General features: G+C 39.0%; 9 protein-coding genes across 14 annotated transcripts; 4 read left to right on the top strand and 5 right to left on the bottom strand.

The window, feature by feature from the left end:
* Nucleotides 1–5,847: 5,847 nt before the first annotated feature.
* Nucleotides 5,848–9,924, bottom strand: LOC114533329. Its single transcript, XM_028554840.1, has 3 exons — nucleotides 9,458–9,924; nucleotides 7,608–8,999; nucleotides 5,848–7,160 (listed from the first exon to the last, which is right to left on the bottom strand). Exons 1-3 carry the CDS (start codon nucleotides 9,915–9,917, stop codon nucleotides 6,301–6,303), a joined length of 2,712 nt encoding a protein of 903 aa, XP_028410641.1. The 5' UTR covers nucleotides 9,918–9,924; the 3' UTR covers nucleotides 5,848–6,300.
* A 12,085-nt stretch (nucleotides 9,925–22,009) lies between these two features.
* On the top strand, nucleotides 22,010–69,584 carry LOC114533322. The gene is made up of 51 exons (XM_028554832.1): nucleotides 22,010–22,121; nucleotides 28,765–28,861; nucleotides 29,434–30,232; nucleotides 30,904–31,451; nucleotides 31,705–32,036; nucleotides 32,681–32,864; nucleotides 33,308–33,568; nucleotides 33,873–34,130; nucleotides 34,695–34,952; nucleotides 35,085–35,345; nucleotides 35,716–35,979; nucleotides 36,594–36,857; nucleotides 37,749–38,006; nucleotides 38,780–39,040; nucleotides 39,937–40,139; nucleotides 40,440–40,500; nucleotides 41,164–41,424; nucleotides 42,019–42,279; nucleotides 42,617–42,877; nucleotides 43,323–43,586; nucleotides 44,007–44,267; nucleotides 44,480–44,743; nucleotides 45,176–45,427; nucleotides 45,862–46,119; nucleotides 46,898–47,149; nucleotides 47,749–48,009; nucleotides 48,900–49,151; nucleotides 49,500–49,754; nucleotides 50,111–50,365; nucleotides 51,172–51,432; nucleotides 51,808–52,065; nucleotides 52,705–52,959; nucleotides 54,028–54,288; nucleotides 54,931–55,185; nucleotides 55,586–55,843; nucleotides 56,528–56,785; nucleotides 57,216–57,473; nucleotides 57,708–57,965; nucleotides 58,668–58,925; nucleotides 59,210–59,470; nucleotides 60,682–60,939; nucleotides 61,450–61,713; nucleotides 62,238–62,492; nucleotides 62,885–63,148; nucleotides 64,120–64,377; nucleotides 64,916–65,173; nucleotides 65,844–66,107; nucleotides 66,625–66,891; nucleotides 67,302–67,565; nucleotides 68,386–68,646; nucleotides 69,343–69,584. The coding sequence occupies exons 1-51, from the start codon at nucleotides 22,095–22,097 to the stop codon at nucleotides 69,582–69,584; spliced, it is 13,389 nt and encodes a 4,462-aa protein (XP_028410633.1). The 5' UTR covers nucleotides 22,010–22,094.
* LOC114534743 lies at nucleotides 69,544–76,497 on the top strand. The gene is made up of 8 exons (XM_028556218.1): nucleotides 69,544–69,608; nucleotides 70,337–70,600; nucleotides 70,964–71,227; nucleotides 72,040–72,300; nucleotides 72,515–72,724; nucleotides 73,382–74,610; nucleotides 75,327–75,756; nucleotides 76,161–76,497. The coding sequence occupies exons 2-8, from the start codon at nucleotides 70,462–70,464 to the stop codon at nucleotides 76,172–76,174; spliced, it is 2,547 nt and encodes an 848-aa protein (XP_028412019.1). The 5' UTR covers nucleotides 69,544–69,608; nucleotides 70,337–70,461; the 3' UTR covers nucleotides 76,175–76,497.
* Nucleotides 76,498–78,272: 1,775 nt separating this feature from the next.
* LOC114536704 lies at nucleotides 78,273–81,065 on the bottom strand. The gene is made up of 2 exons (XM_028558061.1): nucleotides 80,508–81,065; nucleotides 78,273–79,758 (listed from the first exon to the last, which is right to left on the bottom strand). Exons 1-2 carry the CDS (start codon nucleotides 80,794–80,796, stop codon nucleotides 78,908–78,910), a joined length of 1,140 nt encoding a protein of 379 aa, XP_028413862.1. The 5' UTR covers nucleotides 80,797–81,065; the 3' UTR covers nucleotides 78,273–78,907.
* A 919-nt stretch (nucleotides 81,066–81,984) lies between these two features.
* On the top strand, nucleotides 81,985–86,607 carry LOC114536470 (peroxiredoxin-4-like). Its single transcript, XM_028557828.1, has 7 exons — nucleotides 81,985–82,250; nucleotides 83,341–83,421; nucleotides 83,656–83,692; nucleotides 83,883–83,999; nucleotides 84,438–84,560; nucleotides 84,876–84,936; nucleotides 86,143–86,607. Exons 1-7 carry the CDS (start codon nucleotides 82,055–82,057, stop codon nucleotides 86,329–86,331), a joined length of 804 nt encoding a protein of 267 aa, XP_028413629.1. The 5' UTR covers nucleotides 81,985–82,054; the 3' UTR covers nucleotides 86,332–86,607.
* A 19-nt stretch (nucleotides 86,608–86,626) lies between these two features.
* LOC114536440 lies at nucleotides 86,627–98,740 on the bottom strand. Of its 4 annotated transcripts, none has more exons than XM_028557811.1 (5): nucleotides 98,632–98,740; nucleotides 91,821–91,930; nucleotides 88,631–90,352; nucleotides 88,065–88,182; nucleotides 86,627–87,114 (listed from the first exon to the last, which is right to left on the bottom strand). In XM_028557811.1, the coding sequence occupies exons 2-5, from the start codon at nucleotides 91,894–91,896 to the stop codon at nucleotides 86,871–86,873; spliced, it is 2,160 nt and encodes a 719-aa protein (XP_028413612.1). In that variant the 5' UTR covers nucleotides 91,897–91,930; nucleotides 98,632–98,740; the 3' UTR covers nucleotides 86,627–86,870. The 4 variants fall into 4 exon arrangements, with proteins under 4 accessions (XP_028413612.1, XP_028413604.1, XP_028413618.1 ...); XM_028557803.1 differs by lacking the exon at nucleotides 98,632–98,740 and adding an exon at nucleotides 96,141–96,333; XM_028557823.1 differs by lacking the exon at nucleotides 98,632–98,740 and adding an exon at nucleotides 96,141–96,333 and having other exon boundaries at nucleotides 86,939–87,166.
* Nucleotides 98,741–101,364: 2,624 nt separating this feature from the next.
* Nucleotides 101,365–107,731, bottom strand: LOC114535609 (alpha-1B adrenergic receptor-like). 2 transcript variants are annotated; one of them, XM_028556887.1, is made up of 4 exons: nucleotides 107,514–107,731; nucleotides 103,573–103,908; nucleotides 102,687–103,119; nucleotides 101,365–102,101 (listed from the first exon to the last, which is right to left on the bottom strand). In XM_028556887.1, the coding sequence occupies exons 2-4, from the start codon at nucleotides 103,853–103,855 to the stop codon at nucleotides 101,750–101,752; spliced, it is 1,068 nt and encodes a 355-aa protein (XP_028412688.1). In that variant the 5' UTR covers nucleotides 103,856–103,908; nucleotides 107,514–107,731; the 3' UTR covers nucleotides 101,365–101,749. The 2 variants fall into 2 exon arrangements, with proteins under 2 accessions (XP_028412688.1, XP_028412697.1); XM_028556896.1 differs by lacking the exon at nucleotides 107,514–107,731 and adding an exon at nucleotides 105,807–106,240.
* A 2,219-nt stretch (nucleotides 107,732–109,950) lies between these two features.
* On the top strand, nucleotides 109,951–118,582 carry LOC114537830 (collagen alpha-5(VI) chain-like). Its single transcript, XM_028558935.1, has 11 exons — nucleotides 109,951–110,112; nucleotides 110,941–111,074; nucleotides 111,630–111,780; nucleotides 112,744–113,159; nucleotides 113,659–113,866; nucleotides 114,263–114,516; nucleotides 114,928–115,134; nucleotides 115,581–115,701; nucleotides 116,069–116,320; nucleotides 116,721–117,050; nucleotides 117,609–118,582. The coding sequence occupies exons 3-11, from the start codon at nucleotides 111,711–111,713 to the stop codon at nucleotides 118,211–118,213; spliced, it is 2,463 nt and encodes an 820-aa protein (XP_028414736.1). The 5' UTR covers nucleotides 109,951–110,112; nucleotides 110,941–111,074; nucleotides 111,630–111,710; the 3' UTR covers nucleotides 118,214–118,582.
* Nucleotides 118,583–129,533: 10,951 nt separating this feature from the next.
* LOC114533480 (moesin-like) lies at nucleotides 129,534–139,346 on the bottom strand. Of its 2 annotated transcripts, none has more exons than XM_028555012.1 (17): nucleotides 139,241–139,346; nucleotides 138,862–138,919; nucleotides 138,579–138,662; nucleotides 138,336–138,431; nucleotides 135,713–135,817; nucleotides 135,515–135,604; nucleotides 135,130–135,209; nucleotides 134,890–134,973; nucleotides 134,380–134,526; nucleotides 134,125–134,221; nucleotides 133,614–133,777; nucleotides 133,254–133,363; nucleotides 132,643–132,803; nucleotides 132,263–132,355; nucleotides 131,271–131,468; nucleotides 130,748–130,917; nucleotides 129,534–130,022 (listed from the first exon to the last, which is right to left on the bottom strand). In XM_028555012.1, the coding sequence occupies exons 2-16, from the start codon at nucleotides 138,871–138,873 to the stop codon at nucleotides 130,753–130,755; spliced, it is 1,686 nt and encodes a 561-aa protein (XP_028410813.1). In that variant the 5' UTR covers nucleotides 138,874–138,919; nucleotides 139,241–139,346; the 3' UTR covers nucleotides 129,534–130,022; nucleotides 130,748–130,752. The 2 variants fall into 2 exon arrangements, with proteins under 2 accessions (XP_028410813.1, XP_028410821.1); XM_028555020.1 differs by lacking the exon at nucleotides 139,241–139,346 and adding an exon at nucleotides 138,999–139,086.
* Between the last annotated feature and the right edge of the window lie 4,023 nt (nucleotides 139,347–143,369).

The following is a 143,369-nucleotide window of genomic DNA, read 5'->3' as shown; positions in this document are numbered from 1 at the left end:
TGTTTAATAAATTAACCGTTTAAATTCGCGACATTTTCAATTGCTAATTTGCGAGTGAACGCCTTGTGTATATATTAAAGACATTATGTACATGATCGCGACAATGTATGATGCGATAAGGCTCGTTTGTATACTCAATTCTGTATTCATTTGAATAGCGAATAATGAGATAACGTCTTAGAAGAGTGTGTTTGATCTTGTTAAGTGTCTCAATGAATCGTAATTTGTAGTTTATTGCTTTAGACTTTGCCGCGATCGTTAGGTCTTCATGAATATATTTATGTTTGTCGGTCGATATGGGGCTATACTTTATAGTAACATGCATGATCAACACCTTAGAGGGCTGGTGTATCAGTCACCTCAGCTTCAGCAATTGATTGCTTTTAGTATAATGCATTGCAAGTAAGCAACACTGCATGGATTAACCAGAAATTATCCTTACTCGACCTCTAGGAAGAACAGTTTATAAAAGAGCTATCCAGTATAAATAAAGTTAGTTTAGTTTAGGTTTCTTCCTGTAGTAACACTGGATCAATAAGAGATGATCCTTACTGGACCTCTAAGAAATACAGTTTAGAACTGATAGAGCTATCCAGTATAGATAAAGTTAGTTTAGTTTAGGTTTCCTCCTGTAGTAACACTGGATCAATAAGAGATGATCCTTACTGGACCTCCAGGAAAAACAATTTAGAACTGATGAATTGCAGACTCTGAGTCATGAAGGTTTCAATTTTACTTGACTGCAATGTTGGACATGCATTAATAATACAAAGCTTTGTTTCTATATTGCATTTCTGTATGTCATAAACTTTAATACTTTGTTTCCATCGTTAGTCAAAATAACTGGAAATGATTAAAAAGATATACGTTTCTTGTAAACTAATAAAGATAATTGAAAAATTAATTTCCGTTATGCGGCGGAAAGACTTTTTTTTATTTTTTAAAACTCACAATGTGATGGTGGTGGGTGGGTGAGAGGTTGGGGTTAGGAGCAAGAATCACACGCAGTTCTCCCCATAGAAGTTCAGTGAAGATCGAACCTTATTGATCCAGTGTTACTACCTGTAGAAAACTAAACTGAAGCAAACTATCAAACTTGTCTGTTTGGTCCAAACTGCTCTTCCTATAAATCTAGAGATCGAGTAAGGATCATTTCCCGAGTAAGGTTCATACATTGCTACCAAAGGTAACTTAACTCTTATTTTCTCCCACTGACAACGGTTCGGTTTTTACTGACAAAGTATGGGTTCGGCCTATCCAGTATAAACAAGGTTTGTTTTTAGTTTAGGTTTCATCCTGTAGTAACACTGGATCAATAAGAGATGATCCTTACTGGACCTCTTGAACGAACAGATATAGTAAGAGCTATCAAACGTAAATAAAATTAGTTTAGTTCAGGTTTCCCTCTGTGAATCTGATTCGACAAACTGGAATTGTGAAGGTTCATTTGAAAAATCTAGATTTTATTATTAATGTTGATACTTCCAGATCTTATCTTTTTTCGTGAATATAGAATTTTCAGCTGCTGTGTCGCCATGACGTACAACACTTTGGCTAGGCGTCTAACAGTAGCTCACTAGCTCTATCAACATAATTTAATGATGAAAGCGATAAAGAATCAAATTTACACTCGAGATTATATTGACTGCGTATGCGCTTTTAATAAATATGAAACGAAGGTGATCTTACCGCGGTAAAATTTTTCCGTTAGAGTCCACCAAAATCGTCTATTGTGTTGGTACAAGATAAAACGTTAACTAAACTAACTTTTTTACTGAATGGCTCTATCAGTTCTAAACTGTTCTTCCTAGAGGTCCAGTAAGGATCATCTCTTATTGATTCAGCGTTACTATACATGGAGGAAACCTAAACTAAACTAACTTTATTTATACTGGATAGCTCTATCAGTTCTAAACTGTTCTTCCTAGAGGTCCAGTAAGGATCATCTCTTATTGATTCAGCGTTACTATACATGGAGGAAACCTAAACTAAACTAACTTTATTTATACTGGATAACTCTATCAGTTCTAAACTGTTCTTCCTAGAGGTCCAGTAAGGATCATCTCTTATTGATTCAGCGTTACTATACATGGAGGAAACCTAAACTAAACTAACTTTATTTATACTGGATAGCTCTATCAGTTCTAAACTGTTCTTTCTAGAGATCCAGTAAGGATCATCTCTTATTGATCCAGTGTTACTACAGGAGGAAACCTAAACTAAACTAACTTTATTTATACCGGATAGCTCTATCAGTTCTAAACTGTCCTTCCATGATAAAGGCTCACAATTAAACTATCAATTAATTTGAATGAAAAATGGAGAAACAGTCACTCCTATATAATATAGTATTGAAAAAAATAAATATCTATGATATCTATACAAAATAGAAAATCCTCTGTGTACAAGACAAGTGTATCGCATGCAACGATGTGAAAGCAGAATATATCAAAACTGATTATCCAAATCAAACTAAATTTGTGCATTTCAGTTGCTTTTGATAAGCCGGGCTGCCAAGTTCGGTCGACTCAATTCAAAAGATACATTCAAAACTACTCATGAATGGCATTATGTTTTTGAACTTTTAATTCAGGTGTCACCCCACACGTCCAAATGCAAATTTCAACCACTTAGACACGAGTGCCTATGAAAAATTAACAATAAAAACCATCAGGGCTTTACATGCTTAAGTAGCGGCTTCAGAAGAAGTGTTAAGTAAATATTGTCTAGATATAGGTCATTTTGTATAACAAATAGGCGGCACTGGGTGCATTGGAAAATCTGGAGTGCTTGTTTGGATTCAACTCCGAAACTGGTCCGACTGAATGGAATTATTTGGCATAAATAAAGTTAGTTTAGGTTTCCTCCTGTAGCAACACTGGATCAATAAGAGATGATCCTTACTGGATCTCTAGGAAGAACAGTTTAGAACTGATAGAACTATCCAGTATAAATAAAGTTAGTTTAGTTTAGGTCTCCTTCTGTAGCAATACTGCATCAATAAGAGATGATCCTTACTGGACCTCTAGGAAGAACAGTTTAGAACTGATAGGGTTATCCAGTATAAATAAAGTTAGTTTAGTTTAGGTTTCCTCCTGTAGTAACACTAGATCAATAAGAGATGATCCTTACTGGACTTCTAGGAAGAACAGTTTAGAACTGATAGAGCTATCCAGTATAAATAAAGTTAGTTTAGTTTAGGTTTCCTCCTGTAGTAACACTGGATCAATAAGAGATCATCCTTATTGCGGGACCTCTAGGAAGAACAGTTTAGAACTGGATGGCTCTATAGTTCTAAACTGTTCTTCCTAGAGGTCCAGTAAGAATCATCTCTTCTCAATCCAGTGTTACTACAGGAGGAAACCTAAGCTAAACTAACTTTATTTTAACTGAATAGCTATAGAATTCACGAATACCAGTCCAGTTATAAAGTCCAGCAGTCGAGTTAACGTTATACTATAATTGTCGAATTGTTTCAAATTTAATCAGATAAGATTGAAAGTGTTCCAGAGAGGCAGCTGAATTTGTCCAACTTAAAATCGCCTGTTTGTGTTTCATAACACAGCTCTTTGTCCGCTGCCATGTTTACGCAGAAATAAAACAAATTACCACTTAAATATCGTTTAGACTAATTTGATGACAAAACTCAACAAAGACTGGGATTAAGGTGCACAGGAAACGAATTAATTGTTGCAGAGGTCTTTACACACGATCCAAATTTGTCGGATCCAACTCATTTCTGAGTTCTGAGGTATATGGAATGCAGCCTGTTTTGATGAAGCGGTACTGCACTGACTTCACTTGAACATTGCTGCCTATATACATTGAAGTCGACCGACTATAAAACATCCATCAGACGTACATGAACTGGATCCGATAAAATACGATCGTGATTCGTGTGAACAGACCTTAACTCGCTGTTGCACTATGCAACTTTCGTCTTGCAGCTTGCAATGCAACGATAATTCTGAGGATTGTTAATTTGTTAAGAGTGTTCGAAATGCTAAGAAAACGCTAGCAAAACGTATGAAATGTTCGTATTTGAAATCTTGAGGTACCTCAGGAGTAGAATTGCATAGCGTAAAGGCTAGTTTCCACTCAGGAAAAATCTCCTTTGGATCGGAACGGACAGGAAAATTTCCTTTGTCGGTGAGTTCTCAGGCGGCGTTTATACAAAGGAGACTTTCCTGTCCTGTCCTGTCCGATCCAAAGGAGAATTTTCCTCAGCGGAAACTAGCCTTAACACCGCCTTGAAGCTACACTGTGTTGTTGTTTGCCCTGAGTTAAAGACCATAGTAAATTGGCTTAAGGTTTTAAATCGGTTTGACCACAAATTGGTATTGGTATCAATTACAGTAATTCTTACAATGGATTATTTGAGACACCGACTAAATTTTGATTCAGGCAAGAACAACGAAATCCAACACCGTGCCCAGCTATAGAAAGATCTGCTTATAGCATGAGTAAAACTGCATGCAACTGTGTTGCGAAATGCCTGTATATTGTAGAAAATGTGGCTCTGTATATTTCGTGGATTTTGTAGTATATTTATATAATATTAAAATGAATGAAAAGGTATTTATGAAGCGAAAGCGGTTATCGTCTTGTAGACGTAGTTTCACTCGCTTTAAATCGCTCTGTCTATAACTGTCGGGTTTTAATATAACGTTATTTTGCCTAAGTCAACACGAATTTACTATATATAATTGTGTATATATATCGTTTTAATTATGCCTTGTCTATGCAGATATATATTACACTCTGAAATACTGTCAGTAAAAAACATTTTTCATATATTATAGCTTTCCTGACAAACTTTCTCCACGGTTTTTTTGTATATTTAGGTCGCTGCTTGTATTATTGTTTGTATAACTATAATTATGATACCCAAACCATGCATCTTCTCGCTTTTCTGATCTCGAGTCGGCTGTAATTATTTTGTCCGTTTATATCAATTTTATTATGTTTTATTGTATTGTATTATACAATGCCAATGCTTGATGAAAGAAAAACAATTTAATTAAAAAATTTCAATCAGATATATACACTTCTGAGGTTTTTTTTGAAAGGAATTTGTTCTTTTATGGGGCAAACTGGAATTGGTTTTAAAACTTGAGACTTTGTGATCATAGTTCATCAGTCTTTTATCTTGGCTTGATTTCAAGCGATATTCCCGTACGAGGTCCAGTAAGGATCATCTCTTATTGTTCCAGTGTTAGCTACTACAGGAAGAAACCTAAAATAACTAACCTTATTTATACTGAATAGCTCTATCAGTTCTAAACTGATCTTCCTAGGAGGTCCAGTAAGGATCATCTCTTATTGATCCAGTGTTACTCAGGAGGAAACCTAAACTAAACTAACTTTATTTATACTGAATCGCTCTATCAGTTCTAAACTGATCTTCCTGGGAGGTTAGTAGTAAGGATTATCTCTTATTGATTGATCCAGTGTTACTACAGGAGGAAACTTAGACTAAGCTAACTTTATTTATACTGGATAGTTCTATCAGTTCTAAACTGTTCTTCCTAGAGGTCCAGTAAGGATCATCTCTTATTTAGTGTTACTGCATGCAGGAGGAAACCTAAACTAAACTAACTTTATTTATATTGGATAGCTCTATCAGTTCCAAACTGTTCTTCCTAGAGGTTTATAGTTAAAGTAATGTACAAATAAAACAATAATTCAGCGTTACTACACGACTGACGAAAACCAAACTAATTGTTTGAAAACTCTTATGTGGAAATATGTAGTTTGTCTGGCGCGTGTTTTGTTAACTATTATTTACATATGCTTTCATTTATTATATTATTAAGATATTGGAAAAAGGTAATACAATTGATCAGACAATAACGATTAGGATGTCACACGTGTCTTCATAAGGTATGTATTTATATTGTAGTTAGACTTAGTCAAATGTATAGACCGGTGTATCGAATTACATCCACTAGCTGTTAAGAACAGCTCCTCCTAACGGCTACAGTACCAACTATATATAACCTCTTTGGTAAAGTAATCGAACCTACAGCCATGCCGGAATTCAAGCATGGGATTTCGGTGAACCCTCTGACCGAACTGAGCGGCTATTCACATGAGCCCGCGGTTACCGAGATTTAACGAAGCGTATAAAATAAACATAGCCATTATATATACATTGGCAACAAAAACGAGAACTGAAAGTGTTTTGTGCTACCAAAGTACGACATTGAAACGGGAGGTGATTTGCTTGGCGAAACGATCGCTTTGCCGTTGTACAATTTGTGTTCGGTTTTTTGGCTTCTGTAACATGGCTTCTGTTAGTTAAATTTCCATTAATTTTAGCACATCCATTATTAACTGTGGAAGAAAATCCTCTGTCGGTAAGCTTTTTGCCATCTCTCGTGCTTCTAGATAATACACAATGCTTTTGACGATGGATCCCATCATGGCGTATTTCCTCATTAATTGTACCAGTATACATACCATCACCCACTCTTTACACCACTCTTTACAGCGAGTCTCTTTTGAAATCTTTCTCGCTTCTTCTAAATGCTTTAACTCTTCATCTCGCTCCCCAAACTCTTCACAGATCAAGCTTATGCGATAAAGATTGACTAGAACAATGGAGCAGGTCTTCTTGTTCAAGGACATTTTTCTCGCGATTTTAACAGCTTTGATGTAGTAATCCTTCGCTTCGTTGTAGAAGCCCATTTTCTCCAATGTGTAGGCGATATTTGAACGGATAGATGTCATGTTACCACAAATGCTATCTTCTACATAAATTACAGAGTTAATGTTAAAAGCATCTTTAAAGCATTGAAGAGCTTTAGACAAATCGTCAAGTTCGAGGTAAATTGCTCCCATGTTATTAAGTGTATTTGAAGTGTATGGATGTGCATGACCTGGTCCTAGGATTTCATCCATGATTTCTTTCGCTTCTTGGAAGTATAGAAGTGATTGCCCCAACCTTTCAGGGGGGAAATTCTTCACACTCTCAGCATTCAACAAATTACCAATTATCGTTCCTAGATCATTAAGTATTTTAGCAAGAAATACTTGGGGGTTTTTACGATAGACAGCTCTCGCCAGTTTTAAAGCAGCTTCCAAATTCTCTACGGCTTTGTTCGTTTGACATCTTTCAGCAAAGAACTGTCCCAAATCACCGAGGACCATCATTTTACCTGGAAATAAAACAGCAAGTTTAAGGGGCTGTTTACACGAGCCCGGTTACCCGAGATTCAACGAAGCGTGAGATGATTTTGAGGTATTGAAATGAGCAGATAACATGATCCTGGCAGTCGTATAATCACCACAACAATAGCATGTGCTTGTTTGGTGTCATAAAGACTTATTTCATTTAAAAGAATGCCAACTTGCTGAATTCATTTTACCTCAAAGTCCACTCACGCTTCGTTGAATCTATAGGGTAACCAGGCTCATTTAAACAGCCCCTTAAAATATTGCATGATAAGAAAAATCTATACACCAACACTTCTAACATTGCTATCTTGGCTTTCAAGATTAGCAGCGGGCAACATGAACGATGATTAGACAGAAAACCTACCGATAATTCTTTTCATTCTTTAAAAACACTGTATCAAACGTGCATGCTTAAGATATGATCTTACCTGGATAGGGTTTGTCGCCAAATAAAAGTTTGTACAACTCCAGACTTCGTTTAAACAAAGACACAGCTTTGTCATTCAGATTACAACGACCATACACCACGGCTGCAATGTGATAAATATCAGCCAAGTGAATACTGAGATTATTTGCACCAAATACCTTATGACTAAGTTGTAACGCTCTTTCTATGTATTCCAATGACTGTGCATGTTGACCAAGTTCACTTAATGCGAAGGCCATGTGTATGTTTAGATAAATCACTGGCGCATCAGGAACCTTCGTTAATCCCTTGTTTATCTCTCGTACTTCATTATATGTTTCTACAGCTAAAGCAGTGTCACCAAGCATACCATAGGCAACGCCAAGATTTTGCATTAGACCGCTGAGAAAGACTGTCTTAGATCCTTCGTTATACATTTCATTGTGCTTACAAACCGCTTCTTCCAACCTCATTCTAGCCATTTTATATTTTCCCACTCGTAGTAGTGCATATGCTAGATCATTATACCATGAAATCACATGTGGACCTGACTCGTACTCGTCCCATTCAATGAATTGCAGCGCTTCTTCAAAACATCCGATGCTTTTGGCATATTCTCCAAATATAAGATAAACTTTGCCCTGTCCAGAAAGACTGCTTGCGTAGTACGGTCTATCTTTCGGTGCAGATTTCATCCACTCTAAAGATTTATGAAAATTTTGCAGTCGAAAGTAAAGATGGCCCATTTGCACTGCCTTCGGCATTACAAAATATGGATTCTGAAATATTCTGTCATCTATGTGGTCATGTTTAATCCACTTCAAACAAAACACATGACAACGAAGACACAAGTTATTACTTGTACTTAGAAGACGGACTAAGATATCTTCATCGAAATCTCGGAAAATAGGGATATCGGCGGATTCTTCGGTAGTAGTATTCCCATACTCAGGAACAGGAGAGAACAGTTCTTTCTGTCCGTTATTAGCAAAGTACGTTTTCAGTCGTATTTCATTAGCAATCGAAATACAAACTTTGATGTTGAGACTTTCGGGCACAGAGATGATTCCGCGAGCCTGCAATTCAGAAATTACCTGCCAAGGGGAGGGAGATCTAACGTCGAATATCATTCCCAAATCCGAAACAAGTAGCGAGATTAGACGGTAGAACTGTTTCTTGGTATCGAAAAGAGCACCTGCATTACAATGGTGTCCAAGGTAGGAATTGAAGGGATGATAGGTTTGCACATCATCCACCATTTGCCGCATTCCTCGAATGACGCCTACTGTTTTACTGCTAGACTTCTCTCCTGTTTTCGATGATTTTGCATTCAATTTTTCAGCCACTCGTTCGTTGTACTCGTTCAGTAAAGCTTGGTCTCCATACAGTAAAGCAACTCTCGACATAATTTCAGCTAAATGATAACATCAATTAACAAAAACGATAGTCAGCAGTGTAAATACTACATTTAAGAAACAGAAAACATTTGAAAATAGAAAACTTGTGGGAGAACTCGAAATAACCTAAAAAACTCGCCCCACAGGGGTTGTATTCTATCAACAAATCAGTTATGTGTTCTATTTCTTTTTGTACACAAGATTTTGTACAAAGATTATAATTCGATTCAATTACAAATTCTCATTACATTACTTCGCTAGTCAAGTTCGGCGGGAAAAGTCCCGTGTTTCTATACAGTTATAGAACAGTTACAGTTATAGTTAACTTAGGAAGAAACCCTCCAAGCATGAACGAACAAAATTTTTAGACGATTTTTCAAGTACATGAAGTTAGAGTAGCTCATCCATCAAATACTATACTACTAAATTGACGGGATAATTCAGCAGTTTATGCGAAAATTTTATATAACCTTACCCAAATGATAACCTTCTTTCACGGCAATTTCTTCATCTTGAAATTCGGCCATTCCTTCTGGGGTTCTGATCAACTCTAATTCAGGCTTATGCTTCGTTGCCATTCTTCCCAGTGCAGTCTTGGACGCCCACGGCATTGCTCCATCGAACGAAATGCCCCGAGGCGTTCCCGAGTCATAGAACCAATTGCTATTGGGATCTGAAGACTGAAAATCGTTGAGCTCTTGAATCGACAAAGCTGGTAGGATGGTCTCTCCAAGATTAATAACTTTCAAATGAAGGAAATGGCTCATTACTCGAAAGTAGTTGATCTTGTCTCCTATAGCTGGGTCCGAGTATAGAATGGCAAACTCCAAATCTGAAAAAGGCGTTGCTTCCATACGTGCTACGGAGCCGAGGGCAATAATGGCGTAGTCACAAGGTGGTTTGCCAAGTCTGCCCTCACATTCTTTTGTTAACATTGATACAAGCCTGATGTACATATCTTGAATGTCTCGAAAAACGTCGTGCATCTGATCTGCGTGGATCTTAATGAACAGATTATATTTGTTCAAATACACTCTTCAAAATCTCTTCCTATGAATATGTTATACATCACAGACTCCGCAAATTTGCTAAATATGACATTTCAAATGGGATTGCACCGATTTTTCTACAAGAAAAAGACGCCCGGTTGGCGTTAACTGGAGCTATGTAGCCGGTAAATACACTGCACTGAAACTGAGCTATATTGATACACTGTAAATACGCGACTGTCCGCGCGGAAGACTAAGCCGGCGACACACAAAAAAATAATAATAATAATCGCGAAACCTAGACCTAGGACCTATAGAAACCTAGAGGATCATAGATATAATGCGAGAGCAGCCGGGAATATATTAATTTTTCACGATTAGAAATCCAAAAGCGCTCATTTTCTCGATTTGGTTCTTTGATCTGGAAGAGTACTCCTGGAGTTTCCGTGCACAAAAGAAGTAAAACTGCAAGTGTAAATTAAAACACACGCTGATGATAATATTGCAGAAGGAAAACGATCGCATCGATCTGCCCATGATGATAAAGATTCTGATTGAAGTTCACGATTGTTAATTATTGAGTTTTAATTTCTATCCCCAATCCCCATACTCAGCATATTAGCGAGATTTCAATGTTATATATAACTGATTAAATCGTATTCTGTATTCATTGTTTGTTGTATAAACTCTAGACTTGCTATATTTACTTCATTTCTTATCCTTACACAACAAATCAGTTATCTATATTTCCTTATATCGTACATCACTAGTTGGCTTCGCTCTTTGCGGGTAATAAGAATTATGTAAATGTCATGATATACAGTATGTGGTCACTATTACAAAATAACAGTGAACTGCGTTTTTCTTTTTGGTAGTATAATATAAAGTTGAACAATATCCCAATCTTTCCCAACCCTGCTCCCAACTACAGTATACATAATATGTTGTTCACTATAAAACATTATATTTGACGTCACTACATTAGCAATTCTAGATGGCGGACGCCTATTTGTTGTATGTATGAATAGATTTTTAAAATGCGACAAAATATAAGATAATTCAATGCAATTGTATCCCGATACTCTTTAAACAGTTAATTTTCATATACCTGATATTGATCGTCGCTTTTATCATTCCTATTAAAGTAAGGATCGATTTCAGTAACACGCTCTTGGAACATCCGTCGTTCTTTGACAAGGAACTCCTTATGAGAATTGATTTCATGACGAACCTCATCTGCTCTGATTTCCTCGTCATCACTTGCATATACGTAGAGAAATTCGCGATAAGTCTCAACGATTCGTCGGAGTATTTGGTCTTCGTCTATTTCATGGTTTACACGTCTTGACCTGACAAGGGCAGCGTTGTAGAGCGCATTGGCTTTGGCAAAATCGGCGCCATTTGAAGTAGACTTCGATTTCTTCAAGTACCATTCTCCAAGCTTGAGAAGAGCCGGTACTTGTTTTGATTGATCTGTCCCCGCCGCTCTCAGCTTCTCTACCGTAGCCAAAATATCAACTTCTTCATCCATACGTACTCTAGTCTCTACTCTCAATAGTCTTCTCGTCAATAACGATACGACGAGGCTGAGACAGTTAAGTGAGCTGACTTGTTCCGTTTCCTCTTATAAATTGCTCTACTTTTATCTGCAATGATTTGTTGATCTAAATATAATTGTCCTAGACAGTTCGTTTTATAAATACAAACGAACCAGCAATGTGTCGGACGGCAAAGAGAGACTGCACACGACTAATTATAAAGGCTATATAATGCACTAATACATGCACTGACTTGGTTGAAAACTAAAGCAAAAGATAAACATGATGTCTGCACAAATATTTGCAATTTAAATGTACTCTCGAGTCGCACCCCGGGGATTCCAGTGTTCCACGATAGTGCAGTATTAGTGCAGCTAAGGTTGGGAATGAAATTTAGGATATGTTATGTGTTACGTTAGGAGTATAGAATAGTTAGCATTGGGGCAGGAAGTGCCCGGGAGTAAGAATTCAAGAAAGTTAAAAACAAATAATAAAGATTAAAATAAATCACTGTGAAATTGTTCTTCCAAGCAGACATATACTTGCTTGATTAATATTTTTATATTTTGTTCGTACGATATTTCACTATATATAAAGGTTGCTCTCGGAAACGAAATCAACAATCCTCAAAGTGAAAGGTACATTGTGTAGCAATACCGCCTGGTGACATCGAAACGTTGTGGTTTTGCTAACCGAAATCCAACGAGCTTTGGTTTTGCTAATAAACTAATTGCAAAGCTAGTTTACTACGTAACGCGATTTTAGTAAGCTAAAATGTTTAAACTAACTTTATTTACACTGAATACCTCTATCAGGTCTAAAATCAGGTGCAGTAAGGACTAAGGATCATAGTTATTGATCCAGTGTTACTACACTGAGTGAGGAGGAAACCTATTAACCTAGACTAAACTGACTTTATTTACACTGCATAACTCTATCAGTTCTAAACTGCTCTTCCTAAAGGTCCAGATTTAGTAAGGATCATCTCTTATTGATCCAGTGTTACTACAGCAGAAAAACGTAGACTAAACTAACTTTATTTATACTGGATAGCTCTATCAGTTCTAAACTGTTCTTCCTAGAGGTCCAGTAAGGATCATCTCTATTGATCCAGTGTACTACAGGAGAAAAAACGTAGACTAAACTAACTTTATTTACACTGTAGCTCTATCAGTTCTAAACTGTTCTTCCTAGAGGTCCAGTAAGGATCATCTCTTATTGATCCAGTGTTACTACAGGAGAAAAACGTAGACTAAACTAACTTTATTTATACTGGATAGCTCTATCAGTTCTAAACTGTTCTTCCTAGAGGTCCAGTAAGGATCATCTCTTATTGATCCAGTGTTACTACAGGAGAAAAACGTAGACTAAACTAACTTTATTTATACTGGATAGCTCTATCAGTTCTAACTGTTCTTCCTAGAGGTCCAGTAAGGATCATCTCTTATTGATCCAGTGTTACTACAGGAGAAAAACGTAGACTAAACTAACTTTATTTATACTGGATAGCTCTATCGAACAGTCTTCCTAGAGCTATAGTTAAAATAATATACAATACTGAATTCAACGTTACTACACGACCAACGAAAACCAAACTAATTGTTTGAAAACTCTTATGTAGAAATATTTAGTTTGCCTGACGCGTGTTTTGTTAACTATTATTTACATTTGCTTTCATTTATTATATTATTAAGATATTGGAAAAAAGTTAATTATAATGCAATTGATCAGACAATAACAATTAGGATGTCACATGTGTCTTCATAAGATATGTATTTATATTGTAGTTAGGCTTAGACAAATGTAGACCGGTATATCGGAGTACATCTACTGTTTTGTATAGAAGAACAGTTCCAACGTCCAAAATATCAAATATGCATAAGCTCTCTGGTAGCAATCGAACCTACGACCATGCCGGTATTCATGCATGCATGGGATTTCGGTACTGTTCAGTGAACTCGCGTGTCTGGAGGTAAAGTCCCGCAAATTTTGGATTCATTCGTATCTAGTGATCTAACCGATCCAGGGTTCCATAACATTGATTATGAAGTCATTGGGGATTTTCGGATCTAGGGAGCTCAATGATCTATAGGTATCCACCGATCTGGGATTCCATTGATCATGGAATCTACTGATCGGGGATATTCTAATCCGGGAATTAACTGATCCCGGAATCTACTGAGAGGTAATCCACTGATCCAGGAATCCCCTGATCATAGGATTTAATGATTTCTTCCGCCAGGTGGAGTACACTGTAAGGTCTGATGCCGCGTTTTGCCAGCCTATCATGTCGATTTGAAAATTGCGTAAAATTTCTATTCGAATATTTCATCTTTTAATGTGGTAGTCCGGAAATTGCCCCATGATAACATAATCCGTGATATTTAAATTGGACGCTTTAAAACTGATATAGAACAGGCGTTTCTCTTGCATGGAATGCCACGGTCACTCTTTACGTCACGACCATGCAATTCCCAGGAGGATAGAGCCGGTCCCATCTTGGGTCTCTCAGCAAGTAGATCATTACTTCATTCTAGAAGAAAATATCGACGTAGTTCAATAATTCAGGAGGAAATCCGTGTGTAGGCTTTTTAGATAAGGACACTTGAAGTGATTTAAGAATCATTCAAGCAGGCTGAGCCATTACCTCCTGCGAGGTAAAAAACACAAACTAAACATTCATATATATTTACAGATCCGCGTAAATATGCAATTTCGTTTTAATAAAGTTGTGCAACATTTGTGAATGAATTGAAGAGTTTGCATGCATGTGCTTGGTGTTGTTTTTATTCAAAAAGATCTGTTGGTGAAATCTGGTTTCGATATAAGAAAGATATCATTGAAAAGTTTGATGTTTTTTGAATGCACCTGAAGGCGAATCATTAAACTCGCTATGATCCAGCCTTGGAAAATAGTCTTGTCTATCGCCTGTCTACCCTCATGTATAGCCTTATACTGGCAAATGGTGCACTTTAAGTTCAGTAATCCTTTATGCGAGTTTAAGCAGGTCTAGTTCCCCTTAACTGCTTTAAATCACCGGTTTCGCATCCTGCATTGGGTCTGTTGGCAACATCGTGCTAACACCTCTACTCCTGGGAGGTCCATCAAAGAAACCATAGAATATTATTCTTACCCAAACACATGAGATTAGCCTCGCGCAGTGGTCTGTATACACGGGTATTTCATTATACATTTAAAAGCTAATATCTCTTGATAAGGAAATAGCAATTTGCCTTTAGCTAGTAAATGCTTTTCTAAGCACCGTATAGCATTAGCTAAACAAGTTAAAACCCGTAGTTATGGCGCAATATTTAAAAAAAAATCGATTTTCTTGAATTGTTTTCGGAAGGTATGTATAGAAGGAGTTGCTTTCAAGATTACCGAAACGTGCTCGGAATCTTTTTAAGAACGTAAAAAACACTCCCGAAGGTTCCCTTGTTGACATTCTTGGAAAGTTCTGTCGAGTAGATGATAGTTTTTATTTATTGACAGTTCTCAAGGTGTACAAAGAGCCGAAAGAAGAAAGATTGTTGTAGATGGGCGATGCATGATAAAATGATGACAGCTCACGTGCGGTGCTTTTGTTTCGAGCTTATTGAGTGAAATTGTGTTGAAAGTATGGCGCTTTCCAGACTTGCCTATAGTTGAACCCGGAGCCGTTTCGGCTGATCGGCTTTCATACCTCGGAGTCTACCAGTCTCATCATCGACTCTGAGGATGACAGACGCTAAGGTTCTCAAAATGTCTTGCTGCAGACCATTAGTCTAGTAAAAACATGCATCGACGAGACTTTTAGGGTTCCTGTTTCGAAAAAAGACATTAGAATTGCTTTGGACCTTCGTCGGGCTTCATCACTTCGTTTAGCAACTATATCAGGAGCCTTTCCACCTGCAAAAGTTATTTAAATATAGTTCTCTTGAACTTTCACCCAATAATTCTCGATTCCTAAAGGTGGTGATCAGTCCTTAATGTAAACAATCGCCAGTTTATATTTGGGATTGGCAGATTGCGGTATTATGGATTATGACACCATGCACCGTCAGACTATATAGACACTTCCCGAGTTTGTTCTCGGCCAATGATAACCATCACATAAACAATAGATTACATTGCCCGTCTCGTTTCCAAGCTGTATTGTTTCGTTTGCACTCAAGCAAATTCGGCAAGTGTCTATATTTAATAGCATTTCGGTTCCCTACACTGTTTACTTTCCGAATAACTCGAAACGTGCTAAATTGAGGCAAACTTTTTAATCACCATTAATATTGTTACAGTAGGATCCATTAGCAGAACATCTTCGTACCCCCCCCCCTGTTCTTTGATTAACTTCCTTATCTTGTAGGGGGGGGGAGAGGTAGCCACAATATTTGAAAGCAGATGGTTCACTACATATACATACAGTTCGATTGTGTTAAAATTTGAAATTAAAATCCGAGTAAATCCGAGTTTCCGCTGGGGCAATGGTTAAAATAAATAAAATGGCAATAAAATATATTTGACAAACGATAACTTTGCTCATTTGTACAGTTTCAATACAAGTTTTATTACATTTTAGCTAGCCGAATAATAAACAAACTGTCGAAAAACTCGATTCAACTGTGCTATCGCGTATAGTTCTTTCAAAATAGTACTTTGGCCTTTCGGAAGGGGTTCGAGAGTTATTTAATTTTAAGACGATTTTTTAATTGCTTGGTAAGAGATTTTTATTCATTTTTCAAAGATAAGCGTTTTTTTACCGGAAATACACCAAATTATTGGATCACTTGAGAAGCAAATATGAAACCATACGAAACGTAAATCGACTCAAAATTCTTTGTAGGATAGGAATAGATGAAATCAATTGACCAGATCAGACATCTGCTATGAATAATTGAAGAAAATGGCGGCCATTTTCAATTGTCCCACCTAAATTTAATTTGCTGTTGAGGAGATGTCTAATGAGGGTCTTTACGTTTAGATGTCCTAGTTGTTGATTTGAAAGGGAAAATACTTCATATAGATAATGATTTATTGCCAATATAGCTTCTTATTCTTACTAAATTTCCGGATGAACTACTAATTGCTGTCATTCAACATGGCCGCCGTATTAGCCTAAATATATTTTACGGGTTTTAGACGGTCTTTAGCGAATATAAGAACATATTAGAGCCTGTATTTCATAAGAACATTGGCAAATCTATTTGCTTTGTAGTCTAGTCAATTTAAAGAACAAGAGCTTTAGCTTAGTTTAGATTTTGATGTATATTCGACTTCATCAGTTGAATCAGTTTCAAATCGCTGAATTCAATAGGATAGTTACACTTAAACTGTTTATTAAAACATAGTATCAAATCTTATTAGATCAGAAGTTTTCAACAATAACTAATGGGTTTAATCAGTGACCAAGAAAACTTCGGTCTTGGAATGATCTTTCCTGAGCACAAACCAGCTTCAGGGAAACTCTCAGGAATACATGCGTTCAAACCTCATTCCTTTAACAAAAGAAAGGCGTTTGCCTGCGTTTAGCAGACCTATCAGTCGATTTAAATGCATTTGAAGTCTGTAAAATGACCTGTGAACTCTTTATTCTCAAACTTCGACCAAATGTTTTGTCAAATATCGCGCGCGGGAATCCTGATGCCTGGTTTACATTACGTCGTAACTGTCGTCAACAAGTCATTTTCAGCGATGTGAAAAACTTCGGCTTCGTAGTTCTCTTATTTTCTGTGTCCAAATCAGCCAATGTTGACTGCACACACGTATAACAATACTCTATTACATCGACCACGCTGACATTTTCACCACAATTATACGATTAAGTGGAAACCAGGCTTAACTCTGCGAGTAAAATCGCCAGCATTTAGCTACACGGCTCTTCTTGTTCAAGCCGTTATAGGAATTTGTAAAATTTGAGTTGTGACAACAAGGGTCCATAAACGTGTTTACAATAATGGCTTCCCGGTTTTTGTGATAATTCGAGACACAGTATAAAATACCGCTCTATTTACGATGACAAACGAAGTAATCGCGATAATTGTTGGTTTAAGGGGGACATCGTTTTTCTGTAGCCTAGGAGGCCAATAAACTATGCCTGGCATTGTATGCCGCTGAAATTTATCAAAAGGTATTTCCAGGACTTCGTGGGGGAGGCGTATTCATGGATGGAAGTTCAGGACCAAAGGTTGAGCCATATTTGGTAGGATTGTATCGCCTTTTTTTCCGATACAATGTCTTGTAAATGTACTTGCCCATTTCACCTCGCATAGAAATATTTTAGGATCCTTCCGGATGTCATTAAGTGCCTTTTCCTGTCTTACTGGATTTACTTGTGGCTAAAATTTGAGTCAAATCTTGTGAAGAAAATATCACCAAACTTTTCAGTTATGGTCCTATATGGGATTTGATCAACCTTCATCCAGATATAATCATTCGGTCCTAAGATTTTGTTTAATCATGTCTTGTTTCAAAGTCATATACGGAGCTCCCCAAATTAATCTTCATCGAATTTATGGCATTATAATCCTTACCTATATAGTCTTAGGATTTTAGGATCAATACTCATCCAACCTTAGGATGTTATCAATCTTCATCTATTTTTACGATTTAATCGATATTTATCGTGGTTTAAGACATGACCGTGTCTATTGTGCCTTTCAACCACTTTTAAAACATGATCAAGACTTAATCCAGTTGTACATAGCCTGAAAAGTCTTTACCTAACTCTCAATTTTTTATCAGGCATCATTCAGTCATGAGACTTTGGCACTTGACCGAGAGTTCATAAGTCGTTAACATGATTTTGAGAACAATCCCTTGTCAAGTTGACCTTGTTCGCACTGTTTGGCTGCGTGGCGAAAAATAATGCCCCGCCTAAAATGACGTGTATTAAACGACGCAGTTTGATATCCTTTGTATGGAACTTCTTGTTCCCCCAAGGAACAATGATTTTGTATTGTGAATAAAACGGCTTCGTAATGTGTGGGAGTAGAGGAATATGCTCGCAATGCTAAACACGCTAAACGATTCGATTAAAGAATCCCTACTGCTTAAAAACAGTTGAAAAACTGTTAATCTGTGATCGTTGAAAGATTAATCGATCGAACATTACATAAGTTGTGACATACGTGTGAATTGTTGTGTAGACATTGTGGAATGTCTTACCAAGGCAAGGGAGTTTTGTTTGTTGTTGCAGTCACATTGACCTTTTGAAATGTTTTCAAGCGGGCTAGCTCGCTTTCCTTGCATGCCTGCAAATCATCAAAAATTACCCGCACGTTTTCTGTGTTAAGAGCCTGTTTACATCATTCGGTGGTTTAGCTGAGGTTGAAAGAAGAGTGAAGTGATTTTGAGGTATTGAAACGAGCCTGCACGAAACTACACAATCGCATGCTATTGTCTGGATGACCACACCACTAACCAGAATCATGATATTTACTTATTTCAATACTTTAAATTCATTTTACGTTTCATTTAATCTCGGGGGCAGGTAAACAGACCCTAAATCTTTGGCAATAACCTCTTTTAACCTTCCTTAATACCAAGAATTCGTCGCAACATTGCTGGAATCCTGTTACGATATAATATATAGCCTTTAACTTTAACTATTATTAGTTTACCACATATACGTGAACTCATATATGCTCGTGAACTTATATATGCTCTTCCCCCACAAGCAAGCAATGTTCTCTCTCGCTTTGTTGCCAGACCGCTGCTTGTAATTCACAGAGGCATGGGTTTGATTCCCGCTTTAGAAGTTTAAGGTGCAAATAATCGTATCTGCTTTAGTTCTCCTAAAAGACAGCCGTGAATATTAAATTCATGCCGCTATAGCGATATGTTTAATCAGTTAGTTTTTTTCCATCCTTAACTTTCGTAAATTCAGTGTCTACCATAACAATTCTAGTTCTAACTGTGATACTATGGTCTGCCTAGTTTAACCTGCCTGGTCTGTCTTATGTATTGCAGTAATATCACAGCCTAACTCATATCTTTCAATCATTGCAATGACCTTGTTTCATCCTTGGTATTTCCTTTTTGACTGCCCCAACCCTTCACCCCCTGTGGTAACTGCAACCTGCGGTGTTTTAAAACGATGGTCTCAGTATTCCAGTTTGCAGACCATTCAGTATTACCCCCGGTGTGCCAATGGACGGGCAGGATAAAGAAAGGGGAGGGGGGGAAATGTGACAAATTCTCGCTTGAAATTCGTCCTCACAGAAAGCCTGCTCATTTCAATCCGTGGAAACACCATGATTCAAGATCGTATGATTGATTTAACTTCACTAACTTGCGAGGATTTCATTATACGAACTACGAACAATCTCATATTGACCAGAGCTGAGAGGTCAAACATTCAAAGTTCTCCTTTCGTAAGACCAACAATGAAAACATGTTCAAAATCCTTAGTAAATGTAATTTGTGTGGAAATTTTCGTAGTAAGGAATAAGTATGGACTTGCCAGGGTGGAAGTACAGAGAAATCATAGATAATCATACAATGACCATAGTGTTGGTCGTCAATTTGTTTTACAAATCGAATGAACTGCATTGTTGAATGTAAAGACTTCTTTCACTCAATTCTAAAGCCTTCACATCCAGAGATTCGATGCTATAGCTACGTGGTATTCGATAATGAAATTAACACATGCAATCAAGCATGCATTAAGTCTATAATTTGTAACAACAGGACAGAAAATGTAAAAAAAACGTCTCAAAGCGGTTAACAAATTGTGTTGGATTTTCGCCAAACCCCCTGTACGTTTAAAAAATATACAACTTAAAATAGACTGCATGTAAAAAGCGTAGAAATTGCGATGAAATTTTTCTATCCAAAGAAGTTGCATTTAAAATAAACGTGCGGGGTTTAAAAAACAGTTCAAAGAAGTTTGTATAAAGTTCCTTTGTTTATTAATTGGGTCTTCCTGTTCTGATTATCATCAGGAAGGTTTGATCGTTTTTTGTGTTTTTTCTACAGACGAGCCCAGAAACGCACCCGAGATTGCAATTTCCGATTTCCAGTGGTGCACACATCCTCCCGGGATTTCAAGGCATTCACGATTGCAGGATTGCGAGTGATTAGCGATGACCTCACTTCGATAGAATTGTGCTACGTCATAACCATCTGATTATGTAAGTGACCTCGCCTTGTCTAGCCTTTTCTTGCTGTTTGCATTAAGCTTGATTGATGGTCACACCTTTGGGTAGCATATAGGTCACTTTTTGATCACCTTACAAGCACAAAAGAGCGAATGGTGTCGAAAACGTGGCTCTAAGCAAGGTCCACGAATTGCAGAACATTGCATGAAGTATATATATCTCGATATTTCATGCACGAAACAGCAGGCGCAGCTTGAGTGAGATTCGATATAATTCAATGAAACTTCATGCAATTTGGTGTACTGACCAGTCTACTGAAAGCCACCTGTCTCATTTTCAAACTGCATTTTGAAGTAAAATATGCCAAGTTTTGTGATAAAAATGATGAAATAAAAGGCTGGGTTTCCTAAGGCTAGTTTCCAGTCAAAAAAATTGTCCGCCGGACCGTGTCGGACAGAAAAGTTTCTTTTATCCATGTATTCTCAACCAAAACTAATTGTCTTAAGCACAGAGGCAACCATACTGTCCGATCCGGTCCTGAGGATAATTTCCCTGACTGGAAACCAGCCCTTAGTCTGTAAGATCTGTTAGCTGGATTCTTTCACCATTAGCGTTTTGTCACTTTTGACAAAAGTGTTTCAAAAGCATGCCTCCTGTGTAAAGAAGCACGGCGCCCGGACTCCCAGCACTACCTTAGCTCATGCCCATACCTACCACAAGAGGACCGCAAGTTGTCTGCTTAAACAGTCGAGGCTTTCGGGTGCACGCGGCAGTTTAGTCTAGTTTGGTGGACTAAGATTATGTATCGTCATTTATGTATTTCGTTCTAATAATAACAGTCAAGGTCTGTTCATGTCTAGTAAGACGGGCACATCTCTCCTGTCCCATTCATTGCCTTGTGAACGATGGGATATAAGGAGTGGGAGAGCCAAGATCGTGAAAATGTCTACCCCATGTCTTGCTATTTTCACGGCCGACAGACTCCCCGTCTTGATTTTTCATTTTTGAAACATTTTTCTCGCCGAGACAATCGGTGTTGTAATGCGGCGATGAATTCGAAACTCTTGCAGAATCTACCAAATCTGGCAGCATGCACTCGATTGGCGCGTCTGGGCCTTTCATCACAAAGTTATGATGATCGAGGAAGAAAAATATTTCACCCTAACGCGAAGTGTCCACCGCAGTTTGTTGTAAAAAAATCTTTTCATGTCCAATATTTTTTTATACGTGCTTTTTGCGCAACACGTTAGAGCGCATCTGAAGAGCTCGAAGATAATCGCACAGCACTCATCGGCGCGAGCTTTTTCGATTGGGTTATTAAAATTGGCAAGCGCATTTGCACGGCGCACGCTTATCCAGTTACTGCGCGCGTCTCGAGTTACATCCTCCCGAACATACTCTCCGCTCTTACTCGTGCGCAATTTATTCAACGCTGTAGGAGCGTAGCTGCGCAGCGTATTCAGTGCGCGCTTGTCTGGCGAGCAAGTTTGGTTGGTTTACACGAATACAAGATGGCCTACCACTTGAGATTTGACAAGGTAAGAGGAATTTAGCCCCGATGCGCTTCGTGTTTTTACTAAAACGAAGTTTGAGCGCTAGGTTTAGTTAATATTTCGTGAACTTTTTAACGACATATTAGCATAAATCACGAATCCCCATCTTCCCTATCCGTCGTCTACATGCACAGTGGGTTTGAACATTCCTTCGTGTCTCATTTTAGCCATTTTCAAACCGTAAGACAGTATACAATTTCTTTTTGACATCCAAGCGTACAATCCCTATTAGATTTCGAGTATTAGTATATGTTATGCACATAATTAATGTATATATTAATGTTCTTCCAACGCGAAGACTGTTGTCTCGTGTCTTTCCTGTTCGTGACAATGAGCGTTATGTCACTCTCTTAATTCAAGGACTTTGTGGTTTCCAATTGTCCTAAATGAAGTATTTGTCAGTTGTTAGTTATTTGATTCTGCTGAAAGCTCTGATTGCCTGATAGACCTTATATTATTCTCCAAACGGGTCAAAGCGTCGTTTAGTGGGATATCTTACATTGCGTGAAAAGGGCGCACGACATGTGTTGATCGTGTTGAACCGCATCTGGTGTTTGAGAAATCTAATTAGCATAAAATGCAAACTTATGGTTCTTGTCTAAACGTCTAATGGTTGTCTTGATGGACTGATATACAAATGAACTCGAAGATTATTCTAGAATGCGGTCTCCTACAGTCGATGATATATTTTTAGCTACAAATGTATGCGGGGTATGCAGGTTCCTGAATGGCATGTATGCTCTCTCATTAGCATTTCGAGCGTGCGTTACTAAAGCATCGCCATCCACAGTCCGATCTGTTTATGGCGTTCAGTTATTTTGTAAATGTTTCACGAAAGCTTCGTATGGCATTGGTACCGCATTACTCCATGTTCAAATGCGAAGGCATCCTGTATGGACGGTTTCGGAATGTCCTTCCTAATTTAAAAAATATTATTTGCAATTAGCATAGGCGCGGGTGATAATTGTGCAGCATGAATGTCTTGCGATAATGTACAGCCGGTATATGCTGTCGAGATAGCCGCGCGCGCGGCCTTTGGATCGTTTAACAGAGTGCCATAACCCCTCTTTGGGAAAATCTATGTAATTAGTATAAAGGCCGTGGCGAGGTTCCATATAATTAACATAAGAAGCGCTGGGTAATTTTCAACTCAATTTTAACTCGCTTGAAGTCGTGGACCCAGCGAACGGCAGTTCATGAATATGTGGCGCGCAGCACTTGCAAAATTTTATCCAATTAGCATAAGGTGCGCGCGTGATAATTTCCCTTCCTGGACTTTCGAGATAATTTTGCGAGAACGCTGTCAAGAGCTGGACTCCATATCTCTTGAAATAGACGCGCGGTATGTTGATTGCTTCAGATTTAAATGAAAGATATATGTAAAAAAAATCCATATTTTTGCATTGTGTGCGTGAGATATGCTTCCTCTCTGAAGGTTTCGCGATGATATATGAGCATTGTTTAGATGAATATCTGGAATAGGCAGGTAGATATTGCGTGTTAAAAAACAGATGTTAAGGCTGTGGTATTTTCACCAGCTACCGTTTGTCATCAGAGCTAAGTTCGTTTGTATCGGAATTTCTCATATTGCGACAAACACAGTGGGGCAGTCGAAATGTTTCGTAAACATCGTATTCGAACGTCAAACTAAATTGCTGCAAATTGCCAAATCATTCACATGTTTATCCATTCGCTCGAGGTATATTTGTTTTAAAACGGGCATTGTTGACGTACTGTTTAGAGTGGCCAATTCATTATGTGCATGTGTCAATTAAACTGCGCGTCGCATTCTCAACGTTCTGAATGACCAGTGTTTTGACATCGATAATTCGCGAGCTTTTGTTTACATATTTGCCATCAGTTTGTCAATATTTTTTGAACCATAAGCTGAGTTAATGTTCCACCGCGTTCGCGATATGCCATATCAATTTATCAACGCTTGCTGCGTCCCAGACTCACACCTGTGAATAAGCTTAAAGTTTCAACGCTGCGTTGTCAATTTTCTGTTTACATCTAAAGTTGGCGTGTGGCTTGCTATTTTATTATGAAATGTGTTCTAGATTAAACTCTGCCTTGTTCTACTGTTTTATTATCGTATTCATCTGTGCAAATATACCGCCAGCTCCTCTACGATTTCTCAAATTTTACCCCGCAAAAATGGCTAAAAATTTGTACAAGAAACCTTTTCTTTGCGACGCAAAATCTCCCAAAATCACTGGCAAATTTGCCCAGCGATAGAAGGAAAATTAGTCCTTTTGTTCATGACATATCAGGGGCAATTTGTACTAAGATTTAAGTCTAGATACTCAAATTTGAGTATTCAAGCTGAGAAATTTGACTCTGCAGAACTACAGAATGTAAAGAACTGAAAGAACTGTAAAGAATGAAACGCATCCATTTATTGTGTGCATTTTCCAAGAAACCTACGACGAATGCATGCATGTGCGCATTTTTCCGATTCCCTTTAGTTTTGTTTACAAATATTTGCTTAGATGTTTTCTATTGACATACCGTGTTTACTTATAGAGATCTTGTAAGGTTATACGTGGCACGCTGCCGCGCGTGTTAATGTGGTCATTATAATATTATAATCATCCAATATACGAGATATTTATTTGAGCAATAACTCGTATACGAAGGAAAGCCGCGGTTTGAAGCTCTTGGCAAGGCACGCTTGAGCTATGACAAGACAGAGCGCCCAAGTGCAAATTTTCTGCGTTCACATTGCGTCAAAAGTTTATCTTCATTGAAGCAGTGTCCTTTTTCATCAAACGTGCATTCGAAGTAAAACTACGGATGTACAGGAAGATAAAAAAACTGTGGTGAATTTCATGCAAATAATAATTTGCCAAACATGTTACACCGTGGAAAGTTAATCAGGAAATAGAAAGGATTAAGAACAGCGTAATACCTCAATCCGATTAGTCAATATAAACCCGTAACATAAACAGCTCAAATTTAGGTTGGGGTCGTCCCTAACCTTACGTAGGCTGAAGTAACTTTGTTACTTTATTTATACTGGATAGCTTTATCACTTCTAAACTGTTCTTTTCAGAGGTCCAGTAAACTAGCTAAACTACTTTTGCTTATATTGGATAGCTTCATCTGTTCTAAACTGTTCTTCAATCCAGTGGTACTACAGGAGGAAACCTAAACTAAACTAACTTTATTTTTACTGGATAGCTCTATTAGTTCTAAACTGTTCTTCCTAGAGGTCCAGCAAGGATCATCTCTTATTGATCCAGTGTTACTACAGGAGAAAACCTCAACTAAACTATCTTTATTTATACTGGATAGCTTTATCAGTTCTAAACTGTTCTTCCTAGAGGTCCAGTAAGGATCATCTCTTATTGATCCAGTGTTACTACAGGAGGAAACCTAAACTAAACTAACTTTAAATCAATTGCGATTTTTGACACTTCACTTGATGCAGGTGTAAATTTTACACACTTCAAAGTCAAGCCAGGAACAGTTGATGGAAAAATGAGTCAACTATAGGTCCTCCGGCAGGAATCAAACCTACGCTCTTGCCACTGAGCTAGAGAGGTAGCTGACAAAGGTTAATGTGTAAGACCCTTTGAACCTCTAGAATTTACCTGCATCGAGTGAAGTGCCAAAAATCACAATTGATTTAAACTAACTTTATTTATACTTCCTCTGAGTGTTCTTCCCAAAGGTTCAACAAGCATCATTCAACGTTTACAGCTCTCGAATATTCTCTCCACATTTTTTTTCTCTACTGAGTAATCTGAATATGAGAGGTCCATTAAGCTAGGAATAATCTTTTTAATTGATTTCAAATTGTGTAAAAAAAATATACTTTTTATGCTCCGAGGACGAATCTAAACTCTAGGTAATTTCAGATTTCACCGTCTGTAAACTAGCTTTGACCTTGTGGTCGTTACGAATTGTTGAAGCACTCCACGATATGACCTATCTTCTCTACGTCAGAGCTCCAAAGAATAAAACCTTAATCTAAGTTTCGTCATTATTCTATTTTTGCCACGATTCAATTTTGTTTAATGTTTCACCTACGCAAAGCATCTTGTTATGATAACGTCTGAGAGCAGAAAGCCAGTGCCAGACATGGAATGAAAAATGACAAAATTAGCGTAATCCAACTTACAAATCCCCTCTATACATGCGTATTTATCTTTCTTCAAGATTACAAGGGCAATGCCAATGTAATTACATGCACGTCATCCCAATTAAATAATGGTATAGCACGTCTTTATCCTTCGAAAACGAAGAGCATTTAATAGTAGCATCGATGGTACCAATTTAAGATGGGAATCGAAGCCCGAAGCTCCTTGTACATAATTGGATCAGTTGATCAACGATGCTTGGTAAATTATAGTTTTACATAAAATTGGATAGAGACCAAGAGCTGTGTGGTTAAACCGATTTTGAAAGCAAAAAATTGTACGGATGCTTTTTATAATCCAATAAATCTTGTCACGAAATTTCATCTATGCAACTGTCGAGTTGAATTTCACCTGAGTGCTTGTCATTTCGAACAAAACATTATTTACTAAGTCTAAGTAAAGTTAGGAAAGACGTTCTTATGGCGACAGCCCAAACATATAATAGTATATTTAGAAGATTCCTCGTCATCCGAAATTAATTTTCAAGTTAATTACATCTTGATTTGGTTATTTTATTTACATAGTTCCTATGCATTGCTGGGGTTTTTTTTCGCTTTTGAATAATGGCTACCACTCAATTGCATGCTAAATATTGACAAGAAGTTTAATGAATTGTAGCTTTCATTATCAGCATTACGTATGGCATGACAGTCAGTCATTTATGCAAAATATTTGTTGCATCGATTGTAAATACTTGTTTAATAATGTTAGATTTCTGTCATGTACAAACCCGTTTATTCAGTATTGTTGCCCTGAACGGAAACAAACACCGATGCCAACTACGGTATGCCACATTTTATGCTTATTCGCTCGCTCATAGCAAAGCTTTAAATCCAGACGTTTGTACGCGAGTGACTTGGATCTCATACACCAGGATGAGAATCATCGTTCCCACAAGCAAAAGGTCCCCTATATTGGATTTAGTATCCGTTTCCAAAATCTCCAAATTGTAAACACAGAAAGGATATTTGTTTTCCTTTCTATATCGTTTAAACTTGAGAGTTTTAAAGGCGTGATTGGTCTGTCAAAGGCATGTTTTAAGGTGTTAATTAGAGAAAGTCATCGTCTCACGCTAGAGGCTGAAGTTCTTGACATTTTTCATTTGACAAGTGAGAAAAAAGGCAGACAATATGTTACTTATTTCCCCTTGTTTGCGAACGCTACGATCATTCTTTGAACTCGAAAATAATTCACTGTACTGTGTTTAGCTCGATCGTGAACGTATTTTGAAGGACTATCGTCTATGACAATAACATAATTCCGATGCTAAAATCTGACATTGCTGCTTGGTAGAAAAAAAAATCGTGAAATAAGGATGTTGCATGTACGGGCAGATTCTTTTCAATCCGTTTTTGCTTCAAGAGGAAGATTAAAAGAAAACTGTCGTTGAATATTCTGCAGGGTTTAGCTTTATCATTTGTTGAACGTTTCGAGGTCTATTTGAAGTCGTTAGGCAGAATTCTCTTGTTATATTCGTCGTATACATTGAATGCCAATCGAAACTGGGCGAACGTGCTTTCGAGGTCTACCTATTATGCCCCTAGCAGCGTGTTCAGTCTTGTTACCCGGCTGTGAATTCATGCTTCCTTTTAAAGACATGAAACATTCCTTCGTTCTTTTTTCCTTTCAAAACACTGAGAGAGGTCATTCGGGCGGAATGTCGTTTCAAGGTCACGCAAGTGCAAACCACGGTAGCGAAAAATTCCTGACACTTTGTACATTCCATATCTTGAATACCTTATTTATGAATAAACGGTATATTTTAGGAAGTTAAATATACGTTTCCACCTACGTGCAGCTGAAACAAGGTCAAGCCTTCGGAAACCGAAGTATCTTTGCGCAATTTATACTCGTCAGCTCTGCATGCTTTAAGACGTTCGTAATTTCTCCGAGGCATTCTTTGTAAGGCGATATCTAAATTTAACAAACTCTATGGGTACAAAATCAGTTCTAAACTGTTCTTCCTAGAGATCCAGTAAGGATCATCTCTTATTGATCCAGTGTTACTAGAGGAGGAAACCTAAACTAAACTACCTTTATTTATACTGGATAGCTATATCAGTTCTAAACTGTTCTTCTTCCTAGAGGTCCAGTAAGGATCATCTCTTATTCATCCAGTGTTACTACAGGAGGAAACCTAAACTAAACTAACTTTATTGATACTGGATAGCTCTATCAGTTCTAAACTGTTCTTCCTAGAGGTCCAGTAAGGATCATCTCTTATTGATCCAGTGTTACTACAGAAGGAAACCTAAACCAAACTAACTTTATTTACATTGGATAGTTCTAAACTGTTCCTCCTTGAGGTCTATTAAGGATCATCTCTTATTGACCCAGTTTTACTAAAGAAGAAAACCTAAACTAAACTAACTTTACTGGATAGCTCTATCAGTTTTAAACTGTTCTTCCTTGAGGTCCAGTAAGGTTCATCATTTACTGTGTGTTATTGTCACACTGTTAACTTTGTCTTTTCATGTTCTTAGGGAAACCTTGCAATGCAAGCGGTCGTGCTATTCGTTGTTTTTCTCAGCTTTTCGCCACTTATGACGCATCAGCAAGAGTACAAAGTTGTTTATAAACGTAAGTGAATTAAACGCGACGATCAAAAATAGCACTGAGGGCGGTTAAGTCATAGAAAAGCAAGTCTATCGTTTTATTCAAGAAGCAAACTATAATACTATATATAACTTTTTAACCATAATACAAAGATACTGTTTACAACTACATATTCAGTGCATAATATTCAAGTTCACTTACTCAAGAGAGTAGTAAGATTGTTATATGTTTTATGTTGTACGTCTGGGGTCGGTTGTATCAAGCCCGTTTAGCTTAAACGGTGGATAAGTTCAAAATAGAAAGCAAGTCTATCGTTTTATTCAAGAAGCAAACAAAATGTTTTTAACCTGAAAACAACGATACTGTTCACACCTACATATTCAGTGTATAATATTCAAGGTGACGTATTCAAGAGAGAAGTAAGAGTGTTATTTAATTTTGACTTATCCACCGTTTAAGCCATTTAAGCTAAACGGGCTTGATACAGCCGGCCCCAGAAGTAGAATTAGATCCGACAAAATTGAATCGTGCAAAATGTCAGAATCTGTGATTGGTAGTTCTAGTCTCTAGTAATCTTTTCTTGTGTTTTACCGTAGAAATCCCTGATAACAGAGGAACGGAATTCGTGGTGGGATTCCTCCAGCAGTTCCGAAAGGAGTTAGACGGTGCTACGAGGCTCTTCATCACGTCCGATTACAACACGCGCGCGGTCATCAAATCGCGCGAGACAAACGTTAGAAAGGAAATTGAAATCAAATCACGTGAACTGTATCCCGTCGACTTTCCGACGTCCGTGCGCATGCGTGGCACGGCGATCGAGGAGAAAGGCATCCATATCAAGGCAGACGCGGAAATCGTCGTGTACGGTTTGAATATCAAGAAATTCACGACAGACGCATACCTTGCACTGCCGGTCGATATTCAGAGCACAAAGTACATTATACCATCGTTCACGCCGAGTTATACGTCATTGATAGGAATCATCGCCATCCGCGACCGCACGACGATCTTTGTAACATTCCAGTTCGCTGATCGTCGGTCATCGTTCAGATTCCGCGGGAGAAATTACAGGCACAGGGACACCCTATCCGTGACTTTGAACAGTCTTCAGTCTTTCCAAATTTCACACACCAAAGATATGTCGGGAACCCGTATTTTCTCAACAAAACCAATTTCCGTGTTTTCTGGGAACGAGTGCGCGAATGTTCCCACCGATAAAGGATATTGTGATCATTTGGTAGAGCACATCCCCCCCGTGAACACGTGGGGACAACGGTTTATCACCGCCCCCCTGGCTGGTCGTCGCGGTGGAGACTTCTTCAGGATCATGGCTGCAAATCAGAGCACTGATGTTAGAATCAATGGAAAATATATTGATACCCTGGGTGAAGGAAAGTAAGTATCTTCGGTTAGTTTAGATTTTCTCTGAGCCTAAAAAAGATATCCAGTATAAATAAAGTTAGTTTAGTTTAGGTTTCCAGTTTCCTCCTGTAGTAACACTGGATCAATAAGAGATGATCCTTACTTGACCTCTAGGAAGAACAGTTTAGAATTGATAGAGCTATCCAGTATAAATAAAGTTAGTTTAGTTTAGGTTTCCTCCTGTAGTAACACTGGATTAATCAGAGATGATCCTTACTAGACCTCTAGGAAGAACAGTTTTAAACTGATAGAGCTATCCAGTATAAATAAAGTTAGTTTAGTTTAGGTTTCCTTCTGTAGTAATACTGGATGAATAAGAGATGATCTTTACTGAACCTCTAGGAAGAACAGTTTAGAACTGATAAAGCTATCCAGTATAAATAAAGTTAGTTCAGTTTAGGTTTCCTCCTGTAGTAACACTGGGTCACTGATAAGAGATGATCCTTACTGGACCTCTAGGAAGAACAGTTTAGAACTGATAGAGCTATCCAGTTTAATTAAAGTTAGTTTAGTTTAGGTTTCCTTCTGTAGTAACACTGGATCAATAAGAGATGATCCTTACTAGGAAGAACAGTTTAGAACTGATAAGAATTATCTGATATAAACTGAAACAAAATCGGTTTACTCTCGTTTGTTTTCTCTAGATTCATTGAAGTCGACGTATCATCTGATCGCTATCAGTATATTGAAACAAGCAAACCTTGTCTCGTTGTACAGTTCAGCAAAGGCCAGCGAGTTGACAGCACATACACCGACCCCTTCATGGTAATGATTCCGCCCGTTGAACAGTACACAGCGCAGTACACCATTTCCACGCCAGATCAGAATGAGAAGTATTTCCATAGCTACATCAACATCATCATAGACACGAAGGAAATCGACGGGCTCCGATTGGACGGCAGGTCCCTCCGTGAAGAGAAGTGGGTACCAGTCTGGGGCACAACCCACTCGGCCGCGCAGATCGCGGTGACGTTCGGCGTTCATCGAGTGATGCACGATTCCCCGATCGTACCCTTCGCTGTTTTCCTCTACGGCTACGCCCGAGCAGATTCGTACGGTTACCCGGGCGGGCTACGATTGGCCGATCTTACATTGGACTGTGTGCCAGGGAACCCTGGGGATGGCTTGGACAATGATTGTGATCGAAGGATAGACGAGGAAATCAAGAACTACATTGATGATGACGATGATGGTAATGGTTATTCATGTCTTTTTAATGTTTTTCAAGCACTCGCTCTAGTTAACTAGGACTTTACCATGCAAAATATAGTTAAAGAGTTTTATACAACCGGCCCTTGGGCCAGTTTTATAAAAGACTAGTTCACTTTTAACTGCAGTTATAACAAAGTTGGCCAATCAGAGTCGTGTATTTCTGAGTTAATATGAGACTCTGGCGATGGACACCGCAAACTTGTTTTTGGTTCACTTTTTAACCTTTCTTCCAGGACTTATCGACGAGGATTTGGTAACAGAACCGCCACGAATCATCCTGGATCTAGACACGGTCATTCTGAACGGGTGTCCAGCTGATGTAATAGGAAAACTCCAAGAACCGACCGTTATCTCGGCGCCCCTGTGCACCAGTAGAGGACCATTCAAATTGTCGTTCGTCGACAATGTGGTGGAAAAGGATTGCGTGCAGTACATCGACAGAATGTGGCTCGTGCGGGACGGCTGCGGAAATCTCGCGAATGTCACGCAGGAGATACGAATCAGGAGGCCGGAAATGAGCGTGACTTTCCCGGAAGATGTTCGAGGAAAATGCCATTTGGGCGAGGTAAGCTGCCGCTATTTTGTTAAAAATTTTGTGCATGTTATCCCACGCATAACAAACTTTTCAATGACACGTGAGAACGCAAAATATTCTTCAAATATTCTTTTTTAATTTCCCCTAATTTTTCAAATTTTCTTTTAAAGAGAATTGTGTTACAAAGTGAAAAATAGTTGGCTACTGTTTCAGTATTATTGAAAAATTAGCTTGTTGAAATTTAGCTTGTCGCCCAGAGAAAGTTGTTGACAAGTGACGAGTTGCCCTCAGAAAATCGGAAATCCCGTTAGTCGTCGACAACTAAAAGTGGACTGTTTTATTGTCGACGACTAACCTCACTTCGTCAATTTTTAGTTGTAGACAATTTTAACGGCCGCACTGTAAAAGCTCACTCACACTCAAACTCATTGACGGGGAGATCCCAATCTTCTCATAACGTTTCCATTATGGCATTTTCAGTGTAATAAGTGCTTGATTTTCAATGTTTTACCTTAAATCTCTCCATTGATTAGGAAAGAACTTTAACATTGATCAGCAATAACAATTTTTTGTCGCTTTCAATGAGTGTGAGCTTTTTGAATACAGGCGTCATTCGTCTGGCCGATTTTAACCTATAAAGAAAAGCTTTCTACGTCGCTTCATCACTATTTCAGGATTTGTCTGAGGTGGGCGAGCCTAAGGTGAAAATGAGCTGTAGGGACGATCGGTTTTCGGTGAAGTATCGGGATAGCCCGGCATTGGTCGAGTGCATACGACGCGGAAGAACCATAGGCAGAGAATGGACGGTGAAGGCATCGTGTGGTAGTGTTATCAAAGACATACAGAAACTGTTGCCTGGTATGTCGGACATTCAAATGTCCTTGAATCTTAAAGAATCCTTGAATCTTGATGGGGCCAAATGAAGGGCCACAACTATAAATCACCATCATTTTTTATTCACCGTTTACATTTGGAAAAAGGGACTTCCCTTATATAGATTATCTGTGGATGTACCCCCCTGGTTAACTTTCCCCCTGAGAAAAAATTTGGGGTTACACCCCCTGACCAAGAATCTATGTCTCGTTTCACTGTACGGATATTTTCAACCTCGCTCATAAATTTCTTTTTATTTACACCACCCCCCCTTACCAAGAATCTATGTCTCGTTTCACTGTATGGATTTTTCAACCTTGCTCAAAAAGTACTTTTTATTTACACCCCCCCCTGAGCAAGAATCTATGTCTCGTTTCACTGTATGGATATTTTCAACGTTGCTCGAAAAGTACTCTTTATTTTCTAAGATGTTACTCCCCCGAAAGTCAGCTTCGTCGGCAAACTGCAGTATAGCGTTAAGAGAGACTTTAGAATCAACTGGAACGCCAGTGAGGAATCTACGTTCGAGTGCTCTTTGGATGGACCGAACAATCCACGTCCTTGCGGAAAGGGTTGGGAAGGCACGTTTTCGAAGCGTGAATTACGAGACGGGAAAAATGTGTTCTGGGTCCGAGCAACTGACAAGGCGGGCAACACTGGCGGGTATATAAGACATCCATTCCAAGTCGGTATGTATTGCTAAGCTACCACGAAAAAGCCTGAACTAAACTAACTTTATTTATATTGGATAGCTCTATCAGTTCTAAACTGTTCTTCCTAGAGGTCCAGTAAGGATCATCTCTTAGTGATCCAGTGTTACTTCAGGAGGAAACCTAAACTAAACTAATTTTATTTACACTAGATAGCTCTATCAGTTCTTTCAAAACTCTTGTGTGATTTTCACAAGGGCATGATTTTTTATAAAACTCTAATGCAAAGACAGCTTGTCTGCTTTTCGTTCACAACTAATAGGCTCTGTTCTGTTTGTTTAAGATAACACTGGTCCGCGACTAAGTTTCATACAGCCTTTAGCATCGCTAAGCCGGGGACCTTTGGCAATCAAATGGAGGTCTAATGAAATGGCAAGATTTAAATGTGGTCTGAATCCGGACAGATTGGAGCAGTGTGGTTCAGGAGTAGAGGGGAAAGACTACAGAAGAGACCTACAGGATGGTTCTTACAACTTCTATGTCGGAGCCGTCGATAAAGTTGGCAACGAGGCCAGGTTTATAAGACACACGTTCAGAATAGGTGGGTATTTTTTTGAGTTGTTTGTTGTGCAGCACTTTTGATATTGCACGATATGAAGTGATGTCGTACGATATGTTGATGTTATGTAGGAGTAAGTGTGGTATGGTGTGGTGTGGTGTGGTGTGGTTTAGTGTGGTTTGGTGCGGTGTGGTGCGGTGCGGTGTGGTGTAATGTGGTGTGGTTTGGTGTGGTGTGGTGTGTGGTTTGGTTTAGTGTGGTGTGGGGTAGTGTGGTGTGGTGTGGTGTAATGTGGTGTGGTTTGGTGTGGTGTGGTGTTGTTTGGTGTGGTTTGGTGTGGTGTGGTTTGGTGTGGTGTGGTGTGGTGTGGTGTGGTGTGGTGTGGTGTGGTGTGGTGTGGTGTGGTGTGGTGTGGTGTGGTGTGGTGTGGTGTGGTTTGGTTTGGTGTGGTGTGGTGTGGCTTGGTGTGGTGTGGTGTGGTTTGGTATGGTGAGGTGTGGTTTGGTGTGGTATGGTATATAGTATTGTATGGTATGCTATGGTATATTATGATAAGCTATGGTATTGCTCAACCATTTGTTAACGCAACTACCAACCATAACCTAGATTCTACACCACCTCGTATAAAGTTTGGTAAAACCAACCGACCTACTCTCAACTCCAGAGTGGACCTCCCCATTCTATCAAATGAAATTGCGAACTTTTCCTGCTCTATTGATGGTCAGGAATACGTGGCCTGTGGTACGGGCCGGCAAGGAAGATTTAGAGCACAAAATCTGGCAGAAGGTCCCCATGAGCTGAGAGTAAAGGCTAAAGACGAAGCAGGAAATGTAGCCGATCCGATTTCTCTCAGATGGAATTCCGGTATGTTTTTTTACTCAAGCCAAGTGCATGCATTTAAGTCTGTTCACACCTTTGTAAAAATATAATTGATTGCGACGGTAAACAAACACACAAACCCTGTGCTCCTAACGTCCCTACATTTCACTTGTTTAGACAAAACATCACCTAACATCCTCTTTACCCCCGGATTGCCGACCAAATTCCGGGAGAAACCCAAAGTGACCTGGACCTCAACGGAATATGCCAGGTTCGAATGCGCCCTCAATGACAACGTGCTGTTCAACGACTGCGGAAGAGGGACACAGGGCATGTGGACCAAGGAGCGGGTACCCGAGGGTATTCATGATTTCTATGTTCGCGGCATCGACCGACACAACAACGTTGGCCCAACTGAGAGCTTCAGGTTCTCGATAGGTAAGTGAGGTGGCCGTTTGTCACGGTTCTCCATCTAAAGTATGTGTTTTACAACCTTTGCCGAAGGGATCAAGGCTATTGGTGTGTACCTGACGGATATTATAATGACTGGCGTAGCCAGCCCGACAATTTAGTCATGCTATGCTAATATTTTGGTGTTTATTGACTGTGAAAACAATGCATTTCTAGAGAAATGAATAATGATAATAACGTAAAATTTGCATAGCATGACTAAATCGTCAGGCTGGCTACGCCACTGATTTATAATTTCGAGGCAAGGTGATTGCTAGGCAGCCTGCAAGCTCCAAACGTGAAGGAAACTACGACGCCTGGATCAAATACTGAGTAATCTGTTTTCATCTCTTTTCAGATAACAAGTACCCAATTGTCTATCTTAATCGACCTCTTCCTTCAACGACTTCTACCCCAACAGAAACGTTCAGATGGACTAGTAATGAGTTTGCCGAATTCCAATGCGCTGTTGACGACGTTACAAACTTCCAAGATTGTGGCAGTGGCACGAATGGAGACTTTACAACACCGTCATTGGATAACGGACCGCATACATTCTTCTTGACGGCAAAGGACGAAGTTGGAAATGTTGCTCCAAGGCTGAGTCACTCTTGGGATATCGGTAAGTTTATGATGTCGTCTTTGATCAAGTTCGTTCCAAGTTTTAGGACTGGATGAAGTTTGACCAAGTCTTAGGATTAGATGAAATTTGACCAAGTCTTAGGACTGGATGAAGTTTGATCAAGTCTTAGGACTGGATGAAGTTTGATCAAGTCTTAGGACTAAATGAAGTTTGATCAAGTCTTAGGACTGGATGAAATTTGATCAAGTCTTAGGACTAAATGAAGTTTGATCAAGTCTTAGGACTGGATGAAGTTTGATCAAGTCTTAGGACTAAATGAAGTTTGATGGATGAAATTTGATCAAGTCTTAGGACTAAATGAAGTTTGATCAAGTCTTAGGACTGGATGAAGTTTGATCAAGTCTTAGGACTGGATGAAGTTTGATCAAGTCTTAGGACTGGATGAAGTTTGATCAAGTCTTAGGACTGGATGAAGTTTAATCAGTCTTAGGACTGGATGAAGTTTGATCAAGTCTTAGGACTGGATGAAGTTTGATTAAGTCTTAGGACTGGATGAAGTTTGATCAAGTCTTAGGACTGGATGAAGTTTGGTCAAGTCGCTTGTAGTTATTTCATTAATTACCAGCAAGACTACTATGACATTCTTCTTTTAGATAACGTTGCACCAATATTGAGGTTTACTGGAGAACTCCCGAACAATGTGAATAAAAACAAGCAGAGATTTTCATGGACCTCTTCAGAATACGCCAGGTTCAGATGTTTCATTGATTCTGAGGTACAGTCTGAATCGTGTGGATCTGGAAATGGAGGAAGCTGGACCTCTAATGAATTGACTGATGGCGAACATACGTTTGGAGTATTTGGAACAGATGAGCATGGAAATCAAGGACCTGTTATTCGACACACTTGGAAAATTGGTAAGAAAATTGAAATGATCTGTACCGGAGCTCTAGAAAGAACAGTTCAGAACTGATAGAGCTATCCAGTATAAATAAAGTTAGTTTAGTTTAGGTTTCATCCTGTAGTAACACTGGATCAATAAGAGATGATCCTTACTGGACCTCTAGGAAGAACAGTTTAGAACTGATAGAGCTATCCAATATAAATAAAGTTAGTTTAGTTTAGGTTTCCTAGTAACACTGGATCAATAAGAGATGATCCTTACTGGACCTCTAGGAAGAACAGTTTAGAACTGATAGAGCTATCCAATATAAATAAAGTTAGTTTAGTTTAGGTTTCCTCCTGTAGTAACACTGGACCACTAAGAGATGATCCTTACTAGACCTCTAGGAAGAACAGTTTAGAACTGAAAGAGCTATCCAGTATAAATAAAGTTAGTTTAGTTTAGGTTTCCTCCTGTAGTAACACTTGATCAATAAGAGATTATCCTTACTGGACCTCTAGGAAGAACAGTTTAGAACTGATAGAGCTATCCAGTAAAAATAAAGTTAGTTTAGTTTAGGTTTCCTCCTGTAGTAACACTGGATCAATAAGAGATGATCCTTACTGGACCTCTAGGAAGAACAGTTTAGAACTGATAGAGCTATCCAATATTAATAAAATTAGTTAGGTTTAGGTGTTCCCCTGTAGTAACACTATAGATTAATAAGTGATGATCCTCACTGAACCCCTATGAAAACCCGTTAGAGCTATCTAGTATAAATAAAATGAGTTTAGTTTAAGTTTCCTCCTGTACGATTAATTAACACTGGATTAATTAGAGCTCGCCATTAATGCATGGCCAAATCATTAAGATGGACGTAAACATGTCTTTACAAGCATCGCTAAGTCTTTTTGTTGGATTCTAGACACCAAAGCTCCCAAAGTACGCCTCGATAAAGTACCGGAAACGATAAATACGCCAAGGACTAAGTTTAGTTGGAAATCAAGCGAGGAATCTAAGTTCACGTGCGCGTTAGATGACGGTGAGGGAGAAGAGTGTGGCGAGGGGACGGACGGGGAATATCTGTCGCCAACTTTGGTTGATGGTGAACACGAGTTCAGGTTGTTGGTTGAGGATAATGTCGGTAATTTGGCGCCATTGATACGCTCGAGTTTCAACGTAGGTAAGCACCTTACACCCAAACTGTGTAGTATTTTGCAATCCTTCTTGCCTTAAATTATCGTGGATGAAGTATGTATCTCTTACCTCGTTTTTATTAAAAGACTTCTGTTTCAGTAAATTAGCTTGTAGGTACACCACGTAAGTATTTATTAGCAAAGCTTCGGTCCGTTAACCCGGGCCTTCATCATTGCAATTTACTGTAGGTATCAGTCTATTGCACTGATGAAGGCCAGGGTTAACGGACCGAAAGCTTTGCAGTAATAAATACTTACGTGTTGTACCTACAAGGTAATTTACTTATTGATGTCACCATGCAAACGTACAAGAATGGTAGACTTCTGCTTGTTAATATGAGGCGATATTCACGCCTGTATTCAACTGGCTTTTAGAATACAGTTTATAGTCTTCGATTTATTTCTTTTGCAACGTATTTATGTGACACTGGTTTTCAGAATGAACAGGACAAAGTCCTGCTGATCAAAACTTCAACTTTATATAAACTTTTTATCGTAAAGATTGTGCTGTTAGCTTCTATATTGTGCGCATTTGTCATTTTGAAGTTGGTAAATTAAATAAATCATGTTTGTAAATAATTTAACTATTCATAGAGTATCATCTTGCGTGTATCATATTTCTACCTTTGGTATGGTAAATAATTGTTTCAGTCGCACTGAAGATGGCTTATAGTTACGTCGAAACATGTTTACTATAAAAAATCGTCTATTTCAAATGCTTAAATGAACAAACAATCGACTCTTACAAATCCTATATCAGATACCAGCCGTCCGGTGATAACATTCGACAAACCCGACCCCACCACCCCCGAGAAGGATCTTGCTGTTACGTGGAAGTCCTCTGAGGATGCGGAGTTCGAATGTGCGGTGGACGACCCCACGCAGTACGAGGAATGTGGCATGGGAAAGACGGGTGGATTCCAGAAAGATGATCTTTCAGATGGCGAGCATAAACTGTACGTCAGAGGAAAAGACGATGTGGGAAATGTTGGTGAACCGAGCATATACACTGTCACTACAGGTGGGGAATGTTGCTGCGTGTTAGCGTCGTGTTAGGATCAGTGAACTCTATACAACTGGAACGATAACTCCTGACAAACATCCCTATTTAGCTTGAAGCCAAAATAGTTTTTCTGAGTTTTGAGACCAATACTTGACGCCAGACGTTGGGCTGTGTGTCAAATTAAAGCTATTGAAAAGTTATATTTGGTGTGGAAATTTCAAGACTTGAACTGGAAAGGAAATATTTAAAAAAAACAAAAACAATTACAAATCGGCAAAAAACCGGGAAATTTTCAAATATTTTAAGCTAACGTCTCGAAATTTCTACACGAAATAGAACTTTTTAATCGCTTCAATTTCATATACAACTCAACATTAGGCGTTAAGTATTTCGGCTCAAAACTCAGAAAAAGTAAAAAGCACTGGCTTCAATTCCCCCCCCCTGGTTTATCATTCCAGTTTGTTTACAGTTCAATGGTTAGGATAGACTACAGGGGTCGGTTGTATCAAGCCCGTTTGTTTAGTTTAAACGGTGGATAAGTCAAAATTAAGTAACACTCTTACATTTCTCTTGAATTAATCAACTTGAGTATTATGCACTGAATATGTAGTTGTGCTATCCACAGGATAGTGGCTTTCAAAACTTCCCACAAAATTCTTGTATTTTGGTATAACCTAGATTAAACTATGGAAACCTTGAAAAGAATTCCTCTTTGATAATTTACGGCCTCATTTCCTGTAGTTCCGTAGCTTTTAAAGCCTTTTTACAACTGTTAAAAAAATCACTATTTGGTGAATAGAGCTACCCAGACTTCGTACTGCTGGCTTGTCGAAATCGTGGAGCAGAAAATCGGACTTTCGGTGCCGAGGATTAATATTTGGATTTTTTTAACAATTGTCTCCTTCGACTTTCAGATCGAACACCGCCTACGGCCAGATTTACAGACGACTTTAAATCACCTTCAAAAAATGCGGCAGATACGTTTACTTGGAGTGCAAATGAGCCAGTGACATTCAAATGTAAAGTTGACGAACGAGAGGAGACCGATTGTGGCGAGGGAACTAATGGTCAGCTCAGAATGCCACCAAACTTGCCTGATGGTAGACACGTTTTCCAGGTATTTTAATATTCTTTTCAATACCCCACTGCCCTTGCCTCCCCCCCTCTCACTGACCAGACTCTCTTCCCTCATCACTCTGCTTTAATTCATTTTGCGTTCCTTTCAAATTTTTCTCTCTTTTGCCCCCTCCGTCACTGCTTTTCCTACCCCCAGACCCTCAGCTCCTCTTTGTTCTACCCCTCCCCCAATCCCCTTCCTTTCCCCCTTTCTCGTTTGCCTCCTCCCCGGGGTTCCCCCATCTCACTTTTCCTTCCATGTCTATTTTATTAATCATATATCGATATACACATGTAACAGGTTAGACCAATTGACAAAGCAGAAAACGAAGGACGAACATTGGAAAGAAGATGGGTGAAAGGTATACCCCAGTTTTAGATTCATTTTTGCTTACCAAAAAGTGAAGTTATTCCAATGCGATGATGATGATGATGATGGTTATGTGGTGGTTATGGTGATGGTAATAATGATGATGGTGATGATGGTTATGGTTATGGTGATGATAATAATGATGGTGATGATGATGGTGATGGTTTGGTAATGATGATGGTTATGTGGTGGTTATGGTGATGGTAATAATGATGATGATGGTGATGGTTATGGTTATGGTGATGATAATAATGATGGTGATGATGATGGTGATGGTTTGGTAATGATGATGGTAATGGTGATGATAATAATGATGGTGATAATGATGATGATGGTGATGGTTATGGTTATGGTGATGATGAATGGTTGGTAATGATGATGGTAATGGTGATGATAATAATGATGGTAATAATGATGATGGTGATGATGGTTATGGTTATGGTGATGATAATAATGATGGTGATGATGGTTATGGTTATGGTGATGGGGTGTAATGGTGATGATAATAATGATGGTGATAATGATGATGATGGTGATGGTGAGTGTATGGTGATGAGGATGATGATGGTGATGGTGATGGTGCTGAAGGTGGTGATGTGCTGGTGTTGAATGTGGTGCTGGTGATGATTTTTAACCAATTCTAAATTTTTTCTAGATACAAGTCCTCCTCATGTTTCTTACCTCAGCACACCTCCAAAACGGTCTAAAGACGCCGTAACATTTAAGTGGTCTTCGACAGAACCAGCGGAGTTCGAGTGTGCTCTTGATGACACGGCAAATGCCGACTCCTGTGAAAAAGGTTCGTTAGGCCAAAAAATACTTACAGGGCTTCCCAAAGGTGACAGAGTTTTCTGGGTCCGTGGAAAGGACGGAGCTGGAAATGTTGGAGATTTTGTGCCACATCGGTGGACTGTAGGTGAGTATGAGTTTCTCTGCTCTCAGCATTATCAGGGAGTTTAAGATGTTGACCGCGGGTTACCGAATACGGTTGAGTTGTTTTTGTCTACTGCTTGCAAATACTTGTGATTTACAATTCATCCCAAGGTGATTTTATACGAGGAAGCCTCGTGTTTCCCAAGTTTGAAACATTTACAGTCTCATGCCTTGTTAAAACAACCACTCTCCACAATAACGTTAACGTTACTGGGTCAGTTTCGTTACTACGTTTTTCATTCTGCACTTACTAAAGAGTATTTCGTGGGCAGAATAAATCAGGGTCACTAGTGTAAAGTCTACCTTTAGGAATATGTAAATTTTGTTTTCCCCGTAATTTGTCTTAGTTTAAGCACTTTGAAAACAAAGACTTAACCGTAGTCCGTATCCGTTGTTCGTTGTGTCATCTTAAACTCCCTGAGTTGGCTTTTGAGACCATTCAAATCCTAAGTTGGCGCCTGTGATCTCTCTATGTGAACCGGAACGATACCTCGGTCCACGATTCTCGCTTTGCTCTCGAATTTCGTGGGATATTAAAAAACAACACTGAAATTAACACTCTTTCATCTTCTGTTAGACATTAATCCACCTGATATCGAGTTCACGGGCGACTTGCCCGCATTCTCGAAGAAGACCATTCCTTTCTCGTGGAAATCGACCGAGGAATCGAAATTTGAATGTGCCGTCGACGATATGGCAAACTTCGCCCCGTGCGGCCGAGGTATGAGAGGGAGTCGAACGCTACGAGATCTCACCGAAGGACCACACACATTCTATGTCCGCGCCAGAGACTCTTTAGATAATATTGGGACACCAATATCACACTCTTGGACTGTCGGTAAGCGTGTTGAACGAAACAACTTTGACATTGAATTCCAGCTAATCTTGCCTCGTATATTTTAGCCAATCTTACCCTCAGAAAGGAATAGAATAGAAATCCATTCTGCAGTATTTAATCGATTATATCTTTTGCTATTCTTTACCAAACTGGTCGAAATTTTGTGATTATGTTTAGTTATAAGAACCTTAGCTCTGACATAAATTTGGAACCGAAAGAAAGTATATTTCATGAAGTATTTAGTTGTTTCAAGCGAAAAATGGATTTTTACAGCTAATCCTAGTCCTTTTCCCCTATATCAGATCACCTGATTGTTTGAAAAAAAATTTTCTATCAGATTCCACTCCTCCCCGGGCCGTTGTCGATCCCGTTGACTCGATCGTGGGCACCCCGCGTGTCACGCTCTCGTGGAACGCCAACGAACAATCAAAGTTTTATTGCGCAATCGGTGACGTCGGAAACATCATAGAATGCGGGCAAGGAAATACGGGAAGTTGGACAACGCCGTATTTGAGACGAGGTCCACAAAAGTTCTGGTTGATTGCTGAGGATTACCACGGCAACAGAGCCGAGCCCGTTTTAGTCACCTGGACCGTCGGTAGGTCGTCGGGATATTTCGTAGAATCTTCGAGCTCTGCACGAATCATTACATCACAATTACCGTTACTGTATTTTAATAACTGCACAGTAATGCACAGTAATGCACTACTATCCACAGAGAAAAAAGAAAAACAATTTAGTCTGTTCTCTTCAAAAGCACAAATGAATTTTACAGAGATGGCGTCCAAAAATAAATTATGATGTACTTTACAACCAAAATAGTTCTTGAGGTTACTTCTTCGTCAAGCATTCCAGATTTTGACTAACTTTTACGTAATTGAAACGTAAACTGGTAATTCAGTAAATGAATATTCAGTAAATCCTAAATACACGAATATATCATTATATGTTTTCGTTCAGCATTTATTGAGATCTCTTGACATGATACACGCGTCAAATCACGTTACCGTGGCAACTAATACTCGTTCTCAATCCCTTCGTAGATAACAAGGCTCCGATCGTGACATTCTCCGCGGACTCCACCACCAAAAGCACAACGGGAGCTCCAAGTTTTTCGTGGACGTCTGACGAGCCGGCGAAGTTCCAGTGCGCCATCAAGGGAGTGACCGCGTTCGAAGACTGTGGAACTGGGACGAGTGGAACGTGGAGCAAGACCAATGTCCCGGATGGTAAACGAACTTTCCTCGTCCGAGCCCGTGACGACTTCGGAAACCAGAATGATCCATACAGTTTTCCATTTGACGTCGGTAGGTTGAGATGTCAATGTTCGTTTGCTTTACTCTTGGGTGAATTGGGGAAAATGCAGTAAAGGGCAGTGTTGCCAGATTATTAAATGAATAAGTCTAATGTTATCATCATTTTTTGCTTTGGTTTTATATTTCTGAACGATATTTCTACATAGAAATCTGCCAATATGATTGCAAGTTAGAGCTGTAGTGATTTGTCCTGACTTACTCCACTGTTTTGTCGAATGTCATTTCACTTTTGTACTAAACATTTTAACGGTTTCATTTTAATATGCTGTCAGACCTTTGAGGCAAAGCATTTGGCTCAAAACTATTTTGGCTTCAGGCTAATATGGTCATGTTTACGACCAGTCATTGTTCCAGTTATATTAGAGTTCAGTACGTAGGTCACAGTGTCTCAATACTACGTCATTTCTCCAGATACCACACCTCCTACTGGCTTTGCGGTCACAGGGCCCCCAAGGCGAACGAACAAGCAACGTGCGACATTCAAATGGCGAACAAGCGAAGACGCGAACTATGACTGTCTCCTTGACCAGAATGACCCGGTGAAGTGTGGCGCGGGAGAGAACGGGGTTTTCACGACGGAGCCTCTCCCTGACGGGGAGCACGACTTCTCGGTCGTCGCCACTGACAATCTTGGAAACAAAGCTCCAATTTTTGACTCAAAATGGACTGTTGGTATGCAAAATATTTCATATATAGTCCTCAAAAATGCTGAATTTTGCGAATTTTTTTGGAAACTTGAAGATTATTGACATTCTCCTTTTCATGATAACAAGCATTCGGCTTTCTCTATTTCCATTCATTGTTAAAATTGGCCGTGTATCCTCAAAAGATTTTCATTTTCTTCCACTGGATTATCTACATGCTTTTGTGCTATTTATCCACAGATACCGCCGGTCCGAGGCTAACTTTCTCGGATAATCTCCCAACACACACTCTCTCTAATCCGTGGTTCAACTGGACCTCAGACGAACCCGCTGACAGGTTCCAATGTGCCCTGGATGATCCAACCAACTGGGAATTGTGTGGTAACGGAAAAACCGGCCTATGGCAGCAGTACAATGTACCAGACGGCCCACATAGGTTCTTTGTACGAGGCACGGACGATCTTGGCAACACTGGACCTGAAATATCGCATCCATTCACTGTTGGTAAGCACATTTTATTCATGTTGTTTAGGTTTCCTCCTGTAGTAACGCTGGGTCAATAAGAGATGATCCTTACTGGGCCTGAAGGAAGAACAGTTTAGAACTGATAGAGCTATCCAGTATAAATAAAGTTAATTTAGTTTAGGTTTCCTCCTGTAGTAACACTGGGCCAATATGAGATGATCCTTATTGGACCTCTAGGAAGAACAGTTTATAACTGATAGAGCTATCCAGTATAAATAAAGTTAGTTTAGTTAAGGTTTCCTTCTGTAGTAACAGTGGGTAAATAAGAACTGATAAAGCTATCCGGTATGAATGAAAGCTGTTTAGAGTGTACGTTTTTTCCTTGAAAAACCCGGATAATTGAGAGATAGTTGTTTGTTAGAACTGGTAGAGCCGCTTCATTTAAGTGAAATATATTTCTTTAATTTCTAGATTCCACTCCTCCGAGGATAAGCATAACAACCCCGCCTGATACATCCTCATCCACACCAACTATTAGATTCAAAGCCACGGAAGATGTTGAATTCAAATGCAGGTATGATGACGGTGAAGAGATTGATTGCGGAGAAGGTACCACGGGCTCGTGGACTGGGCGAAATGTGCCTGATGGTCCTCGTAAGCTTGTTATAAAAGCCAAAGATGAAGTTGATAATGAGGGAATATATACATACACCTGGAGAAAAGGTAATGTGGCGATTGTTTAGAAAATGTTGTGACGATTACATGAACTAAGTTATGTAGTAACGCTGGATCAAAAAGAGATGATCTTTTCTGGACCTCTAGGAAGAACAGTTTATAACTGATAGAACTATCCAGTATAAATAAAGTTAGTTTAGTTTAGGTTTCCTCCTGTAGTAACACATCATCAATAAGAGATGATCCTTACTGGACCTCTATGAAGATCAGTTTAGAACTAATAGAGCTATTCAGACAAAGTAAACTTACTTAAGACCCGTTTCAGACGTCGAACTTTTCATTTGCCGAATCGAATGCAAATGAACTTAACAAAGACTTTAGCTCATTAACATTAGGTTGGACACATGAAAAGTTGGACGTCTGAAACGGACCTAAGTTTAGCTTGCTTCGTATGGTACGTTATGGTCTTCGATCTTTTTTAGATTCCTCAGCCCCGGCGATTACTTTCGATCCTGATCAACCTTCAGTTACACTAAGTACTCCAAGATTTACGTGGAAATCGAGCGAGCCCGCGCGCTTCGAGTGTTCCTTGGACGGGTTTGAAACAAAAGAAGATTGTGGTTCCGGGACCTCCGGTTCCTGGCAGCAGTACAAGCCCGATGGCAACTACATTTTATCCGTTCGAGGACAAGATTTTAACGGAAACACTGGCACACCCTCTGAACACAACTTCAAAGTCGGTGAGTTTCGATAATAGAGACCCTTAGCTTGACGTTCACGGCAAACGCCAGACTGCTAATAAACTTTGTGTTTTAACTCCACTATCTTTAAGTGTGCCGCAATTTCGCTAAATTAGAAACGTTCTGCACTTAAAACTCGTGATATTCAGCAGTTATGCAAGAATGCAATAGACTATTTCTGATGTATTTAGCAAAGTAGAAAATTCAGCTTTGCCGTATGTGTTTTCACGTTCGCCGTGTTTAAAGTTTATTGTTTGAGCGGTTGTGGGTGTATGCAGACATGCAGTCGTTCAAACATAAAGTCTTATACGGCGAACGTGAGACACATACGGCAAACGGGCAAAGCTGAATCTGAACTTAGGTCTGCAATGCCGTTAAGAAATGGTCCCGAGTTAAGACCTGACCTACTCTTTTCCTTGTGCATTTTCGAGGTTCAGTTTTGGCTCAAGGGCGATGCTTAAGGTTCGATTTCTGCCGATCGGCGAATAGTTGCTAATTTTTTCGTAACTGCTTCCTGTTAGGTCCTACAAATATATAAATTCTAGTTCATTATCTACATAACTGTTATATTTATTACCTTCAACCGGCAGGAAAGCTTTCTGCATCTCTTCGACAACCAAGCCATCTTTGACAAAATATTGGAATAACCACTAGCCTATACTTTAGTATAGCTCGATGAAAAAGCCGATAATTCTAATATTACATTTTTCATCTGTAGTAGCTACCTGTCCTTAGCTTGTCCTTTAAGCTTGATACAACTATGTTTTTTACAACTTAGACAACACAGCGCCAAGAATTCAAATCGTCCAATCTACAGACCTTGGAACGTCAACTCCTAATATCAGATGGACGTCAGACGAAGACGTGAATTTCGAATGTGCACTTGATGACGGCGATTTCTTCGACTGCGGCAATGGTAAAACTGGCTCTTGGGTCGGCCGTAATCTGCTTGATGGTCCTCATAAGTTTGTCATAAGAGGAAAAGATCCCGTTCTTAATACCGGCCAAAACACCTTCACTTGGAACAAAGGTATGACTATCTTCGTAATGCATGGAATTGCGATGTTCCAGGTCGTATTCGAGTCCAGTTTTCTCACTCATGCAGAGAAAACTGAGGCTGCATAATTCAGATGTATTCGAGAGATAATGTTATACAGAGATTTCACTCACTGGAACTCTTTCCTTACCTTAATTAGCCTTTCTCACGATGACGTTTTTGGGATGGTTTCAATTTTCTCAAATGGGTTTATAAATTTATAACAACATGAAAAGCATTTTTTTCGAATGAACAGACCATTTGAAGAATAAATTCAGCCTATAAATAAAGATAGTCGCCGTTACGAGGTTTTACGCTGACGGTTTTGAAAAAAAGTACCCCAAAAATGGTGACATATTCGTCATCGTGAGAAAGTCTAGTTATCTTAAATTTGTTTACGTTTGTAAGAAATGTATTCTCTTCAACGGATTTCCTTTTAAGAATTGAACAAATTTTGTAATTAAAACAATTATATGCCTTGGACTGGATAATTATTAAAAATCTAAACTTCGTCTCTGTTTTTATCCAGCGATATTCACCTCGCACCCTGTAAATAAATAACTTTGTATAAATCTGTGATATTTGTCCTACAGATTCATCAGGCCCGGCGATCACATTTGATCCAAATCAACCCAAGATTACATTGCGATATCCCAGGTTCACGTGGAAATCTAGTGAGCCCGCGAACTTTGAATGCTCCCTTGATGGATTCACTCAAGACATCCAACAATGTGGCGCGGGAGATACCGGAGCTTGGCAGAGATCAAAACCAGATGGAGATTATGAGTTATCTGTGCGTGGAAGAGATCGTAATAACAACGTTGGTACTCCATCTACCCACAGTTTCAGTGTTGGTATGTTTGCATCATAACTTAGTGAGGATTGGTTGATAAACTGCATGTGTGCAATTTATCTACCTTGATTTGTGTTTCCTTAATTAACCTCACCCCACCTTCCCTTATCCTAATTCACCCCACCTTATCTGATATCACCCCATTTTAGATCACCTTATCCTAACTCATTTCACCTCCAACTCACCCCACCTCCCCTTGTCTCAACTCACCCCACCTTCGCTTGTCTCAACTCACTCCATCTTCTCTTATCTCAACTCATCCCACCTTCTCTTATCTCAACTCACCCACCTTCCCTTGCCTCAGCTCACCCCACCTTCCCTTGTCTCAACTCATCCTACCTTCCCTTGTCTCAACTCACCCCACCCTCCCTTGTCTCAACTCACCCCACCTTCTCTTGTCTCAACTCATCCCACCTTCTCTTATCTCAACTCATCCCACCTTCTCTTATCTCAACTCATCCCACCTTCTCTTATCTCAACTCACCCCACCCTCCCTTGTCTCAACTCACCCCACCCTCCCTTATCTCAACTCATCCCACCTTCCCTTATCTGAACTCATCCCACCTTCTCTTGTCTCAACTCACCCCACCTTCCCTTATCTCAACTCATCCCACCTTCTCTTATCTCAACTCATCCCACCTTCTCTTATCTCAACTCATCCCGCCTTCCCTTATCTCAACTCACCCCACCTTCCCTTGTCTCAACTCGCCCCACCTTATCCCACTTTAGATCACCTTATCCTAACTCATTTCACCCCACCTCATCGTACTTTATCTCCTCACCCCACCTTATCCCATCTCAACTCGCCCCCCCTCCAACTCACCTTACTTTGTCTCACCCCACCTTCCCTTCACATACCTCACCTACTTATACTTATTCACCTATTTGTAGACAACACAGCTCCTACGATCCAAATCTCATCCAGGCCCAGGACGAACTCCTCTAATCCTACCATTGAGTGGACCTCCAGTGAGGATGTGGAATTTAAATGTTCCTTGGATTATCGCACATTCTTCGACTGTGGCGAGGGAGATTCTGGAACGTGGACTGGTGATAATATACCAGATGGTCCCCACTCGTTTGTTATTGAAGGCAAAGATAAAACAGAAAACCGTGGTCGGCATACCTTCACCTGGACACAAGGTAGCACAAAGTTTGTTTGTTTTTCACCTGGGGCGCTTTTAAAAACGGCCAGACTGGTCCTGTTGAAGTTCAGTGTAGACAGATTACTGGTATTTTAGAGTGTTTCAAGAACTCTGCATTCAAGTATATCGTTATTTACATCTGCCTTGCACAAAAATAAAAGTCTCAACGCCATATTCGTAACGAAATACTCTATTCAATTTGAAATATGACCGGTTTGACCATTTTGGCTGCTTGAAGAAAAGGGCTCCAATTTTTTTAGTATTCACAAATCAATGCTATAAGAGAGACCGGACGATGGATTTGGTTTTGAAAGTTGAAACAGTTTGCTTGCTTCTTTTTTGACAGACAGTGTACCACCACAAATAGAGTTCAATCAGTTTCCACACAGCTCAGATACTTCACCACAATTTGGCTGGACTTCAAGTGAACAAGCTAACTTTAAATGCTCGTTGGATGATAGCGAATATGAAGCCTGTGGTGGCGGATACGATGGAAGATGGCGAAAAGAGAACGTCCCTGGTGGAAGCCACAAGTTCTCCGTAAAAGCAACCGATTCCAATGGAAATGTGGGAGGGCCTATTGAGCACACGTGGAATATTGGTAGGCTCTTGCTCTTGATCTTGCGTTTGATGTTCAATTACCAGTTCAGAGCTTAGTGTTTATTACATCATTGTTCAGTTCAGTGTTCAGTTCAGTGTTCAGTTCAATGTTCAGTTCAATGTTCAGTTCAGTGTTCAGTTCAGTGTTCAGTTCAATGTTCAGTTCAGTGTTCAGTTCAATGTTCAATTCAGCATCCAGTGTACTGTTTAGTTCAACATTCATCTCAGAATCCTCGAGAGCAGGGAACCCCTTTACCCTAAATCACACTATTGCTTGAAGTATGTCGAAGAGCATGTGAGAATAATAGTTTCTAATTGTCAACAAGTTGTTAGTAAATATCGTTTACGGTTATCTAGACGCCACTGGTCCAGTTATTTCATTAGATGCTCCACGTTTGAGACGGAGAAGAGTGTTGTTCCAGTGGACATCAAATAAACGAGCTTATTTCTATTGCGCTATTGACGATCCTACCGCGTGGCGATATTGTGGGTCTGGTACGAGTGGTAGTCGACAGTTCTACGATCTTTCCGATGGTCGGCATACATTCTACGTTCGTGGTCGGGACATGCGCAGAAATACGGGTAGCCCAGCTTCGCGAACATTTGATGTGGGTGAGTAGTAAGATTGGTGAAGAGTGTGTCTTCATAACAAACACTGAACTCAATGTTCGAAGCTGGAGCGAATGCTATGGTGACTCATAGTCAACCAAATTTACGTGATAATTTGAACGCGAAAAATTTTTCTGCAATTTTGTCAACAATAATTAATGTAAAGGCGGTGCAATTTTCCTTGCAACTTGCAATGCAATAATCGCAATTTTAATTTTGAGGGATGTTAATTTGTGAAGAGTGTTCAAAATGCTAAGAAAACATTAGCAGATCGTATGAAATGTTCGTATTTGATAACTTTAGATGCCTCAGAAGTAGAATTGCATTACATTTTGCGAGGAAAGTTGCATACTGTAAAGACCGGCGCTTACTAGAGCTATGTGCAGTTAGCAAAAAGTCATTCGTGGTCATTGGCGTAAGCCAGTCGCCCGAAAAGTCGGCCGCACACAAGAGCAACTGGCTTGTACGCCAATGACCACGAATAACTTTTTGCTAACTGCACATAGCTCTAGCACAGAATACCTACCAGAAGTAGAACTCCTGTACTTATTTCGTAAGTGTGATTCGTCATGATTCGTCACTTAGCAAGTGCATTTTTTTGAGGCAGTCACCCCCCTGCCAAAATTTAGCAATATCGCATAGAGTTATTCTTCTGATAGGTATTCTGTAGCTCTAGTTTGCGCTGGCCTTAACACCGCCTTAATAATATAATTACATAAATTAAGATTTTATACAGTGTCAACAAACGGCCCGTGTAAACTAATTTGAAACAGCGATGTACAAAAGCCTTTTTAACCTTTTTTCTGCAGATAACACACCTCCAAATGTTGAAATAACCACAAAAACAACGGCTTATAGCACCAGAGATCCATCGTTCACATGGCGTTCGTCGGAAAACTCGACGTTCAAATGTGCTATCGACTCCACGCTGAACTATAGGCCTTGTGGCGACGGTTTTAATGGTGAATATACGGCAAGTAATGTACGAGAAGGTCGACACGCTTTCTTCGTACAGGGAACAGATAAAGCTGGAAACGTTGGTCCACATGCTAGACACGTGTTCTCTGTCGGTGAGTGATATGGGGCTCTTTTTTTACTGTCAAAGTTTTTGTGATCAAAGTCGAAATTTTGCAACCAAGGATGCTACGTTTTAAAATGAAAGAGTATTCTTTACCCCCCTTGTCCCGGTTTTTCTGCTGGTAAAAGGCATGAGGACAGTTTTCTCTGCTGCCCCCGGGGCTTTCAGTATTCTTTACCCCCCTTGTCCCGGTTTTTCTGCTGGTAAAAGGCATGAGGACAGTTTTCTCTGCTGCCCCCGGGGCTTTCAGTATTCTTTACCCCCTTGTCCCGGTTTTTCTGCTGGTAAAAGGCATGAGGACAGTTTTCTCTGCTGCCCCCGGGGCTTTCCAACTAAACGTAGCAATCTTTGTATGTCTCATCGCTAGATACGACTGGGCCCCGAGCATTTTTGACTAGCAATGTCCCAGAAACCACGAACAAGCAACGACTGCGGCTCTCCTGGTATTCCAACGAGAAAGCGAACTTCACGTGTACCGTTGACGACAAAACAGTCCGCTGCGGTTCTGGTTCCACCGGTCAATTTACGACAGAGCCACTCTCCAATGGACCCCATAAGTTCGAGCTGAACCTGGTGGATGAATTGGGTAACAAAGGAACGCCTGTGACTGCCAACTGGGTAACAGGTATTTCGAAGTGTTTCTATCGACTATCGTTGATAAGAAGAATGTTTTCGAAAGCATGAATTCGATATACCTATCGGCTCGCTGTATGAAACTCCTAGGCTGTTTTAATTTCATATACCTTTTCCAAAATACTCTGTAAAATCAGGTGGTTAAAACAACTAATTTAAAGTTGGTTGGCTAAGATTCATCAGTCCCTCTTTGATCAATTTTATTTGGTGAAAACAACCAAAAAATTGGTTGTTTAAACCACGTTTTTAATGTTTTAACCAATAAAAAAATTGGTAACCAATTTAGTGTTTCAGGGCCCGGTTGTATCAAGCCCGTTTAGCTTAAACGGTAGATAAGTCAAAATTAAATAACACTCTTACAACTCTCTTGAATGAGTCAACTTGAATATTATGCACTGAATATGTAGCTGTAAACAGTATCTTTGTATTAAGGTCAAAAACATTTTGTTTGCTTCTTGAATAAAACGGCAGGCTTGCTTTCTATTTTGAACTTATCCACCGTTTAAGCTACACGGGCTTGATACAACCGGCCCCTGCAGTGTACTTTTTTACAACGGTTCCAAACAGCTATTTCATCGCCGGTCATAAAGACTCTTTATTCACTCCATTCTTACCATGCTGTCTATTCCAGACTCAAGCGGTCCAGTGATCTCATTCGATCCCAATCTACCCATTGAAACCTCCAGAAAACCGACGATGTCATGGACTAGCTCGGAATACGCGTACTATGAATGTGACCTTGACGGCGAGCAGAGAATCCCGTGCGGTCAGGGTACATCGAAGGATATGACCTTTGAAGTACGCAAAGGTCCCCACACGTTCTCGGTGAGAGGTACTGACAGAAATGGCAATGTGGGCGAATGGGCTCGTCACACTTTTGAAGCTGGTAAGAAAATTTTCCTTCTAAAACTTTAACCTCTGTTCATTGTTAGCATCAAATGTGGTACAACAACTGCCTAAATAGACAAAACACTCGACGTTTCGACCTGAGGGCCTTCGTACTAACTCTCATACTATCTCTCCTGACGAAGGCCCTCAGGTCGAAACGTCGAGAAGTGTTTTGTCTATTTAGGCAGTTGTTATACCACATTTGATGCTAAGTTGTTTGAAGACGCTGCCACGCTACTCCTTGGTTATATTGGAACTTATCTACCTCTGTTCATTGTTAATGACATAATTTAATTTAGTTTCAAAACAGGATTCCGCAAGAGGTTTTTATGTTTTATTTTAGCAACGTTTCAAACAGTTAAATGTCCGTCTTCTGGCTCCAACTTGTTAAATGTTTAATCAACATTCAACAAGCAAAATAAAATCATCTGTTTGCTCCAAACGTTAATTGGTTTAAAAAATGATGTATTTTTAATAATCGATTGATAAATCCGAGTCCAATCCAATCCGAGAAACTTGATCCCGAAAAAAATTGATTGATAAATCCGAGTCCAATGCAATCCGAGAAACTTGATCCCGAATCCAGTCCCATTAGAACCGAGAAAATCCGAATTGAGATAATTTATACGGCTACATTGTACGCACAAATAATACGACAAAGAACAAGGGACCATTTCCCTGTTAAACTACATCCTGAACTAGACAAAATTAATCGGTTCTGAGATGCACAGCAGAAATGAGCATTCCAAAATTAGTAAAATAGGAAAGTTCAGCTGTAAAATGTTGAAAAATACGAAAAATATCAGCGTGCGACGTTATTTCGCAAAGTTTTTTGCCGCTAGACTTTCTAATTGTACTAAACAAGGACTTGAGCTCAATTATATTAGTTTCAGTGCATAAAGAGTTGACGTCTGAAACAGTTTTATACTTCCTGTAAGGCTTGACCACGATGGAAGTCGAACCTCGATACCTTTGGTTTGCTAGTTCAAGTTTCAGAATGATCACTTATTCAAACCGTATTAATTGAGCCTATTAGAAACATGTAAAAAACTTTCTCCACTTGCAGATGGAGACGGCCCAGTCATATCATTCCCACCGGACACACCAAAGGTTACGAAAAGCAATCCAACGTTTAGATGGACATCCTCCGAAGACGCCGACTTCAAATGTGGTGTTGATAACAGCTTTAACCTAGTGGATTGTGGGGATGGTGCTAACGGCAGGTGGACTGGGGAGAATATCCCGGATGGGTCACACGTGTTCATAGTTTACGGCACCGATTCGTTTAACAATAGAGGACCATACGCGCAACACAGATTTGAAGTCGGTAAGTGTCACGTGTGCTGGCCCAGGGCCCAGATTTAAGGGGGATTCGAGTGAAAAAAATTAAGGGTTAACAAATCCCCTAGAAAAAGAGCCCTCACAAATTGGTGTTTGCCCCTGGGCACTAAATTCTCCAACTGAATGTCGGTTAAAAATCACTTTATTTACACCCTTGCAAAAGTACACACAGGAAAATTTTTAGAGCATAAATATAAACCGCGTTAGCTGCCCTTTTTATTACCCAAAAGTGCCCCTGGAAACTGGTGCCCCCCCAATCTGGATATGGATTCCTCATGCCCCCCCCCCTAATCTGGATATGGACTTCTCATGCCCCCCCCCAATCTGGATACGAATTCCTCATGCCCCCCCAATCTGGATACGGATTCCTCATGCCCCCCCCCCAATCTGGATATGGATTCCTTATGCCCCCCCAATCTGGATATGGATTCCTCATGCCCCCCCCCCTCAATCTGGAGATGGATTCCTCATGCCCCCCACCCCAATCTGGATATGGATTGCTCATGCCCCCCCAATCTGGAGATGGATTCCTCATGCCCCCCCACCCCAATCTGGAGATGGATTCCTCATACGCCCCTGCAGTCTCGTGCATTACAAACAAAACTAATTCGTTTGTAAAACGTTGCAGACAACACCGTTCCTGTGATCTCCTTCCGAACGAATCCAACACCGACAAATTCCAAGCCACAAATAAGATGGACATCCTCGGAGAGTGCCCGTTTCCAGTGTTCACTGAATGGACAAGATTATGAGGATTGCGGAGAGGGATTGAACGGATTGTGGACCGGGGAAAATGTTCCTGATGGTAGACACACGTTCTCTGTGCGGGGTGTTGACAAAAATAACAATACCGGCGAACCTGCTCGTTTCAATTGGAATGTTGGTAAGTGGTCATTTACTTGACAGGTTTAGTAAGGATCATCTCTTATTGATCCAGTGTCACTACAGGAAGAAACCTAAACTCAACTAACTTTATTTATACTGGATAGCTCTATCAGTTCTAAACTGTTCTTCCCAGAGGTCCAGTAAGGATCATCTCTTATTGATCCAGTGTTACTACAGGAAGAAACCTAAACTAAACTAACTTTATTTATACTGGATAACTCTATCAGTTCTAAACTATTATTCCTAGTGGTCAGTAAGGATCATCTCTTATTGATTCAGTGGTACTACAGGAGGAAACCTAAACTAAACTAACTTTATTTCTACTGGATAGTTCTATCAGTTCTAAACTGTTCATCCTAGAGGTGCAGTAAGCATCGTCTCTTATTGTTGTTTTTCAGACAACGAAAGTCCTGATGTCTCAATAACTAGCAATAATCCAACGGCAACGAACGATCCGAGACAGACAATTACATGGAGCTCAACCGAGCCGGCTACGTTCGAATGTACCATCGATGGTAAGGTTGTAAGTTGCGGGTCTGGACTGAATGGTAGATATACCACTCCCATATTACCTGACGGAGAACATACGTTTTCTGTAAACGCTGTGGATGGAGTCGGCAATAAGGGTGAACCTCAGGTCGTGAAGTGGACATCAGGTGTGTAAGGCCAAAAAGCCATCATTCTTCTACTAAAGACTTTGGCTACCAGGTCCAGTAATAATAATAAACAATTATTGAATTCGGTTTATTGATATGCAGAGTTATCAAGGTCGAGGTAAGCGTTATCAGCCCCGCCGAATATTATACATATGCAGAATAGTAAACATAGTATTAACGAATGAAAAAGCTTATTTAATAGCAACATCAAAAAATACATCAATTATTAATACATAAATAAATTCAAATGAATACCGCTTGTTAACCACCGCAAGCTCACTTGCAGATAACTCAGTTATAACTGAATTTTGCGTGATTGCGCGATTTATCTGTCAACTATTAGCCAATCAAATTGCTTTTACTACTTTAATGTATAATAATAATATTTAAAAATTTTATAATGCGCAAATTAACATGCTAATATATGATCAAATGCGGTAAGGATCAGTAAGGATCATCTCTTATTGATCCAGTGTTACTACAGGAGGAAACCTAAACTAAACTAACTTTATTTATACTGGATATCTCTACCAGTTCTAAACTGTTCTTCCTTAGGGTCCAGTAAGGATCATCTCTTATAGATCCAGTGTTACTACAGGAGGAAAAAACCTAAACCAGACTACTCATACAGCATAGCTCAGTCATTTCTAACTGGCCTGTTTTTGATTTCTTTGATTTCTGTAGATCGACGACCACCCGTCGTTGCAATACGAGGGACATATCCTTCGAAAACCAGCGATCCAACATACAAAATTACCTGGGACACAGATGAAAAGGCTGATTTTGAATGCAAACTGAATGGCAGAGTTGTGGAGTGTGGTAAAGGAACGAGGGGAGACTACACGACGGGTAACTTGCCCGATGGAAGACATACGTTTGAATTGAATGCTGTGGATAAAGTGGGTAACAGGGGTTCACCGCAGTTCGTGAGGTGGACAAAAGGTATGTCATGTAACACTAAGGTAGTATTACTGTTTTCTTCGTATTTATTATATCACTCGTGGGATCTTCATGCATTTGAAAAGAACGTAAAAAGTTATTTATTGGGCATTAATCTTTGTATTGAGAATTTGATTCCTGCCAGGCTCCTCGCTGGCTACAATATTAGGGAGCTTTAGCAGTGACTACGATTACGACTACGAGTACGAGATTCGTCACTCTCGTGCGTTGTTTGCTTACGCCATCAGCCAAAACTCGTAGTCGTTGGGCTTTTGAGTACGAGTTTTTTGATAAATTTCGTACTCAAAAGCTCAACGACTACGAGTTTTGGCTGATGGCGTAAGCAAACAACGCGCGAGAATGACGAATCTCGTAGTCGTAGTCACTGCTAAAGCTCTCTAATAACCGAAGACATTTATCGTATTACGTTTAGACACAACTGGTCCCATCCTTGAAATAACGAGCAACAATCCATCGCGAACGAACAACCCGAGACAGACAATAACCTGGGAGTCAAACGAGCCCGCAGACTTTGAGTGCAAACTGGACGACACGGTTGTGAACTGCGGATCCGGTGAAACCGGGGGGTACACCACGCCTAACCTGCCTGACGGTAACCATAAGTTTGAAGTTACTCCTGTGGATGGATTGGGTAACAAGGGGGCGCCTAGAGTTGTAACGTGGACTACAGGTAAGAGACCGATGTCATCGACTGCTACCGAAAGAATAGGTTATTAAACGCAGGGACAGGGGGGGGGAAATTGGGAAGAATTTGGGGCATATATCCCCACGTCCCCCCAACTCCCCCCAACTTCCCCCCACATCCCGCCACCTCCCCCTTCCTCCCAAATTTCAAAATCAAATTATTCTTTTTGTAAGTGCACTTTTCTGCCAACTCTTGTCTTTTTCCGTTGCTTGTTTTTAGACAAACGAGGGCCGGGAATAACAATAACAAGCAATAATCCCCCCAAGACTAGCGACAGAAGACAAACCATCACGTGGACGTCAAGTGAACCAGCCAATTTCGAGTGTAGGGTTGATGGCCGCGTTGTGAATTGTGGGAGAGGAACTACTGGCCAATATACTACAACCAGCTTGCCCGATGGTCCTCATTCCTTTGAAGTGAATGCTGTGGATTCCTTGGGTAACAGGGGAACAGAACAGAGAGTAAGGTGGTCAACAGGTGAGGATGTTGAAGCAGCTTCGTTGGGTATTAGAAAACGCTTAGAAAAAGGGCCAAATTAGGCCAGTGCTGTTAGATTTTAATGACGTCGTAACATTTCCATGAAGGTATTTCCACTCGAGTGGTGTTTCCACTCAACCTTGATTAAGAAAGGAACTTCACACTGCTCTGTAATAACGGAATTTCCATGTCTTTTTGAACACAGGCTTTACGCCTGTACTCGAAAAGCTCACTCACGTTCAAACTCATTGAGTAGAAGATCTCAATCTTCTCATAACGTTTCCATGGCGGTATTTCCACTCGAATAAGGGTTGTAATGAATATTTTTTTTTACCTTAAATCTTTCCATTGATGGAAAAGGAGAAATCTCATTGTACAGTGGTAAAACAATGAGTGTGAGGGCCTGGTTACATGGAGCGAGTTATCCAGGCTAGGCGAGGTGAAAACTGAATACAATGAAAGACTAATCAGGTTAAGCCTTTGATGTGATGTGCTTTTTACCTCGCCTTACCGGGATAACTCGCTTTGCTGAGATTTTTGGATGCATTCGGTAGTTGTACCAGATTTAAAAGTCGTACGAGACGAATCTAATGTTCCCTAATATTAAGAAAGAATCGTCGCCTTCCAGAATTGAATGCAAAGTTTGAAAAAGATCGAGTTCGTTGTGCGAGCATTTCCTGAGTTTCAAATTGTTTTTCTCAGATACAAGAGGTCCTAGAATCCAAATAACAAACCAAGTCCCGCGCGAGACAAAGAACAAACAAACAAGAATTACCTGGTCTGCCGACGAGAAAGGCACGTTCAAGTGTACGCTCGATGATGTCGAAGTCCCCTGTGGGGATGGCACGGAAGGAGATTATACAACGCCAGATCTGAACGACGGAGAACACACGTTCACCGTGGAGTCGGTTGATAAGGTTGGAAACAAAGGCGATCCAGTCAGTGTACGATGGAATACTGGTAAGCATGAAGTCATAAACACCCAGCTCTCTCTGCCCTAGAGTAGAGAGTCCAGTATTAGAGCTGTATACGAGACGGAATTAATAAGCGATGATCCCTACTGGAACTTTAGGAAGAACAGTTGATTAAATAAAGTTAGTTTAGTTCAGGTTTCCTTCTGTAGTAACACTGGATCAATAAGAGATTATCCTTACTGGGCCTCTAGAAAGAAGAGTTTAGAACTGATAGAGCTATCCAGTTTTAAATAATCGAGCTTTTTACCATTATCTTGCAATTATTCTTAGATTCAACGGCTCCAGAAATAACATTCCCCTCGTCCCTTCCCGTCAAGACTAGCTCGAGTCCTCGGGTGACCTGGACTAGTTCTGAAGATGCCGTCTTTGATTGCGCCTTGGATGATAAATCGAGAAATGTCAGGTGTGATACTGGAACATCTGGTAGATGGAACGGGCTGAATATCCCTAATGGTCCTCACACGTTCTGGGTGCGCGGCACGGATAACCGTGGTAATGTTGGAGACTGGACACCATACATCTTTGATGTCGGTAAGAGCAATGAATTTTCACGATAACACGCTTTTCGTGGAACTTCGTCGTGCTAGATGGAAATTATGTCACTTGGGATTGAGCTTACGAGCTTTGTACTGTAAAAAGCAAATTCCGAATAAACAAGACATCTTGAAAATCAAAATATAATTCAAACAAGACACAGATCGAGACTGTAAATTTTCGACTTTATTTATCTCGACAGTCTCAATCTGTGTCTTGTTTGAATTATATTTTGATTCTCAAGATGTCTTGTTTATTCGGAATTTGCTTTTTACTTTACTTTTTTAAATTGTCGGCTGGTCATGGTTTTTGAGCTTTGTACTGCCAGTGAACTCTATATGTGAACTGGAACGATATAAAGTTCACTGCTCCAAACTCTCTGACGTGTTTGTCACAATCTTCCTTTTTTTTCTCCAAATTCTATTCTAAAACAATGCCCAGTTAAATATTATTTTAAACGCCGTAATGAAAAATACAATTATATAAACTTGTGGAGATGGTTAACCAGTTGAAGTTAGACAAATTTAAAATGGACGGTGTTTTATACTTTTTCATCTTTGAAGTCGATAGACATTTGAACAGGCTCAAACATCCGCTGCAAAATTTCATAAAACCATTTATTTCTCTTTAGTTATATATGGTATTGTTTTTATGTACACGGTTTGCCGTACAGAAGCCGGTCTTTCGAAAGGCGTTCAGCTTAAACGATAGTTGAAAAATACTCTCATAATCTTGTGAATCTTGTGATCTTGTGAATGATTGAACCTGCATCTTATGCATTAAGTATATATATGCTTCCTTTGAAAATTAAACCATTTAAATCGAAATATTTCAGCTCGGTTGTTTAATATATAGATAATTTTGTCTTCATTTTGAACTTATCCACCGTTTAAGCTAAACGCCTTTCGAACAACCGGCTCTGGGGCCAGTTGTTCGAAAGGCGTTTAGCTTAAACGGTGGATAAGTTAAAAATGGAAAACCAAATTATCTATTTATTGAACAACTGAGCTGAAATATTTCGATGTGGATAGTTTAATTGTCATTGGAAGTACATATTAAATGCATGAGATGCAGGTTCAGTCATTCACAAGATGTATGAGAGTGTTTTTAAACTTTGGCTTATCCACCGTTTAAGCTAAACGGCCCCAGGAGTTTAAACTATCTTGTCAATAAAATAAGTTTCCAACACGTTGAATGTTCGTTTTAAGATTCTGTTGGTCCAGACATAACATTCGATGAACAGCCGAAAAACACGCGAAATAATCCAACGTTCACGTGGTCATCGTCCGAGCCCGCGACATTCAAATGCCGCATGGAGAACAGCTTTAACGAGGTGGATTGTGGGGATGGGGAGACCGGCGCGTGGACTGGAAACAGAGTTTCGGATGGTCCGCATAAATTAATCGTGTATGGTGTGGATGAGATGAACAACAGGGGACCTGTGTCCGAATTAGATTTCAATGTTGGTGAGTAGCCAGTTCATGACATCTGAGGTTGGGGCAGGAACTGAAGAATTGCTGGTTATATTCTGTATCAAAGAGGAAGATGATCCTATTGTGGTTTCTAGGAGGAACGGCTTAGAGCTTTTAGAGTTGTTTACAGATAAATAAAGCTAGTTTAGCTTAGGTTTTCTCCTGTAGTAACAGTGGATCAATAAGAGATGATCCTTACTGGACCTCTAGGAAGAACAGTTTAGAACTGATAGAGTTATCCAGTATAAATAAAGTTAGTTTAGTCTATGTTTCCTCTTGTAGTAACACTGGATCAATAAGAGATGATCTTTACTGGACCTCTAGGAAGAACAGTTTAGAACTGATAGAGCTATCCAGTATAAATAAAGTTAGTTTCGTTTAGGTTTCTTCCTGGTTTAGTTTAGTTTTTCTCCTGTAGTTACACTTGATCAATAATAGATCCTTGCAGTTCTTTTAGTAACGGTAATAGAACACTCTTATGATTATTTTTTACTTTATTTAAAGATGCAACTGGACCCGTTATCACACTCCCCCCTGACACCCCGACTGTTACAAAGAAAAATCCATCATTCTCGTGGAAATCATCTGAACCTGCCGAATTCAAATGCGCTGTCGGCGATGGTCGCGTGAACTTCGTTGATTGCGGGAAAGGCACGAGCGGCACGTGGACAACGGACAACGTCCCAGATGGTCCCACTAAGTTTAAAGTTTATGGCGTGGATGATATGAAAAACAGAGGGCCAATAACTGAGCATACATTCACTGTTGGTAAGTTGATAAAATAGTTATTATATGGTTAAACGGGGATGGGGCGGGAGAGTTGAGGTTGCGAGGCTTTGTTTGATATACTGTGATTCATCTTTGATGTCTAAATGACAACAAGAAAAGCGAAATTAATTGCTATAATAAAGGCTTAGAAGGTTTGTCGAAATAGTAATCCATTGTGCATGCTGTATTTAATCGACGATATCTTTTGTTATTCTTTATGAAACTGCTCGAAATTTTGTGATTATGTTTAGTTATAAGAACTATAGCTGTGACATTAATTTGAAAACGAAATTACGTTAATTTGAAGAGACATTAAGTTGTTTCAACCGAGAAATGGATTCATATTTGACAACTAGTCCCAGTTCTTTCAGCTATTTCACACGGCATGGTTAAAAAACCGTCTTAGAATGATCGATTTTCGGTCTTCATCGGGAGGAATGGTGCCAAATTGCAAAGAAAGTCCAATTTACCCAAATTCTTGTTATAATACACGTTTTATAATCGACGCTTATCTTTTGTTACAGATAATAGCGGTCCCACCGTAAGGTTTGACGATGCTGAAAGTGTAACTGGAAGAAACCCACAATTCACGTTCTCCTCTGACGAAGATGCAGATTTCGAGTGCTCTCTTGATGGCGGTGATTACGAGGAGTGCGGACGCGGACGCAGCGGTGAATGGAATGGTCAGAATATACCGCATGGCAGACATCGGCTATCCGTGAGAGGGAGAGATAGTAATAACAATCTTGGTGAACCAGCGCATCATAGTTTCAATGTTGGTAAGTAAATCTCGTTTTCTACAGAGTCTGTACAGTATATTTTGGGTCCATTCTTTTTGAATTAACGAGCTGGTCACTATCTATACAGTTCCTTATTTTGGGCTTATTCTAGATACATTTGATCCTTACTGGACCTCTAGGAAGAATAGTTTAGAACTGATAGAACTATCCAGTATAAATAAAGTTAGTTTAGTTTGGGTTTCCTCCTGTGGTAAAACTTGATCAATAAGAGATGATCCTTACTGGACCTCTAGGAAGAACAGTTTAGAGCTATCCCATAGAAATAAAGTTTGTTCTGTTAAATAATGCGCATGGAGTGGCCACTGTGCAATCAGTAACTCGTAAACACAGTTTCCTCCACATGATATTAACAAAAAATTGTCTCAACTTAGATTCAGTTGGACCATCGATTTCCTTCCGTCCTAACCAACCAACTCTGACACGAGGCAACGTAACGTTCCAATGGACGTCGTCTGAATCAGCCAAGTTTAAGTGCCGCATTGATGACGATCGCTTTGAATTCATGGATTGTGGTGAAGGTACTAGCGGTCAGTGGACTGGACGAAATATACCTGATGGCGAATTCAAGTTTGTGGTTTATGGTACAGACGATCAAAACAACAGAGGACCAACAGCTGGGCATAAGTTTACCGTTGGTGAGTTTATAGATAGCTGCAATAGCATGTATTTTTCTGGATAGCTCTATCAATTCTAAACTGTTCTTCTTGAGGTCATCATCTCTTATTGATCCAGTGTTACTATAGAAGGAAACCTAAACTAAACCAACTTTATTTATACTGGATAGCTCTATCAGTTCTAAACTGTTCTTCCTAGAGGTCCAGTAAGGATCATCTCTTATTGATCCATTACTACAGGAGGAAACCTTAACTAAACAAACTTTATTTATACTGGATAGCTCTATCAGTTCTAAACTGTTCTTCCTAGAGGTCCAGTAAGGATCATCTCTTATTGATCCAGTGTTACTACAGGAGGAAACCTAAACTAAACTAACTTTATTTATACTGGATAGTTCTATCAGTTCTAAACTGTTCTTCCTAGAGGTCCAGTAAGGATCATCTCTTATTGATCCAGTGTTACTACAGGAGGAAACCTAAACTAAACTAACTTTATTTATACTGGATAGTTCTATCAGTTCTAAACTGTTCTTCCTAGAGGTCCAGTAAGGATCATCTCTTATTGATCCAGTGTTACTACAGGAGGAAACCTAAACTAAACTAACTTTATTTATACTGGATAGTTCTATCAGTTCTAAACTGTTCTTCCTAGAGGTCCAGTAAGGATCATCTCTTATTGATCCAGTGTTACTACAGGAGGAAACCTAAACTAAACTAACTTTATTTATACTGGATAGTTCTATCAGTTCTAAACTGTTCTTCCTAGAGGTCCAGTAAGGATCATCTCTTATTGATCCAGTGTTACTACAGGAGGAAACCTTTAATCTTTCCATTCATGAACACTTCCCTTCCTTTCCAGTTTTTGAGTGCGAGTTAGCGTTTTGAATACAGGCAAATAGGAGACGCTATTTTGGGATGTTGCGTTTCACTACTAAATAGAGCAAAGTTTGAACTTTTCACTGGAATTAACATTTTACATTTTTCCTTTTTAGATTTATCCCCGCCTCAGATAACATTCTCAGGTGACCTTCCGGAGACAACAGGCAGAGACCCAACACTTTCGTGGTCCTCGACAGAATACGCAACGTTCGAGTGCAAACTAGAGGATGGTGTGATCTTTAATTGTGGTAGCGGTGAGCGTGGCTCGTGGACTGGAAGCGACCTGAGCGATGGCTCCCACTCGCTGTCAGTACGCGGTACTGATAGATTGGGAAATACAGGTCAATTTATTTCAAGATCATGGGTTGTTGGTAGGTGTACAGTTCAATCTTTTATTGCTGTCAAGGGTATTATATTATATACCCAAGACAGTTTGTGGCTGAAATACTTCTACGAAAATTGATACGCCGATTTTTAAACTAGCCAAGTACTGTTGAGAAAAAAGGAACTTTGTTGTTTTGAGCTGCGATGTAATGGTATAGTTAGTTTAGTTGAGGTTTCCTGTTGTAGTAAAATTGGATCAATAAGAGATGATCCTTCCTGTACTAACACTGGATCTTCCTCTAGGAAGAAGAGTTTAGAACTGATAGAGCTATCCTGTATAAATAAAGTTAGTTTAGTTTAGGTTTCTTCCTGTAGTAACACTGGATCAATAAAAGATGATCCTTACTGGACCTCTAGGAAGAACAGTTTAGAACTGATAAAACATATATTAAGTCCAGTTCAGTTTGTAGGTACACCACATACAGTATATAGCAGATTATACGCGGTCAGCCGAAAAATTACAAGAATATTGGATAAAAACGGGTAAAACATCTCCACATTTAAACTGTCATGTTTTCGTTTTAGATGAAAGCGGTCCAAGGCTACGTTTTGTGGGAGAATATCCTACTCGATCGAGAAGACTGCCTCGCATTCGCTGGACCTCGAACGAATATGCATATTTCGAGTGCTCGCTGAACGACGCCGATTACACACGATGTGGCAGTGGCATGCGGGGAAGCTACACCCAGAATGAAATTCCATCTGGTTCGCACAGATTCCGAGTACGAGGACGTGATAACAAGGGAAACGTTGGGGAGCCCATTTCGTTGAGCATTGAAATAGGTACGAAACATGTGTTTGAGTGCAGCTGAGTTGAAACACTGGAAACAAGGAGGAATTTTGTTTTGACCAATCGAGAAATTTTGTTGAAATTTTTTTAGCCAATCAGAATGCTCAAGTTTCTAATACTTCATGTAAAATGATAAATAATGTACCTTTTTACCAGAAGTAGTCAATATTTCTGATTTCTGATTGGGGTACTGAAAGTGTAAACAAATTTGCTGATTGGTTTGAAACAAAATTCTTTCCACTTGACAGGGAAAGAAATTTTGAAAATCCACACTGTGGAAATTGAAAGAAAATAGTTCTTATAGTAATGAAACTCTATTGGCTAGTCAAATTCAACAGTAAGAAAATATACAATTAACCTGGATAATCGTGTTATAGACTTTCTCGTCAAAACCTGATAATACACGAAGTTTGATTGGCTGGTTATGGTTGCTTAGCTGGCTGCTTAACCAATCAAACTTCGTGTATAACATCAGGCATTCTGCGTTTGACATCATTATGAGAAGGTCTATTGCAATTCCATGGATTTTTGGTAACGACAACACAAATATAGACCGTCTGTAGGATTATTATGAAGCTCGTATCGAGAAATCGACCACCAAGTCGACAAATCGAAAGAAATGTTGTTTTAATTTTGAAAGCTGATGGATCATTTTTCTTTTAGACACGATTTCACCAACCATCAAACTTTTGCCACCGCTGCCCAGCAAGACAAAGGAGGCATCATGGACATTCACATGGAGCTCGGACGAAATGACGAATTTCACTTGCGCAGTTAACAGTTTACGATATCGGCAGAAGTGTGGCTTCGGCATGAACGGTCGCTTCACGACGGAACCGCTTCCCGATGGTCGGCACAGGTTCTACCTTCTGGGGGAGGACGAATTAGGGAATAATGCTAAAGTGGTTTCGCACAGATGGGAAGTTGGTAAGTTTAGTTTTTTCCTTCCTGTAGTAAAACTAGGTCAACAAGAGACGGACCGACCAGAAAGAACAATTTAGAACCGATAGAGTTATCCAATATAATAATTAATGAATAAAGTTAGTTCAGTTTAAGTTTCCTCTTGTAGTAACAGTGAATCAATAAGAGATGATCCTTACTGGATCTCTAGGAAGAACAGTTTAGAACTGATGGAGTTATCCAGTATAAATAAAGTTCGTTTAGTTTAGGTTTCCTCCTGTAGTAACACTGGATCAATAAGAGATGATCCTTACTGGACTTCTAGGAAGAACATTTAGAACTGATAGAGCTATCCAGTATAAATAAAGTTCGTTTAGTTTAGGTTTCCTCCTGTAGTAACACTGGATCAATAAGAGATGATCCTTACTGGACCTCTAGGAAGAACAGCTTAGAACTGATAGAGCTATCCAGTGTAAATAAACGAATGGGCAAAAATATTCAATTGAGTAATTGCCGTTCAGACAAACCTATTTCCGTTTATCAGACAAAACCAAACCGGAAGTCGAGTTTCTACCAAACCAGCCTACAGTCTCTGACGCTGACATCACGCTCCTATGGAAGACCACATCAAACAAACCTGCGGAGTTTGAGTGCGCGTTGGACAATGTGAGATATATGAGATCGTGCGGCGCAGGCACAACAGGGTCCTGGACAAACAACAGCGTCCCGGATGGAGATCACACGTTGTATGTTCGAGCTAAAGATTCATTTGGTGATTATGGTCAAATCAAGTCACACAGCTGGAAAGTTGGTAGGTTTTTCATATTTGGTCTATCGGTTTGTCCACCCTCCATCCATTAGTCGGTCTCTGTCCGTAGGTCTTTTAGTTTGTCCACCCTCCATCCATTAGTCGGTCTCTGTCCGTAGGTCTTTTAGTTTGTCCCCCCTCCATCCATTAGTCGGTCTCTGTCCGTAGGTTTATTAGTTTGTCCACCCTCCATCCATTAGTCGGTCTCTGTCCGTAGGTTTATTAGTTTGTCCCCCCTCCATCCATTGGCCAATCTCTGTCCGTAGGTCAATCGGTCCGTTTGTCATCTTTCCATTGGTCGTTCTGTCTGTCCGTCCATCCTTCGGTCGTTCTCTGTCAGTCGGTCTCCCTGCGCGTCCGCCCATGGTCGATCTTTGTTTGTTTGAGCGTCTTCATGATTTCTTTCTTTTTAGACACTAAAGTTCCCCAGGTGAGGCTGATCGGTAGACCTCCCAGACGTTCAACCTACGACACAGGGTCGTTTTACTGGTTGTCTGACGAGCACGCGAACTACGAATGTGCCGTCGACCTGGCCGAGTCTGGGACCTCGTGTGGCAGTGGTATGCGAGAGAACTGGATATCACCCAAACTGGATGACGGAAAACACGTGTTCTATCTCTTTGCAACAGACAACAACGGAAATCAAGCGAACCCTGTGGAGTACAGATGGGAAATTGGTGAGTATGGGAAAGTCCTGTGGAAAGTATTCAGATGGGAAGTCCTGTGCATGCCGGTGAACTTAATTTCTTTATCTGAAACACTGAGCTATCTGAAATTATAACTGGCATTTGGCGGGAAAAAGTCAACACGTCATATCGCGTTTGGATCACGCATGCACACGTCAGCTCTACGTCAGCACAGTTTAAGGATTCCTCTGTGACGTCAGTTTCAGCACTTCAGTCTTTTAATAGGGAGTTTTAGCAGCGACTACGTCACTACGAGTGCGAGTACAAGATTCGTCATTCTCGCGCAAAACTCGGTGCTTTTGCTTACGCCATCTGACGAAACGTGTATTAGTTGAGCTTTTGAGTACGAAATTAATCGACAAACTTTAATTCAAAAGCTTCACGACTACGAGTTTTGGCTGATGGCGTAAGCAAACAACGCGAAAATGACGAATTTTGTACTGGTAGTGCAGTCGAAGACCGAGTATAAATAGATTTCTCGGCTGCCTATGCTGGTAGTCACTGCTAAAGCTCCTTATTAAAATATTATTATTATTAAAAACTTCAGTTTTTGTCTCCGTTTCTGTTATCAAATTTTATGATGTCATATTTGGCCTCGCTTTTCACAGCCAGTTATCTTTCATTTCACATAAAGAAATTTAGCGGTGCATTAGCTCATAGCTTTCAACCTTTCTCAATTCCAGTAACTGACTGTGACCTAAAACTTTAGGCAGCCTTTTCTAGAACTTGCTATTCAATACTCCGGTCAGGCGTTTACTTTTGATGCCAGTGAACCAATCTTACATTTTCTTCGCTGCTTTATCCACTACAGACACCAAGCCGCCGATAGTGACATTGGATGAAAACACGGAACGCGTTTCAGCCCACAACATCACGTTGAAATGGAGGGCAAACGAAAACGCGATATTCCAATGTGCTGTGGACTCCATTTTCGACAACAGGGATTGTGGAGCGGGTCGATCCGGTGAGCTAAAATTGAAAGATCTGTCAGATGGTTTTCATACGGTTTGGATCAAAGCGGAGGATGTTTTGGGCAATGTTGCTCCTTGGACGAAACACACTTGGAGAGTCGGTATGTTGCGATGTAGTAGCTTAGGAATGTCTTGTTTAGTTGTAGTCCATCCCTGGCTGCCTGGGTAAATTTTAACCATTTTTTATGTATTTCTGCCTGGCAATTCAGTACGTAAAACCTTGTGACTTCGTGATTTATAGCAAGGAGAGCGAAATGTCCAATTATAGCTAGGAAAGACATCTTAGAACGTCAGAATAGCGCCTGTATTCAAAAAGCTCGCTCGCACTCAAACTCTTTGAGTGTGACAAAGATGAGTTCAGTTTGAATTGAGTGTGACTCATTACTGAGTGTGACAGAGAAATTTTGTTATTACTGATCAATGTTAAACTTCTTTTTTAATCATTGAAAAGGTTTATGGTAAAACATTGAAATTCAAGCTATTGTTTGACTGAAAATACCGCTATGGAAAATTTTAATGAGAAGATTGAGATCTCCCACTCAATGAGTTTGAATGAGTTAGAATACAGGCGTAACATTGCAAAAATAGTAATTTTGTACATTCTTATAGTGTGCTTGATGAAAATAGCCGGTTTTGAGCCGAAAGAAGTTGTTTTTATTCGCCTCGTCCAAAGAAACTTAGTGTAGCTTGCCTGGTTACATTTTTCACATTTCACAAAATTTCGCTGTTAAATTTTGTAATTTAGGTCGTCTTAAAATGCTCTTTCTAGCTGTGGTTCAATCGTGCTTTTTTCCTAGATTCCAAGCCTCCAGAGCTTGATTTTACATCGAATCTTCCCGATAAAACTGGCGGCGATGTGTCGTTCTTCTGGCGAGCTAAGGAGTCCACGAAGTTCAAATGTGGCACCGACCCGAACAATCTTGTAGATTGTGGTGTTGGACACTCGGGCAACTCGTCTAAAAAGAATTTGACGGATGGCGCCATATACCGCAACACAACTTTTATGTTGAAGCTACGGATGAGTTTGGAAATACTATAAGAATTGTTCATACGTGGGTAGTTGGTACGTGTTTATTTTCCAGTGTAAAAATTGTGTGAATTGAGGTGTAGGAGCGGTTGAACGTTGCAGTGTGGTGTGGTACTTGATAACTGGCGTGTTATGAGATTGTGTGGTACTTTGAAGGATGGGATGGGATGGGATGGGATGGGATGGGATGGGATGGGATTCTATATGGTAAGGTGTGATATTGTATATGATATTGTATATGATACGGTATGAGATGGTATGGTACATGGTGAGGTATAAGGTAGTGGTATGATGTGGTGTGGTGTGGTGTGGTGTGGTGTGGTGTGGTGTGGTGTGGTGTGGTGTGGTGTGGTGTGGTGTGGTGTGGTGTGGTGTGGTGTGGTGTGGTGTGGTGTGGTGTGGTGTGGTGTGGTGTGGTGTGGTGTGTGTGGTGTGGTGTGTGTGGTGGTGTGGTGTGGTGTGGTGTGGTGTGGTGTGGTGTGGTGTGGTGTGGTGTGGTGTGGTGTGGTGTGGTGTGGTATGGTATGGTATGGTATGGTATGGTATGGTATGATATGGTATGGTATGGTATGGTATGGTATGGTATAGTATGCTATGCTATGCTATGCTATGCTATGCTATGCTATGCTATGCTATGCTATGCTATGCTATGGCTATGGCTATGGCTATGGCTATGGCTATAGATATGGCTATGGCTATTGCTATGGTTATGGTATTTATAAATGTATTTTACTTATTTGTTTGCCACGTTTACCTCATTTCAGACAACACGCCACCAGTTTTAGCTTGGAGAAAGAAGGTCAAAGATGTGACAGGCAAACGTGTGCGATTCAGGTGGAAATCTAACGAGATCGCGGACTTTTACTGCGCCCACGAGAAGATTGAAGATATGGAGAAATGCGGCAATTTGAGTTTGAGAGGAAACTGGCTGGAGACGAATTTACCTGAAGGAAAACATCGTTTCTGGGTTTTAGGAGAAGATGAAGTCGGTAATCGTGGTAAACCATTGCACCATGAATGGATTGTAGGTAGGTTATGAATGGCCTAGGAGTGTTTATGGATGAAAATTCTTTGCTCTTTCGTGCCAACACCTGAATACTTCTCTTTTTAAGTTTCTAACAAGGCATGTTGTTTGTTTATTACGTGTTTAAAAGGCACTTTAAGAACTTCTTTTTGAGTTTGTCACTAGACGTGGTGTTTGTTATACTGTGTTTAAAAAGAAGATACCCAACTCTTGAAAAATAAGAAATTTTTTTTTCGTTTGTCACCAGACATGGTGTTGTTATAACGTGTGTTTAAAAGAAAGCTTTGCCACTCTCAACTAACTTAGAACATCTTTTTTAAAGGCATTTTTAATACATTCGTGCCACAATGACGTCTTCTTTTTTTAGATACCAAGGGTCCGACTCTGTTCTTCAACCAACCGGTTCCGAAGAAAAGTGGTAGAAGTGTAAGGTTCTCGTGGCGAAGCAACGAACGAGCCAAGTTTAACTGTTCTTTGGACAGTCTCAATAATTTCTTCCCTTGCGGACAGGGATTCGAGTCCCAGTTGAGGTCTGATAATTTGAGGAGAAATGGCCCGCATGTCTTGTACGTTAGGGGAACTGATGAGTATGGTAATGTTGGTGATACCATCGCAGCCAGATGGATTGTAGGTTAGTTTCTGGTGGCAACACCATCTGATTAATAGGCGATGACACAATTTAGGTTATCTTGGCTTAGGTTTCACTTAACTGGACAACAATTATGCTTACCGGACCTCTAGGAGGAACAGAACTGATAGAGCTATCCAGTATAAATAAAGTTAGTTTAGTTTAGGTTTCTTCCTGTAGTAACACTGGATCAATAAGAGATGATCCTTACTGGACCTCTAGGAAGAACAGTTTAGAACTGATAGAGCTATTCAGTATTAATAAAGTTAGTTTAGTTTAGGTTTCCTCCTGTAATAACACTGGATCAATAAGAGATGATCCTTACTGGGTCTCTAGGAAGAACAATTTGGAACTGATAGAGCTATCCAGTATAAATAAAGTTAGTTTGGTTTAGGTTTCCTCCTGCAGTAACACTGGATCAATATGAGATGATCCTTACTGGGTCTCTAGGAAGAACAGTTTGGAACTGATAGAGCTATCCAGTATAAATAAAGTTAGTTTGGTTTAGGTTTCCTCCTGTAGTAACACTGGATCAATATGAGATGATCCATACTGGACCTCTAGGAAGAACAGTTTAGAACTGATAGAGCTATCCAGTATAAATAAAGTTAGTTTGGTTTAGGTTTCCTCCTGTAGTAACACTGGATCAATATGAGATGATCCATACTGGACCTCTAGGAAGAACAGTTTAGAACTGATAGAGCTATCCAGTATAAATAAAGTTAGTTTGGTTTATAGTGAGGGTTCCTCTTATAGTAACACTGAATCAATAAGTGATTTATACTCACTTTGGTAAATTCTCGCTTGCCTTATAGACTTGGTCGCCCCACTCCTTGTTGATGTCGGACCGCTGCCTCGTCTCACGAATAGAAACCCGATCATCACGTGGACAGTGAACGAGGAAGCTGTGTTCGAGTGCGCGTTGGATGATTTCAATAACTACAAGTGGTGTGGAAACGGGACCGAAGGAAAATTGGTGCTCAAAGATGTGCCCGAAGGCCCCCACAGGGTGAAGGTTAGGGCCAAAGATCCCCAAGGAAACTCCAATCCACTTATTGATCATCAGTTTACCGTCGGTAAGGATCACAATTTAATAAACAATTTAAATTCGCACTGATCTGTCAATCGATCAATTTTTATCTTGCGAAAAAATTGATCATATGATGATCATACCAATGCAAGTAAAATTACAAAATTGAGTCGCGATATTTTCAAAGCTCTTGTTCTCAAAGATCGAAATGAGGTTTTTTTCATCATTTTGCTCAACTTTTCCAATTTTTTTTAAACTAGGCATACCGGACAATCGTGGACGGGAGTTCATGCTTGGATTTATGCAACAATATCTTAATAAGAAGGCTGGTTCGGTGAGTTTGTTTATTACATCCGATAATAACACCGTTGCGACCATACACGCTCCTGGAATAAGCTACAGGGAAGAGATACCACTGCAACCCGACGAATTGGTGAGGGTCGATCTGCCTATCAGAGTGCGCATGACAGGTAAGGAGCGATAGGGAGCTTTAGGAGTGACAACGAGTACAGGATTCATCATTTTCGCGCCAAACTCGGTGCTTTTGTCCACGCCATCTGACGAAACTCGTAGTCGTTGGGCTTTCGAGTACGCAATTTATCAACAAACTCGTACCACTGACTCGTACTCAAAAGCTCGACGACCACGAGTTATGGCTGGTGGCGTGAGCAAGCAACGCGCGGGAATGACGAATCATGAACTCGTAATCGCTGCTAAAGCTCCCGAAAAATCAGAACAGAAAGAAAATATTACATCTTACGAGAGCTCTGGGATAGCAGATGCTTAAGTTCGATTCTTTTCTCAACTTTCCTTGCTTAGTTCCATCCAACTTAGTATTCCCAAATGACCATCATTATTAAATATACGTTGAAATAGAGCGAATAAAAGACTGTCAGACCTGCCAGTAACATGACATCCAAGTGATCTCGACTACGTATGTTAGTCAATCAGCGCCGCTCAGAAAGGAATATCGAAATACAAATCCATTCTTTATCATTTAATCGATTATATCTTTTGTTATTCTTTATGAAACCAGTAGAAAGTGTGATTACATTTAGTTATGAGAACGCGCAAACTTTCATGAAAAATCTTCAAACATCCTATAACTGCCAATGTGTGACTTTTAGGTACGAGGAAGGAAAAGAAGGGAATCCTGGTGACGGCAGAGAACGAGATGGTTGTTTATGGATTGAACATCATGCCCCACAGCACGGACGCTTACCTCGCTTTGCCGACGGATATCCAAGGAACTGAGTACTTCGCGATATCCTATACCGTCAGCCAACATTCGCTCATTGGCATCGTGGGTATCTATGACAACACCATCGTGTACATCACCGTACGAATGACCAGGGACGTTCCTTTGGTCTATCAAGGTGCCGTGTACCGAAATGGCGATACAATGATCATTGAAATGAACCGACTGGAGACCTTCCAACTCAGTCACACCGAAGACCTCACGGGTACCCGCATCGCCTCCACTCAAGTTGTATCTGTGTACAGCGGTAACGAATGTGCCAATGTACCCAAAGAACACGGCTATTGCGACCATTTGGTAGAGATGTTGACGCCCACGAGCACCTGGGGACGAAGGTTTGTCACCGCTCCGCTGTTCAGCCGAAAGGCAGGCGACTTCTTCCGAATCGTAGCGTCACAAGACGACACCTTGGTCAGGTTCCATCCCAACGACCAGGAACTTCTCCAGGCGGGCGGATTCATGGAACGCGACATCCCCTCAGATGAGTACAAGTTCATTACGGCAACCAAACCTTGCATGTTGTTCCAGTATAGCAAAGGCGCTGACTCAGATGCTACCGACACCGATCCCTTCATGATCATGATACCCCCTATAGAACAATACGGATCCCGCTATACCCTATCAACCCCCGACCGACCACGACAACAGTACTTCCAAAGTTACATCAACGTTATTGTGCTCACCGAACATTACCGGGGGGTGCTGGTCGATGGAAAGCCCGCGCACCGAACCAACTCCTTCAAGCGTATCACCGGTACCCCGTATTCGGCTTCGGCTGTCAGCGTGACAAAAGGTGTACACAGGGTCGATCATACTTCACCCATCGTCACCTTCGGTGCCTTTATGTACGGATACGCGTGGAGAGATTCCTACGGTTATCCCGGGGGGTTGCGGCTCGCCGATATCACAGGGGAGTGTGTGGGCGTGGATACGCCGGCAGATGGTATGGATAACGATTGTGATCGAAGGATAGATGAGGAATTGAAGAATGGGGTTGACGATGATGGTGATGGAAGAATCGATGAAGATTTGGCGACATTCCCACCGACGATTGAACTCGATGAACCTTACTATGAATACGAGAGTTGTGCGTTTGAGGTAAGTTTTAGGAGTTAACCTCTGTGTCAATACAGTAAAAATAATATGTCCAGCGAATGAATCCTTTAAGTGTATTTTGAATAGGGTAAATCAATAATGATTTTTGGCACTTCACTCGATGCAGGAATGTTCTAGTGGTTTAAAGGGTCTTAATTTCGAGTGGTATTATACACACTTCAAATTCAAGCCAGGAACAGTTGATGGAAAAATGAGTCAACTATAGGTCCTTCGGCAGGAATCGAACCTACGCTTTTGCGATGCCGGTGCAATGCTCTTGCCAAGAGCATTGCACCGGCATCGCAAAAGCGTAGGTTCGATTCCTGCCGGAGGACCTATAGTTGACTCATTTTTCCATCAACTGTTCCTGGCTTCAATTTGAAGTGTGTATAATACCACTCGAATTTAAGACCCTTTAAACCACTAGTGTATTTTGAATAGTTTAATAACTTTAATTGTAGTAAACATAATAATACACGCTTCGACTGGCAGTACTCTTCTACCTACGAGCAAAGTCCTTTTGCAGTAGATAGAGTATAAACGTTGGGACACGTTACAGAGATTCAATCAATGGTAACCAAGTGAATATACATTACAAGAGTCAATACATGCTTAGTCTTGAGTTTACTAGTATTGTTTGTGTCTCGTTCATTGTAACTTATCCGACGACAAACATGAATATAGGACATATGTAAGCGTATAAATCCTTTGTTTCATAGGTTGATGCCCTTGTTCCGCGACCAACGGTCATAAAATCGGCCGAATGTGATTATAAGGGAGCCTTGCGTTTAACTTTCCGCGACAGCGTCCATGAGGAAAACTGTGTTCAGCTGATCAACCGAACATGGCAGGCTTCTGATGGTTGTGGCAATGTCGTGTATTTGACCCAGATTATCAAGATCACCAGACCCAAGCTGCTCGTTCACTTCCCGATCCACGTTCCGAACGGCTGCGTCCGACCAATCAGCCTTCGGGTGACGGGCAAGCCCGAGGTGGAAAGCCCCTGCAGCCAGGAACGGGTGAGGGTCGCGTACAGGGATAACATTTCGAAGAAGGATTGTCAGGAAAAAGGAATGCTGCTCGAACGGCATTTCACTGTCACTGAAGTTTGTGGAAGAGAGTACAAGGGTGTGCAGAGAATATACCCCGGTAAGTCAATCAGATTATTCGGTGTGCAGGGTGGACCCCCCCCCCACCTTGCTTGCTACCTCTCAACACAGTAAACATAGGAACAGGTCGGGGAAATAGAGGGGGTATGGTAGGAGAAAAAAGAGAGGGGGGGTAGGAAGGTGAGGGGGTAGGTTCTGGTACGAAGGTAAGAGGGTGGGGTAGAAAGGAAGAGAGGGGGTAGGATGGTGGGTGGGTGGTTTATGGTACGAAGGTAACGGGGGGTTGGCAGGTCACAGGGGGTGATAGGCAGGTCACGGGGGGGGGTGATAGGCACAGAAAGTCCAGTACACGCAAAGGAAACTCTTGGAGGTAAGAAGGAAATAATTGCTGCACACAGTTTGCATAGAAGTAAATGCATAAACATATTATGTTGTATATTCCAGGCGCAAGAACTTAGATCAACCCTGAGACAAGCACGAAATTGAAAAAATCAAGCAATATTGTATAGTGAAATAACGGAACACCTATAAGGTTAGAAATATATTTGCCGCAATTAAACAATGATGTCAACCTTGGTCAAGCAGCGAGATATGTAATCAAAATTTCTCTTGGCCAAAATATATTGATATTAATGGACGACTGTAAATGCCAAAAATAGCTTAGAGCGTTTTAAATCTTGAATGATATAGTTTTGAAAGTTTTATATATAAATTTTAGTAATTTTGTGAAACCTACAGTTGTTTACGTCGAATGATATGTAAGAAATATACGAATTAAAATGTAGAGTTTTATTACAATTGTCTATGGTTTTGGTAACAGCCGTATCATTGAACAAAGTTTGGCGGGCTCAGCAAAATTACGGAGCAAATGAAACTTCGTGTAACATCAGACTTCCCGCTCCTGGTATTATTATGGAAAAAAGGTTTTTTACGTAGTACACAATATATTTCTCCAGGTCTAATTTAGTGAACAGAACAGAATGTTCAATTTTACGCGTCATATTAGCAATTTTAAACTAGTCCCGTGACTAACTAGCGTTTACAAGATTCTCTATGCTTAATTAATTGTTTTCATTTGTTTTTCGTTTCTCATATCGCTCGTAATTATGCATTCCTGAGTTTTTGCTGTAAATAAAATGTTTGTGCGAAATGAGTCGACGTGCAATGTTTATGACAACTCAAAATGGCGGACAGTCTGAATGGTTTCAATCTAAATTTTTCCGTTGTTTATATAAAGTTTAGCGGTGTGTTGGCGATGAAATGCTGTCACTTTTCCTGCAATTGTCGAAAACCCAGTCTATGGATGGAATTGGGGTGAGTGGCGCCCGTGTATAACGACATTTTCCCTCCCGACTTTTGGTATACATCGCCCTCATGCTGTCGCTTAAAACCTTCGAAATCTTTTGCTGCCTCATACACCAAGTATCACCACGTTGTTGCCGTGACGACGCAAGTGGCGTGAGCAATCCATGTCGCGATCTTGTCGTCTGCGATGAAATCACGGAGACCGGCACAGAGCGCCCAAGAAATGTCTCCACTCTTTTCCCTAAATTTTTCTCGGAAATATCTTGGGTTCTCTGTCCGCATTGCGTGCTCAAAACCATTCCTGATACGACGCGCTTGCCCACTTCTTTGTTCAATGTTTCTAGGAAACCGGAATCCCAATCGGAGAACTCCGAAGAATCCGAGAATTCGGAATCATCGTCCGTGTCCGATGAGTAGCGATCACTGTCGGAAGGCGACGAGCACGATGGCGTCACCAATCGATTTTTCTCATTTTGATACCCAAAAATAGGCGTTAGCAAAACTGACGATTTTCGATGCAAACTTTCGTATTCAGGGCGGAAAAACTCTGGAAAATCTTGAACTGATTTTTTTCTTGCCAAATCTCCGTATATCTGAGCCGGGGCTGTTTGTGAGGTGGTGATTTTTGGTAAAACTATTCCTGCTTTCTTCGAAACTGCTCGACTCGTTTCAACAAAAACGCTGTTGTGCTTTCCATAATTTTCCAACGGATTTGGGAGACCCATTTTTCACTTCCTGGCAGATCGACTCCTGCTTTGTTGCGAAGCTGTTAAAAAGCAGCATAGAATAAACATTATATTAAAAGTAGGTTTGTTTTTGTGGAAATATAATAAACTTTTATTCCTTTAGAGCGAAACTTATGCTGTAGTCCGCTTTTGATATACAGACTTGTTTACTTCAGATCTTGAATTCAGTTCGTAGCTAGTTGACTGTTTAAACTCACCAAATAGTTTTGACTATGTTTCCCTTAAGAAGTAGCGTTGCAAATTGTCGTTTAATCATACAGACATTCGACTCTATCTTTTCAAAGTCGTGAATACATTTTTCACATCAAAAGATTTAGGTGGACGCTGTTTGCAACTTCAAGGAAACTTGGGATGAACCTTTCGGTCAAAATAACACTATTGCAGTAATAAAATGAACGCTTGCACCACGATATGTAATTAATGCATATGCAACGAAATATATCATTTGCAATTACGCTAAAGATGACATAACTGAGGAAGTTAATGGATGAGAATTTAATTCGGGAAGATATTTAAGTGATTAGCACTACAATTAAGATCTTTTAGGGGTGGGAAAACACTTCATGGGTTAGAATAATAAAAAGTAAAAGGTAAAAACACTGCAAGAATCTCGGATGGCTCTATTCACTTCCAATCATTTAAAACTTATGATTTATCCATGTAAGGTTCCAATATCTCTGATGAAGTTAATATCTGGGAATGGTTAGTCTGTTTGGAGGAATTTAGGCAAGGAAAAACAGTTCGTGTGGTATTCAACCAGTGTTTAAACGCGTGCAAACAAACGGATTATCTTTTCTTTGTCTAAATTCGTCAAGATGGATGATCTTTCTCAAATCTCGAGTTGTTATCACAAACTTTTGTGGTGTAACCCAAGTTTAAGCGTACCCAACATAAAGCGGAAAAGATACAAATGCGATATGTCAATTCGTCATGTTTATTTCGTTCAATTTTACCAGCTCGGCCATCGCTCAAATGCTCAAATGCTTGTTAGCTTTTAATCTTTGGTTAAAGCAAAACTTCAAAGAAAACGCCAGTCTACAAAGTGGAATGGACTTTCTCGAAAGTTATTTTAGAATTAATGAGGTTTAGACTGACGAAATCACAATAATATTCTGTTTTGTCGGATGGATTATCAGATTATCAGTCATTCTGAAATACAGATTCAATAGGAATTTCTGGCGTCTCGTAACCTCGGGGTTTTCTCAAATACCGACACGATTTCAGCGTCTCTGCCCAATTCTCTTCTACCACGCTCGGTCGTTCATCGCGACCTCTCGTTTCCTGATCGGAAACCCCCGCCTCCGAGACGTCGTCCTCCTTATCGACGGCACTTCCCTCGCGAACGATATGCCTCTTCCCATTCGCAGCATGATCGTGATTCATCGTATCCGTTTCGAAAGCTTTCGGCACTTGTCCGGACCGCGGTCGAGCATGGTGAGCGGTGTTTATTTTACCAATGGGGTTCGCATTGGTCGTTAAAAGTTTCTCACGGGTATCATTTGTACCCTGAAGCTCATTCGAAGCTTCTTTTGCGTGTTTTGTGTCGTCTCCCGGTGTTTTTGATCGTTTTCCGACAAATTTCTTGGGGCCCACGAGATTATACGACTTACACTTGTATTGCTGCAACACACGTGGATTCTTCCGTGATGGCATATTTTTCAAAGAGTAATCGATTAATGTGCTTTTCGTTGTAAATGTATGACGATTTGCAATTGACCCTGCGGGAATCTTGTTCAATTCTACGACTTCACTCGACTTTAGACCAACTGTGTTTCTTTTGTCATGTCTAACAATTCTACCATGTCCGTTGCCGGCTTTTGAACGCGAGGTTTTGGTAGAAATATGCGCAGAAGGCCTGTTTTTTCTTAAATTTAATCCCACTTCGTTTTGAGCACCTGAATACTTTCTTATCGAACGACCCAGAGCTCCTTGTGTTTGAGATTTTCCGTGTTTCTGATCGCCGTCTTTCCCGATATCTTTTGGTTTTGAACCTAGTAATAATCGGTAAAGTTTAGCGTGGTGAGATGGTGGATGACAGAAGGTGTTAGACTTCAGGTTAAGTGTAATGCGCCACTTGAAAAAAGCCATTAAACTTGATGAATTATTGAGCTACGTGTACATCATTTCTCACTCACAAATCTAAACATTTGCCATTCATGGCCAAGTTAGGACAGTTTATATGACCCCTAGTCTAGCCAACTTAGAAATCTTTCCTCGATCACCACACGATATTTTCAATAACTCATTGCTATGTTTTGCTGCCGTGCACGATGAATGAAGTATTCATAAAACAAAGCAGTTGGCTCGAAAAGTTCGCTAATTTTAAAGGTCGTTAATCGGCAAAAAAAAACGAGTAGAGAAGCTAGTGATCGAGATTTATGACAGACTATAGTGGACGCTGATAATATCATTCTAGATGTAATACAAGAATGGTTCTTTTCTTATTCTAATACTGAATAAAACAGTCAGTTGACGGTTGAGTTTTAATAATTGAACCTACCAGCAACCTAAAATGTGAAAAGCATAAAAACAAAAGGCAAATTTCGCTTCGACTACAGAGTCTGCAAGATCAAGATGCGATAAACATATATGATTCGAAAGATGCGGTCCTCATTTTTATCCTGTTTTGAATTGAACTGCATCATGCCTGACCCAATTCTTTGATCTCTTGTAAGAATATTCGTGATTACATTTGTTATTTGTACATTCGCTTTTTCGTTTTCACATGCGTGGTACATACCTTGTTGCATCTCTTCAGTCGTTCGTAGGTCTCGAACAGCATCGTCTCTTTCCTTGAGTTTCCACTGATGGACTTTAACTTCGTGTATTTGCGAACTAAGTTTCGCTATTCGCCGATTCTTTTGCAGATGAAGCGAATCCATGGTCTTCGCAAGTTGTCGTTCGTTTCGCGTGCTCGCCACACCGTATTTCTTGGGGTTAGTAGTCACGTATTGAAATGTTTCGCTTGCTATTAGGCGATCTTGAGTTCTCGAATTGGCCAACGACCGTCCGTTCTCGTGTTGTTTCATGATTTTACGGCCCTGTTCGGTTCTCAAGAAGCGTCGCACAGCAGTACAGGGAGTAGTTTTATATCATATCTCGTTATGCTGTAGATGATCGCGGAGCGCGTGTCTGTATTTCCTAATCCTGTTGAGACACGGATACACGACAGTTGAACACGAACCGGGAAGGTTTCAATCCTGGACGCCGAAAATGAACCGCGCAAATGAGTTTGTAGACCAATTGCGGTGCGTTTAAAATCGCTTATCAAATTAATGTTAAACTGTTCGACCTTTAGTCTTTGAAAGCCAGTGTAAACGACGTATTTGTTTTCGTATGCAATCCCGTGTTTTTGTCAGATGAAATTCGATCTGGAAGTGTTGACATTTGCAATGAGATGTGAGCAAACGCGTCATTTTAATTAGTATTGGATGTTCTCACCTGCGCAAATACCAAGTGCGTTTCACATTTTCCACGTTCCAGGGACGCCTGCTGGGGGGAGCTCGGGGGGAGGGCAAGAGGGGAGGACAAGAGGGGGGCCGTGTCCCTTGCCTTTTCTCGAGGGAACAGAGGATTTTTTCATTTTAAAGAACTTATTGATTTATGACTTAACTAATACATTAGTAGTAGATTTTACCCTTGTGGAATAGAATATGTATAGCCCCTCGTTGAAACCGTGGAATGAATGAGAGAATTTACTGTATCATCATAACATCGTGATAACAATCAGTCACACTGTTTAAGAAGTGACATGCAACCCCACTCCAGCTCCCCTTTGTTTCCCTCTGATCCCTCTAGCGTACCTGGACGTTTCCACAGCATCATTACAATATACAACTCCCTATATGAGTAATATGACGCTCGGTTTTAACCACAAATACTCTCGTCAACTCTAATAGACTCGTTTACACTTGCGAATTTTAACGTACGACTTTCTCCTTTTGATAAATGTGAACGAGTAATAAGTTACGAATGCTCTGATGTGTACGAGCTCCTATTTAAACATCAGTAACTAATTCACTCGTTCACATCTATCAAAAGAAGGAAATTTCCCACAAAATCGCAGAAAAAATTGTAAGCGTAAACGGGTCAATCCTACGCTTTATAAGAGTTCACTACCGGCTTGCATCCTCTGTCGCCTTGGTAGTTTGGGTCTAAATCTTTTGTATAAGACGAAGTATTGCAATCGTGACACGTCATTGTTCTGCAGGCGCTCGTGTGAAAAAAATAATTCGTCTTTTCGCGGCTCGAAATTTAAAGGTCTTTGGGATCGATTTGCGATCAAAAATGCATTCCTTTCTATTTATCGATTTGAAAACGCAAGTAGCACTCTTCCTTGGGGTGTTTCTGTTCTATTCTCTGGCGCTGTCATTCGCCAACAAAGTTGACGGCGAGGAATCGTGCCGGGTTTACGCTGGAGGTCAAGTTTACCCACAGGAAAGAAAGACGAGTGAACACGCTTTGCATTGGAGCAAGGCTCAAAGTAAGCGGCCGATTTTCTTTGTACGACACATAATTATTTTCACCCGAAGGGTATTGTAATAAATTTGCACAAGTTAGCTATGTGTTTAGGTCATTTTCGTTGGTAATTACGGAGTAATTTCGTGCCATATTGTGGGTTTTCAAAAGGCATCTTAGACCTTTTTGTTTTCATTGTTTATTCAAAACAGATACACGTGTTGTCATTAAAACATGCAAATGATCGTATGGGAATGTACTATGCATGACTAAGATTACCCCATCCGTACTTATGTCTAGTATACGTGGGGAAATTAACAGCCGATCAACAACGATGTATGTTTTATTTCGTTTAAAATGTTTATCGTTTTGTTATAATAAGAGCATTTCCACAGCGTTATCTCCACGTGTTGAATAGTACTTGAAAGCTTTAATTATTTAAACTAAAGGTATGCTTTCTTTAAAGAGATTTATTGTTTGATAAGGCTGCGTATTGTTAAAAAGACTTGTTAATATATTTCTAACGATTTTTTTCGAATATAATACAATATAAACAATAGGATCAGAGATGCCCCCAATATCAGAGGAGATTTTTCTTGTTATCTCATCTTTACTTACAAATGCTTTCTGTGCCAGAGGCATAACATATTTGCAATGCAGTTTTTCATAAAAGCTTAGTTTCTCTCAGATTTTTGCTTCCAAGAATGAAATTTTGTGATGATAGAATTATTGACAGGCTGCATATTTGGCACTATAATGGTTTAGTTAAATATACTGACAATTCCCACCATCTTATTCTTGCTCTTTACTATTAAATCAATATTTATAGAGGGTTGAACAGCAGCATTATTACCAAAATGGTACTCTTCCTAATGGCCCTTGCACACTACCAATGTAGATAGAATTCAGTGGGTTTTTTAACCTCTGGCATTTTACTTACCATTCAACCCTTGGATTACTTCTCGCATTTAACTAAACTTTATAATAACATCCTCCTGATCATGCTAGAAGTCATGTTTCCACAGCGGTCATTTGATCAAATTTTTACGAAATTTATGATAATCCTGTAATATGTCAAGTGCAAAAACTAAGACCCAATATCTTTTTATCATTAGTTGCAAAACCAGCTCCATTTTGGGAGGGAGTTGCAGTCGTTAATGGCGAATTCAAATCATTAAACATAACAGATTTCCACGGTAGGTACAAAAATCCTTTTATTTTTATTAAAACATGCTTTGGAATCCTTTGTGCTTTTCATAACACAATTTTTTTATAGTTTTATGTAATATGATTTTTATTAACTGTTTCAAGTGTTTTAAAAGAGAAATATGACAGTATGGCTTCTAAAAGCACAAATTTTTCAAGCTCTTTCCTTTACTTTTTGATTAGAGATAATTTCCTAAATAAGCTTTAATTAAAATCTATTTTAGGTAAATATTTGGTGTTTTTCTTCTACCCATTGGACTTGTAAGTAGAAATCACCACATATGCTTTGTGTTTATGTCTACAGTATTTAGAATTGAAAATCCTGTTAGGGAAAGGCATGTAAAACCCCCCAGGGGTCCCTATGAGGTTTTACACCCACCATCCACATAAGATAGTTTTAAGTGAGCATGGAATTAATTCATAAAACTCGATCATTTACTTTTTTCCGTAGCACATTTGTATGCCCCACTGAAATCATCGCCTTCAGCAACCGCATTGAAGAGTTTCGTAAAATCAACACAGAGGTTGTTGCTTGTTCAGTGGATTCAGTCTTTACACATCTAGCATGGTAGGTGAATTAAAATAGAGCCGTAATGTGAATATGGTTTGACTTCATTAGTTATAAAGGTACGCATTAGATGGTCAAGAAAAAGTATAGGTTCTCTAGGCTCTCTATAGGTTCTCTACATGTACAACCGAGCAAGATATACATAACCTCTGCCTGGCAATTTTGATGAAAGCCATACCAAGACTTCAACATGGGGTTTTTATTTTATGCCAGAAATAATAATTTTTCACAACTTTTCCTCAGTATTTCATTGGGAACTTAAATCTCGTGTTTATAATAGTTGATGTTGAAATGGTCAAGAATGGAAAAAAATGTTTTTCCCAAATTTACTTTGAACATTTCAGTCTGACTGTTCAGGAGATGTGTGATATCTGTGATTCATACCACAGCATTTTCATCATTAAAACATACTTTTTTCTCTTTCCACTTTGTGTATAGGATAAACACTCCAAGGAAAGATGGTGGTTTGGGAAAACTCGCCTATCCTCTGCTCTCTGATTTAAACCATCAAATTGCAAAAGATTATGGAGTCTTGTTGGAAAACGAAGGACACACCTTGAGGTAGGAATCACCCCATTGCCTTACACTCTCCCCCCTGAGCACAATGGACCACGCCTGTGAGACGAATTAGGGTCATATCAAAGATCCTTCTTGATGTTTGTCCTCTCTCTCCCTCTCTTGACACAGGATATTCATCATATTTTAGTGGTCATCTGTATGTACCATTAGGTCATATATATGCACCTTCTGTATTGAGTGTGTAAGGATTCATATTTCATACCCCCCCCCTGGTGAATTTATGCATCTGATCCATATGTACCATTAGGCATACATATTCCGGGGTTGTTGCAAGAACCTTTTCATTTTTTTGTGCAGAGGACTCTTCATTATTGATGACAAAGGAGTTTTAAGACAGATAACGATGAATGATCTGCCGGTAAGTGCATTATATTATGTACAGTACACATGCTATAAAGCTCAGTCCTATCACGTTATTATAAGAGTCCTTGTTCCAGGCATAAATACGTATGTTTTTGGCCAAACCCAAGGCCCAAAACAGGTATTTTTGCCCAAGAACATCAGCTGTTTCACACTGTCACTATTTTAATAATTTCAAAAGGTTTTTAATCGTAAACTTGCAAAGCAGGTGAAATGTATTTCGGATCATCCTGAAATACATTGAACGTACAGTACTGTAGAAGCACATGGACTAAAATATATTTTAGCCAGACATAATTGCTCATTCAACCAATTGGCCTGCAAAATACACCGTAATAAGAGTTCTAATAGTCGAGGATAAGCTCGCTGCACGTGCCGGCCAAACTCATGAGAGTCGCGTATTTAATGGAAGATTGAACTAGAAAATGGTTGGTTGTAAGAATTAGGGTGATACAGTAGGTAGAAGATTTGAAAGGATGAATGTTTTAAGTGTAATAATATTTAGTTTTATAAAGCAAGCTGCTGCGAAAGATGCGAAACTGGTGATCCTAAATACTGTATCTACTATCAAGTATTTTCGGGAGCTTTTTCTGATTATTATTAGTTATGAATGTTATGATTTTTATTAAGATTTTTATTATTATTTTTATTATTATTTTTATTATGATTTTTATTATGATTTTTTTCTATGATTTTTCTTATGATTTTTCTATGAATTATGAATATTATGGTTTTAATATATTATTGTTACAATTATGATAAACATTATTATTATGATTATTATTGTTATTATTGATTGCCGTGATCATTGCGCAGTTGTGATTATTATTTTTTCATTTAAACATATTTATACAGGATACTTTACTGCTATTAATGATAGTCCTGATAATAATATTGTATCATCGATTATTTTGCAATTTTGATTATTATTATTATTATTATCATTATTATTATTATTATTGATTGCCGTCATCATTACAGCAATTTTGATTATTTTTTTATTTTTTCATTTAAACATACATATTTATACAGGATACTTAAACTGCCTTACGATATAGTAAATATAAAAATATCATCGGTTGATATTTACTATTATGATGATTATTATTGATTGCCGTTGCTGTTATAACTATTATTATTACTAGTATCGATTATTTTTCTTTTATATAAAATTAATTTAAAAAGCATATTTTTGCGTCATCAGGTCGGCCGATCAGTCGACGAGACCTTACGATTGGTTCAGGCCTTCCAATATACGGATAAACACGGTGAGGTGTGCCCGGCAGGGTGGAAACCTGGGGCGGACACTATTGTACCTGACCCCAAAGAGAAACTGGACTATTTTACGAAACACGACGAGGAAGGACCCGATTCGCCCAAAGAAGAAATGTAGTGGTTGACTTTTTCGGATCCTCGCACTGATCTCAAAACTCTGTCTGGATGGATGTTTAGGTAGCAAACGGATATAGCGGTTACGATCACCAATTATTTCTCTTTGTCCTCAATCCTAATTTTGAACGCTAATCCAAAACCCGAACCTTAATCCCTAATCTATTTTGCAACATAAAACTCGTGCATTATCCAGTCTCGGTTTTGAGGTCAGTGGTGAGCGGAGTGAACCGGATATGTTAATGGATAAGATGGGATAAAGATGGATGAATACAATGGCAAATTGAAATCGGGTTGTATAGTTTCATTTTTACTACCTCCCCTTAAAACTCTTCTAATCAGCTTCGTCAATTAGTCTACATTTGAAAACAGCATTTTAACTAAATGTTTTACGATCTTCCATAGTTTTTTTCATATAATGCCGGTCCTCAGCTGTCAATTAACCGCTTTGTATTCCCGATCTCGGTAACTTTCCAAAAGCTCGGTCGCTTCAACAAAGAGCAGCATAGAACCCCGGGCGTTCTACATCGTTTTCACGAGCCCCTAGCTCCGGCGTGACGGATGTTCTTCCATATTCCGTGGACAAAAGAGTGAAGACTCTTTGTCTCTTTTGTATGTAATGTGGTTTGCGTTGCCGTTTATCTCCGTATAAGCGCCGTTCTCAATGCTGTTTGCATTATTCCTTATGTAAAAGTCTTCGTCACTTGCCGCGGTCTCCTTGACAACGGTCTGACGAGCTGGTTGCGTGGATATTGTTAGCGTTCTCGACACATGTTTCTTCCACGCTCTGCAAAGATAGGTAGATATTAATGGGTGCGTCTGTCTTCCGTCTTTTTGTGCTAAAAGAACGATAATGAGAGTCGGTGATTAAAAAGACGCCTCGCTGACGCAGGACTTTAATATGTACATCAAACCCGAGGCAAGACTTTGTTGTGAAAGACCGCTGTGAAACATCGCAGTCTCACTAGTCTTAATAGGGAGGTTAAGATCTACTTCCACTACCAGTACCGATACAAAAATACATGACGTATTACTGTTTGGCAGCGCGGAAACTTTAAAGCGTTAAGATTGTGACTTCCGTAAGAAGTAAATAAACACGGCGGAGTATAGCGGCTATATTCACATCAAAAACTTTAATCACAATCCTTAATCTCAACAAACAAAGCAGAAACATTACACAACTAAAAACTAAATAATATTATTAGAAAAAACTGCAGGAAATGCAATAATACAGTAAATATAATTCGGTACTTCGCCTACCTATCCACTTCCATTTTCAGCCCCAAAACGGTACTCGCGATTTCCGGTGTTATCACATTTTGGACGATTGTTAAGTCTGCGCATGCGCATGACTGAATATTGGTATCGGTACTCGTAGCGGAAGTCGATCTTAACCTCCCTACTGACTGTTGCTACTAATACCAGTCTGACTAATCTTACTGACTGTTGCAATCAATACTAGTCTTACTGACTGTTGCAATCAATACCAGTCTGACTAGTCTTACTGACTGTTGCAACCAATACTAGTCTTACTGACTGTTGCAATCAATACCAGTCTGACTAGTCTTACTGACTGTTGTACCAATACCAGTCTGACTAGTCTTACTGGCTGTTGCACTCAATACCAGTCTGTCTGGATCTCAGTGCTAGTAAACCTCCCTTCAGGGTGATATGCCTCATTACAGTTATAATATTAGGATTTAGGACAACAATATTCCCCTGATTTGATATACTTACATAAAGATGCATACTATTACCAACACGAGTAAAAAGATTCCCAGTGATAGACTTAGAATCAGGGCCAGCGACACGCTTGATTTATGTTCTTCGCATTGAACATCGTCAGTGGCAGGTACTTGATATAAGAGAAAATGAACAGCATTGTATTTAACCAGATTTACAACAGGGAAACCTAAATTTTTTGTAATTGATATCTCTAGCAGTTCTAAACTGTTCCTCCTAGAGGTCCAGTAAGGATCATCTCTTATTGATCCAGTGTTACTACAGAAGGAAACTTAAACTAAACTAACTTTATTTATACTGAATAGCTCTATCAGTTCTAAACTGTTCTTCCTAGAGCTCCAGTAAGGATCATCTCTTATTAATCTAGAATTAATTACTACAGGAATTTTTCTTAGAGGTTGTTATTGATCTAGTGTTACTGCAGGAGGAAACCAAAATAAAGGCTGTGATCCCTAAATTGAATTTAAAAGGTAAAAGACATTCACAAAACGATATATTGGAACATTCAATTTTTAGCTACAGGGCGTGAAAACACACCCGTGAGCCGCAATAATTCCTACCTATGATACTTTGTCTGGCTGTTGTAATTCGTCCACATTCCTCTCGTATTATCCACAGTCTTTTTACCAACTTCGTCCCATTCCCCCGGACACGCGTGGTGTCATTGAAATCCAATCTATCCCCAGGACACAGTCGTGACATGTTGCGCACATCGCCCTCCAACGCAGACAGATCAGATGTATTGATACGAATGAATGTTGAAAATACGAGCATAGGTTTTAGTTTCTTCCATCTTATTTCTTGTTTTGCTACTATAGATGAGTTCAATCTCCAAGTTCTAATAACCTTTCTCTCGCAGTTTTCCTTAAGAGTGCTGGTTTTAATCTCGCAATCTTTCAAGTATTCACTTTTGGGTATAGGAATTTGAGCTATGGATAAATTGGGATCACAGCTAGTGATATTAACAGTGTTCCTATACATCCCCCAATCACAACTGTTATCCGTCGTTATCCCCTCCGGGAAGAGACGACGACAATTCACATCCCTCATTTCCATTCCTCCCAAGTAGCCATAACCGTCTTTGTCTGTGTGGCCGACGATGTACGGAGCAATCCCTCCTCCTTTCGAAGCATTGCTTATTGAGATCGTCTTCGACACGTTTATTGTACGAAGCGGGCACCAGTATACGCTGTAGTTGGTGCTTGGTATTGGAACCTGTGTCAGGTTTCCATTGCAATATCCCCTGTCAAAAACAACATACCTTACTTCCGAGGTCTTCACTATGAAGCTTAGATAGTTGACAAACGGTGGTCTCTTAAGATCCACTGGAATCGGCAAGTTGAAGTCCTTTGCATATTGCGCAATAGGGGGGACCATCAGGGAGAATGGCTCTGAGTGGATTCTCCCTGAAGATCCCCTATTGTACTGCAGGAGCATCGCGGGCTCGGTGAAAACAATGTACCTGGTCTCACTATGACCAACGTTGAGCAAACGCCACCCCCCTGCGTTCAGGGTGAAGTTCTGTTCACCGTGTACCGACACGGTTGTATTATCAAAGGCCGCAACGATCTTGAGGAGGTCCCCGTCTCGTTTTCGCCCTGCTATTGGTGACGTCATGAACCGCGTGCCCCATTTGGAGACTGGTACCAGCTGGGTAGCGAGGTGCGAGAGACCGCTTACAGTCGTTGGGACCTTGGTGCGTATATTACCCCCTATTACCACTACAGGTCCTGAGGAGACCACAAACGTACCTGTAAGATCTCGTTTATGTTGAAGCTGGAATGTTTGTTGTTTATTCAAAAATATCCTCAGTATATCCCCATTTGTAAACACTTTACCCTTGTACGTGATACTTCCCTCTAGACGTAGCTTAATTTGAATCAGGGTATTATCTCGTAGGGCTATAATGCCGACAAGGGCTTTGTTTATCGGTTCATATGTTGTCACCACGTATTCGGTGCCTAGCGCGGAGGTCGGGAAAATGACGTAAGCATCTCGCGATTTGGCCCGCGCGTTTGTCGCGTATACGGATATCGTGTTGTCGCTAGCAATCAAGATGCCTTTGTCCTCGCGAGATAGTCCACGCATGCGTATTGTCGTGGGCAAGTCGATTTTTGTCGTAACTCCGGGAGTGACGCGCGTTGTGATATTTCTGCTTAGGTACGGGATTTTTATGGTTATTAGCGATGGTTCACCCGAGGTCACGCAGATCCTCGATATCCCCTTGTCGTTGTCCATTTCGAGAAACCCCATTAAGAAGGACGTTCCTTCATGACCCGGAACTGCAAGTAAGAAAATAACTCAAACTTAACGAGGCCCCGTTAGGGATTTAGGATTTAGGTTTATTTGTATATTTTGTAGAGGATTACAGGCTATTTGATCTCAAAGATTATGAGGATTACTCAGATTTAGCTTTAGGATTTAAGGATAATGAATACATTGTCCTCTCAATAAATTTAATAATTAAAATAAACAAAAAATAACAAACTAACACAAATAATAACACTTCAAAAAAATAACAAAAATTTCAAAAAAAAAACCTGAAAAATAGCAAATATTATATTTGTAAGCTACCAATGTAGGGCTAATATTTTTTGTAAGAAGAGAATATAAAGTATGCCGCATTAATAGCGATCAATACTACATGTCTTTATTACATCTATTTATAAGGATGGTAAACATACCATTGCAGTCACTACATTTGCTATTTCAATATGATCTGACATATTACGAAGCACAAAGTAGATATTTAATAATGGTGGAATTTTAGTATGCGCTTTGTACTAACAAGAGAGGATTTCGTTTTACACCAATCAGCAAATTCGTTTACATTTCCAGTAAGCCAATCAGAATGCATAAATCTTGACTACTTCCGGTAAAAAGTTACATCATTTGCCATTTTACATGAAGTATTAAAATTTAGGAATTCTGATTGGCTCTGCCTGAAAAATGTAAATGCGAATTAGTTCAAAACGAAATTCCTCCTTGTTCATTATACCGCAGTAAAATTAATGAAATAATTGTAGTCCTCTCAGCCAATCAACATGCAGTAATTTTAGTACGCTAATAATGTGTAATTATTACATTATTACATTATCATATTGCTCAATGACTCCATAATTTATTGTGTTAAAAGTTAAAACAACCTCTCTAATGATGACTGAAGCGTTGTTAGATGCTAGAAATAGATATGAATTTGTTCGCCTGTGTTCGTAGTGACTAATGTTGTTTGACGATTTTTAAAATACCCGTTTACTGTCAACTTTTGAGACATAGATTATGTTAGATTAACTGGGTTAATTAAAGCACATGACACATGGTTTCGTGAAGTCATTCAAGCAAGATATACGTGTACATTTGATTCCGCGAATCTTCTGTTGTATTAAACTAATTCAAAAGTATAGTTTTGGCATCTTACTCGGTTCTTATGTGGTACATCTCACAGTATCGTCTGTGACAAACGCTATCTTGTGGGAACATTAGCATAATATCCGCATTTCTACTAGTCTTAAATGAAGATAATAACCCTTGGACAGACGTAAGAGTTTCACATTTAAAAATGTACATTGATTGTATATTTACAAAAGTATAACATGCATAGTACATTATGTATAATCAAAGCATGAATCTAAAGTTCGAAGAGACGTTTGTTTATAAATACTCGTTTAAATCTCTCCATACTACACACCGTATGTCGTTTCACATGAAGCGCTCACGGCGATGCTTACGATTTCTCGATTCGACACCTACCTGTGGTTCCTTTCGTGTACACGGCAATAGCTTTTACGTGGATCAGGATCAGCAGACAATCTCGCAAGACTTTCATGTCTTCTTTTGCTCCTCGCAATCAGGCAGACGATCTGTAATAAAGGGAGATACTAGAATATCACGTATATAACGCGTTTCACAAGAAAATCATTCATCTCGTGAGGACTCTTTAATCCTACTTAAAGCTTTTACTTTGTAAGCACTATTATGACGAACTCTCTGATGGATAGGTCACCTTATTAAATAAGGATAGTGGGAGTGAGTGGGTAAAATAAAACGTATGTTAAAGTTGATGCACTCAGTGTTAAAGCTTAAAGTGAACTAACTTCATTGATACTAGTTAGTTTTATTGGTACTTTATTTGTATTATTTCTAAACTGTTCTTCCTAGAGGTCCAGTAAGGATCATCTCTTATTGATCCAGTGTTACTACAGAAGGAAACCTAAAATAAACTAACTTTATTCATACTCTTTGGGTTCGAAACTGTTTCATATGGGTCCTACGGGTTAATGGATAGTTAACATGAATTCCAAGCTGTTCTTCCCACTGGTACAGCGATTACAATCGCTTTTTGACAGAGCTTATCGAGCCATTAGCGTAATCAGAGATTTTTTGCTAATCAGCTAATGTTCAGGATAAAATATATGAAACTTGGTAACTAATGGATCCCGATTTAAGGCCCGACGTTTAAAGAACCCGATTAGGTCCGTGAGCTAATAGACGAATCGGGAGACGAAGGCATTCAGGCATTTCTGCGTTTTAATCCCAGTGACATCAGATAAAAGGCTTTGTTCTTATCGTTGTTCCCAGGAATTTTCGACACATATAAAGAGATCGAATCAATCCGCAATGATCTCAAAAGCGTGGGCAGAAGCTAGTCATTGTAAACACGTTGCCTCGTATGACGGAAATTGGTTAGGACTGATATACGCTGGGTTGTTTTGATAAGGAAATTGGTTACTAATTAAGAGGAATTTTGGCGTGTGTACTTGAGGCTCAGGGCTTGAGCGAGAACTGAACGACAAATGATTATGATTGAGTCGAATTGGGTTCATAGGATCATATCTTATAGGATACAAAATCAAATCCAGTGTTACTACAGGAGGAAACCTAAACTAAACTAACTTTATTTATACTGGATAGCTCTATCAGTTCTAAACTGTTCTTCCTAGAGATCCAGTAAGGATCATCTCTTATTGATCATGTGTTACTACAGGAGGAAACCTAAACTAAACCAACTTTATTTATACTGGATAGCTCTATCAGTTCTAAACTGTTCTTCCTAGAGGTGCAGTAAGGATCATCTCTTCTTGATCCAGTATTACTACAGGAGGAAACCTAAACTAAACTAACTTTATTTATAATGGATAGCTCTATCAGTTCTAAACTGTTCTTCCTATAGAGGTCCAGTAAGGATCATCTCTTATTGATCCAGTGTTCCTACAGGAGGAAACCTAAACTAAACTAACTTTATTTATAATGGATAGCTCTATCAGTTCTAAACTCTTCCGTCCAGAGCCGAGGTCAGGCTAAGATATCATCCATATCTATATAGTTCAGTAGTTTGTGACCAGACTCCGCCACACCGCGCTCACCGTGGGAGGTACAGTCGAGAATACAACATTTATCAAAGACGCTCATTAATCTGGGAATTTTCTTTTGGTCAAAGGTTACATCATCACCTGAACATTGCTGTTTTTGTCCAAAGATGTGAAAAGATAACGAGTGAAATGCCAAAACATATTAAGCTATTATAGTCTATCGACACGTGAAGGATAATCGCTTAAAGTATACATGTAGTGTTTGGGACTTTGCATATTTGTGAAGATTAAACTAAAACGCAATAAATTCGCTCCAAAAGAAATATTACCAGACGTCAAATTTAGTGCAAAATTAAAGCTATTTATTTCGCCTTTTTGGCCCCCCAAAATGACATATACTGTAGGTAACATCCAATGCTAACTCTTATAGTTCAGCGTTATACTTAGTTGAAGCCAAAGATAGATACAAAAAACTGAGTTTTGGGCTCTGTTTCTCGTTCAATTTGTATTTTACATAGTTCTAGACATTCGTAGATAATCACTTTTTACGTCCGTCTCAAATGTTCAAAAACTCAAAAAACTATCTTGAAATTTGGCTTCAAAGACGGTGGTCAAGTTAGCGTTCCAGGTTTTATACCAGTTTACTGGTCACAACCGATAAAAATCGAGTTTCTTGACTTTCTAAAGGCAATGTCCTGCACATCTTTCGATTCTCCTGAATATCACAGATATGCAAAATACCGAGATACTTGACGTACCTCAAACTTTGGACGAATTATTCGTAAAAAGATTACTGAGTTCAAGTGTTGAGAGAAAACTTAAACGGATAAAGCTATCCTGTTTAAGGTAAACACCATAATTTGATTTCCTCTTGTAGTAACCTTGTGGGAATTCGGACGATTGTGAGATGGATAAATTTTAAAAATTTTTAAAAAAAGGATAGTTAAATACAACAAATATTTAATCAAAGTCGTCTTTCATCACAATTCATCTCAATTCTTATCATCTTGTGGTGAAAACGAAAATTCATACTAGATGAATCTTTGAATATTTTTAAGCAACTTAGCCTTGTTCGACTTTAAGCTATTCCAAAGATTTTTCAAAGTTATCCCTTCGGATTGGGTAATGCATTTCGACTGTTTTACTTGTAAATAATTTGAAACTTAAATACGTTGTGTCTGTCTTCGCTCTCCTAGGAAACTATCAACATTTGATTTATTTAAAAGATAGTTTGGTTCAGGCAGAAACCTGTAAACACACTTGATCGATTTCATAATAAACGATATTTGACTCTCATTCCATTATTAGTTTTGAAACCTAAAGACCTGTTTACACGATCTAACTTTGTCAGATCCAATTCACTTCTGACGAATGGAATGTAGTCTGTTATTGATAAAGCAGTACTGCATTGGCTTTGGTTGGATTTGTAGGTCTGTATTCGGGCTAGTTGATTTGCTGTCCATATACATTGCAAATATAAAACATCCATCAGGTCAAGTGAATTGGTTCTGCACTGATAGAATTGGACCAAATAAAATACGAACAGGCATAGACGCTTGCTTTTTAATTATAACAATCGTGAACACTATTCAGAACTGTCTTTTTTATTAATTTTTGTTTATCATCTCTTTTATCGCGATTACAAATCAAATACAGGTGCGAGTTCAGTTAATTAAAGAGTTCCTTGAAGTGAATAGATACTGCATACGCCCAAGATAAGATTTTATTATATTCAGGTGTTATTGGCATTCCAGATAACATCCTTGCTTTAGTATCTATGACACAAACATGCCCTTGTAGATACGAATAAGCTATGTACATATGAGGATAGCGGGGTACATTATATGAGGATAGCGGGGTACATTATATGAGGATAGCGGGGTACATTATATAAGGATAGCGGAGTACATTTCTTGTGTGACGGGGATAGAGGCATTGATGCTCGCGAGAGACGAGATGGGAAATGTAGGTCATGCATTAGTATTAATGGTAATATGATAAATATCTGAACATAATAGAAAACCTGATAGCACTGTGATTGTGCAACGTAGAGTTATTATGCGCTAAACAATTGCACCATCTAGTACTTGTTTATAGATCAGCGGTTTGAACTTGCATATGTATATTTTGAACGCTGCATGGGGATTTTATCTGCATGAGAGTTTGTGTTTGATATGCTTTTCTCGACTGCTTCTTTCTGAAAAAGTTGTTCTTTCGACGAAAACCCCTCTCAAAACATACAACCCTCGGTCGGATAATGTCAAAGGGCATGTACTAGACCTCCGTAAAGTTGTAAACCAGTAGCAAGTGGCAACTACAAACGAGGACTAACAACGACCTAACTCCAACTCAGACGAATAACTCTCCGGGAAATGTCTAGCTGTAATAAATCATCTCCCGTCCTATGCCCTGAAGGTAAATGGACTAAAAGGATCAACGTGGGTGATAATTATGACAATGGTAAGCGCGTGTCACACAGTTGAGACTACCACCGTGCTTTGGTAACTGATGCCTTTGCGAGAACTGCTTTGGGCGAAGTTTTTCTTGTACCAGGCAACGAGAAAGGAAGAAGCTGAATTCTCAAATCTAAACCCTTACTCGATTTCATGCGAATTCAACTAGAACGTTCTAGAGATGGCTGAACGTTTTCAATGTTTTCTTTTGGCGAGGAACATGATACTCGCAAATAATAATAGTGGAGTGCCAGCAATTTCTTACTTGCTGACAAAGCATTGGAGATATGATTTGATCAAATACGTACCCTTTTGTTCCCAAAGAGTCCTTAACCATCTACATCACAAAGCGGATTTGAAGTTTTCGCTAATCTCTCGAGCCAGAGTGAAACTGTTGCGCTTTTAAGCAGTCTTGCCACGTAGCGATAAGAGCTTGAATGTTTTAGATAATTGTTTGACCTCAAGTTTGAGAAGAAGATGAAGTGAATCGATAAGAGAATTCTGTCGTATTCAATTACAAATAAGGATTATGCAACGCGTCCAGGGGAGGCAACAGGCCTGGGTACTAGCGATCCGTAGGCAGTGATAAACACACACATTCCTATATTTCCCTAAATGTTTTTTTCTGAGAGTTTTGAGTTGAGAAATACGAGAGAAAGAGAAAACTTGCCCTAAAACGCTCGGCGATACGTTAAAACGAAGCCAGTGAAAATCACTCTTCTGTGTGGAATTTTCAAGATTTCGGAAAGAAAGGTAGATATTTAAAAAATGGAAAGATAGCTACCGAAAAACTTGCAAATTCTCGGTAATTATTTTTATTGTGTTTCCATTTAACAGCTGAATTGAAATATTTCGATGTAAATTGTCTTATTTTCAATGGAAGAATATATTTAATGCGTAAGATGTAGGCTCAGTAGTTCACAAGACATATGAGAATGTTTTTAAACGTTGGCCTATCAACCGCTTAAGCTAAACGCCTTTCGAACAACCGCCCCCAGGTAAGTAAATATTTTTTTCGAGCCATTCACAATGATTAATTGTTTCCCCTTTCATGCATCAGAACTAAAGTGAAGGATTAATGTATAGTATATGCATTAGTGCCAATCATTTTGGCCGAGCTGTCGTTCTCAGGCAAACTAACTTGCCCTAAGAAAACTAGTCTGAGTTAGAACTGAGTCAAAATTAGTGCCAATCATTTGGGACGAGCTGTCGTTCTCGGGCAAACTAACTCGCCCTAAGAGAACTAGTCTGAGTTAAAACTGAGTCAAAATTAGTGCCAATCATTTTGGCCGAGCTGTCGTTCTCGGGCAAACTAACTTGCCCTAAGAGAACTAGTCTGAGTTAGAACTGAGTCAAAATTAGTGCCAATCATTTTGGCCGAGCTGTCGTTCTCGGGCAAACTAACTCGCCCTAAGAGAACTAATCTGAGTTAAAACTGAGTCAAAAACTCAGTTTTTTTGCTTCAACTAAGTACAGTGGTAACTACAGCAGTTATAGCGTTCCAGGTTTTATTACAGTTCACTGGGTCAGAGCCAATTTTTTCAGCTTATACCCGGTGGCACTGAAAAAAGGGTAGCACTGACTATCATAATATTATTAACATCACCTGGGTTATATACACAATCAGTTATCACTTTGAGACATCAAGACTAAACTGAGTTCCTAAACATCACATAATGGAGCGATCTTGACCTGACAGCTCGGTCAGAATTTCCACCGTGGTAAATAAAATGCAATACCTTAATATCCCCCTTTCCGCTCTTGAGATTGATTTGTTATAGAGGTATAATTTCCAATTCGATGCACCGACTTCACTTTAATTTCGCCAAGAAGGAAACTTTCGAGAAAGCAGTCGATCGAAAAAATGCGGAGAAATTTGATCGACTGTAATGATATAGGACGAATTTCTCACCCACCTATACGACGGAGATTTCGAAGCATTTCCTCAGCATGTGGATAACTGAACGCAAATCTCCGGGTTCAAAGAAGCCGGCCTAACAAGTATTAATGCCGTAAGCTCTTTCCATTTTTGCGGGGGTTTTTGTCAGGAAAAAAAACCCACAAATTCTGTAATCCCTAAGTTCCTGGAGTTAACTTCAAATGCAAACATAACTCGATTTGCAAAGCAAGCAGTTTGGACAGTTGTTACGACGTTACTACAGCAACGTCTTGAAACTAAGTCAAAACTAATCGTACGAATTTATGTACAGCGAAGAACAGTGCAGTAAGATGTGATTCAGAGGTGTCTTAAAGCTGTTTAGAATTATCAGTTTCTAATATTTGCTAAATTTCTAAATTCTATATAGAATATCAACGATTTGGAAGGAGTAACAGATTATTTAGATCTTATAATTGATCTTTGTATCATATAGAATTCCACCTAAAATTGACTACTAAACCATGGCCTTCAGGTCAGTAACTTAAACACAAACCGCAGATAGCTCTCTCAATTTGCAAATAGGATTAAATTTTGTGTCCGCGAATTTATCTACTTGGGATAACGTAATTGATATTGAATATGAGAGATCGTTTCGTCGAATAAGTCGACCGTGTATCTTGACATATGTTCGTATTTATTCTAGCTAGGAAAATAAGCTTTTATACTTCCATAGGAAATAACCTGTCTCTTCGCTAAGAGATGGGTAATTTTATTCGTATAATTACGTGCCATCCTCTCGATTAAATTGGCAATCGAGTTAGTCAGACTCAGATAATATACTTGGGTTCAGATGATGTTAGATACCCGTGCGCTTATGTAGCAGAGAAAAAAAGACTTGAAATATTTATGTAGCTACTCACCAAAGCTCATCGATACAAATCGCAACAAATTGAGCAAAGCCTTCCAGTATTTTCCTGTTTCTTCTTCCAACGTTAAATGCTTAGTCAGTCTTGGGATATTCTATAATTATCGTCGTATGAATTGACGCTCATATACGAATTAAACGGCCCAATCAATTTGACGACAAATTCCTTTATATTTGAAATGCAAATATTATGTCGACACATTTTTGTTATTTTACACCACGATACGATCTACTTTGACTGGAGCGGAATATTAATTAACATACCGGTAAGACATATTAACACATATAGATTTAGTTCAAAGGTCTATCGCGCGTCTTGTTTCTATCGCTTTGAGATTCTGCATGCGGTGTGTCAACATAAAAATCAGATAGCCCTGCTTTATTTAACAGGAACAAACATTTCCCAAGATTTTTAAGCGTAAAAAACCCGTTATTCACAGAAGTGCTAGGCTTCCATGTCCTCATCCGGCCACGCGAATATTTTTTTAGAGACATTTAGTTTGACGTTTTTTCTTCAACCGTAGACCGGCTTGACATTGAAATTTTGCCTTTTGACGTTTAAAGTCGGGCTGCACGCAGTACTGGTGGGCGATACTGGGATTTTATGATTCGATACGATATCGATATTTTTCTATCGATATTTTCGATACGATATCGATACTAGTACTGTTCACCTATAAGGCATAAGGCCATAGGCATAAGCTAAAGCTATATTGACTCAGTTCTATGGAAATGTACAATGCATTGAAGTTTAAAACAACAATAAGGATTTAACAAAGTATAATTATTTAAACTGAGCCATGAGACTTAAACACAATACTCAATATCAAAATTGTTGAAAGAGTCCATATAACCATCCATTGTTCAGTTTTGTTGTAAGGATTGTATCCTATAGTGTTTCAATGATTACATGTTTTGGTTTAAGAAAAGAAACATGTTAACATTTTTGGGTTTCAGTCACGCAGGCTAGTTTTCCACTGCTGGAGGTGTATTTCCACGTAGCTCATTTACCTCAGCGAATTGTCATCGCAATAGTGTCTCGTTTCACGTATAAACATTCCTAGTAGACATATTGGATATCCAAATCTTCTTTGTGTTAATTTTCTAGCTTGTTTCAATGAGTTTACCGATTTTCTTTAAGAAAGCGGCTACCACTATTCAATAGACAATAACACGATTTGCAATATGGCGGTTTACCACGATATCGTATCGTAGGTCGATAGTCGGTTATTAAAATGGTCGTTCTTTTCAACTTTTCCATGTGTAAACGACATTTGATTTTAAAAAAATTAAAGCATTAGAAATAGCTAGCAGCAATTTAATAGCAAAACTGTTTACTGGATGCCAATTCTGAATCGTTCTAACATAAGGTATAGGTCAATGACCGCTAACTAAATGTCAAATTTGCAACAACAGCAGGCTACGTACGGCAAACCGCTAAATGTCTCTATTAACCGGGTGGGAACCTGAAGACAATTTAGACGACCTTGTTCGACAGTTCTATGAAACATATCGTTTATTAAAGTGGGTGATCAGGGCGTGAAAAAGGAGAGATTTCACTTGTTGAACGGCTTAGATCAAACAGGCCAGGGCCCTTTCTCAGTTTGGCCAGATTTCCAATGTTGCGTTTCGTGTACGTGCGTTACGTTCACATACTCACGCCCACGTACTCACACGCACGTACTCACACGCACGTACTCACACGCACGTACTCACACGCACTGCCTGGATCATGTTATCTGCTCATTTCAATACCTCAAAATCATCTCATCTCTCGAGTAACCGGGCTCATGTAAACAGCCCCTAAATCGCCTACAGAACCCAACTCTAGCCCCTATACAACTGTTCATTCGCTGGTTTTATATAAACGTGTTATAAATGTCATTTAGCTAAGGCTTTTACGTCGTATAATCACCACAACAATAACATGTGCTTGTTTGGTTTCATACAGACTTATGTCAATACCTCAAAGTCCTCTCACGCTTCGTTGAATCTCGGGTAACCGCCTAACCGGGCTCATGTAAACAGCCCTTTAGTGTGTTTTTACTGGCATAAAATTAATTATGTAACAATTTAGAAACTTTGTGTGAGTGTACGTACATATATCATATATGTATTCCCTTGTAAAAACGCCTGCATGGGGAGTCGCTTTTAGCTTATCGAAAATAACAGCTTTCATTGTATAAACATCTTCCTATACTTTTCCTTCGTCATGTTCTATAGGGTGTGCAGCACAGGAAACGTTTTTTAGGACTGTTAGCTACGTATATGATCTTTCTTTTTTTTTTAATTTATGACACGTTCAACGGTTCGCAGACGTAAGTGATATTTCGTAATCTCGAGTACCCCCCCACACGAATGCCTATAGGAATCTTCTAGCATTGCTATAGATATCGATCACCACTCAAATATTCTTATAGACCCAGTGCATTCAAGCGTGTGCGCGGCTCGCGCATGAGTAAATCGCGTTCCAGTGGGGCGCAGGTCTAGACAGTCAGTGGAAAATTAGGAATTTGATATTTCGACATTTTGCTGCATTTCGTCATGTAAGTCAGGAAAATAAGCACGACTTCGAGTCTTAAATAACTTTCACATTAACTGTCTAATCTACAATCTCCTCTTCCTTTTGTCTTGCGTCATCCCTCGGCTAAAGTTACATTATACTCTCGGTTTGGTCTTTGTGTCACGAAATCGTTTTATTTTCTCTTATTGATTACTTTGCCAATAGTACACATATATCAAATATCAAAATATCACATATTGTATTTTTATTCGCCCGCTTTTTTATTCGATTCAATCATAAATTTATGCGCTTACGATGGCAGATTCTTGAGCGTTTGATGTAATATAATATTCCTATGCTAATAATGCTATGCAGTCAACCTTGGCCGGTTTCAATACAGGAAATAAATACTAATTAACACTCGGACTATTTAACATCGGTGAAACTGTGAAAATGACTCGTTCACGACAATTAAGACAAAATAGAGACCATGCTGTACAAATTCTCATGCACCAACAAGAGATGCTGGCATGATCCTGCTGGTACCAATTTCCAAGTTGTCCATCGGAGAACCGTCACGGAGACCTTCTACATCAATCCAGTATACACTTTAAGACCGACACAGGAGGACTTTTCTGATTCTTTTGAGGACTTCAACATAAGTCTCCCGATAGAGTCTGTTGAATCCAGCAAAAATCCAGGGATTGACGCAAGAGTTCGCGTACGCCATGGCAACCGCGATCCTGGTTATGATCGATGGTGAACAGATGGGACACCAGACTGATACAAGATCGATCACCATGATGGGCGTGGTCAGCACGATGGTGAATCCGACCACAGCGATGGTTACTTTGGTTGCCTTGATTTCGCGATGGTACCTCGCTCGGGTACGATTGGGGGTATCTAAGGATGATGGCTGGGTCGTGCCTTGGGCCTGTTGTGTCTGTGACGTCTCCTCAGACCTAAGAGGATAGTCAGGAAGCTGTTTAAATGCATTCGATTGCTGTTTCTTTACAAGCGAAACGAAACATAATTCTGCGAAGATAGTCATTTCAGCTCGAATAATCCAAATTGAACGTTCTCAAGCAAGTTTAGAAACAGGGATCTTTGAAATAGTCACTATTGAATGGAAATACGGATCTTTTAAAACAGCTGTTTTCAATGTAACTTACTCTGTTGATTGGGGAACCTGGAAACTGTCTAGATACATTTCTGGATTGCTGTTCCCTCACGGGGAGATTGAAACATGTACAGACATAATACAAATGGAGTTCATTGTAAATTGACAAGTAAATTGACAAGTGTTATAGAGATTCACTGTCAATATATCCGTGGTTTTTCCACCTTGGGAAAAAAGCCGAAGGAAGCATGGTTTTCTATAGTTTTCTTACTTTGGCTATTTGATATTTGGCTATTGATAATTTGGCTATTGAATTTCTTTGGAAGCACGACAGTGCTACATATTCCGGGTCCTGGAACGTCAAACTCTTCTCTCGAAGAATTAAATTTTGTGGATGGCAGTGAATTATCACTGCAATCAGAATTACCTGTTGTGGCTATTCTCGTCCCAAGACATCGGCACGACCTGGGATTTGATCTTGATGATATGTCTCAATGTTTGCTTGAGAAGATAGATGTTGGTGAACAGCAATATGATGATAATCAGTATGTTTATCAAGGAAAACATCGTCAGGAGATAGGCCTGAGACAGGTACTGGGAATAAAAGCAGAATTTCGTCGGAATTTCCGGCGTAACGGCCGCCCCGAGGTAGGGAACGCTTGAAAAGATGACCATGAATAACCAGGTGCAGATTATGCTTGTCAGAACGCTTCCTTTGGTGAAGTACTGCACGTACAAGAACGGCCATCGTATCGCGATGAAGCGGTCCGTGGATATCATGGCGACGGTGATCATGGAAACGCCAAAGAACAGGATGGTTACGTAGAGGACCATGAGACATGGAACCAGCGGCTCTGTACCTTTGTTAATAGTTTGCATGTGTTTAGATCATCGCCTGATACGTCGATTAATTTACATTCCTGTTCAGCTGGGGGCGGTTGTATTAAGCCTGTTTAGCTTAAACGGTGGATAAGCCAAAATTAAATAACACTCTTACTACCCTCTTGAATGAGTCAACTTGAATATTATGCACTGCATATGTAGTTAGAAACAGTAGCTTTGTATTAAGGTTAAAAACATTTAGCTTGCTTCTTGAATAAAACGATAGACTACTTGCTTTCTATTTTGAACTTAACCGCCGTTTAAGCTAAACGGGCTTGATACAACCGGCCCGAGATTTTACAGTACATGCAACAGTCGAGAGTTATAGCGTTTATTCAAAGCATCTTTTGGTTTCTTAGTTTGAATACGGGAAACTTCATAGTGTACATGCAACAGTATTTCAGTTAAGAACAGTACAATTGTATATATACCTCGGTTAAAAATCTCGGTCATGCGCAGTGGTATCGCAATGATTCCTTGTCCGAGGTCGGCCAACGCCAAATTCACCAGGAAGATGTTGTTGGGAGTTCTCAACGATTCTCGTATTCTCACGGCACCGATCACCAACAAGTTACCAACTAGCGACAGTACCATCACCACCAGCATCACAACGAGGGTGAAAATCTCAGCATCGGTGATGCCATCAGTACCATCCAGGTCGGAGGTTGTAGGTGTCGTGGATGATGTACTTACGTTCCCAACATGCGTGGACATCTTAATTGGTGGATGATCTGACTGATGATAATTCTGTCGCGAGAATGAACTCTCTGTAAAAACAACTAGTTTAAATTAATTGTCTGTAAAATTGAATCATCCCTTTTTGATCAATTTTAATCAAACTTAAACAACTAAAAACTTGGTTAAACAACGAATATTTTGGTATTTTAACAATAAAAAATTGGTCAAATGAATGAATCTGTAATTTTAACTTGATGTTTTTATACACAGTTCATATAGTAATCTTAAAAAACGATGCTCGATGAATGGAGCTAAGGACAGTTTTCATCTAAAAACAAGACCCGTGCATTGCATATGTATTTCTCGGATCAGTTCAGATGAAATGTGATCAAGATAACTTGATTAAGCTTGGATTTTTCTTGTATATATCACAACATTTAATTAAGAACCACGCGGATAGGGTCTCGCTGGGGGGCTTATAGATACGCTGAATACCCTAAAGGGCTTCCATTTTGATTAGAAACCTTCATTTTAAGGGGCTGTTTACATGAGCCCGGTCACCCGAGATTCAACGAAGCGTGAGAGGACTTTGAGGTATTGAAATAAGTCTTTATGACACCAAACAAGCACATGCTATTGTTGTGGTGATTATACGACTGCAGGATCATGTTTTCTGCTCATTTCAATACCTCAAAATCATCCCACGCTTCGTTGAATCTCGGGTAACCGGGCTCATGTAAATGTATTGACATGCTCGGCTGATTCAAAGCGTTCGATTAAAAGAATTTAAGGTACCAACGTACCGCTCTGCTGGGAGAGATTAAGCCGGTTCAGTTTTTATCACGTTTGTGTATGGTCTAGTGAATCGCGTTGTTATAAGATACAGGATGTATCAGAAAAAATAAGACCTTTAGAAATTAAACTGTTGTTATAATTTATATGTATATTAATTCGTGCCATGCATTAGATTTTATTCGATTGTGAATGTTTGTGTGCCCGCGTGGGCTTAAAAAATAATCAGGCATTTAAACTATAACAATATAGTTCAATCTCTAAAGTCTTCTTTTTTTATACACCCTGTAGTCTACCTAATTCAAATGAATTATAATGTCTTTGTTAGTTTGTTTGAGCTCATTTGCATTTGGTTCGACGCATAAGTAGAGCGATGTTTGACTTAGGCCTTAGATACACAGACGCATCGCTTTTTCGTTTTTTTCTCTTGTTTATTCATTGAGCATAGTTTATTTCATTTAAGCATAGTTTTTAAGAACATTTCCTCTCTCGAAATAAGATCTAAATATTCATTCATTTTACTTACGTATAGCAATGATTTAATATTCTATAGATTCATATATTGATAATTATAATGGATGACGTGCTTTCGAAAGATTGAAAAATTTTTTATATATACATATATATATTTATTTAGTTAAATACGGTTTATAGTTTATCTCTGTAAACGAGGACGAAGACGTATGCTCGCCATCATGTAACCTAAGGCATAACTGTTGATATTGGCCCGGATGAATAAAGGAATTGAAATTATATTGGACGGCAATTGTAGCGTTTAATTAACGGGCGGCGCCGTATTCAAACTATTTACCAAACAATTGTTATTGGGATATTGATAGGAACAGGAGTAACGATCATTGAAATGTTGTTTTTTCTAGTTTCTTCCAAAGAAAATATATATATACAGCTAATCTGATATAATTTGATAAGTAACAGCATGCTAGAAAGTACGAAAAATAACGTGTTGTTGAAAAGTATATATTATAGACATTGCAAAGCGACGGGGTTTTAAGAATCTCATTGTAATATGATTAGTATTTGTAATTAGTTTCTATATGGCCAGTTTTTAGACGCGTTTTTCGCCCGTATTATAAATAGGCGTGCGCAAATCGCAGAGGACCGATTCATACATAGGTTTCATTCAACTAAGATTACGGAGAATTCTGCATGTTTCTCATCAAAGAGAGTAGTTTACCTTTTACTTCGAAAAGAAGGACAATTCTTTCAAAATAACACAGACAGTGACGTGGCTCGTGGGGTGATGAAAATTGATAAAAGTCCACAGTCAACGTATAGCTTTAAGAATGGCCATAACATGTCATAAACAGCACTTGAAATCATTTGTATTAAAATGTGACGTCTATAGTCTTGATGCAGGTAGACCGTTGATTTTGGCCGAACGATTTTTATTGATTGAAGTAGTTCAATTGCATAGAGCCAAGCATATGACGCGATAATGTTGAAATATAACAAGGTTCCATCGATGTAGACTTAGACTTTTCTTCCCCTTTTTTTTACGAATTGTTGGCAAATTCGTTTGTTTACATAGCGCTGTCAGACGCTTGTAAATAGCATATAGATAGTCTAATACAACGGCCTCATTATAGCAATTGTACATAGATCTATTGATGTTTCCTGCGCGACATATTTATATATATTTATATTTCTTATCAGGAATTTTAGCATATTTAACAAGCTTGAATCGGCATCGGCGATGATATTTAGAATTTTCCGTAGCATGCAAATATAAAGAAAACGAATATTTTTCTGGTTTCGTTAACATCCGTTTTTTGTTCGCCGGTCGGGAAACTTGCACTAAGACTAAGCTCCGTTCGTCAATATTCTATTCGTCATGAAAAAAAAGTATAAAACCGTTTTAAAAATTCACACTTTTGCATGTGTAAATATGAACACGCGTGTGCATATGCTCTATGTAATTAATCGGCAAAGTTTATATATACATAAACGAAGTTTAATTATTTGCGGCATGCCGGCAAGGAATGTTAAATTTTTCTTCCAAGACGCGTAGAGCGTGCAAAGCATATACTCAGTTTTCATTAATTTGCGTGCTATATGACATGCATTAAAACACCTGAAAATCGATGCAATTTTTCAACCTTTCTTGGAACAACATTACAACGCATACATCATCTGATAGAACAACAGCAGCTATATGTATCATAAATTTAAATATAGCTAGATTGCATGCCAAAACGTTTATTTCTTATTCTGTAGTGGGATTAAATATTTTCTTAATTCATGGAATGAATTTTATCTTTGAAAAGTATCCTGCATGCATGCAGCATGTGTTGTTATCTTTCTTTTTGGCTATGCCGCCAAGTTCAGCTTTGAGAAACGTAGCTATGTTTAGTTGATGTTATTGATATTTTATATATATACTTACTCTTGATGTTTTTACTTCTCAAATAATCAATTCTATATTTACAAAACAATTTTTAGATAATCGTTACAGTGTAGGCTATTTCATAAGTGCTTTCAATTCGAGGAAATTGGCGGCAAGGTTTATACAGCGACAGTAAACGACCAAAGAATTCGACAAGAAAGTTCATAGCGAAAAAAAGGCAGGCCAAAGCTTTGTTTGGCGCGAAAAGAGCTTCGTAAAATCTTCGACTTTGAGCCTTCCAGATCCACAAGTCCAAATGAGCAGGTCTTTTATACGAAGGCTATATGAGCAGCAAGCCTGTTTCAATTCATGCAAACACCTATAGAGCAGGTAGCTATATCGCATTAAAGCTTCAGCTCTGTGTGAAATTTATCAAAAGTTTATCGAATCATTTCTATTTGAACCTGAAAAATCGTACATAATGAACATCTCAATTTCCCTCACTAAGTGTGTGTTTGCAAATGCTGTTTAAATTTCAATCTATTCATTAACCCTTACCGTTTACGGTACAAGATTTCGAATTCCCTCTAGATCAAAGTCTGTCCGCTCTGTCTCCTAGAAGAATTTGAACTGAATTTTCACAAATCTGTTCGGACGAAAAGTATACGCGACTTCGGCTCCCCCACTTGAGTTATATCTGATTTATAAATCTATTATGAAGCCCTTCTGTAATAGTAATCTTTTCAAATACACCTGCTCTTCCAAATTGGACGCCCATGACCGAATCGCGTCCATTCCTTGATAAGAAATGCCTATGCTTGATTAGACGGAGGTACGAATAATTGTTATGTATATATATAATTGTTATGAAGAGAACGCCGCTTGCTTTCAAAACGGCCGTTGTGAGAATTGCCAATCGCTTTGGTGTAAAAAACTTTCTCATCGAAACAAGAAAGCGGTGGTTTAATTACATTTATCAAGACGCTACCGACTTTTAAATATATCGCAGTGCACGTGCGAATTCTTGGCTTTTATGTAAATGTTGCAATTACTTTCAAAGCAGACATTGTTCCCAATAGTGCTCGAGATTTTGCTAGCTTTTAAGACGATTGTTTTGGAGGTTTAAATATTTGATGTAGAAATCAAAATTTTATATGTCATATTGTTTTCAGGCAGCTGCGTATGTATATTCCGTTAATTTATTGCACCTGGTTTTTAATTTCCAAATTTTTAGGCTTAGGTTTCCTCCTGTAGTAACACTGGATCAATAAGAGATAATCCTTACTGGACCTCTAGGAAGAACAGTTTAGAACTGATAGAGCTATCCAGTATAAATAAAGTTAGTTTAGTTTAGGTTTCCTCCTGTAGTAACACTGGATCAATAAGAGATAATCCTTATTGGAGCTCCAGAAAGAACAGTTTAGAACTGATAGAGCTATCCAGTATAAATAAAGTTAGTTTAGTTTAGGTTTCCTCCTGTAGTAACACTGGATCAATAAGAGATAATCCTTATTGGAGCTCCAGAAAGAACAGTTTAGAACTGATAGAGCTATCCAGTATAAATAAAGTTAGTTTAGTTTAGGTTTCCTCCTGTAATAACACTGGATCAATATGATATGATCCTTACTGGATCTCTAGGAAGAACAGTTTAGAACTGATAGAGCTATCCAGTATAAATAAAGTTAGTTTAGTTTAGGTTTCCTCCTGTAATAACACTGGATCAATATGATATGAACCTTACCGGAACTCTAGGAAGAACAGTTTAGAACTGATAGAGCTATCCAGCATAAATAAAGTTAGTGTAGTTTAGTTTAGGTTTCCTCCTGTAGTAACACTGGATCAATAAGAGATAATCCTTATTGGAGCTCCAGAAAGAACAGTTTAGAACTGATAGAGCTATCCAGTATAAATAAAGTTAGTTTAGTTTAGGTTTCCTCCTGTAGTAACACTGGATCAATAAGAGATAATCCTTATTGGAGCTCCAGAAAGAACAGTTTAGAACTGATAGAGCTATCCAGTATAAATAAAGTTAGTTTAGTTTAGGTTTCCTCCTGTAATAACACTGGATCAATATGATATGATCCTTACTGGATCTCTAGGAAGAACAGTTTAGAACTGATAGAGCTATCCAGTATAAATAAAGTTAGTTTAGTTTAGGTTTCCTCCTGTAATAACACTGGATCAATATGATATGAACCTTACCGGAACTCTAGGAAGAACAGTTTAGAACTGATAGAGCTATCCAGTATAAATAAAGTTAGTTTAGTTTAGTTTTCCTCCTGTAGTAACACTGCATGGATCAATAAGAGATGATCCTTACTGGACCTCTATAAAGAACAGTTTAGAACTGATAGAGCTATCCAGTATAAATAAAGTTAGTTTAGTTTAGGTTTCCTCCTGCAGTAACACTGGATCAATAAGAGATGATCCTTACTGGACCTCCAGGAAAAACAGTTTAGAACTGATAGAGCTATCCAGTATAAATAAAGTTAGTTTAATTTAGGTTTCCTCGTGTAATAACACTGGTTCAATAAAGAATTATAGGGCTACTCCGCATGATCGTTGTGCAGATGGATTTAAATAAGCTATTTGTTAAAACTCGTGCATTTTTTATAAAAAAATATATGAAAGTCATTAGGTTTCACCTTAATTGTCTACCATTTCAATATGATCGTTACGGCGAGATATTTTGCATATATGCAGACAAATTTGTTTAATTGCTTTATGACGAAGATATAGACATCTCAATGTTCTCATTATTGAAATGAATTCATTCATAAAATTTAGTTTCAATTTTGTAAAAAATTCATTACGACTGACGCTTGGCGTGCATGGGATACTGTTTTTCGGCATGCGTCAAAAATACATATTGTTTGGTTTATCCATGACGAAATTTGAACTCGTTCGTCTTGAGTGCCGAAACGGCGTCATTCAATCAAGCTATAATATGAAGAGCAGATAAACGTGCTCGGAATAGCTAAAGTTAGAATGATATGCACTGAATGAAGTCGTTCGTAGTTTCACTGATAATTCCTTAGTTTTCTGACTAGGCCTCCGCATGACGTTGGCGCTTGACTTGCTTAAAACAGGATGTTGTTCTTCGACAATTGTGCGGTGAAAAGATGCCCAGGATGAAGCGAAATGTTAATTCATGCAGGTGGGACAGCGTTTAAAATTGCCTAAATTGAACAAGTTATCCCGTCGGAGGCGCCATCAAAAGCCAAACTGCCTCAGTCAAAAAAAAAAGTGGCAAAATTAAATTTAGAAAGGCGAAAGCTCGATTAATTAAAAACGACTAAAGCTCGATTAATTAAAAACTACTTTCAAAAAGATTTCCTTCGCCGGAAAAGTCTTTGTCATCACATTTTTTTTTGTCCTTCACCTTGGTATATTTTTCTTGATAACGGAAATTTTCAACGAAATATTTCCATTTTAAATTGAAGGTAATATCAAGTTAGGGTTAAGGATTGATGAAGATTAATGAGAATGATTCTTATAAGTTCTGCAATTCAACAATTCAAAATGTCTATCGAAAACTATGAAGATAGACTGGAGTAATGGGTCGTTCTCATGCTTAAGAGCTTTTATTTGAATATCAGTAACTAATTAACTCGCTCACATCTGTCAAGCGAACAAAATCGCCCACAAAATGGTTTCTATACATACGTGTTCAATTTGAAAACAACGCTTGTTGATTTTAAACAAAATCCTTCCTAAATCATTCGACCAATCACGTATTGAAACTGTTCTTTTTAAAATGAAAACAAAGATTATCGCCCATGACTGATCTCAAAGCTTAAACAGTCTTTAATTTGCATTTATATTGAATGTAATTTTTTCCCGCCCTGTCCTACTGCGTTGAAAACTGAATTGCATGAAAACATTTAATGAACCTTATCAGTCGTGCTGTTTCAGATGGCTACTTATATGGTTTGTTTCAAGAAATCATTAATAATTTATCGACAAATAATGTTTCTATGACAAGGAGTTGATGAAGTTCGATAAAGTGGGTGGTCCAGTCAAGCTTGGGTCGACTGAATGAAATATGATCAAGTCTCAACAATTCTTAATTCCTATCGCAATTCCTTTCATGGCTGCAATCCGTTGAAATTTGATCAAGTAAGTTCTAAGCCTAAATATCCCTTAAGCTTAATCAATGAATAGAATCTAGTTGAATTAAAATTTTGTTATATTGTATTAGGTTGAGTATTACATAATTAGAGAGTTTGAGTTGTTTCAAATTAGATGTAACGACGTTTAAATAGATTGTTTTGATTGACATTGAGAAGCGAATCGTCCGGTTTTTTTACTTGATCGAATTTATCATCTTTTAAGTAAAACTTCGACCAGAACTATGACATGCACGCGTTTATACTCTCTCCGTCTACTTAATCAACCTTTATCCAGTCATTGATCCAATTTCATCCAATTAAGACTTCATAAGGACTTAATTACGACCATTTTCGTGCAGATTCCGGGCTGAAAATCTAGCCAGATCTGTGCGTTCAACACGCGTTGTTTTGATTCAAAATAGCGTGGCTGTCATTCGGCCAAAAAGTGTGTAATTTAAACACAGGGTAATCGACTTATAGCCTTACCTTACCACACAGTGCATAATGTGTCGGATTTCCGTTGGCTAATCTTGACACGAATATACTCTTTCTCATTTTGCAGACACACACGGCGAACACGGTCAAATATTTGGACTAGTGAATTATCTAATTTGGCGAACTGTTCATTTTGTACCGAGTGATAATGGTAAAGATTTGGTGTGTAGTTGTTCTGCTGATCGGTTTGGTGAATGAAATAGAGTCTCAGCCAAGAGGTAAGTGTTCGTCAGCCCTTTAATTTTGCGTTAAGTCATGAGCAGGAGTTCTAAATTCAGTCTATTTTGTTAAGAATTAAAGAAAACCTAAACTAAACTAACTTTATTTATACCGGATAGCTCTATCAGTTCTAAACTATTCTTCCTAGAGGTCCAGTAAGAATCATCTCTTATTGATCATGTGTTACTACAGGAGGAAACCTAACTAAACTAACTTTATTTATACAGGATAGCTCTAACACTTTTAAACTGTTCTTCCTAAAGGTCCAGTAAGGATCAGTCTCTTATTGATCCAATGTTACTACAGAAGAAAACCTAAACTAAACTAACTTTATTTATACTGGATAACTCTATCAGTTCTAAACTGTTCTTTCTAGAGGTCCAGTAAGGATCAGTCTCTTATTGATCCAATGTTACTACAGAAGAAAACCTAAACTAAACTAACTTTATTTATACTGGATAGCTCTATCAGTTCTAAGCTGTTCTTCCTAGAGATCCAGTAAGGATCATCTCTTATTGATCCAGCGTTACTACAGGAGGAAAACTAAACTATGTAATAGCCCTGTCGTGCAGTTCTAAGCGAGTTCTTTTCTGCTAGCTATAAACAACGACAAATCAGCACCTTGCTTAATTAGTCCTGTTTATGACGACAGGCCAATAATAAGTGGATTTAATTCGTGTTTTTAATAGCATTAGTGTAAAACCATTATTGCCGTTTCAAGGATAACAGTTTGAGGCAAGTCAAGATTACTGAGGTTACTAGGATATTACTGGGGTCAGAGCGGGATTAGACTTTAGGATTACCGAGATTTAGATTGCACGAGGTTAAACATTATGATGTTAATGATGGTAAGATTGATGTTAGAAACTACTGCGATTATGACTAAGATTAGTTTCAATCCAAAGCCCGATTAAGATCGTGATTATGATCAAGATAAGATTAAGTTTGGATCTCTCTTTCAGCTGCTTTGGATTACTACTGTGACCATCCGGCAGACATTGTCCTTCTCCTGGATTCCTCAAATTACTTTACAAAGGTCAACTTCGAAGAACAACGAAAATTTTCTCAAAACTTCATCACCTATTTCAAGCTTCGAAGCAGTAGAATTGGTCCGTCAATCGCCATCGTTCCCTACGGTAGCAAGCCGATAAGTCGATCGACGATAGCAAATTTCTTTTATTCGAGATCAATCACAAGCCTGACGAGAAAGATTAACAGGTTGAAATTTCAGGGCGGCAAAAGCAAGCTCGAAGATGCGTTACGTTTCGTGCGGGATCGACTGTTCGTGCCCACGATGGGCGCGCGTTCGTGGGTCCCGCGCGTGGTCGTCGCGATCACCGGCAGTTGGCGAAGCTGGAACGTTCACCAAACTCAAGAGGTTAAGAGGAATTTTGACTTTTTAACCAAATCACTGCGGTGCTCGAAAACTGACCCAGTAAAATTACCTGGAGTGTGTGAACGAGTAGGGCACGATAGGGTCAAGCCAATTTGATAACACAAAAGCTGAAGCATCAGCTGTTCTGTTTGCCCGTAAGGATTCGAAGCTATATAACAAAAATTCTTAAAGTTGTGTTTCTGCGTCTGCTCTTGAAAATGCAAAAGAGATAGAAAACGTTTTTCTTTCTAATTCAGTTGTATCCAATCTCCTGGTCATCTAACTATGTTGCTATGATTTGGTACCCCAAATTTATATGTTTGCTTCCATCTATTTCCACTATTGAATGGGGTCCTCCGTTTTACAACATTTCCAAAACATAAATTAGGATCTTCTTCGAGTGATCCTTCTTCTCTGACGTAACGTGGAACTCTCAGTCCCTATAATTTTGTTGTGCAAACCACGCGTTTGTGGTTTTAACCATGTTTTTTTCGTGTCCTAGGTTCGCCGGGCTGCAAAGAGTCTACAACGCGATGGTACCAAATTGATGATCGCTTTCGTTGGTTCTGAAGAGAGGCGTGAGGCGCGGGATAGAGCGTTGTTTGAGTCGATGGTCGAGTCGAGGAACGATTTATTCATGGTCAGATACGCATACGGTTTGACTCAGGTTGCAAAGAAAATGGTTCAAGATCTCTGCCCTGCACCTAAAAGTAAGCAAAAGAACAATAGTCCAGTCGATTTTGATAACTTCTGTCGTGGTATTGCGAGGGTGCCTAGTTTTTTGAGTATACTAAGGGCGCTTTCCTTTATACGGAAAAAACGGCCGGACCGGTCCTGTTGTATTTCGGTACAGACAGATTACTGGTGTTTTAGATTGTTTCAAGAACTCTGCATTTAAGTATATCGTTATTTACATCTGCCTAGCACGGGAAATCTAGTGTTACGTACCGAAGACGCGCTACAATATTTGCGTAAATCTATCAGCCCATACTCTATTTCAATTTGAAATACGACCATTCTGACCATTTTGGCCGCCTAATGGAAAGCGACCTAAGTATGCATGGTGACTTCGTACTCTCATTCTTTCTGTTTTCTATATTCTTTAGGTGTTATACCATGTCCTGTGACCGCAGACCTCGCATTCATCGTGGACTCGTCTGGCAGTATCGGTGTATCCAATTATGTGAAGACTAAGTACTTCGTGTATTCAATCGCCAATGCTCTCAATATTTCTTCGTCAGGGGCGCATGCTGGTGTGGTGATATACAGCGAGATTGCCAAGCGACCTATTAAATTCACGGATCATATGGATATTAAAAGTTTTAAGGAAGCAGTTTATGAATTAGAGTATATGGGAAAGGTACAAGTATAATGATAAATTGACCATTTCAAGTTTGTCAATTGGTTGGTTAGTTGGTTGGTTGGTTGGTTGACTAATTGTTTGTTTTGGTTGATTGGCTGGTTAACTGGTTGACTAATTGTTTAGTTGGTTGGTTGGTTCGTTCGTTCGTGCGTTCGTTCGTTGGTTAGTTGATTAATTGATTTGTTAGTTTGATTGGTTGATTGATTGGTTGGTTGGTTTGTTGGTTCGTTCGTTGGTTGGTTGATTGGTTGATTGGTTAGTTGGTTAATTGATTGGTTAGTTGGTTAATTGATTGGTTAGTTTGACTGGTTGGTTGATTGGTTGGTTCGTTTATTGGATGGTTGGCTGGTTAGTTGGTTGGTTGAGTGCTTGATTGAACTTTAAATTTTTATATAAAATACTTTTCAGAAAACCAGGATAGATCTCGGTCTCCAGAAAGCACACACTGATCTATTTTCACCGTTTTACGGTGGAGCGCGGCCAGACGTGAAGAAACTCGCGTTTATCCTGACTGATGGAAAACAGAATCCAAAAGGTGATGTATCGTTAAAGGATGCGGCAAATAAACTGATCAAGGATGGTATAAAAACAATATCCATTGGAATTGGCTCAGAGGTGTGTATGAACAGCTTGAACAGCTTGGACAGCATTGAACAGCTTGGAGAGAACTCACTTTATTAAATCAAGATTATCTTTGAGAGAACACATTTTATCAAATCAAGTTTATCTTTGATCTGAGAACACGCTTTATCAAATCAAGATTATCTTTGATCTGAGAAAACACTTTATCAAATCAAGTTTATCTTTGAGAGAAAATGCTTTATCAAAACAAGATTATCTTTCATCTGAGAACACATTTTATCAAATCAAGATTATCTTTGAGAGAACACACTTTATCAAATAAAGACTATTTCGAGAGAACGTGCTTTTACGAAACATTACATAATTTTATGCCTTACTGGTCGCGTAATGAATACCTCAGACATTTCTAAAATTCCTTTGTTAAGACCAAAGTAATGTTCGAAGGAAGTACAACTGATTATTTCCTTAAATAATTTCAGGTTGACAAAAACGAACTGCGAGCCATGGTTCAATACGACGAAGACGTTATCACGGTCGCGAATTTTGATGAGCTTGTCAAAAAGATCCAAAATATCACCCAAATTACCTGCGAGGAGATAAGTAAGTCGTGCAAACTCTTGTCTTGGAATATATTCTTCTTTAGGGGCTCCTCGCGTGAGCCCGGTTACCGAGATTTAACGAAGCGTAAAATGGACTTTGAGGTATTGAAATAAGTAAATAACATGATTCTGGTAGTCGTGTAGTCATTTTAACAATAGCATGTGATTGTTTTCTTTCAAAAAGACTTTTTTCCATACTTCAAAGTCAGTTTTGCGTTTCGTTACATCTCGGTAACCGGGCTCATGTAAACAAACCCTTAGTCGAGGGTCTTGTAGATATCAAAAGATGATTATCACAGCTAAAGTTTGAAGGCAGGAGAGGCCTTCAACCGTTTGTCCCTTATTTTGATGGATTTAATCTCGTTTAGAGTTCACAAAGTGTCATTATCCCGCGGATATTGCGTTTGTCCTGGATTCCTCCACGAACGTGGCTTACGAGGACTTCGAGAAGATTAAGGGATTTGTGAAAACGATGGCGAAGCTGTTCCGAATCTTTCAGCACGGCAGCCGTGGTGCGGTTATTGTGTACGGAGACAGTGCTAGGGTCGCCATCAGAATGGACGAATACATTAATTACCGTGGCTTCATTGACGCCGTTGATGGCCTGGGGCGGGTCGGAGGTAAGCTATGTCTGACCACTCATATATACTACTTCACAATTAGTCTTTAATTACGAAGTGAAAATAGCACAAAATAGCTCAAAATCCACTTTAATTTATTGTTTGAACAATTTTCTCTGTTTTTTTCCCAATATAAGTCGTTTGTTTACATAATGCACATAGCACATAATGTACATTCTCAAAACTCTTTTAAAGCCAGTTTCTCTCAACGAAAGCACGTATTGTTAGTTTAAGTACCTCTAAGCCTAGAAATATTTTTAGCCAATTTTGTAGCTTTAATTTTTGGGCAGTTAATTTTCTTTTCATTAGTATTACAAAGCGAGTGTCCGTATTCACTTGTGTGAGCATACCCTAAATAGAAATTTAATGTTGTAGTTTCAGTTTTTTATTTGCTTTCCAGGCCGCAGACGAAGTTTTCAAGCAATGGCATTAGCGGAGGAAGTCTTATCAAACTACGAGCAAGGTGCTAGACGTAAAGTACCGAAGGTTCTCCTAATGCTTACGGCCGGCCCCGAGAGCAGTAACAATGACTATAATTCGCTGCAAGAAGTGACTACGAGGCTTCACGACCGTCACACGCTTGTGTTAGCCGTTGGAATTTTACCAAATGTGAACGTCCAAGAGCTTCACAGCGTGGTGCAATCGTCTGTAAACGTGTTTGTGGCTCAGTCATTCAAGGAGCTCAGAGACCAGCTGGTTCCTTTGACAAATGAGACTTGTAAAAACGTTGGTACGTGTTTGATTTCGTTTACTACCCTATGATACTGCCTACCATACTTATAGCTATCATATTATGCCATATATCATACTGCATACCATACCATGACATAATTAAACCACAATACGTTTTACCATGCCATATCATACCAGGACCATACACTGTCATACCATACCATACCATACCATACCATACCATACCATACCATACCATACCATACCATACCATACCATACCATACCATACCATACCATACACCATACACGATACACCATACCAATTAACATACCATACCATACTATACCATACCATACCATACCATACCATACCATACCATACCATACCATACCATACCATACCATACCATACTATACCATACCATACCATACCATACCATACCATACCATACCATACCATACCATACCATACCATACCATACCATACCATACCATACCACACCATACCATACCATACCATACCATACCACACCACACCACACCACACCACACCACACCACACCACACTATACCATACCACACCTTGCCGTAAATATATTCTCTTCTAATCTTAGGACCAGGCAATTGCGAGGCTAAAGTCGATATCGCCTTCATCCTTGATTCCTCTGGGAGCATAACGGAAGACGAGTTGGTTGAGGCAAAAATCTTCGTGAAACGAGTCGCAAAAACGTTCGACATATCTCCGGAAAAGACGCATACGGCTCTGATGATTTACAGCGACGAGGCGAAAATTATGAGCAAATTTGGCGAAATAACGTCAATAGAAGACTTCGAGAGTAAAGTGGACGGCTTACCACACCTCAGAGGAAAGACTCGCATCGATCTGGCATTACTGAAGGCTGGTAGGGAGTTATTCACGTGGGCTGGTGGCATGCGAATCCGTTCTGACGTCATCAAGGTTGCCATAGTGATCACGGACGGTCGGCAGACGCCGGCACCCGACGGCATCCGACTTGATGAGGCGGCATCCGGTTTGATAGTGCAAGGAGTAAAAGTTCTGTCCATTGGAATCGGTGACAAAATTGACCAGGAGGAATTAAGAATGATGGTCAAGGAACCGTTTCGTCATACATTCTGGTCCGAGTCCTACACGGCCTTGCGTGTGCAGCTCGCAACAATCGCGCGAGAGAGTTGCTCCCTTCCTACTTATGCAAATTGACTGTAACTTTTTACCGGTTATAATCTTTACCTATTTTACTATTTTTTACTTATTTTATAATTTTCCAAATGCATGCCACTCCTTGACTGTAGGAATTGTAAACTTCAAATTTTGATCAAAAACTGTCTAAAAACTTTTAAAATAGTTTTAATTATTAGTTAATAATACTAACCTTATTGGGTTACTTACCAGATTTGGGCAATTTAAAAGTTGAAATAGGATTGGACAGAATTGAATTTGAAAACTGTCCGGGATCTTTTTGACAATAAATTCTTTAGCACTTGTTAGTCTTCATTAAAAACTAGTGGTGGAGACAAGGATTTCGCAAGTCCGAAGTCGAAGCTACTAATTCGAAAAAAATGTTTTGCCTTATGACCTTTGAAAGTGAAATAAATAGCGAAAACGTCTACCTCTAAGACAGAGTCTTTAAATTGCACCGTAACCATTAGATCCACCCGGCTCGCATAAAACTGGTTTAGTGCGAGTTCTTCAGTCTCTTTCTTTTTCCTTTTTTTGGGTGAAATTCCTTCCCAACGGTGAAGTGGAGGCTCGATTCCCAATTCATTCAAAATTCTTTAAGGAAAAATGGAATAAGATAAAGTGGAATAAAAACGTTTTCGTTTTCCACCAGCTATGGTGGCCTAGTGGTTAAGAACATGGCCTTTTAGCTGATAAGTTGCAGGTTCAAAACCCGGCGAAGTTTTTATTTTTCTCGATGAATTTACTATTTCGTTTAAAATTCTTCCAAAAGTATTAGGTTAAATTTAAAAACCCGTGGGTGTTCGACAGACGAGAATCATTAGAAACAATAAATTAGCGTTGGCTTCTGTACCAGATCTCGTGGTCTAGTGGTCACGGCGATGGTTTGGTGAGGTGTATGTCATTGGTTCGAATCCGGGAAGAAATATTTTTCATTCTGACTTAAAGAAAACAAGTAAAAAAGAACAAATGGAAAGCTTTAACACAAGGACTTGTAGACTAGTGGTGAGACAATGCTTTAGCATGTTGATGTCTGTTCGATGGTTCGAATCCGGGAAGAAATATTTTTCATTCTGACTTAAAGGAAACAAGTAAAAAAGAGAACGAATGGAAAGCTTTAACACAAGGACTTGTAGACTAGTGGTGAGACAATGCTTTGGCTTGTTGATGTTTGTTCGATGGTTCGAATCCGGGAAGAAATATCAATATCTGTTTAACTGGATATCTCAGTGCGATTTCGAATGCAATCTACGAGAGTACAAGGCGTTTGCTTCTTGCCTTATGACTATACGTGTTATACACATTGAAATATACATTCTTAATTCTTGTACTTTAATCTTTTAAACCTATTTTGAAATGCATTGTTAATTCTTGTACTTTACTTTGACTTCGCTTCATTAAAAATCGCACCGTAACTATTAGCTTCACTTGCGCCGCATATAACTAACTTAGGCATGGAAAGATAGTGCTCTAACTTAAGACACAGACATGCTTTAAAGTTGTGTGCGTTTTAGACTCTCTTTTTTCACCTTTTTGAAATTCTCCGAGATTTTTTTTTGACGAAGAAGTATTTTGTCTTGGGCTACCTGTGTTAAGACAAGTGACTGGTAAGTTCAGAGGTAGTGGTTAAATCCTGTTGAGGGTATAAAACACGTTTATTAAATCAATAAAATTCTAAATGCTCTTTGATCACTTCATTTCCTAACTGAACCAACCATTTAAGCTTATAGTATATGCAGTGAGTGAAAAAGGACACTTTACGGTTATTAAAATACTTTAACGCTATTTGAAAACGATAAAAAATCAAATTTAGTATACAGAAACACTGCGCAGTCGCAGTGAACGAATATTAATCCCACAATCACCACATTGAGCAATGTCTTATATACTAAGCCTTCGGATTTCGAGGAAAGCTTCTTCTCAACCTTGCTTATTGCCAGGTTTGATTATAACGCCACCATAGTGTTAAGTCGATGGTTCGAACCCAGTACCTCTGTTTTTCATTATGTGCTTCGCGAAAAGGATAAAGTAAATTAAATAACCATAGCAATTCCGCGCAAGATCTTGTAGTGTTGTGGAGAAGACGATGGTCTCCCAAGAGGTAAATCGATGGTTCGAATCCTACCTTCACCGTTTTTCAAAATATTGACTTCGGGAAAAGGATAAAGTAAATTAAATAACCTTAGCCGTTCAGCACAAGATCGTGTAGTGTTGTGGCGAAGACAATGGTCTCCCAAGTGGTAAATCGATGGTTCGAATCCTACCATAACCGTTTTTCATTATGAACTTCGTGAAAAGGATGAAGTAAAATAAATAACCATCGCAATTCAGCACAAAATCTTCTAGTGTTGTGGTCAAAATGTTAGTCTCATGTGTTGACAGTCAAAGGTTCGAATCTCGTTTTGGATGAAAATTTTCGTTATTAATATTACATGGTAAGGTTATGGAGAATAAATTGGTGTAGGCTTCCAACAATCACCAGTTAGCCTTGAGGTAAAGTCGTGGACTATCAAGTACAAGATCGTGGTATCAAGAACAGTATGGCACGTTCCTCATGGCGGTGGAAAGAAAAATAAAAAAAATAAAAAAGGTATGGTAGGCATGTTACTCGGGGGAGGTTTGTATGCCATTAATGTTTGCAAATCAAAGTTAATCTTTAGGGAAATCAGGGGATAGATAGGGTGAATGAGGGGTATATGAGTACAAAAAGACTTAGTAATTGGGCGGCCTCGGCTCCCGGGGCAGGGGGAGGGTATAGGTGAGAAAACAGTATATAAAATGTTTAAGTCTTTTTGTACTCGTTTAAACCTCTTTACCCCTATTTATCCTCCTATTTACTCCTATCTATCCCTACTTTTACCTATCCTCATATATCCCTAACTACCCCCTAGCACAATTAAATGTTTGAAGAAAGCTTGCTTTGAAAGTCAGGAAAGCCGGGGGAAAGAGAACCCCCCTCAGTCTACTCCTCGCCCAAGGCGAGGGCATATTTGCCCTCTCGCTCTACTCCTCTCACACTCACAAATTCTCACTTTTTACCTTTTTCGGTTTCTCCAGGGCTTGAACCATCGACTGTATACTTGGCAGATCATCGTCTTCACCACTACACCACCAGTTCTTGTGGTGTAAGCCTAGAGTTTTTTATTTTACTTAATCCTTTTTTAGAAGGATCTGTGACGAAACGTAAATACCTTTTGATAGGATCTCAAATGAAATAACAATTTAAATGAATTCATTTTAATGTTTATCATTTATTTTCTCAAATCTCACGCACTGTATCTTTACAGGCTTTACTATCGTATTCGCAGCTTGTAACATATCACATACAGGAATGCAGTGACTTGAAGCACTATCTTCTATAAGTTAGTTATATGTGGCCCAAGTGAAGCTAATGCTTACGGTGCGATTGTTTTGTATTTTTAATGAAGTGAACTAGTGAAGTCGAAGTAGAGTACAAGAATTAAGAATAGCCGAATACTAATCTTACTGAGACTGGAAAGTTAATAGCCGTAAAAACCCGTCTGAATGTGAATTGGAATATGGAAAATTTATACGCGTGTGATGCATGGTTCGGGTAATACGTAACCATTACGATAACAATTGTGTTTATTTTCCGTAGCCTTGTTCCGTCCTCGATTGTGATGATATTTCTAATCTATTCTGATTTACTGATCCGTCTAACTGATGCGAATTTAAGACGAGTTTCTCTTCCAGACGGGATTCCCGTCTAACTTACCCGTCTCTTAATTTAGACGGGAAAGTTGGACGGAAAAATTAGGACGAGAAACCCGTCTGTGGGGTTCACATCAGACGAGTTTCCCGTCTTCGATGAGTTTCTCGTCTTTGATGAGTTTCCCGTGTATATGAATTCGGCTAAATGTATATAACTCGTGTATAGTCATGAGACAACAAACATTTCATCTGAAATTGCAAATAAGTAAATATCCAGTTAAACGAACATTAAATATTTATTTCAAGACTGTTCCTCGCCGCTTCGTCCAGCCGGTTCGTCGAATATAAAATACGCTAATCTAATATTTGAACCTTTGCAGTAAAGAACGTCTTAACAACTGCTTGACGACCACATTGTTTGTCGATAAGCTATTGTTCTCTATTTGACTTAATCGTTTCTTCGAAAAACTTTTAAATTAATAATTATGAATCGTTGCTGTAATATTGTAGAGCCGCTGTCTGTTTGTTTGTTAGCGCGGTTAACTGCGAAAATTACGCTTTTGAACTGAACTTCTTTTAATTTTTCTTGTTGTCTCATGACTATACGAGTTATATACATTTAGCCGAATTCATATACACGGGAAACTCATCAAAGACGGGAAACTCATCGAAGACGGGAAACTCGTCTGATGTGAACCCCACAGACGGGTTTCTCGTCCGAATTTTTCCGTCCATGCAACTTTCCTGACTAAATTAAGAGACGGGTAAGTTAGACGGGAATCCCGTCTGGAAGAGAAACTCGTCTTAAATTCGCATTTAGAAGGATCAGTAAATCAGACTAGTTTGAGAAATATCAGCACGGTCAAGGACGGAACAAGACTACGAAAAATAAACACAATTATTATCGTAATGATTACGCATTACCCGACCCATCATACGTATAAACTTATCCATATCCCAATTCATATTCAGACGGGTTTTTACTATAAACTTTCCCGTCTAAGATGAGTTTCCCGCCCTAATATGAATTCGGCTATTCTTAATTCTTGTACTTTTTTCTTTTAAAATGCATTGTTAACTTTGGTACTTTACTTGACTTCACTTCATTAAAAATACAAAAAAATCGCACCGTAACCATTAGCTTCATCTGGGACGCATATAACTAACTTATGGCAATTGGGAAGGTAGTGTTTTAGAGAACTGCACAACTGTAATATACTTTAGCGACAACACAAATGGCTAATATTGTGTGCGTTTTCGACGAGAAAATAAATCATGAACGTTAAAGACATAATAAAGTGAATTGTTATTCATTTGAGATCCTATAGGTATTCAGTAATATAAAAAAATACAGCGTTTCATCGCAAGATCGTGCGGTCTACTTGAAAAGGCAGTGCTCTCCGAGTTTGATGGCGATGGTTCAAGTCTCACATGGGAATGATTTTTTTCTTTTATTTCATCAAAGATCCTTCCAAAAAGGATTAAGTAAAATAAAAAACTCTAGGCTTTCACCACAAGAACTGGTGGTGTAGTGGTGAAGACGATGATCTGCCAAGTATACAGTCGATGGTTCAAGCCCTGGAGAAACCGAAAAAGAAAAAGGTAACAAAGTGAGAATTTGTGAGTGTGAGAGGAGTAGAGCGAGAGGGCAAATATGCCCTCGCCTTGGGCGAGGAGTAGACTGAGGGGGGTTCTCTTTCCCCCGGCTTTCCTGACTTTCAAAGCAAGCTTTCTTCAAACATTTAATTGTGTTAGGGGGTAGTTAGGGATATATGAGGATAGGTAAAAGTAGGGATAGATAGGAGTAAATAGGAGGATAAATAGGGGTAAAGAGGTTTAAATGAGTACAAAAAGACTTAAACATTTTATATACTGTTTTCTCACCTATACCCTCCCCCCTGCCCCGGGGCCGAGGCCACCCTCCCCCTGCCCCGGCAGCCGAGGCCGCCCAATTACTAAGTCTTTTTGTACTCATATACCCCTCATTCACCCTGTCTATCCCCTGATTTCCCTAAAGATTAACTTTGATTTGCAAAGATTAATCGAATACAAACCTCCCCCGAGCAACATTCCTACCATTTTTTTTCCATTTTCTTTCCACCGCCATGAGGAATGTACCATACTGTTCTTGATACCACGATCTTGTACTTGATAGTCCACGACTTTACCACAAGGCTAACTGGTGATTGTTGGAAGCCTACAACAACTTATTCTCCATAACCTTACCACGTTTTATTAATAACTAAAATTTTCATCTAAAACGAGATTCGTACCTTCGACAGCCGACACATGAGACTAACATCATGACCACTAGACTACAAGATCTTTTGCTGAAAGGCTATGGTTATTTAATTTACTTTATCCTTTTCACGAAGTTCATAATGAAAAACGGTTATGGTAGGATTCGAACCATCGATTTACCATTTGAGAGACCATTGTCTTCGCCACTAGACTACACGATCTTGTGCTGAAGGGTGATGGTTATTTAATTTACTTTAACCTTTTCACGAAGTTCATAATGAAAAACGGTTATAATAGGATTCGAACTATCATTATCCTCTAAACACATGCCAGAACAAAAGTTCTTCCACAGAATCCTGCAAAAAGATTAGATAACGATGATCGGTGTGTGCCTGTGGTGTATGAGTTCAAGAGTTGTCGGCTTAGTATATACGACATTGCTCAAAGTGGTTATTGTGGGATTATTACTCGTTCACTGCGACTGCGCGGGGTTTATAAATACTTAATTTCACTTTTTCTTGCTTTGCAATATCGTTTAAGTACGTTTAATAAACGTAAAGTGTCCGTTTTCAGTCACTGCATTTACTGCAACCTAAAACCGGTCAATTTTTCAACAAATGGAGTGAATTAAGGACATTTAAAATTTTCTTGACATCATGCAATAGTCCACACGGTGCCCGAATCACCACGTGCATACATCATATGCGTTGATAATTAAAGACACTTAAATGCATGGCGCGTGTCTGTGAATTATAGCGTAATAAAAAACAACCCAGTTTCCGACCATTGTCTGACGGTTTACGATACCGTTGTCATCACCACTTGACCACCAGCGCTTGATGTCAGGGCTATATTTATTTATTTTATGTCAATCCTCTTTTAGGATCATAATGGAAAACATTCTACCGAGGATTCGAAACGTCAACTTGAACTTTGCGAGACCATTGCTTTCAACACTAGACCACTAAGATATCTTGTGATGCGCAGGTTCGTTTTTAATGTTGCCGAAATCCTTCTTTCGAGCCGCGACGAAAACATTTTTACCCATGCAAGATTCGAACCACCAATTTGCCAGTTGCGAGACCTTTGTCGTTACCGCGTGACTATTCCCTTTCTCGATAATGATGATAGCTTTCATCTTACTTAAATCTTTTCTTTCAAGATGCTAATAAAAAGCATTCAGTCCAACTCCAGCATTCAAACAAATCTCCCAAAGAGACACGAAGATTCTCCCACAAACCCAACAAAAAAGCAGGTACCGAAAATCGGTAAGGATCCAAGAGTCGACAGCTTAGTGTATATGACATTGCTCAATGCGGTTATTGTGGAATAATTGCTCGTTTACTGCGACTGCGCAAGGTTTCCTAACACTGAATTTGGCTGTTTTTCGTTCTGCAATAGCGTTTTAGTAGGTTTTATAAACGTAAAGTGTCCTTTTCACTCACTGCATTTACTGCAACCTAAAACCGGTCAATTTCTTCAAGTAATGAAGTGAATTGAAGACATCTAAAATTTTCTTGACATCATGCAATAGTCCACACAGTGCACGAATGACCACGTGCATACATCATATGCGTAGAGAACTAAAGACAGTACACTTACATGCACGACGCATGTCTGTAAGTTGCAATTAGCATAATAAAAAAAGGCCCAGATAACGTTTCGAACCATGGTCATCTAGATTGCGAGAACGTTGTCTTCACCACTAGTCCACCAGCGCTTGACGTTCAAGGCTACGTTTATCTCAATCCTTTTTTTGGGTGAATAATGAAAATCATTCTTTGGAGACTTTGAAATTAATAGAGGAAATATGAATTTCTCAATTTCAAACTTTTAGAGTAGCGTTAAAGTGCCCTTTTTCACCATTGTTCTTACCACTAAACTATAAGCGCTTGCTAAACGCAGCGTGCTTGACTGCAATCACTGCATCAGTGGAAGGCTTAGTATATATGACATTGCCTAATGTGGTGATTGTGGGATCATTACTCGCTCACTGCGACTGCGCGAGAAATGAAGTGAATGAAGGACATTTTAACCAAACTCTTTCAGTTTGCAAGATTATTGTCTTAAGCACCAGACCATCAGCGCTTGATGTTAAAATTGGAAACCATGCGTTGACTGCGCGCACGTCAATAGTTTTCCCACTTCACACTTTAAATAACGCAAACTCGTTTTCTTTCATAAAATTAGCAGATATACTTCTACTCAAAAACGAGCAATTCATGCAGTGATACTTCATATCTCAACATTCGTTATCATAAACTTAAAGGGTATTTTGCATTTCTTTGTAAGTACGTACACGCACATAAATTTTAAAATCATTTCATTTTAAAACATACTAATAAAATATAGTTGGATTTCTGTTGATGATTTCGTGCGTTTTTTTCTGATTAAGATTCATTTGATAAAAACTAAAAACGAGGCGGTGCAAATCAACAATAAGTGCAAGAACTGTACATATTTAAATATTAGAAGTAATCAAAACACATTTCGATACAATTAACTATGCAGTCGAGTTGGAGGAGCCTTGTGGTCAGAATGAGAAATAATTCTTTTTAAGGTCAGAATGAAAAATAATTCTTCCCGGATCCGAGCCTTCGGCTTAACACTCGTGAATCCTTCGCTGTGACCACTACACCACGAGATTTGTTTGCAACACCAACGCTAATTCAAGTTCTTGCTAATGCATTGGCGTCTGTCAAACACCCGCCAGTTTCTTATCTCTTCCAAAACAACTATTCGGGGTTTACTAGCTGAAAAATAGTCTGAAAAAGGTATGACAGGTGTGTTTTCACTCGAAGAATTAAGAACAGCGTTTACTGTAGCAGTTATATTATTGATCGGAATTCGGAAGGAGAGCAAAAAGAAGGCAATGCAGTTCATCCATTCATATGAGGGCTTGGTGGAACTAATGGTTACGGTGCAATTGTTTTGCATTTTTAATGTCTCAAGCCTATTTCACTGCTCTCCTTGATCTCCTTCATGCTTCCAAGTCTATCACTGATGCCTTACAGCGTATCATATGTAGTTAGCCCGTACAACAAGTCCTGCAGCCAGCGATAAAGATTATCAATTTTATAGACCTCACGACTGGCGTTTACGGGAAACGCGAAACCGATCCCTAACTTTCTGTTTTATCTACGCTGTCTTAATGTTGCAGCAATTTCGTTAATCTTCTCTTCGACTTAAGGTGGCTCCCTGCAATTTTTTAAAATACTGAAAACTTGTGGTTTTGATTTAAAATTTTAGCACGAGATTTCTTGATAAGGAAAAGAAATTTCCCAGATATATTAACCAACATTCTAACAGTCAGAAATTGCCCATAAGCATGACGTCATCACCGTTGTTATGGTAACAATGGCGATTCAATATGGCCGACATTTTACATATTCACGCATTTTACTCAAAAACAAGTTCGGTTACCCCAATTTTTTATTTTATAAAAAGTTTTCTTACAAAAAAATGGAAAATATGAACCAGTTAAAAAAAAATTCTATAGAGCCAAAATTATTAAAAATTAAAAAACGTGATTTTTCGTTATAGAAATTTTTTGGCTCTATAGAATTTTTTTAAACTTGCTCAAATTTCCCATTTTTTTGTAAGAAAACTTTTTATAAAATAAAAAATTGGGGTAACCGAACTTGTTTTCGAGTAAAATGCGTGAATATGTAAAATGTCGGCCATATTGAATCGCCATTGTTACCATAACAACGGTGATGACGTCATGCTTATGGGCAATTTCTGACTGTTAGAATGTTGGTTAATATATCTGGGAAATTTCTTTTCCTTACCAAGAAATCTCGTGCTAAAATATTAAATCAAAACCACAAGTTTTCAATATTCTTAAAACTGTAGGGAGCCACCTTAAGAGAATTAAATGAAATAATAAGAATTCACTGGAAAAGACAAAACATTGTAGAACTTCGATCCTATACAACTTATGAAATCGTACGCGAGGGCCTTGACCACTGGGCCATCAGTACTGGTGGCGAAAGTCAAGACGTTTTTATTTCACCTGATCCTTTCTTTAGAGACTTTGAAATGAAATCTCTGAAATGAAATAGAGGATATACGAATTTCTGAGTTTCAAAGTTTTGGAATAGCGTTAAAATGCCCTTTTTCACCATTGTTTTTACCACAAGACTATAAGCGCTTGCTAAACGCAGCGTGTTTGACTGCATCAGTGGAAGGCTTAGTATATATAACATTGCCTAATGTGGTGATTGTGGGATTATTCAGTACTCGCTCACTGCGGCTGCGCAAGAGATGAAGTGAATGAAGGACATTTAAAATTTTATTGATTTCATGGAACATGGTGTGCACAAATGAGTGAAATGACCACATGTACGTTGCATTTTGGAAATTTCCAATTAACATAATGAAAAGAGGTTTTCCTAGGATTTGAACCGAACTCTCTCAGTTTGCGAGACCATTGTCTTAACCCGACCATCAGCGCTTGATGTTAAGGGCTACATTTATTTATTCAAATTCTGTTTAAGTCCTAATGAAAAAATTCATCGGACCACCGATTTAAAAGTTGCGAGGCCATTGTCTTCACCGCTAGACTAACAGATCTGGAAATTTAGAACCTTTTTTTTATAATAAATCTTTTCATTTTCCTCAGGCAGGATTCGAGTCATCAACTTGTCAGTTACGAGGCCACTGTCGTCACCCCTAGCCTAACCTTCAGCTTTAGACATGCGAGAAAATAAAAACCCGGCCGAGGAGTGAGATCCTAAAAGTATCTTTAATCAGAGACCGATTCTCAGCGCAAGCTTATACAGACGTTTTTGTTTGTACCGTGGTTTGTATGATTATTCTATGATTGTGGAAAAATTGGAAACCATGCGTTGACTGCGCAAGCCTGTCAATAGATTTGCACACGCCCGTAAGTTGTTTGCACACTTCATACTTTAAACAAAGTAAGATATAAACATGAACTCGTTTAAAGTATACTTATAAAATGAACGATTGGATAGATACATCGGGCTGGATTCAGCAGAGAATTTGGTGTGTTTTTCTGGCTTAAGATTAATTTTATAACAACTTAAGAAACGCGGCAGTGGAAATCTACCTTTAAACACTTTTTACAGCATAAATAAATTATAAGTCAACTTCCCTTGCGAACCATCTATGCAGGTGGTCTCTCTGAAAGAGATACAAGGGCAATGACTGTACCTATTTAAATATTAAAAGCAATCCAAACTCATTACGATACCACGAAGTATGCAATTTTTTTAACCAAAATTGCTCAAATCTAGTTAGACTGCCCCCTCCTGGTCTAAATGTGGTAATTATTAAAATCAGGCGGTACTGTCTATGTGCATCACCACCAGATCTGGTAAGAAAATTTACCAGATCTGGCACACTGGGTTTAAACCTGGAATGGATACCAGTATGATAATCGCCCACAATTATCTGACACCAATTCATTGCCTGTCAACTTTTTTGGAAACATCACCATTGCATTTATCTAAATTTCTACATTTCTAAAGTACTATTTCTAAATTTTTATACCATTCAGCCAGTGTCAGACACGTTTTCAAACGCAAAACACATGGTAAAATTGCTTATTTGTAAAATTGGTCTACACAAAAAAATCGTTTATTAAACAAATATTCCATATCGTATGCTGACATAGCAATTTACGGCCACTAAAATATGCTTTATAGAATTGCCACTAATTCTTGATTGATTGAATAAATTAGTTATATATGAAAAAACAGCGAACAATCTGAACAAAAAATACAATTGACTCTGCATGAAAAATGAATCCGTCTTCATAAGTCTCTACCATCCAGGTTTAGAAAGGTGGACGAATGATATTAGAATGAGGAAAAGAAAGCCAGGCGTCTTGCAATAAATCTCTCGGGACAATGGAAAGTTAATCAATCGATAGATATTTTCTATTTTCAACCTGAAGTGAGACAAAAACATGGAAACGATTGAGTATAAGGGATATGCTGTAATTTTGGTGATGGGGTGATGGATAGATTGGCAAGTTTAGGGATATGCTGTAACTTTGGTGATGGATAGATTGGCGAGTTTTGGTGTGTATGCTGTAATTTTGGTGATGGATAGATTGGCAAGTTTAGGGATATGCTGTAATTTTGGTGATGGATAGATTGGCAAGTTTAGGGATATGCTGTAACTTTGGTGATGGATACATTGGCAAGTTTAGGGATATGCTGTAATTTTGGTGATGGGTAGATTGGCGAGTTTAAGGATATGCTGTGGTTTCGGTGATGGAAAAGACCCAAGTTTAGGGATATGATGTGACTTCGGTGATGGATAAGAGACAAGTTAAGAAATATGCTGTGATTTTGGTGAGAGATGGAGGAAAGTTTGGAGAATTACTGTGGTTTTGTATTATAGTGAAAGGATGAGGCAAGTTTAGGGACATATGCTATGAATTTGGTGGAGGGGACTGGTCTTTAAATTACTACCTAAGAATTTCAAACGTCGGTAAACTGAGGGCCTTGGCTTCACTTTTCCCCACCCCATATCTCTTCCTCCCTGAGGATCTTTTCAGTTTACTTATAGTTTCCTGCATCAGACCTTTTTATTTGTTCGGCTCATATCATTCGCCTATACTCTACTATTTGAACACAAGTGAATAAAAATAATGAAAGCACAACGTACTTTTATTACATCATCTCAAACTCATCTACACGTTGCTTGGTATTTCCCATTCTTATCTGTCTTAGAGTCTTGTACTTATCTCGGCCAGCGCGCACGTTTTCTCCATGAAGAATGTCTATTCTGGTGAGTTTCGAGTCATCTCTGGTACCCTGAAGCTCGCTTGAAAGCATCTGCAAAAACAAAAACATATATAGACTATTCTTTCGCAAGCTATTGGCTGCTGTGTGAAGTGTAAACTGCCCCGTTTATGTACAGACAGGGGTAAAAAAGGCTCTGTTTTTTATCTCTTCAGCAAAACTGAAGTAGGTGCATGCATGCGATGCTAGTTTAATGGAAATTACCGTAAGGTGGTTTTTTGAGCCATTAAACACAAGCTCTCACATGATGGACTAAACTTCTCTCTGCCTAATGTGTTTCTCTTGGTTTACAGTAAAAGTTAAACAAGAACTTACAGTGCACTTCTGTTGAATGATTTTGTTTGCAATGCTTGTGTAAGAGAACTATGCGTTAGTAAAACACTAACCTTCAGTTGGGCTTGCACATCGATATTCTTTGACACTTCAGTTGTACGGTCCAACTCGGTCTGTTGTTCAGCTTCTGAGGTCGCCTCCAGCTCGCGACTGTCAATCTCTCCTTCCGCTTCAGTCGCGTACAGGACATTGTGAGGCACCTCAGCAAGTTTCTTGAGATTCTCCTCCTCTTTGAGTTTTGTCTCTGCAAGCTAACGACAGCGAGCATTGATTTACACTAGAGTTGTGCAGTTTTAAATCCACACTATGAAAATTTGCTATACCCATACCATTCTTGTATGTTTGCATGGTGACAATCGATAAGTAATTTAGCTTGTAGGGTTAACGGACCGAAAGCTTTGCAGTATTAAATACTTACGTGGTGTACCTACAAGCTAAATTACTTATACCCATACTGTTTCCATACGAAATCCATAGCGTGGAAATGGCAATTAGTATGGATATTATAAATTCCATACTTTTTCCAACTAGAATCGGTACCATTTACATAAAATGGATTTGAAAAAAAAACAGTGTCTCTCAAAAACCACGACCATGCAGCCAACAATGTAAAAAGGTAAAGTCAGTCGTAAGTGTCGTGAACATGTCAAGGTGGCTGATGTGATAGAATTTTTCTGTGTATGAAGTCAAGAATGACTGATGTGAAAAATTTACATCTGGACTACATGTATTTCTCATCCGTGACTTGTTCACGACAATAACGACCAAATAGAAACCTCGCTTAAGGCCTGTTTACACTTGCGAATTTTTCTGCGATTTTGTGTGATTTTCTTCTTTTGATAGATGTGAACGAGTGACAAGTTACAAATGCTCTGATGTGCAAGAGCAACTATTTGAAAATCCGTAACTAAGTGCCTCGTTCGTATCCATCAAAAGGAGAAAATCGCACATAAAATTGCCGCAAAAATTGCAAGTGTAAACGGGCGTTTAAGGTGGTGAACTGAGATTCGGGCAGGCAAGAGAAAACAAACAGGAAGAAACTAACCTCGTCTTGTAGTCTTTGAGCCTCTTTTGCCTGTTCCTCTGCCTCTTTTTGAACACGCAGAACTTCTTCACTGACTTTACTGAATTCATTTTTCTGAGAAACAATGAAAAAACGACATGAGCAAAAACTCCTCCATTTTGAATAGTTTGCGAGAAAACTTACAAGCACAACGAGGAATTTCGTTATGGACCAATCAGAAAATTTGTTTATATTTCCAGGTAACCAATCAGAATGCAAAAATTACGCCCACTTCCGGTGAAAAGGTACATTATTTACCGGTTTACACGAAGTATTGAAAATTTACGCATTGTGATTGGCTTAGCCAGAAAGATGTAAACAAATTTGCAAATTAGTTAAAAATGAAATTCTTTGTTCCTTACAAGCTCTTCTTTTTCTTGTGTTTCTGACTGAAGCAACATTTCCATGCGGACTTTCTCCTCTTCTACTTCCTTGCGTTTCTCCTCCAATCTCTTCGCCTCTTCCTCAGCTTCCATGCGCTTCCTCTCCAGTTCTTCTGCGGCTGCCGCAGACTTGGCCAGTGCTTTGGGTGGAAGAAAACACAATGAAGTTTGACGAAGAAACTTTTACAAATGCACATGCAATATAATTTTTTGTAAAAATTCATTTTTGAGTTTGGGGTGGGGAAGGGCCAGAGGTTGGTAGGGGACAGGGATGAGTAGGGGACAGGGGTAAGTGGAGGGGTAGTGTAAGTGGAGGGGTAGGGTGAGTGGGGGGTGAAGGGTGAGTGGAGGACACATGAGTGCAGGAGGGGGTGAGTGGAGGACAAAGGTGAGTGGGGGAAGGATGAGTGGAGGGAAGGGTGAGTGGAGGACAGAGGTGAGTGGGGGTAGGGTAGGTTCTGGTGCACAAGGTTGTGCACCTACATAAGTCAACAAGGGTCCAGTTGTTACTATTACTTGTCAAAGGCAGATTTTCAAATTTTACTCTAGGGGCTTGCTGAATAAACCACTGCTTTACTCCTAACACTCACCATCTTGTGCCTTTTTGGCATCTTCTTCGAACTTCGCTAGACGATCTTCAAGAATTTTCTTCTCCTGCTCAGCTGCTTCACGCTCTTGTTTCACCCTCAAGATGGTTTGCCTAAAAAAGCAATCCAATCAATTCTATAAGTTTGCTTTCCTGTCATCATTGTACTTGTGTTTTGTAAACATTGTATGTGGTAAATATTGTGTGACAACTGAAGCTTTTAATCCTGTTATAAATCAGAAATAATAATAATAATAAAAAACTAAACAAAGTATAATCTATGAAGTACATCAGTAATTTAGCTGGAGCTTTTTTAAACAGAAATGAAAGTCATGGAAACATTTTAGCAATAACTTGTGCATACCTTTCCATTTGTTTATTGTGCTTTTCTTCTCTAGCTTGGGCCTTCATCTGCTGAACCTCAATGGTGTCAGGTTTTCTTCGTCTCATGTACAGTTCATGGTTTCCCATGCATAATGCTAAGATACGTTTGTTGGTGCGAAGTCTTGGTGCATAGAATACAAAGTCCTAAAAAGTTCCAATAATGTTGTTTGATGTCCTCAGGTTTGTTTACAATATGGCTGGGCATTGACTTTAAGTTAAAAAGATACAAAAGCCTATTTCGATAAGTTGTATGCAATGATAAGTTGTATGCAATTATCTTTCTGATGAGTGCAAAAGAGGGCCAATGCCACATCTTTATTCATATTGTTCAGAAAGGAATTTGCAATGTCACGTTTGTACATGTGTTCATACATTCACATATGCCAGGGTAAGAATTGTATACAACAAATTGCAAACTGTAAATGGGCCTTAACTCGTTTACATTGTACATAGCTGACCGATAACATAAAAGTTTGATCAATTGTACTTACAGGTGCTTTCTTGTCAATTGGTTTAATGACAAATTTCTTATCATTGAAAGAAATATTCCTGATGTCACTCCATGGAAATCCTATCTTTGGAGTAAGTCTGAAAAGTATTAATGAAATTAACTTGTACAATAACTAGAGATCTAATTCTTTATCAACACAATTTAAGACATTGTTTAAGACAAAACAATCAACGTCTTAAATGACATATGAAAGCATCAGCAGTTTTTATTGCATAACATGAACATGCATACGTACTTGTCCTCTTTTTCATACACATTCAATCCAAGAGCATCTACGCCAAGCCACAGATCGGTTCCTTTCTTGTTCTTGATTTCAAAATAACTAACCCCATACATTTCTAAATCCTGTGCAATTTTCAGGTACTCAGTCATTGCATCCTCTCTGCAAAACAATTCAACACAAATGGCATTAAACAATTTGAAATTTGAAAATATCAAGCAACAAGGCACATCATGATGCTGTTTGAGTTCAAATTTAACTCATTAGCTTCCAATGCTGATGTGCAGCCTATGTATTTTACTATCTGTCAGTGTCTGTTGTTCATTAGCCCACTAGCTTGCAATGAACCCAAATGTGGCCTACTTTATTATTTTACTCTGCCTAATGGCAGATGATTTTACTCATCAGTGGAAGAGTAACTGTCAGTTGAAAAGTTACACAAAGTTTGTGTTAGCCTGAATTACTTTCATAACAAGTAAAAAGTGGGATTAATGAAAAACTATACAAAAGAATCAGAATACATACTTGGTCACATCCTTGTGTTCCTTCCACCATTTCACAATCCTTTCCTCCCACTCCTCCTTCGACATTTTATGTTGAGCATACACACTATTATAACACAACATTTGAAACACATTGAAAAACCTTTAAACTACCACTTTTACAACAAATCATTTAGAATCTGATCCCCACACTATGGCTAGGTGAATAAGATTTATGCAGAAGAACTTTTCCTGTTTTCATATCTCTAAGCCCTTGGCTTACCGGTGAGGAAGAAGCCGATCACTCGCAAGGAATCCAGGTGTGTAAGATACATCTACATTGTCACCATATTTAGCTTGGCACTAAAAGTTATAAGCAATACACTCCTTTCAATTTCAGCCAGATTATATGTTGCGGTGAGAGAATCGCATAAATCTAGTACTGTAGATCATTAAAAAAATTCAGAGGCTGAAGGTCTGGTCAAGATGTTTTCATTGCCAGGCTTACATTTTCAGGAATATTTTATTCTACTACCTCAATGTTGACCTAAATTTCTTCTGGGCAACAAAAATATCTTGACCAGACTTTCAGGAACTGAAATTTTCCAATGATCTGCTAGATTTATGACCTTCATGCCAGTTAAATTCTTATAAAAATCACTACTCACAGCATAAGATGCAAGCAATACAGCAGTCTCAGGGGGACAATACACATCATCAGTCAGGATTGCATCTTTCACTTGCAAAAAGAACAGACGCTACAAAATAAAATTCAAACCTATTGTTACAACTGAAGATAATTGACACATACATAATTGATACTAGGAGAATTTACCAAAACAATCCTGATATAGATAGCTCCATACCTGTGTCACTTCCTGAATAAGCTCTTCGCTCACATCTTCCGGGAAGAATTTGGAGCGAAACTTGAATTGAAATGGCGTTTCTTTCTTGATGTCTTGTGCTAAAACCTATTAAGATAATACGGCTAATTCAATTAAAGTCTTCATTTCAAAACCTTAAACTTTTTTGAACTCTGTATTGCCTTTGGTGGCTTTATACACAGAATCTTTAAAATTATAGGTCTAGACATTTAGAGTTTATTAGGTAGATTTAGACTGAGTAAGGGAATGTCAAAGACAATGTGGAGACAGCAAATAAATGTTGTGGTTAATCCATGATGTAAAAGCCATTTATTCACAATTTTTCTGTTGCCTTTGACGCTCTTCTCCTAAATCTAAACCTGCCTAACGTCTTAGACAGCCTTAATGGAATTAGCTGTATACAAATACAATATCCAAAAATACTATTGACTAATTAACTGGCAGTATTCTTTCTCCAAAAGTAAAATTATTTGGCATTAGAAAGAGTAGAACACCAAAGTATAGGGCATACCTAGGTGTACCACAAGCTACATGGTTTTACAACATACACTAATGGAAGTCTTGTTTAATACTACTATTAAAAAATTCATACTTAAAAAATAATGTGTGGAAATTCCACGCACCAATGTAGATTTTCAATATAAACTTAAGAGCAATGCCTGGAGGCAGTTATATTGGCTTCAATGGAAGTCAATATGTAAATTTCTGGCTGTAACTAGCATTGTGCTATATATACTGTGGCACAAGTCTAACGTACCACTGGGAACATTTGCAGGTTCATTGTTTAACCAAGGGTTGTTAACAACAGGCTAATATTAACCTAGGGTCAAATTTCAACAAACGTTGTGCTTCAAGTTTGTCTAAATGGTCATTCAATTTGAGGAAATAAAAACACAAATAAACCCAGAAAAGATTCCTGGAAAATTTACTTGATCTGATAAAGCTGGTGACGGATTTTATAGATGTGTCTATTCCTTCGATAAGCTGGGGTTAAGGTCAACTACTATATGAAAAAACATGCACAACATGCTGTAATCAGTCTCGTATTTGTACTAATAAACTAGGCATAAGCCCAGATATGCCTACTTTTGTGCTTCATTCTGTTTATTGCTTGATGATTTTGTTTGTCAGCAGTGTTTCCCATTATATGAGCATATAATAACCATGTGTGTGTACTTTGGAATTTTATACTGTCTAACAAAAGGGCCACATGTTTAGATTTAATCACTACAAATACACCCTCACAAATATTGCATCTCAAATTCCTTCAAAGCCCAATTAGTATTTATAAGTAGGAATCCCTGACCTAGCTATGCATCCCTGACAAAATGATTACCAAGAATACATATTACTTGCATGGGTGAAAACGAAATCTTAAAAATGAATCCAAATTGGCATGCAAGTCACATCTATATTTAGGTTGGCAAGAAAATTAGGCACCAACTATGGGAAAATGAAATATTCTCTTAGGCATTTCGAAAACAAATATGCCAGATTTGACGTCCTCAAGAGCATGTGGACAGTGTAGTTTGCATAAAGCAAACGCTTTGTGCTGCAATTTGAATATGGATATGATCCCTGATAAATAATTGCAAAGCTTTCAAAATAGCAAATTGTTCTTCTGCAAAAGAGCAGTTGCTGCTGATATACAATCATAGGAATTTGCTATGAATTAGGCAAAAAAAAGCACTTTGACTAGGTTTAATCAAGATGGGTGATTACATTTGAACCAACCATATGTCAAGTGTATTTAGTGTAGGAAGTTACCAGAATGTTTATATTATCATGTCATATTGTGTGATCACATTGTAATATATCACTTGATTTTTTTATAATTATTATTATTACAGCCATAAAAATAGGTAAATATTTAATGGTTTTTGCACACATATTTTGAATTTCTACTTATCCAAAGTTACCTGATTGTGCAATAGGTGGATTTACATAAGTACCTTCAAACCACAACACCTTGAACCAAATTTAATATAATTTTGGAAGCATATTGCCAGCTTAATAATGAAATTGGACTGAGGAGTTGTTGCTTAAAACCACAGCTGTTTACTGATTTTTCCTTTCAATCTTAAAACAACGAATTACAAGGCCACTTATCACATTTAATTCCCACAATCATATCTTTGCTTTCGTGAATTTATAGGAAATATGCCGGCGACACGAGCTCAGGTTTCAAAAAAACACGTTGCTTTGACAAACGTTTCAAGACTGGGCGGTCGGTCACAGCGACCTGAAATTCGCTACAGCAACGAAATAAATTCCGCTAATCCTTAAATAGTCGTTCATTGAATGCTTGGTGGGTTTTCCCACACTGCCATAAATAATAATGGTTCATTAAATTCGAATTTATATTTTAAATAAAATACAAACGACACAATGCATATATGCTTTGGGATAATTTTAGAATCGAATTTTTGTTAGATTTTGTAGCTAAATCGATATATAAACGAGGAGAGATGTAGAAAAACAAATACAAACTCTACAGTTACAGTATATTTGGGCTATTCCTTCACACAGCGAGGACATGTCCAATAGCAATTAATGCTTTCTATGTAAATGAATATATTTTATATAATATGCAATTGTACAATACCTTTTTATTCAATTTTAGCCAGGTAACGAGACCTTTTGTATCGGTGTATTGAAGGCCGAAAAACCAAATTTCGCGAAGGCCAATGGTTTTGACAACCTAAATATTTCGAAAGGTATCATGTATTTAGCGAAGCGGTGCCATGTCCTGTGGGAAGTGGTCGAACCGAACTTCATACTAGGAAGCCATTCTCGTGGTCGACTAGCGTACTATACAAGGCCAATTAATGTTTTTCCATTAACAAACCTGGTCGAAAAGTTGTTTCCCAGTTGTACTAGGCTGTATCGCGAACTCCAACTCCGCGTCCATGGTGGTAACTCGTACATTTACCTGTCGGAAACAGACAAAAACATTTCTCATTCGATGTCGAACACTTGGCCATTTTGATGCACGCTCGTCCGGTGCAATTGTGGTTATAACTTCGCGATGTTTTGAATTCGAGCGTACATTAAAGGCTAATCTAATCACTTTTACGTATTAGAAGTTAATAAGGCGAGCAGCAAATATATAATATGCTGCAGAAACTTACCGATTTCGGCATCTTGGCGGCCACTTGGTTCTAATCCAACAATTCGAGGTTTATATTACTACATGAAACAAGTCAAATAAAACACATATCAGTGACAGGTTTAGATCTAGATAGCGAGTCTTTTAACAACGACGGACCTATGCGAATTTCTGTGATAATTCCTCCTAAATGAAGTAATATATGAACGGTTTAAAAACACTGTGATCCACCTCGCCTTCCTGTAACCGAATTAAGTAGCGTCAAAGCGCTTCCCCGACGAATTTCTAAACGTTTTCACAGCGACGCAACAATAGACCTTTGTTTTAACGATAGCGAGGACAATAAGTTTCGCTTCTACGGTAGTTCGACAATATTTTGTGTACAAAATAAGCAGCAATACCTGAAAAATGTCGTATATTTCCAACACGTCTGCCAAGTAAATCGAAATCGTGAGGCAACCGCGAGAAGGGCGTGGTACTGGAACTAGATACGCTCGATTGAGCCCCTTCAAAATACCGCCGTCGACCCCGAGTTTCCTTCGCCCCGAGGGTGATTTTAATCCGAGGGGAATTTATTCGCCTTTGAATTTTGAAAGCGAGCACTTATTCCTGTTTTTGCGCGTTCAAATAAAAATCAACTAAAATATATGATTTTTTCCTACAAATTTCAAATGACTTTGTCGAAATTAATTTCCTGTTATATAGCATCGTGTTGTCATGGTTAGGTTTACAGTTTTCTAGAAAGAATAATTTACATTACCTTGATAAAGAATACATTTAACTCCAGTGTATGGCAGTTCTGCAAAGACGCATCCCACACATGCAAGTCATGCATCAAATCAAACTACTTCGCTTTATAAATGCGATTTCATCGTGACTCAACAAAAGTAATTCACTTTCCGATTTGCTCATAGCCTTAATATATCGTTGATGTTATAGCCGTTGTGCCGCCGTCTTCGTTACGTCATCTCTAACGATATTTCTAGACATGAGACACTTGTGCGTGATGACACTCCGCTGTCGCGGAAATTTGATGTCTACACGCGCTTGTAATCCTCGGAGAATTTTAGCAATTTCATACGTGTCTCTCCAAAATCGTTTGAACGCCACATTTTTATAAAATAAGGTCATGCGCGTTGGCGCTCCCCTCTTTGAAAACAAAAGAGGCTTTTAGTTTAATGTACAGACGTTGCTAGTGACATGTGTTACTATGGAAAGAAACCTAAACTAACTAATTTTATTCAAACTGGATAGTCTATCAGTTCTAAACTGCTCTTCCTAGAGGTCTAATAAGAATCATCTCTTATTGATCCAGTGTTACTACAGGAGGAAACCTAAACTAAACAACTTTATTTATACAGGATAGCTCTATCAGTTCTAAACTGTCCCTCCTAGAGCTCCAGTAAGGATCATCTCTTATTGATCCAGTGTTACTACAGGAGGAAACCTAAACTAAACTAACTTTATTTATACTGGATAGCTGTATCAGTTCTAAACTGTTCTTCCTTGGGGTCCAGTAAGAATCATCTCTTATTGATCCAGTGTTACTGCAGAAGGAAACCTAAACTAAACTAACTTTATTTATACTGGATAGCTGTATCAGTTCTAAACTGTTCTTCCTAGGGGTCCAGTAACGATCATCCCTTATTGATCCAGTGTTACCGTAGAAGGAAACCTGAACTAGACTAACATTACGTTACTTCCGGAGGAAAGCTAATCGAAACTACGGCTTTATTCATATACCGGAGAAAAATTCCCATTGTTTTGACTGAAGTCTGAGGCGAAAATATCCTATTGGAGAAACGGCTGTGTGCGAGTGCCACCAACCGCTGCGGGGAAAGGTTAATAGTAAACCTTCACGCAATGACTGCGTGGGCGACATCCGTTGAGGCGGGGATACAAAACAAAGTATTCATGCTCGCTCCAGGGGGTGGATTGGTGTGTTCAATTATCTCAATAGGACTTGAAGTACTTTGATGCATGACTTGCATCTGTGGGAATTGGAAAAGTCTTCTCAGAAGGATTATATAATGCAGTCAAATATACTCTATATCGATTGAACGTATTGTTTTCACAGCGAGTAGCAGGGTCTATTTACGGCGGTTACAGAGGCCAGAGGAAGCAAAAGAGGTTCAATTATCACGAATTGACAGCAAAGTTAGTTAACACTATTAAAAAGGGTATCATGTTATTCACCCCTGCAGACAGTCAAGCTGATATTCCATATTTGATCCAGGGTGAGGTTTCCTGATTTTCCTGACTTTAATGATCAGGAAAATCTTCATTGGCCTAAAAGGTACCCTTTGTTGATTTGAAATCAGAACTTTTCTTTCGAACGTGCGATGTGACACCTGTAGGACTTTAATGGAGCGAATGACTGAATAAGTTTTAACTTTCCGATCGGCTGAAAAGGTAACAGGGCAAAAAAAGCAAAACAATTTGAGACAAATAAACGGTTTCTTTCCCTTTACAACAAACACCCGTTGTTCTGTGGTAAATAAAGACCTTAAGTTTAGCGTTTACGACAAACTTCCAACTGTAAACTGTAAAATCATTTCAAATTTTAAACAAATGCGAGATTTCTGAAGCCGGGAAAAATTGGCGCATTATGTTCAAACATAGATTAATTTCTCAGACAAATTGTGGAAAAAACTTTAACTAACCGTTTTGGTTAGTTAAATGTCTCTAATTGCACCATTCCCTATTTTAGTCGAGGGTACTTTTTCGGGACACCAGAATGCAGTACAACAGTTCACAATAACATGAAGAAACAAAAGTTCGTTGAACAGAATGAGACGTTTTTCTATCTTCTCGAACTCCATCAGACTCACACGCAATCAAATTCCACCATGCGCTTCGGCTATGACATGTAACCACAGTTAATAGAATATACATGGTTTGGAGACCACGTAAAACTACAATACAACTCATTAACTATGTCGAGGTAGATTTATGCGAAAAATTGTTCTTTTCTCATCACATGTCTGTTGTATTTTGCACAGATAAACCAATAGCAATCTTATAATTAACAAATTTTTCAAGTAAAGGTTGAGCTTAGCAAGACGAATGCCATTGGTAAATTTTGCTAAAATACAATAGACACGTAGCGAGAAAGGAACTATTTTTTGTATAAACCTGGACAACAACATAGTTAATGAGTTGTATTGTACTTTTATTTAGTCTCCAAACCATGTATATTCTATCAACTGTGGTGTAACCCAGTTTCCACTTGGTTGCAAATGTTGTGAAGCTGGCTGATGTTAAATAGTGATGTTCATGTCTGACTGCGACCAAGCCAACCTCGTACTATCGTACCACAGGTTTTCGAAAACCCGAGGTACGAGTTTGAAACCAAGCCTAATTTGAATACACATCTGGACTATTTCACATCACTGAAATTGACATACTCACAACAAATACAACAAAAATAAAAACAGCTATATATTTGGTCATGCCAAACAGGCATTTTGAAGTCTATGTAAATCTCACGTCGGAATGAGCGACTCAAAGACCCTTTGTCAAAAATGAAAATGGAAAATGCCAGTAATTTAGTCGTTGTCTTTGAAGCCTACAAGAATCACTTTCATTCGTGCCAATTATATAGTTTTCATTAAAGTGGGTTTCCTCGTTGTTGCTAGGCAACGATTCGTCATGCGAGGGAGTCAGCGTAGGTGGCGCTATTTTTAGCGCAGGTATATAAAGCCAAGAGATCAAAATTTTGGGGTTATTTACAGTGATGATTACTGTTCAGCTGCGTATGTTTAGGCGATTATATTCGCGGAAATATAATGTTGTTCTACAGGCTACACTAACCTAACTATACAGTACAGATACAGGAACCACTGGGTATTTTTGTAAAATGCAGATGCACAACTGCAATCAATCCAATTTGCATTATTTCTGTGTTTTGACTAGATATAGCAATCATCACTGGAAAGATTAGCACTGACGACGGCTACAAGCGAGTCGTCGAAACGAGATTGAATAAAACAACATCAAGTATTTCAATCTGTTTTTACAGAGTGTGACATTTATACAACACACCGTGTTACACTCTATATAGACTATACCTTTCACCACAGAATTGTAATACAGGTATTTTGTGACTCAAACATCAAATGTGGTATAAGTATAACAACTGCCTAAAATAGACAAAACACTTCTCGACGTTTCGACCAGAGGGAATTCGTCAGGAGAGATAGTATGGTAGTCTTACTAACTCTTCTGACGAAGGCCCTCAGGTCAAAATGTCGAGAAGTGTTTTGTCTATTTTAGGCAGTTGTTATACCACATTTGATGGCTAAGTACTTTGAATGGACCATAATATTTTGTCTGGTGATGCCAAGAGACTAGAGAATTTTAAAATGGCGTCGTGGACCGACATATAGCAGGCTTTCTGGTTTGAAAGTATTTCTGATCGTCATAATAGATCAATCTGCTCACAACGTCATATTTTCAATACGATTTTAAACTTATTTATATTCTATTTCCACCTTTGAAGCAAGGTATGTCTCGAGGTATGGCCGCGTA

The sequence above is a fragment of the Dendronephthya gigantea genome, unplaced genomic scaffold, assembly GCF_004324835.1.
Source record: "Dendronephthya gigantea isolate DGI-Jeju-01 unplaced genomic scaffold, DenGig_1.0 000002F, whole genome shotgun sequence".
Lineage (NCBI taxonomy): Eukaryota > Metazoa > Cnidaria > Anthozoa > Malacalcyonacea > Nephtheidae > Dendronephthya > Dendronephthya gigantea.
Note: the sequence above shows the minus strand (reverse complement) of the source record. Positions and strands in the feature narration are given on the sequence as shown.

Bases quoted from the DNA above. Each gene is read 5' to 3' on its own strand.
- LOC114533329 (XM_028554840.1), bottom strand. From the start codon at position 9,917: ATGTTAACAAAAGAATGTGAGGGCAGACTTGGCAAACCACCTTGTGAC. The intron at 9,000-9,457 runs GTAAGGTTATAT...GTTATCATTTAG, and splicing joins GAAAGAAGGTTATCATTTGG to CTGAAATTATGTCGAGAGTT. The intron at 7,161-7,607 runs GTAAGATCATAT...TTTTATTTCCAG, and splicing joins TGGCGACAAACCCTATCCAG to GTAAAATGATGGTCCTCGGT.
- LOC114533322 (XM_028554832.1), top strand. From the start codon at position 22,095: ATGGCCTACCACTTGAGATTTGACAAG. The intron at 35,346-35,715 runs GTAAGTGAGGTG...ATCTCTTTTCAG, and splicing joins GAGCTTCAGGTTCTCGATAG to ATAACAAGTACCCAATTGTC. The intron at 39,041-39,936 runs GTGGGGAATGTT...TTCGACTTTCAG, and splicing joins CATATACACTGTCACTACAG to ATCGAACACCGCCTACGGCC.
- LOC114534743 (XM_028556218.1), top strand. From the start codon at position 70,462: ATGGAGAAATGCGGCAATTTGAGTTTGAGAGGAAACTGGCTGGAGACG. The intron at 72,301-72,514 runs GTAAGGATCACA...TTTTTAAACTAG, and splicing joins TGATCATCAGTTTACCGTCG to GCATACCGGACAATCGTGGA. The intron at 74,611-75,326 runs GTAAGTTTTAGG...TTTGTTTCATAG, and splicing joins ACGAGAGTTGTGCGTTTGAG to GTTGATGCCCTTGTTCCGCG.
- LOC114536704 (XM_028558061.1), bottom strand. From the start codon at position 80,796: ATGAAACAACACGAGAACGGACGGTCGTTGGCCAATTCGAGAACTCAA. The intron at 79,759-80,507 runs GTATGTACCACG...GATTATTACTAG, and splicing joins GACTGAAGAGATGCAACAAG to GTTCAAAACCAAAAGATATC.
- LOC114536470 (XM_028557828.1), top strand. From the start codon at position 82,055: ATGCATTCCTTTCTATTTATCGATTTGAAAACGCAAGTAGCACTCTTC. The intron at 83,693-83,882 runs GTAAGTAGAAAT...TTTTTTCCGTAG, and splicing joins TTCTTCTACCCATTGGACTT to CACATTTGTATGCCCCACTG. The intron at 84,937-86,142 runs GTAAGTGCATTA...TTGCGTCATCAG, and splicing joins TAACGATGAATGATCTGCCG to GTCGGCCGATCAGTCGACGA.
- LOC114536440 (XM_028557811.1), bottom strand. From the start codon at position 91,896: ATGAAAGTCTTGCGAGATTGTCTGCTGATCCTGATCCACGTAAAAGCT. The intron at 88,183-88,630 runs GTAGGAATTATT...TCTTATATCAAG, and splicing joins AGCCAGACAAAGTATCATAG to TACCTGCCACTGACGATGTT. The intron at 87,115-88,064 runs GTAAGTATATCA...CTATCTTTGCAG, and splicing joins GTAATAGTATGCATCTTTAT to AGCGTGGAAGAAACATGTGT.
- LOC114535609 (XM_028556887.1), bottom strand. From the start codon at position 103,855: ATGTCCACGCATGTTGGGAACGTAAGTACATCATCCACGACACCTACA. The intron at 103,120-103,572 runs GTATATATACAA...CTATTAACAAAG, and splicing joins GACCGAGATTTTTAACCGAG to GTACAGAGCCGCTGGTTCCA. The intron at 102,102-102,686 runs GTAATTCTGATT...CTATCCTCTTAG, and splicing joins GACGAGAATAGCCACAACAG to GTCTGAGGAGACGTCACAGA.
- LOC114537830 (XM_028558935.1), top strand. From the start codon at position 111,711: ATGGTAAAGATTTGGTGTGTAGTTGTTCTGCTGATCGGTTTGGTGAAT. The intron at 115,135-115,580 runs GTGTGTATGAAC...AAATAATTTCAG, and splicing joins CCATTGGAATTGGCTCAGAG to GTTGACAAAAACGAACTGCG. The intron at 117,051-117,608 runs GTACGTGTTTGA...TTCTAATCTTAG, and splicing joins TGAGACTTGTAAAAACGTTG to GACCAGGCAATTGCGAGGCT.
- LOC114533480 (XM_028555012.1), bottom strand. The intron at 135,818-138,335 runs GTATTGTACAAT...TTATCTTAATAG, and splicing joins GGCTAAAATTGAATAAAAAG to GTTTTAGCACAAGACATCAA. The intron at 135,210-135,514 runs GTGAGTAGTGAT...TATAACTTTTAG, and splicing joins TATTGCTTGCATCTTATGCT to TGCCAAGCTAAATATGGTGA.